At 48.5% G+C, this 141,696-nt stretch overlaps 2 protein-coding genes and 1 long non-coding RNA gene across 13 annotated transcripts in view; all 3 read left to right on the top strand.

The window, feature by feature from the left end:
* Window positions 1-9,981: 9,981 nt before the first annotated feature.
* Window positions 9,982-34,282, top strand: H6PD (hexose-6-phosphate dehydrogenase/glucose 1-dehydrogenase). Of its 6 annotated transcripts, XM_065575162.1 has the most exons (8): window positions 10,078-10,133; window positions 11,865-11,927; window positions 16,607-16,805; window positions 17,408-17,702; window positions 19,985-20,641; window positions 24,388-24,505; window positions 26,406-26,675; window positions 27,394-34,282. In XM_065575162.1, exons 5-8 carry the CDS (start codon window positions 20,015-20,017, stop codon window positions 28,749-28,751), a joined length of 2,373 nt encoding a protein of 790 aa, XP_065431234.1. In that variant the 5' UTR covers window positions 10,078-10,133; window positions 11,865-11,927; window positions 16,607-16,805; window positions 17,408-17,702; window positions 19,985-20,014; the 3' UTR covers window positions 28,752-34,282. The 6 variants fall into 6 exon arrangements, with proteins under 6 accessions (XP_023960100.2, XP_008165484.2, XP_065431234.1 ...); XM_065575161.1 differs by lacking the exon at window positions 17,408-17,702 and having other exon boundaries at window positions 10,079-10,133; XM_008167262.4 differs by lacking the exons at window positions 16,607-16,805; window positions 17,408-17,702 and having other exon boundaries at window positions 10,045-10,133.
* A 13,380-nt stretch (window positions 34,283-47,662) lies between these two features.
* On the top strand, window positions 47,663-119,537 carry SPSB1 (splA/ryanodine receptor domain and SOCS box containing 1). 6 transcript variants are annotated; one of them, XM_065575165.1, is made up of 5 exons: window positions 47,663-48,023; window positions 83,744-83,932; window positions 109,726-110,547; window positions 116,223-116,322; window positions 117,271-119,537. In XM_065575165.1, exons 3-5 carry the CDS (start codon window positions 109,854-109,856, stop codon window positions 117,341-117,343), a joined length of 867 nt encoding a protein of 288 aa, XP_065431237.1. In that variant the 5' UTR covers window positions 47,663-48,023; window positions 83,744-83,932; window positions 109,726-109,853; the 3' UTR covers window positions 117,344-119,537. The 6 variants fall into 6 exon arrangements, with proteins under 6 accessions (XP_065431237.1, XP_065431235.1, XP_042708834.1 ...); XM_065575163.1 differs by lacking the exon at window positions 83,744-83,932 and having other exon boundaries at window positions 47,664-48,023; XM_065575166.1 differs by lacking the exons at window positions 47,663-48,023; window positions 83,744-83,932 and adding an exon at window positions 61,961-62,532.
* Window positions 119,538-138,417: 18,880 nt separating this feature from the next.
* Window positions 138,418-141,696, top strand: part of LOC112059402 (uncharacterized) — an 11,760-nt gene continuing 8,481 nt past the window's right edge. The window contains exon 1 of the long non-coding RNA XR_002888697.3: window positions 138,418-138,664. This is a non-coding gene — a long non-coding RNA (uncharacterized LOC112059402). The remainder of the gene's footprint in view (window positions 138,665-141,696) is intronic.

Genomic DNA, 141,696 nt, shown 5'->3' on the forward strand with positions numbered 1-141,696 from the left:
TAATACTTACCTTGTCCACAGATCTGGGGTTTACTTGACTGGCATTTATAAATCATTGTGCAACCTTCAGATGAAAAACGGCAATACAATTGCCAGGTATTACTATTACAGATCAAAGACAAGTAAAGACACACCTCTGCTTTAGAAGAAGTTATGGACAAGAAAAGTGACTCAGCCCTCAGTGGAGACTCTTTGCAGAAATGTCCTCATTGGTGCTGAATGACATCACCAAAAATGCAGACAAAAATGTGGCCATGCCAGGCCCCACTAAATGTCACCAAGTGCTTTTTCCTACAGCAGCAAGGAACTAACTTGGTGTTTTCTAAAAACTGCTTTCAGAGCAACTTTCCCCCCCCTAGATAGATAGAGTATGTGAAATATTTATCTAGCGAGATTTCAACCCAGCTGACTTTGCCGTTATTACATTTCACTAGAATTAACAATTGCTCAGAGTTCAATTCCCCCCCCCCCCCCCGGCCCCCACCAGCCCTATCCATTCACATTCCTATCGATCCCACAGAACTGGCAATTGACAAAATCTGCACTAATTTTTAATTGAGTGTTTGTAGCTGTATTTTTGCACTGCGGGGAAGAAACCCCCATACTAGTTTAGAGAAAGAATCACGTCCCTAATGCCAGTTAGTGTGGTTTATTTTTTAAAATGGACAATAAATCATCATTCAAACCTCATTCCATTAGCAGATTTTGTCCAGAGCTCACATCCCCCCAGAAGACGATCCAGGTCTTGCACCCACTGTACGAGCACGTTCCCAAGGGAAATTCTACTTTTGCATCCAGTGGCAAGGCACTGATGCTCAGAGATCACGCGGCTCATCTCCTGATTTCATAAATCCAACACTAGACACTGGTTTTAAAAAAACAAAACCCAGTTAATTAAACAGAAACGAATGCACCAGGGCAGGATCTTGCTGAAGGCAGGAGCTGCCATCCAAACTTGAATATGTCACAGCAGGAACCTACATCCCCTCCCTTTATATTTTTAAAACAATTCAAAACAAAAGTCAGGAAACTTGAGGCTGATCGTGCAAAGGCCTGATTGCTGCACTTTGCTTTGCTGGCTGGTAGCCGTGGAGAGCGCAGAGCATCAAGGAAGGGGGAAATCCCCTGGTTGAAGCTGCTTCTCTGCAGATCACTTGAAGGAGAAAAGCTTTCGCATTACGGCACTCTTAAAGCTGCAGTGTCCAATTCCTCCTTCAATCTCCTGCATCTCAACCTGCAAGCGCCCGCACAGGTAGGGGTGACCTGGGGGGCGACTGGGGTAGAGAGGGACCCAGGAAGACCCCCCCACACACACGCTGCTGCCTGAGTGGGAAGGCAATGCATTTTGATGCACTCCTTCCTGCAGCCAAGGGTCTGTCTGCAGTTTGCCAGGGAGCTGGGACTGCAGCAGGGCTGCATGAGACTGGGGGCATCAAAATCAATCCATCCCCTCTAGCCAGAAAAATGAAACAGCAAAGATATTGCAAACTGGAAGCCCCAGACAAGCAGCCAAACGGCCTTTAGCAATGCTACAAAGCGGGTTTTAACATCCAAAATAATCCATTTCTGGACGACACTGACTGACCCGTCCCTGCATTGATCCCCGGCAAGAGCTGAACCGGGGACAGTTAATCAGCAAACGCCCCTAGAAAGTTTAAAGGGGGGGGAACCCCAAATCTTATGAATTTCTGCAAATTGCATGAATTACCCCGACCCTTGGGAAGGAAATACGAACACTCCTTTAACAAGGATCATTGCTAACGGGGGTGAAGGCAAGTTCTGAATCCCCCCCCCCTCCCGCCCAGAAAGTTACCTCTCTCCCCGCAGATCCGCTTTGCGCAGCTCCCGTCCTCGGAGCTGGGTCCTGGCTGAAGCTGCAAAAGTTGCTTGCAGACTGCAGCTGCCAGTGGAGAGGCAGGACCTCCAATAAGGAGTGTCAGATGGGTCCTTGCACTGAAATGAGGCCGGGGGTGGCCCGAGCTGCTGTTCTGACAAGCAAGCGGGGGGTGGGGGAGTACAAAAAGAAATTGAAATCCCTGACATTGCAAGAACGCTGATCCTATAGGAAGGCACCTAAGAAGCATCTCCCCTCTCCCCCTCCCCATTTTCTGTCCAGGTAAAGGCTCGATTTGATTGCCTGCTGGATGGGCTCACTTGGAGAGACACCTCTGGCAACACAAAAACACATCAGGCCTGTGCACAGACTCGGGGGCCCTTCCCCTCCCTCTTGGGTGCACCTTTTGGGGCAGGTTGGAACTTGTTCACAAGTTGCTAGTAGCGCTGGTGCTCAGGCCAGCCGGGGCTGGGGAGAAAATGGGCTTGACATGGATAATGGAACAAATAAAGAAGACAGGAGAGGAATAAGGGAGACTCTCACCCAAGTTAATCCCAGTCTTCTCCCAGCCAGTTTAGAACTCCACCGGGAATCCAGTGAGAGGTTCTATCTGAGAAAAAACAAAAAAAACTCCGCTCATGCGATTGCCCTATGTTTTATTCCTGACGTGCAGGACAATACCAAGCAAGGTTCCAGACCTTGAGCTGGTGTAAATCAACATCACTCCACTGACATCAGGGCTGATTTATAGCCTCTGAGAATCTGGCCCGAAGGCGATTTTTTACCCTTTGTGCATTTGATTCCGACTGGCCTTTTATTAGCTGGACAGAATATTCAGTTTCTGTCTCATTGAGTAGCCCGTTGATAAAGCCATTGGAATTGTACAGGAAAGGAAGCTATGCCACCATGCCACCCCCCACCCTCCTTTTTTTCTTCCTCCATGCTGGATTCAGCCCACCGCACCACTAGTCTAGAGTGTGATTTCTATAAGCCACAGAGCCATTTTGTGCAAAGCTCTTTTTCCTCTTTTGGGTCTCAGACGTGGACACGGAGACACTCATTTCCAAGGAAGAGAAGATCCACTTTGCCTCTTTGAATTGCAAAGATAATTTAGCTGCCCCCTTGCTGTCTGTGGGCCCAGGGTCCCTCCACAGCACCGGGAGATGGTGGGTTAGCTTTAGCTCAGGGCTACTCCAGGACATGGTGTGTATATATGTATTAAACGGGGTGGTGTAAAATTCATATCAGCTGGGTGAAAGCTCTACGCCAAGCTGTCCTTGATCAGACAAGCCCAAATCCTGTGCTCACTTCTAGTCAAAAGGCTTCTCTTGTTGATCGTTCCATTCCATCTTGGATTCATCCAGCTCCTCAAAGGTACGTAGGCTCCTTCCATTGAAGTTAGGAGGCTCCATACCTTTGAGGATCTGGGCTGGTGTCCGGGTCTCAGTCTGGTTCCCTGCGCATACAGATGCTGCCACGTGGCGCTGAGGCTATTGCAGAATGCACTGGGACCTTTTCGATTTAGCGTGAAGAGGACTTCACGTGACTACGTGACCTAGCTCTGTTGACGGGAGCTCTGACAGGAAGGACTCAGCACAGCACATTCTAAGACCCTCCAGCTCCGCCGCCCTCGTAACAGTAAATGCCTGTGTTAGAATGTCTGATTTGTGATGCAGCTGCCCAAAGACGCCCCAGTCAGATTGAGTCCCATTCTACGAAGTGCTGCACAAATGTATAGGGCCCAAATTCACTCCTGAGCGGCACCCTGTGGAGTCATTTACAGAAGGGCAAAACTGGGTGTGAAGTGCAACCCGCTCAGACGGATTCCATTTTACACCCGCTCTGCAATGGCGCAAAACAACTACCCAGGTGCAGGGCCCACAGTCAGAGACAGCCTCTACTCTGACGTGCTTCCAGGCCGAAAGCCTAGGCCTTCAGTGGAGCCCAACTTAACTTAATGCAGAGTGCTGTCCGTGCGGTGCCAGGTGCAGGAATGGGGTCTTAATTAAGGCAAGCTGCAATATGTTGGTGTAACGAAGAAGCAGAGAGAGTGGGGGAGGGCGGGCCAGGGGGATAGGTTTGAGGCAAGACATTAACAAATTACCGGTAAGTACTTTTCATCCATAGATACCAAAGCATTTTATGAAGGTGGATGTTATCTTGATCTACAGAAGATGCAGAGACACAGAGTGGGGGCGAGGCCAAGAAGACAGCCATCAGGAGTGCCTCCGGTTTTGGGTGCCCAACTTGAAATACTTGAGGCCAAGTTTTCGGAGCTGTTAAGCACCTGCAGCTCCCAAAGCAGAGACGACTTTTGAAAATCCCTCCCCTGTCTCTCATCATAATTGCACTCCCCTTTGGTAATTGGTTTTAGGTCTGAATGGTTTAATTTTTCCATCCTCCAATGCCATCTTGTAATTTTTTTTCTGCAAAGCTTGGGGGTGGGGTATAGTTTGTTGTGAAAAAGCCAATGCACCAAGCAGCTATAATGCTGGGTATTAAATAGCCAGTAACTGAAGATGCATGGGCCAGCGGTGTACCACACTGAACTACACCCCAAACAGGTCTCCAGAATCCTGGCTTCTGTGCAGTCCTGCTTTCCCGGAGGCTCAGTGGAAGTGACAACATACACGGTGCGTCTCCAAATCTCTGGGATCGTTTATAAGGTGGATGCAATGCACCAAAGTAGGGGGGTTGAGAAAGTTAATCAGTAAAGCCTCCAAGCTTGCCCAAGTATCTACTACTAAACTCAGCCTGGTGTAGCTGGGCCAGCATAAGGGAGTGTCCATGTGCCTTTATCTGATCCTTATTTAATCGGTAGCTCTGTCATTTTTTCCAGTGGAGCTGAGTGTTTGTGAACAGTGCTGGCTTGGCACCGTGGGAGTCTGAAGCTCTCCATGCACAGCAAGGGCATTAGCAGTGCAGGCTTCTCGCGGGCTGGGCCATCCATGTGCCTGAGTCCATGCCAGGGATTGTCCTCCAGGGGCCAGAGGGGATTTCATTCTCCATGGCTCACGCAGGTCCCAGTCCGGCAAGGTACTGCCTGCCCGCAACATCACTGGGAGTCTAGGGCACTCAGCACCTCCGAGAGGGTGCTCAGCACTTCGTAGGCTCACACTCTTGATCCTTGGCCTTCCTGCTGCACTTTCAAATGAAGGTGCCAACTAGTGGTAAATGTACTGGTGAGTTTGTGATGTGTGCTCCTGTCCATGGGGAACTAGGCTGACACCCAACAGCTCTCATGTTACATACTTAAGAGAAGAGACACACGCTGCTCCAGGAGCTAAGGCACTAGGCTGGGACTCAGGAGATCTAGGCTCTGCCGCTGACCAGGTATGTGACCTTGGGCAAGTCACTTCGCCTACTCCTCCCACCCTTTGTTTGTCTTGTCTATTTAGATGGTAAGTTCTTTGGAGTAAGGACTGTGTCTTATTGTGTGTGCATGTACAGCACCAAGCCCCATGGGGCTCTGATCTCAAGGTGGGTCCTCTAGATGCTATTGTAAGATAAACAATAACATAGTAATAGCAATATCACCTTCCTTGAGGAGCTCAAAGCACCCACAAACATGAAATGTGCGCCACTGCACCACCCTGTGAGGTAGGTAAGGGATATACATATCTGTTACTTCACCCACTACTGAATAACCAAACTCTTCTGGTTCACAAAATAAGATGGAGAATAATAAACCGTCACGCCAGTGTGCTATAGCTCAGCCACATTGCTTCTGTGCAGTACATTGAGGGGTGCATTTAACAGCATGGACTGTGATCCCAAATCCTGTACGAAGGCACTGCTGCAATCCAGCTCAGTGAAAATAACACAGCTGTGCAGTTCGGCTCCGTTAACGTGGGTGTGAGGACTGTAGCTTCATTATTTTCTGACCTTGGTGCATTTTTAGATTCTCCTCCTTAATGTTGCATTAACATAAGGTTTCTTTGCATTCAATTATCACATGTTCAGAAGAGGCCACTGAGTTTCCTTATCAGGATTCGTGCAGTTCAGTGCAGCACTCTGCATCAGCTCTGCATTGTGACATGCAGTGCAATGCAGCTCCCTGCAGCACCACGCCATCACAATGGGGACGCCACTGACCTGCTGGCTTTGCGCTTTGTTTTCAAGGTGCTTCCTAGATATAACGCCGTTGTCCGTAACAAAATAATTAGCAAAACTTCTCAGACAGTACAAATAAAGCCACTGTGATTGTTAAACCTGTATCAGTCAATCAGAAATCAAAACAAAAGTAGAAGCTGGTATTCAAAGATGCACTATGCACATGGATTCATAAAAATCTTGATTTAAATGGGCACCGAGGCCAAAATGTGATTCTCTTTATAGAATCTATGTAAATCCTTATTTGGGGTTTTCTCCCCATAATAAGTATGTCAATGCAGTTGTTTACAAGAAAGAAAGAAAGAAAGAAAGAAAGAAAGAAAGAAAGAAAGAAAGAAAGAAAGACCTCAATGCCAGCAAATTAGCCCTAAAGAAAAACTCTCCATCGACATTCTTCAGAAGAAAACATCCCAATCCTTCCCCCATTGATGTCAATGGCAAAACTCCCATTGACTTACATGGGAACAGGGTTGGGCCCAAAATTTCAAGACAGAAATATGTGCGTGTTCACACACACACACTCATGCATGTAGAGGTGTCCATTTCTAAAAGAAAGGGAGCATGAGGTTTCAACTGGCATCACTAGAATGACCTGAAGAGGGGAACTCACAATGTTCAGTGCTACCAGGGCTGCAATGGACTCAGATACAGGAATTATTGTCTAGTGTCCATTATTTTCAACAATCCTTCCCTTCCTGTGTATCATTACCTCCATTTCACACACAAAGAAATTAAGGCCCCAAAAGGTCAAGCGCCACTTTCTCACACCCTGACTCACATTGGAGAGTTCTGTTCCTCCTCAGCTCGTCCGAGAGAAGCCAATAGAGAAACTTATGGAGGGAGGGGCCAGCCCACAAAGTAAAGGTATCAGAATCTGGACCTACAGGACTTATCGGAGGTCACACAGCAAGTCAGTGGTAGAGTTGACACTAGATCCCAGGTTTTCTGATTCTGAGTCCCATGTTTCTCATCCAGGTGACACAACATCTGAGCTGCCAGCTGTTATTGAGGACTCATCTGGGAACAACTACTCAGCCACACTCAAAACAATTTAGATTGGGCTACTATAAGGAGGGTGCATAACTGGCTGGATAACCGTACTCAGAGAGTTGTTATTAATGGTTCCCAATCCTGCTGGAAAGGCATAACACGTGGGGTTCCGCAGGGGTCTGTTTTGGGACCGGCTCTGTTCAATATCTTCATTAACGACTTAGGTATTGGCATAGAAAGTACGCTTATTAAGTTTGCAGATGATACCAATCTGGGAGGGATTGCAACTGCTTTGGAGGACAGGGTCATAATTCAAAATGATCTGGACAAATTGGAGAAATGGTCTGAGGTAAACAGGGTGAAGTTTAACAAAGACAAATGCAAAGTGCTCCACTTAGGAAGGAAAAATCAGTTTCACACATACAGAATGGGAAGAGACTGTCTAGGAAGGAGTACGGCAGAAAGGGATCTAGGGGTTATAGTGGACCACAAGCTAAATATGAGTCAACAGTGTGATGCTGTTGCAAAAAAAGCAAACATGATTCTGGGATGTATTAACTAGTGTGTTGTGAGCAAGACACGAGAAGTCATTCTTCCGCTCTACTCTGCTCTGGTTAGGCCTCAGCTGGAGTATTGTGTCCAGTTCTGGGCACCGCATTTCAAGAAAGATGTGGAGAAATTGGAGAGGGTCCAGAGAAGAGCAACAAGAATGATTAAAGGTCTTGAGAACATGACCTATGAAGGAAGGCTGAAAGAATTGGGTTTGTTTAGTTTGGAAAAGAGAAGACTGAGAGGGGACATGATAGCAGTTTTCAGGTATCTAAAAGGGTGTCATAAGGAGGAGGGAGAAAACTTGTTCACCTTAGCCTCTAAAGAAGCAATGGGCTTAAACTGCAGCAAGGGAGGTCTAGGTTGGACATTAGGAAAAAGTTCCTAACTGTCAGGGTGGTTAAACACTGGAATAAATTGCCTAGGGAGGTTGTGGAATCTCCATCTCTGGAGATATTTAAGAGTAGGTTAGATAAATCTATCAGGGATGGTCTAGACAGTATTTGGTCCTGCCATGAGGGCAGGGGACTGGACTCGATGACCTCTCGAGGTCCCTTCCAGTACTAGAATCTATGAAACGAAGGAAGGGCTTTCCCCCCGATGCACAAATGGGTATTCTTGGGGGTGGGGAGGAGGTGAGCCCTTTCTCTGAAGCATCAAGGATGGCCACAGCTGGAGACAGGATGCTGGATGGGGAGGGCCAATGCTCTGCCAACACACAGTGCTGAATATCAAGATGGAGCATTTGCTCCTGGGTCCCCTGTGTTCTCTACGATTAAGAATTAGGGTGTCTTTGAGTGATGCTGAAAAGCCCAAGAGCCTGCATGTCATACTTTGGCTCACTCTATGTGGGAGAACCCAATAAAGTGAAGGTAAATTACAGGTATCAAGAAACTATACCACAAAATAAAGCATAAGGAACTGTGTAGTGTAGAGGTGAGAGCATAGGACTGGCCCTCAGGAGAGCTGAGTTCTGTTGTTGTGCCTCAAGTTCCTCATCTGTAAAATGGTTTCATAATATAGATCCACTTTTGTAAAGTAATTTGAGCTCCTTGGGTGGAACACACCATAGGTATGCTAAGTATTTATTCTTACTATGTAGCTCACTGCCCTTTTCTGGATAGAATTAGAACTCCTCAACTGTGCACTATTAGCTGTAATGTACTGGTGGTTTATGGAGGTTCATTGAAAGTTTTTTTCTTTAAAAGCAGAAAGATCAGAGTTCAATCCCTCCTAGTGCCATGTATTTCTGAGTGGTCATGGTATGCAACACAGTGACAACTAGGAAGTCTCAAGTGACCACAGATTTTTGTAACCCACACGTTAATTTCACACCCTGTTAGATGGGGAGGTGGTGCTGCAATGAGCTCTGGGTGAATGGAGTCCCTGCACGTGGATCTTCCAAGATCAGGGCCATGGGCTGTAAAGGTTGCCTCATTTTGGAGTTTGTCCAATGGTCTAAGCTATCATAGTGGCATATTGCAACAAAACAGGGTAAGGTGTGACATTATCATGTTGCATTGTGTCTGTTGTCATGCTGCAATGCAAATAATGCAAGGACACATGTCCTAGGCATCCTCAATCTGTGTACAAAGGTCATCCGGTTAAATTGCAATGTCATCATGTGACAGTGCCTCGCGGGACATGGGCGGTAGCTTTCAGACCTGAGAGCATCCTGCAACCAGTGAGTCCCCACTCCCCAACAAAACTAGATCTCTCCTGCAGCTATTGGGTAGCAGCCCTGCCCTGCCCAGCCACTCATAACATGTTTAGCATAATGGTAATGTAAACCACAGACAAATAGAGACAGAAGAAAATCCACTGTTTGGGGATGGTAAGTTACTGAACATCAGGACTGTGTATAGATCAGTGCATGCAAGGCCAGATTTCCCAAAGAGTTCATTATTAATAATTATTTATTATTTGTATTATCACAGAGCCTAGGAGCCCAAATCATGGTTCAGGACTTCACTGTGCTAGGTGCTGTACAAACCCAGAACAAAAAGATGGTCCCTGCCCCAAGGTGCTTACCCCCAAAGACAAGAGACAACAGCTAGATGGGGGACTACAAGGAAACCATGGGATATGGTCAGCCTGACAGGCAGTGATCTCAGCACACCAGCAATCTAACGGTTGTCAAGTTTTTTGTAGGCAACATGGCAAAGGAGAGTTTGGTGGAGGGATTTGACGGCGGCTAATGAGATAGCTTTGGGGATGCTAACTGGGAGCTTCTCCCAAGCCTGTGGGGCAGCGTGGGAGAAAGCACCCACAGCTTTGTTTCAAAACTTGACAAGTCCCATGGGCTCTACAGCTGCTGGGAACTTTTGGAAGTCTGACCAGCTTCATTTAAGTGCTCAGCTAGGAGCTAAAATCTTTTGTTGGTGGTGGTGGGGGGAAATCTGGCCCCTCTGAGACTGGAGCTGCCTAGTTTGGGGGCCAGACCCACCCTTGCAGCTGAATTCCCAAGAATCCACGTATACAGTCTTTCTGCCCCCTCCCGCCTCTCAATAGCGGGAGCCAGTGCAGAGTGAACCATAGACTTTACTAGCAGAGGCGGAGCGGAGCCCTGTGCGCCGGTGCGGGAGGCGGAGCCCGCAGCTGCAGCCGGCCCGGCCCAGGGAGGTTTTCCCGTGGCTTGGCCCTTCGGGTGAGTACGGGGGGAGGGGGCTCGCGTATATCCTGGGCGGCGGGGCGGGAGTCCCTGCTGGGGGGTCCTGCCCGGCTGCTGCGTGGGGCGAGCCGCTGCGAAACGCGTGGTGGGAGCAGAGCCAGCTGCAGCGCCGTGCACTCTGCCCAGCTTGCAAACTGCTGGGGACCCAGGGGGATGGACTGGTGTGCGGCCAAGCGTGGGCAGGCTGGGCTGTCCCTGCACAAGAGCCCGTGTCAGCTGATGGGCTGTGGGTTTGCAGAATTAGACTTGGATTTGGGGTGAGCCCCACTCCTAGGGGAGATGGGGGAGGGGTCAGCTAGCTCTTTTTGGGGAGGGAGGAATATGGGGAAGTTCTTCCCCTCCCCTGTCTTGGGCTGTGTGTGTAAGAAAGCACCATGGTCAGGGCTCTTTCTTCTTGCACAAGTCAGTTTGCAGAGTGCACTTGGTTTCTGTTCCGTGGAGGATTCTGGGACGGGAGGAGGTGAAGGGAGGAGCTCAGTCAGTCGTTTATGGGTAGGGAGATTGTGTGTGGTGTGTGTGTGTGAGGAGTGATTTATTTATGGGGTGTGGGTTTTGGTGATGCCTTGTCGAGGGAAGGGAACAAAGTTACGGTATTTATAAAAACGAGGAGTCCGGTGGTACCTTAAAGACTAACAGATTTATTTGGGCATGAGCTTTCATGGGTAAAAAACCCACTTCTTCAGATGCATGTAATTTTCACTCCATGTATCTGAAGAAGTGGGTTTTTTACCCACGAAAGCTTATGCCCAAATAAATCTGTTAGTCTTTAAGGTGCCACCGGACTCCTCGTTGTTTTTGTGGATACAGTCTCACATGGCTACGCCTCGGCTACTTGACAAAGTTATTTATGTGTAGGTTGTGCGTGTGGTGTACGTTACAAGAAATACCCCTCTTCTAAGGTAACTTTTCCTTAGGTCTCACCTAAGGAAATACACTTCCCCATCTCTGCCTTGGTAACTCTCTGGTTTGTTTTATTGTTTTTGGTAAATCATTTGCTAGTTATTGCCAATTATGACACTGGTTACCTCTGTGCATGGTTCCACAACCTTGATGAAATTCGTCTCCTGCCTCCTTGCTGCTTAGGGGTTTAACAAATAAATTACTGGGTTGGAATCAGCCTGAGGAAGGCAGATGAGGAGTATTTTAGATCTTCACTTAGACACACTGATCGGAGTAGCAAGAAACGCTAACCCTTGTATTGCCAACATTTTGCCTTCTGTGTCATTGAGGAATAGATGCTACATTGATTGGGGCTTTTATAAATGCGAGTCTGCCCCTCCTACTCGCCGGAAATTCTGTGATTCAGTTTTCTGGGGCTGGTGGCCTAAGCTCTGTCTCCTTTGTGTGAGGCTTGGAGGTCACGGCTTTGTCAGAACAGTTAATAGAAAGGATCAAGTGCTCATTTGAATCTCTCCTTCTGTACTTAATGGGATCTGGGGCATTAAACCTCTGACTTTTCCAGGAACTGATGGTGCCAATTCAACCCATCTCTAATACTCCCCCGTGCAGAAGGCTGACTTTTTTTTCCTGATTCTCACTCCCTCTTGACGCTTTCCTTCGTGTTTTATTGATGCCCAGCCTTACAGAAGGATTAAGCCATGCTGCGTTGTGCTGTGTATCTCTTCAATGTTTTGCGGAGCAGACTGAATGCTAATTCACTAGTGAAAACCTGCCACTCAGTGATCATTTTGTCATTTTTTCATACAGCGACGAGTTGGGTGATTGAGACTTCTATCCAGTCGTGACAGTAGCTGCTGTTTTCCCAAGGCTGTAAGTGCTTTTCTTTGGTCAGAAGACTGTGTGTGTGTGTGTGTGTGTGTAAAAGTGATTAACAGGTGATTTTTCTCTGCAGTGCTCTCCCAGACCAACCCAAATCAATCTTACTCCCTTAAAGAGCCCAGCACTAAAGACTTCGGTGTGATCTGTGTCGTACTGTGCGTGGCTTTTTGGTTAGCAGAGGCAGAGAGTTTGGGAGAACATATTTGGCCCTGATCCTGCAATCACCTGCACTAGTGGATCTGTAATGAAAAATTGGGGCCTAAGACAGTCTTTCAGCCTCCCTTGGGTACCCCATTGGACTGCTAACCTTGAAGACAACCCGTAGTTTGACAGATCATTGCAGGATGAGGGCCTGAATGCGTATGTCACAGTGGTTATGGCCAAGTGGAATGCTCTCAGTATGGGTCCTGAACTGCTGCGAGCAGTGACATCCAGGGTGAGAAAGCCCTTGGAATTGGTTTGCTGGGCAGTAGGGTCTAAGGCCTTCATCCTGCATCCATGCATGGCAGCGTTACCCTCAGTGGACTGCCTGAATGGAGTCACTGCAGGACAAGACTTTATGGCCATGTTGTAAAATCCATTCATTTTAATCGGGCTGTTTATTTTCAGGTTTGTGGTTGTCAGGGTGCTTCTTATAACGGGGGGGACACTTTTGCACCAGGGCTGCCTTATGCCCATTTGATAGCAATTATTTTGGTTTTTAAGTTTCGGGAATTTACCCAGATAAACCCAAACAAGCTATTCTTCAACCAGAATAAGAATGTCTGCACAGGGGCCTGCACCGGTTTAACTAACCCAGATTTAAAATGGATTTAAGTTAAAATGTTGCAACTTTCTCATATAGCTAAGCTGTAGGTCACATGGGAAAGGAATCCTTCTTGGGTAACATAATCCTGTCTGGTTTTATTTTTACATGGGTCCTTTTTGTTATATGATATTACAGCCAGGGCCGGTGCAAGGAAGTTTCGCGCCCTAGGCGAAACTTCCACCTTGCGCCCCCCCCCAGCCCTGCGGCAGCTCCCCGCCCCCCCTCCACCCTGAGGCGCCCCACCCCCGCGGCAGCTCCCCCCCCCCCGCGTCCCGGGGAGCCGTGCAGCAGCTCCCCCCCCGCCCTGAGGCACCCCCCTGCGGCAGCCCCCACCCTCTGGCCCGGGGATCCGTGCGGCAGCTCTGACCCAGGGGGACACCTGGGCTGCCGGCGGCGCGCTGACCCGGGGAACCCCTGGGCTGCCTGCCGGCGGCTCGGACTCCCTCTCCCTCCCAGTGCAGCGGCCGCTGTAAAAAAAAAAATAATAATTGGGGGCGCCGCTTTTTGGCACCCCCAAATCTTGGCGCCCTAGGCAATCGCCTAGTTGGCCTAAATGGTAGCACTGTCCCTGACTACAGCAGTAAACCAAGGGAACTGGGTTTATTCTGTTGGCTCTGGGCACAGCAGGGCGGTGTTTTGCAATTGGAAGTATTGAGTAACCAGTTTTTAGTTGGACTGGAAATGTGTGAGACTGTGTAATTGAATCCCCCAGGAGTCCACTTGGCTTAGGGCAAGTCTATGCTACCATGCTATATTGGCGCAGCTGCAGCGCAGCTGGTGGAGACGCGCGCCGCTGATGGGAGAGTGCGCTCCTGTCGGCATAATTACTCCACCTCCGCGAGAGGCGGAAGCTGTGTCCGCGGTAGAGTGTCTCCTGCCCACAAAGCGCTGTGCACACAGGCACTTCTGCAGGCAAAACTTATATCGCTCAGGAGGGTGGTTTTTTTTCCACATCCCTGAGCGACAAAAGTTTTTCCGACATAAATGCGAGTGTAGACGTGACCTAAATTAGCTTACTTACACTGGTGTAAGACCCTTCTGTAGACACACTTAAACTGGTTTAAAGTATGCTCACCCCAGTTTAATTCAGTTACCAAATTGAGCTAAATCAGAATGATGCACTTTAAACCAGTAAACGTGTCTACAGTAGGGGTTTGCACGGGTGTGACTAAACTGACTTTAAATTGGTTTTAATGACTTCAGTACAAATTGTCTAATGCAGTGGCTCTCAACCTTTCCAGAGTACTATGCCCCTTTCAGGAATCTGATTTGTCTTGCCTACCCCCAAGATTCACCTCACTTAAAAACCACTTGCTTACAAAATCAGACCTAAAAATACAGAAGTGTCACAGCACACTTACTGAAAAAATGCTGCCTTTCTAATTTTTACCATGTAATTATAAAATAAATCGATTGAAATATAAATATTGTACTTACCTTTCAGTGTATAGTATATAGAGCAGTATAAACAAGTCATTGTCTGTACGCAATCTTAGTTTGTACGGACTTTGCTAGTGCGTTTTATGCAGTCTGTTGTAAAACTAGGTAAATATCTAGATGAGTTGATGTACCCCCCGGAAGACCTCTGCATACCCGCAAGGTTACGTGTACCCCTGCTCGAGAACCACTGGTCTAATACAGAGAAAACTTCCGAAGGGTTATCTTAGCTTTGGGATGCCCAGGGTTTTGATGCCCAAACTGTAGCATCACAGATTCTAGTCCCTATGGGGGTGGTTTGTCTTTCCAGTGTTGGAGTTGATAAATGATGCCCTGTAGTTTATGTAGGGGTATTTCACACACAGCTGGAGGCACAGCGGGGGACGCAGCACCCCAGCCCCTAACTGGATGACGCAGGACTGCGTGGGTCAAATTTAAGCAAGTGGTGTTGTGACCTGGCACACGGTGTCGCAACACCACTCAGATTGGGGGCAGCCGGGCAGGTAACCTGGCCCCCCTCCTTATGCCCCTGTATGCAGCTGAGATCAGAGAAGATCTCATGGCTTTTTATTATAGGACTCGAAGACTGTGCCAGGGTCCTTAGCCGAAATCCTTCCTCATCCCGTCTCAGCTGTCATGCACTATATTGTGTTCTAGGGGGCTAGCCCCCTGCACCCCACAAGGTAGGAGCATTTCACTTATGCTCTATCTAAATACATTTGAAGCACTCTAGGGTTAAATAGAAGTTGCTGATCCAGATACAATAATATTATTCTATTATATTTCCATAGTGGAAAGAAAGACTATCATGTACACATGCAAAATAATCACTCTCTATAATACAGTGGACAAGGGGATTATGTCCCATGCTTTTGGCCCTGTGTGGTTGTCAGTGCACTTTGATGGCTGCATAGAGGTTAAGTAGCCAGTGGTGAAGAAGTAAGTAAGGAGGGAGGGGTAGGAGAGTTACAGTGGATGGCTGGGGAGAGATTGATGAGTGAAGATGTATTTTGTAGGAGCTCCCAGGAGAAAAAGAATTCATCCCAGACTGTCTCCTGAGAGAGCGTTCCACACTGTGGTAAACGCTGAGGCTATCTCCTGTTTCCCTTTGCTAAATGCCGACGACATAGGTCAGGTTAGACCTGCTCTACCTGTGTTCAGCTAATGTGTGACATTCTTCCTCTGCAGCCAGGGGGCGTTCTTTCCTGTGTGTGAAAAATGTCAAAGAAACGCCTTCTGTGCTGCTCTGTGTACCTGAAAACCCCACCGATCAGCCAGGGCTGGGGAAAAGGACATTAAGTAGTAGTACAGCGGCACTGAGAGGCTCCTGCGCGTATAGGCGCTCATCGCGCTAGGTGCTGTGCATTCCAGTAAGAGGAGACAGTCCCTGCCCCAAATTGCTGATGGGCTGAAATAGACAAGACAGACAAAAGGTGGGCGAAGGGGCGTGGTGGTGTTCCTGTTTATGGCTGGGGACCTGAGGCACAGAGAGATTAAGGCCTTGTTTACGAACGCAAGTTGTAGCGCTTTATCTTAACTGGGATAGAGAAAGCAGCACAACACCCAGTGTGGATGCAGTTACGCTGGTGGAAAGGTGCCTTCTACTGGTATAGCAATTCCTGTGGGGAAAAGCAATGAATGATTCCAGTATAAGACACCTTTATACCAATATAACTGGTAGGGGCGATACTGATTGAACTAGAAAAATGACATCTCTCACGAGGGTCACATTCTTATTGGCTTAACTGTGCATAGACAAGGCCTCAAAGTGACTTGCCCAAGGTCATGTAAGGAGGCTGTGGCGAAGCTGGGGCAAGAACTCCGGTCTGTCAAGACCTACACTAGTGCTTTTCCTCCATCTTTCCACACTGTCTTTCCTAATCTGCAAATTCAGCTCTGATCAAGGGCATTCAGAATTTCAACAGCATCAAACCCTTAATTTATTTTATTTGTGTGTGTGTATTAAAATGTACGCTTTTCTTCACTCCGTTTTTGTGACTTCGGGCAGGCTTTTCTTAAATCCCTCTCACTGAAGGCTCACTATAAGCCATTACCAGTGCTTCTCACTAGGAGGGGGAGGTTTGATTCTCAAGTGTCTTAACTAATCAGATGAATGTTTCAGAGAAAATTCTTGGGAAGTTGGACTTCCTGCATGGGCCAGCATTTCACACATCTGCCGCTAGCCTAGATGCAAATATTTAACTTTAACCTTGGTTTCCCTCCAACTCTTTTAAATAAAAGATCAAGAATCCATGATGGGGAAAAAAAAATCTCTCCCTCCCACCCCCATCCCTGGACGGTTATGTAAAAGGAACTTGGTTGGACCAATGAATTTGAAGCGCCGGGTGGGGACGGGTACGGGAGCATTTTTTTTTTCTCTGCTGGGAATGGGAGGTTCAGGTTTGCTGTTTCCTCCCCTTTACAGAAAGTGCTGAGCTGGCTTATCGTTAACGAGGTCTCTTGTTTGTCTACCTATCGATCAATTTGCTAGTCCTGAGTGCGCTGGCATAGCCTGTCTCTGGCTGCAGGAGAAGAAAGATCTGTGGTCAGGAGTTAACAGGCGGAAGTCAGTTTCCAGAGCACTTTCACCACTGCAGTCTTTGCAAAGTCCTTGTGTTACTGGGGTGAGTCTGCTGGGTGAGACCAGTGTGTGTTTTAATCACGTTTGTTCACGATGGAGCCGTGAAGATTTCCTGGGGCTCCCTGTGTTGATTTAGTGAAAACACTAGCGCTGAAGAGGAGACTTTTCCTTGGACCCCATTAGATGAACTGTGGTAGGAGGGTGGGACTCGCTCAGCCCGCTGCTGCGCAGGGGGTCAGAGTCCAGGTCCTTTGTTCCAGAACCAGGCCCTGAAGTGGGGCTTGGGGAGGAGGAAGGGAACGGATGTTGGTGCAAGGATCACTGTGTGTTGGGAGAGAGGGGAACTGGCTGCTGTAGCCAGGAATTCTGGGAGCCTGTGGAGAAGCCTTTGTTTCCCATTTCTGCCTACAAAGTGGTACTTGGGGGCTGCTACATCTCCACTTTCTATCCATTCCCAGCACTCTGTGCTGGCACTGCCAGAAACATTTCATTGAGCTGCCAAGCTCCAGGCAGAAGCTGGAGGAGAGGGGAGATCGCACAGGGATGGGGTGGGGGGGAGTTTGGGTTTTGTTTCTCTTCCTTTGTCTTTATCCTCCAAACCTACCAGCTCTCCCTCACTCCATTCCCCTTCTCTCCTCCCTTCAGACGCAGACCTGCCCACTCCGACTCTCCTTCTAGGTAGCCTTGTCTACACCGAAAGATACCCAAGGTTGACAACAAGGGCATCTGAGCCAGTGTTGAACGTGGTTTGAACAGCAAGTGTAACCAGGACAAGCTGGTTTGGAAACTGGGGTTCAAACCAGCTCGGAGCGCTCAGTCCAGTAATCAGAAGCCTTGCTCTGCCTGACACACGTGGCCAGAGCATGTTAAACAGAACATGGCACGCTCCCCTTACTGGCACCCAGCTCCCCACTCTGCTGATGTTTTGGGATGAGGAGAGGTAAACTAGCCCAGAATTGGCAGAGCAGGCAGTGGGGTCAGGGGAAACTGGCAGCAGATGATATGAGGCTGTTGGGGGAGCAGGAGAAAAATCCTAAATACCCAACACTCCCATTTCATGCAAGAATCTGAACAAGACCAGTCCTTACACGTGACCTATATGGCCTGAATGGGTACTGTTGGGGTCACTGACGCCAGAGGAAACAGGCTTAAAAAACCTGCATCCTTCATTATGGATCATTTACTGTATTGGTGGAGAACGGGTATTTCCTGTCTGAGGAAAATGAACCAAATACCCTGGAGTGACGCTCTCTGCATGGTAGAGCAGAGCCCTGGTGTAGTCTTGCTGTAAAAAGAAAACCGGGTTGTTTCAAACCCTAAATGTGAATGGAAATATTGTCACCTTTTTTTTTATTTCTGAAATGATATTTTGCCAGGCCCATGCACTGGAGAAATCCATCCTGACCAGCTGCTGCAGGAGAGCTAGAAAGTGAAACCGACTAGTTTCATTGCACCAAATGCAGAATGTGCAAAAAGCAAACGGGGTCTGTGGTGTCAAATACATTTCCTGTTTCACTGAGACACTTGAGAAACTCGCTCAGTAAGGCCTGGTCAAAACACCAGTTTTGTACTGGTGTAACTATGTCAGTGAGAGATATGATGTTTTTACCTAAGTAGTTAGGCTAGTACATAAACTACGGTGGGCACAGAGTACAGGAGTAACTATAGTGGTCTAAAGCATTGTTATACCAATATGACTGTGGTCGCACTTGGGGGTGTTCTCATGCTTTAATTAAACTGGTGTAGTTAAAGCGACACAACTTGCTGTTGTAGATAAGGCTTAGCTGTGTGCAATGCCATGAAAGCCCTGGATTATCTCAACTGTGCTATAATTGTGGCTGCTGTCCAGTAATGCACAACTCCAGGAAACTAGGTGAACAGCGCGAGATAACAACTGATGCAATAGATTATGAATCAACCGTTGTGCTGTCTTCATAACTTGTCCTTCTGGGTTCTCTCTCCTGGTTTCCCACATCACTGCCTTGCCCAAAGAACAAAACCTGTACTTTCGTCTAAAAAATTGCTTGTATTTTGGTCTAAAGAAAACAGAAGCAAGAAGGAACAAAAGCTAAGTTTATTTTGGAGAGTGGACTGTGTTCATCTCTTCTGTTATAGGCTGTAGCAACTCCGGGAACAGAATGGGGGATCTCTGCAGACAGGCAGAGTGCTTAGAGATATAAAGGTGCAAGTACACACAAAAAATGCATCACTGATTCATAGCTACATATACTAGACTTGTTTCATCAGACTGATTGGTCCATTTTGGCTTATTGGAGCCTTATTCAGTGTCAGTCATGGGGACATAGTTACGTGCAAGTCTTATGGCTGCATATTATCGAAGTGAACCGAAGAGCTAGAAAAGCAGGAATCCCAGTTGTGGCGCCTGTCTCTGAAGCGCTGTGACAATATTGATGCAAATCGGTGCCAAAATGGAAGAAAAGCCCCAAGCAGGAAGTAGCATCCTGCATGCATTGACGCACACGTTTGTTTGCAGCAGACACTGAAACTCGCGTAAGAATGGATTTCATTTCCACAGCTCAAAGCCAGCGACTCCCACTCAGAAACCTCACCATGTAGGGGTTAGTGCTGACGCAGCAGGAAGGTCTCCAAGGCAGGTGCTGTGTTCTTCTTTATGTTTGTCCAGAGCCCAGCCCTGATAGGGGCATGTGGACCCTGTAATGCAAATATTTGCTGGCAATAATCATAAACTCTGTCAAACGGGGGGGAAGTGACAAGGCTTCCTGCACTAATGCAGCCTTATTGTCCTGTGCAGCCAGCCACACACACGCACGCAGTGCTAGCCCATTGGGGGCCCTAAGCAGGGATATTTTGGGGGTCCCCCACATACAACACATTCTAAAAAAGTGAATAGAGGGCCCCCTTGAGCTGCTTGGGGCCCTAAGCAATTGCGTAGTGTACTTATGCCTAGTGCCGGGTCTGCCCACCCTATTGCTCAGTGTTGATGGCATTGATCCGCTCTACTCCAGGAGATCTGGTCTTCCTTGTTGACAGACGCCATCTGGTTTATGCAGCATCCGGGACCTCAGCTTTAATCACTCCCACCTGTGGCAAACCAGGAGAGAGACTTTTGGGGAGAGGAATCCAGGTGAAAATTCCTGGCTCGAGTGCTGTGGAAGAACCAGCACCCGGGGTTGTGGTTTGTGGCATTATATTTTGTGCTAATGTAGCTTGATGTTTCCCTTCTCTTCTCCCATCCCCTAGGTTCCCTGGGTCCTTGTCTCCTCCCACAGGATGCTGAGGGCAGCCCTGTGTGCCGTCTTTCTCTTAGGCGTCCTGCCATCATTGGCCAAGGAGTCCCGAGGGCATGTCTCAGTCGTCTTGCTGGGAGCCACGGGGGACCTGGCCAAGAAGTACTTGTGGGAGGGGCTGTTCCACCTCTACCTGGACCAGGTGAGCAGCGGCCACAGCTTCACTTTCCACGGGGCTGCGCTGACGGCGCACGAGCCAGGGCAGGGGCTGATGTTTGAGGTGCTGAAGAAGCTGGCCTGCCCGTCGGACGTGTCCCCCGACAGGTGCGCTGTGGTCAAAGACCAGTTCCTCAAGCTGAGCCGGTATCACCAGCTGAAGACGTCCGAGAACTACACTGCCCTGAATCGGGAGATTGAGACCCTGCTCCAGCAGGAGGGGCTGGAGGAAGCCGGCAGGATCTTCTACTTCTCGGTGCCGCCCTTCGCCTACGCGGAGATCGCCCGCCACATCAACGGCAGCTGCAGGCCGCGCCCCGGAGCCTGGCTGCGGGTGGTGCTGGAGAAGCCTTTTGGCCATGACCTCAAGTCAGCCCAGCAGCTGGCCATCGAGCTGAGGACTTTCTTCCGGGAAGAGGAGATGTACCGGGTGGATCACTACCTTGGCAAACAGGTGAGCAGATTTGGAATGACTCTGTTGCCATGCTGGATGGGGTCTCGGTGGGGTGGGAGCTTGGATGGTGGGAGGGCCCTAAATTTCAGGCGTTCATTTAATGTGGGCAGCAGGCTGCCAGGTGCACCAATCACAGCCCAACTAAGCTGCTCACCTAGGTTGCTGGAGCAGTGAAGTGACCTGGAGCCTATTAAGTCTTATTATCACTGTTCATTTGGCTGGTACCTTGTCCCCTTCACCACGATGCGCAGGGCTGGAGACTAATTTGCAGCTAGCTGGGACCCAGTGAGGCTGTCTTGGTTCCTGTTGATCTGACCGTCTTGTGAAACGAGGGCCACATTGGCTTCTCCTCACTTATTAATACTACTGGTCTTTGCCCAGCTGCAGAAAGGATCCATGACTTATATTCAGCATCAGCAAAATAAACCATGTGCGCCCAGCACATGGACGGTAAAGGGAAGGCAGGGAGGGGGTGGGGTGCAGGCCACAAGCTGGGTATTTCCACTCTCCCTTTGGGTCTGAGGGTGCGGCAGGATTTTAAACATGCTGGGCAGAACCTGGAGCCTCCCCCTCAAAATCTGGCTGGGTCCTCATGTGCAATTTGTATCTAACAAATGTAGGGTTGGTGCAATAATATTGTGAACTGTAGCTGTCGCTCGAGGGCCATGTCAGGTGTGTGTGACGTCACTCGCAGGCCATGATGTCCCATTCCCATCAGACCTATGGAGTTTGGAGACACTCGTGGGTGGCTTCATTGCTCCCACGTTTCCTCTTAGCGAATGCCAGCCTGTCTGCGCGCTGCATGTCCCTGGACTGTGTTACCCTGCAGCGCCATAGGCGTGCATGGTGCTTTGCAGATGCCGAAGAAGGCAAGGTGCCTGAGGAGTCGAGAGTCTGGTGTAGATCAGGGCAATACAAACAATTAAGGACTAGGCGCAAGAGTACCAGAAAGTGGGTTATCAAGGTCTATGTTTTCTCCCCTGCTCCCACCCCAGCCATTCCTGAAGGGCTTATAGCTACAGATCTCCTTAGGCAGCTTCTCTCTTCCCTTTCTGCCTCCAAGCAAGAGGGTTCAGCCCCATTGATGAGTTTTGTGCTCTTGGCTCTTAGTTTTTGTCTTGACTGGCCTGTCCTTTGCTTAATAACGGAAGCAGGTTGGCCTTGTGGCTACGGCACAGCCACTGTGAGTCCGGACTCCTAGATTCATTTCCAAGCTCTGCCTCCTAGAGGCGCAGTGACTTGTCCTCTCTGTGCCTCAGCTTCTCCATCTGCAAATGAGGATGGTCCCTGCCTGCGAGTGGATCCCTGTTTATGAAGCGCTTAGAGCTCTTTTACTGCTCTCACGGCATATCTGGATCCTGCCCCCTTCCCTGGTGTCTGAGGGGGTCCATCTCCCCTTGGGATCCCAGGCAGAGCAGTTCAGAGCATGTTTCAAACCCTGCCCTTGCCAAAGAGAATGTGTCCAGCCCACTATTCCGGGCTGCAGCCAAGTGACCTTGCAGTGACTGGCCATTACTCTTCCCCTGTACTGCCGGCCCATCTCTCACCGAGGAAAATGCAGAGGCCGGACCTTTTCATGCCCAAGTGATAAGGGTCAGGCTTTTTTGTTCTCCTCCTCCTAGCGAGGTGGCCACATATGGAGGTGGGTGAGATGCAGAATCCATCTGGTCTTCCAGTCAAGGTCAGGGCTTATATTTCGCTGAGTAAGCAAACCCTTCCCTTCCACGCAGGCCCAACCTCTGAGCACCAGCTTCTAGAGGAGGCTTTTAATTTGATATGATGTGCTGTCACTTTTTTTTTTTTTTTTTTTTAAATGATCAGCCAATTTTTCAGGGGCTGTGCATCTGTGCGAGTGACTGCAGCAGGGACAGAGTGGGGAGGGGGTGTAAAAGGCAGTGAACGTAGCCCTGCGACAGAGGAAGTCACACTTCTGCTCTGGGCTGGAAGAGGGTGTCGGGGCAGGAAAGGGGTTCATCACTTGATTCTCTTGAGAATCAGGACTGTTCCCTCATCCCCACCCCCATGAGATCCTAGCCCCCGATCTATGGCCTATATGCTCTCTGGTTTTGACTTTGTTTGTCCTTTCCCCTGCACCAGATATTGCCACATCCAGCAGGTAAATTGCTGGTACAGACCTGCTTGGGGTCAGGTCCCCTAATTGGAAGGCAGCTGACACACAATCCAGGTGATTGTATCTGCCACACTGGGAGACATCTTTCTCTCCCTGTCAATCCTGCGTACCCAGGGGCTCGGTAGCACTCCTCTAGCAGTAGATGGATAGAACAGGGTTCTCTCTTGGATCTGCTGGGATCTTTCTGATAAGGAACTAAGAGGGGATCGCCATTCTGGTGGCCCATTGTGCCGCTACCCCATCTTTTGAACTATAAACATGAAGTAGGGAGCGGTACCTGATCAGGATCTATCCTGAGCTGGGAGACCAGTGTTAACATCCTACTTGAGAACCAGTCCAAAGATGCAATGCTTTAATGTTTCCCACTTTGTCCTCAGTTTCTTCTGCCTTCTTCCAGGGGTTCCCAAGGAACTCCAAATTATCCACCACCCACCCACAGTCCCACTTCCCAGCACCTGTTATCCCTGTGAACCACTAGTTTGGGAACAGCTGGGTTGCGCCAGAGACGTGATGGTTAGCTTTATACGGGAGTTTTCCTGACTTTGTGCCTCTTGACCTCCATGGGTTTTCAGCACATCTAGCTCTGATAAGGCCGGTCAGCTAGAGATACTGGGGTCCTCTACATACAGAGGTAAGTGTCGCTATCCACATGTTACGGATGGGGAAGGGAAGATACTGGCCCAAGGTCCCCAGCAGGCCATTGTCAGAGCCAGGAACAGAACCCAGGTCTTCTGACTCCCAGCCCAGCCCCGCCCCAGATCCACTAGACCACAAGTGATTTGAGGGCCACAGTGCTGCGCCGTGGTGGATCAGGTTGTTGAAGACCTCAGGTGACCTTTCCCTTCCCTCCCCTTCCCACCCGGCCTTCCTCAGCCAGACGACAAGGTGTCACTTTCCGTAGCCGTGGAGTGGGCTGAGCTGAAGTTTCACTCTTGACCCCAGAACACAGGGCTCTGAGAACATGCCGCTGCCCTGTCCAGATGTGGCATCTGAGCAGCCGTAGGGCCCCTCGAGGGAACACGTGTGAGGTCAATGCACTGCGTTGGCCTCAGTGTGCTGGGACAGCTCCTTTTCGAAATAGCCTTATTCCATCCATGGCCCCATGGTCCGGTCACAAGGGTGCGTGTCTGACTTCAAGGAGAGCATCTCTACTGGAATTTTTTTTGCCCTAAGTGAGAACAGATGGCTCAGTGATGTACGCGTCCCTTTGATCCGCCTCAACTCCTTGGAACCCCGGCCTGCAATCTTAGCAGGGTCTGACTCGGCCATTTGCCCTTCCGAGGGAGAGAGGCTGAGTGTCTTGTGTTTTGTGTGGGAGTCTTTCCGATGAAACTGTAAAACGTTTGCCTTGTCCAGGGAGGTCTTTTGTGTCTGTCCCACGTGGACATTAGAGACCCCCCCCCCCCCCCGGTACTTTCTGCAAGAGTCGGGCTTTACCCTGCAGTTCTTGTGCCGATTTCCCCTCTTTCTCCCCGTGCCGTGTGCTCCCTAGACCTCAGACAGGGCTGCGTTTCAGGCTGGATGGAGCAGTGGGATGGGAGATGCTCTAGAAATGCTGCTGGCTTTGGATTTTTGTTTTTAATGCTGATCTTTCCCTCCCTCCCTCCCTTCGCAGGCTGTGGCCCACATCCTGCCTTTCCGAGACCAGAACCGACGGTTTCTGGACCCAATCTGGAACCGGCATCATGTGGAGAGAGTAGAGATTGTCCTGAAGGAGACTCTGGATGCTAAAGGTCAGGGAGCCTGGGCTGAGCTAGCCGGGGGGAATCTCTCAGGACCTGGGTGACTTTAGTGTATCTCTGTGAGAGCGACCCCTGTGGCTGAATGTTGCAAATGCATGAGAAGGAGGCCAGGTGGGTAGCTGAGCGCTGTCGCTCTGCATGGGCACTTGAGAGGCAGAAACTTGATTCCCAGTCACTGCTGTTACCTCCCTCTGCAGGAGGGGGAACCTGCCCCTTCCTCCTGCTGCAGAGTTCGGGAGCCTTTCACATCAATGCCCAGAGACCCTGAGTTCTGCTGCAGAGGGACTCGGAAAGGGCCTGGTCTGGGTTCAGGTCTCATTTGGTGCTGTGGTGTGAAAGTTTAAATCAGGGTTCGGCTGCTGCAGCTTTTGCCCGAGGGAGCGACTCGCACTCACCAGGCCGTGCTCATCCATCCCGGCACAGGGGCGTCTCTCAGCAGCCGTTCGGAGAGGGAGAGATGCTGGATGGACGCAGCTGCAATCCCGGCCTGCAGGGCTCCAGCCCCACGCCGCAGTGCTGAGCGGAAAGCACTCTGGGTTGGGCTGCCGGTGGCAGCAGTTGTGGGGACACCAGGCGCCCTTATTTCCGCAACATCAGGATTGTGTGTCTGCTCCCCTTTTTCTCCCTCCCCTGCTCCTAGCCACCATCCACGCGTGTTAAATAAGATAACTCTTAAAGCCTGGTCATTGATCATTTGACACTCCCCCTCCTCCCCCCCCACCCCCCACCCCCACACACACAGCCCCCCGGCTTCCAGAGAGGCTGCAGCATTGATTGCGTTAACAAATGCGCCTTTGGATTAAAGAGAGGAAGACAAACTATATCAAACCAAAGGGGAAGCCCAGGGCAGGGGCAAGGTCTGCAGCGCTTGGTCTGCAGCGCTTAGCCTGCCCCTGACCAGCTAACAGGAGGCTTTGGTTGGAATCACCTGCATTTAATAGGACATCGTCCTTCTCCCTCCCGGCCCCAGTAAGAAATCAGCCCAGGGCAAGGCACGTCCTGTATTGAAACAGGTAAAGCCCGACTCTTGCAGAAAGGGTAGGGCTTAAGTTGATGGTATGGGGGAGTATTCAGCGGCTCAGAGTGGGCTATGCATGGAGTGGTGGATGGAAGGGGTCCAGTGTAATGCAGACAGCTGCTGCTCTGTTGACCTGGTCCGTTGCTGCAGAATTGCGAGGGGTAACCAGGTTTGTTCTGATCCCTCTGTTAAGGCTTTGATGTGGATTCACACTCCGGCTAGAGACCCCGGGCTCTGCTGCCCTCCCCCCTGCCCCTTGAGATGTGCCCATCGTTGCTGGGGTGAAAGAGACGCCCGGCACTGCACGGTCTTGCGTTCCTTTCCCAGCACGTGGGCTGGACGCTGATCCCAGGCTCAGACTGAACACGGACTGTGCTGCCGGCCTGCTCAAGCAAAGCCCCCTCCCCATCCCCACTGAGCTCAGGAAGCCCCACGCAAGGCTGTAATTAGGGTTGGCCTAAGTCTACATTGGTGCCTGAGGACAGAGAGGATTTGGTGCCTCCTCTCAGCCCTTCCACTCACCCAGCTGGCCAACCCCGCCAGCCCCCACTCTCCTGTTCCTTCCTCCAGCGGAGGTCCCGCTTGCTGCTCCAGTGAGGGCAGCCGGTCCTCTGGGAATCCTTTATCAGCTGCGGCAGCTTCTCCTGGGAGGCCCCGCTGCAGTGTGCGGGGCTGAAGGGAGTTGCTGAGGTGCCCGCAGAGGCAGCTGGCGTCGTACCCAATCTGGGGCTAGAGACGGCTCCGACCCTGGGCCTGTCCCTTCATTCCCTCGAGCACCAATATTCAAGCTCCTTTCATGTGCTGGGGGCTGCAGGGGGGTTTCTTTTTTCTGCCGCTCTGACTGCTCGTCTCTCGCCTCCTCGTTGCACTCAGGCCGCACCAGCTTCTATGAGCAGTACGGGGTCATCCGCGACGTGCTCCAGAACCACCTCACCGAGGTCCTGATGTATCTCGCCATGGAGCTGCCGGCCAACATCAGCAGCACTGAAGACGTTCTCCGGCGCAAGCTGCAGACCTTCAAGGCATTGCAGGGCCCGGAGAGCACCAGCGCGGTGCTGGGTCAATACCAGGCCTACGCCAGCCAGGTGCGGGAGGAGCTGCAGAAGGCACAGGACTACGTCAGCACGACGCCGACCTTTGCAGGTGGGGGCAAGACCCAGGCTGATGACTTCATAGGGCATAAAGGCTGAGGCGGGTGGGGTGGGGTCAGCGCATGGGACTAGGCGACGGGGAGAGCGGCCAAATCCTAATCCCAGCTCCGTCACTTCCTCTGTGGCTGTGGGCCAATCACTTAACTTCTGTCTCTGCTTCCACGGCTGTAACAAGGGGACAGTAGCTGCCTTGTTTATTTCTAGGGCATCTGTCCCTGTGGGACCTAAAGAGCCCAAGGTCCAGCTGCCCAGGGCCCTATAAGGATCTGTTGGCCCATGAAGCCACATGTGGAATTATTACTATAAATGTCGGGGGGGGGTAGGAATTCATTCTATAGTGCCTCCCTTCACTGTATGGGGGCCGTTCCATGTCTCCAAAAGGTAAGAACCGGGGGGTTTCTCTGGGGCCGGTGGACCTCACTTCATCACAAGGCCATCTCTGGCCATGCTGCACGAGCTCAGTGTTTTGATTCTTGGCTAGGGAGTGACGTGACGGCTCATCCGTGCTGTCCTAAGGGGTAGCTAGGCAATCTGAGGAACGTGGTGGGCTAATCGGGAGGGAGCAAGGCAAATCTTTGGGGACCGGGAGAGCAGTGACTGGCAGGGTGATGGGGAGGACTGATTGTGGTGCCAGGGAGACTCCGGATGCCAGGACCCACGCAAGGAGAATGGTGCTTGGGCTCGGGCCTGAGGTTCCCCTGTCATTTCAGGTGTGTTGATTCAGCTAGACAGCCTGCGGTGGGAGGGAGTCCCCTTCCTCCTCACCTCTGGCAAAGCCCTGGACGAGCGGGTAGGCTACGTCCGCGTCCTCTTCAAGAACCGGGCCTACTGCACCCAGCGCGAGAGCCTGAGGGAGGCAGGGCAGAGCCAGTGTGGAGCCAAGCAGATTATCTTCTACATCGGGCACGGGGAGCTGAGCTGTCCTGCCGTGCTGATCAGCAGGAACCTCTTCAAGCCCATCATGCCAGAAGGCAGCTGGAAGGAGGTGGTGGATCGCCCGCAGCTGCGCCTCTTCGGGCTCCCGCTGTCTGATTACTACGTGTACAGCCCCGTGAAGGAGAGAGAGGCTTATTCTGTCCTCATCTCCAGCATCTTCCATGGCAGGAAGGACTCCTTCATCACCACTGAGAACCTGCTGGCTTCTTGGGAGTTCTGGACCCCACTGCTGGACAGCTTAACCCAGCAGGTCCCACGCTTGTACCCGGGGGGCCTGGAGAACCAGCACCTCCTGGACTTTGAAATGGTGGGCAGGGAGCTGTCCTTCACGCTGGAGGAGCCGGTGGAACTGCTGCACATCGACGGTCAAAAGCCGGGCGACTACAGAACCATCCAGGCCAAGTTTCGGCAAAGCCCCTTGGTCTCGGCTTGGCCGGAGGAGCTGATCGCCCGGTTGGCATCAGACATTGAGACGGCAGCAGCCGAGGCTGTGGCACGCTGCGGCGAGTTCCACCTGGCCCTGTCGGGCGGCTCGAGCCCCATTGTCATGTTCCGGCGGCTGGCGACCCACCACTACGGCTTCCCATGGAGACACACCCACTTGTGGCTGGTGGACGAGCGCTGCGTGCCGCTCGCCGACCCGGAGTCCAACTTCCGCAGCTTGCATGACCACCTCCTCCAGCACGTCCGGGTGCCCTACCTCAACATCCACCCCATGCCGGTGCACCTGAACCGGCGGCTGTGCGTGGAGGAGGATCGGGGGCCAGAGCTGTACGCCAAGGAGATCGCAGCGCTAGTGAACAACGCCAGCTTGGACTTCGTGCTGCTGGGGCTGGGCTCGGACGGGCACACGGCCTCGCTCTTCCCGCGTTCATCCAGCGGCCTCGAAGGGGCCCAGACGGTGGTGCTCACGGAGAGCCCCGTCAAACCCCACCAGAGGATGAGCCTCAGCCTGCCTCTCATCAACAAAGCCAGGCAGGTGGCCGTGCTGGTGATGGGGAAGGGGAAGCATGAAATCACAACCCAGATGAGTAGAGTGGGGCAGGAGCCCAAAAAGTGGCCTATTTCAGGGGTCAACCCCAGCTCTGGCCAGCTGGTGTGGTACATGGATTATGATGCTTTGCTTGGATGATCTCTTGGTTTATCCTCCCCTCACCGCCTGTCCCATTGCCCCCTGGAGCCTTGATTTTCCAACACTGCACACAGGCTCCTGTGTTTACAATAACAGCTCCTGCTCTGAACAGTCCCTCTAACTTTTGTGAAGATCCATTGGCTGTAACGGCTCTGTCATCTGAGCCTAGAAAGGGGGGCGGCTCAGCGCTCAGAGATCAGCGTTGTATTCCTGACTTTACCCCTGACTGTTTCTGGGACCTTGGGCAAGCCACGTCGCTGCTCTGTGCCTCAGTTTCCCCCACACCCTATGGGGTTAATAATACCTACCTACCTCGCAGGAGCCATCCAAGACCACTCTGATTAATTGCCTGCAGAGCTCTTCAGGATTCTCAGAGGAGAGGAGCAGAGAGAAGCGCAGTGTTACTGACTGCTAATGTTCACCTCTGATCAGACAGGCTGACAGAAGCATTTTCACGGTGGCCAGAGGCCCAGTCACAGTCCCATTCAGATTGTGCTCTAGTCCCGTATGTGCCAACCCTTTACTTCAGCAAAATACTGACCATTTTCCCACTCTCTTCCTCTATGGAGTCTCCTAGGGCTGGTCTACACTGGGGGGGGGGAGGGGGCGGGAATCGATCTAAGATACGCAACTTCAGCTACGAGAATAGCGTAGCTGAAGTCGACGTATCTTAGATCGACTTACCTCGCGTCCTCACGGCGCGGGATTGATGGCCGCGGCTCCCCCCGTCGACTCCACTTCTGCCTCTCGCCCTGGTGGAGTTCCGGAGTCGATGGGGAGCACGTTCGGGGATCGATTTATCGTGTAGACGAGACGTGATAAATTGATCCCCGATAGAGGTTAGTACCCCTAGTCTAATGTCTTCTGATGCAGTTCCTGTTTTAGAGCTCTCCTGTATTGGCATGTGTGGGGCCTTGCTTCATTGTAAGGGCATGATTGGGTACAGTCATTGGGCACTGGAGTTTTCCAGACCCTGCCTGCTTGCCTTATGCCATCCACAGGGATTTGTCTCATATTAACCTTTGTCAATTGCATTGGCCCTGTTATTGATTCCACCTCCTCCCCCTGCCCTCCCCTCCCCCCAAACAAAGAGAAACAACCAGTCCCCTTCCCTACATGGCTGTGTTTATGCAGCCCTGGAAGCTGCAGACACCCCGGGACCATCCCTTGTGTGACCAACACCGCCACCTCCCTGGCACTGAGCTGTGTGCCGAGTGCCGGTCTGAGGCTTTAGAAATTGTCCTGGTGCACAGGCGTAGCTGTCAGTAGCAATTGCTGCTCTTCCTAAATGGGAAGCCAGCACCCCAGGGGGATGGAAAAGGCAAGGGAGTTTTAGGTTTTCAGGATTATGGGGATTGGGCTGAGAGCATCGTGGCTCAGCTCCCGTTATTCTGGAGATGGCATTTGTCTGCGGCGTGACGTTACTGCTGCACGAAGCTCCCCTTGTCAGAGGATCAGGGGTGGAGGGCAGAGTTAGCTGCAGATGGAATTGGGTCTCCTTAAATATCCTGAGGTGCCTTTGTGTTGTACTCCCCGGGAAGAGCCCTCCTCCGCCCTCAGGGGCAAGCTGTGGCATTGTTCATCTCCCCGCGAGGCAGCTGTATACAGTACTACGGTCTTCAGCAGTAATGATCCCGACACCCCAGCGCTTACGACAAGGATACTGCCGTGACCAGGCTGTTACTCCAGGGCACTGGGGTGCTGTTGGATAAGGGGAGGGAGTTTTCTGTCTCCTGGGTGTTTTCTAGCCAATCCACACATTGCTGTCACCGCGTAGGGAGGACACGTCCTTTGAAAACATCTGAGGGAGGACAGAAGAGCATAGACCAACTGCACAAAAGCGGGGGGGTGCAGTCCTGTTTAGTAAAAGGGGGAAGAATCTTTAGAACCCTCTTTCCCCCACTGCCTAAATTCCGCCTTGCCCATATGCTGCTCGTCCTTTATATAATCCTTAGCCCCATATACTCTTGTGATGCTATGGCCTGCTTTAGTGGGCTATTTACTATGGAGTGCAGGAGGAACGTTCTTTTTTTAGATAAGGAAACCCGGATTCTGCCGACTGCACTGGGAGATGTTGAGCTGCTCTATGATCTGTTTAGGGGGTGGAGGTAAATCCCCCCCCAAGCATTGCAGGGCCAGGAGTACAAGACAGAGCTGTAGGAACCCAGAATAGGGACTTTCTACCAGTTCCTGGCAAATCCAGATCCTCTGGTGTCTGATCCGCACCCAGCAATGCCACATCCTTGGCTGGCAGAACTGGAGAAGGGAAGAAAGTGGCGGTTTTCAGAAGGATTTTTAGCAGCCCCTTTTTGGGGAGGGTGAGTTGCTGGCTGTTGACTCTCTGATGTTTGCAGCTAGTGAAAGAATTAGTTGTCCGGCACTCCAGTCTTGTCGGAGTCCAGATGGACGTCGTCAGTCAGTGACGGGCGCGACTGGAGTTCAGTGGAAAAGCTGGAGTCTGACACAAGATGGCGCCCTGACCAAACAAACCAAGTGGTGATAAATTGTGTGTATTTTCCAAGTTTGAGCCTGAAACCAGGGGAGGCTGCGCCTGTCCTGCTTGCGAGATTCTCAGGAGCCAGCCCTCGTGACCGACTCGGATGTGAAATGCTGATGGAGTGGGGAGGGAGGAAAAGTCTATCCAGGGGTCTGGGAGGTGGATACTGGGGCCAAATTCTGTCTGACTTGCACCCCACTGAACTCTATGGACATTGGTGGAAGAGGCAGTCAGGGCACAGGCAGACCGCTAGCCGTGTTGATGCTGCATAAGCTGGGAAGGAGTTGGGATTCGGAGTATAACAAGGGCTGCAGGACATTTCTTCCTGTTTTTCAGAGTAGGACTTCACTGTAAGCTGGTTTGGAGTTCTGAGAATATATAGATTTGTTGCGGGGGTGGGGTGCGTTGTCAAGGTGCTTCAAAGAGGGAAGGCATATGGCTAACGAGAAATATCCAGCGTTAACAGAGTTAATACCAAAAAAACCGTGGAAGGGATGTAAAACCCCTCCTCTGCTGAGTCAAGCCAGCCTCTGACTACTAGAGATCAGGAGGAGATGTAATGTGGGGGGTCAGATTATCCCACATCTGCGGGGGGGCGTCTCCTGCACCTTCCTCCAAAGTATCGGATGCTGGCCGTTGTCCGAGACGCGGGGGACATGGGTCACCTTCAGTCTGGCTGTTCCTGTGCACCTGTGTTCCCACTCCTGCTCATTCCAAATGGCTTTTATTGTAACACGCAATCCTCTTTTAATGCTGTGGATAAAAATAAAATGGGGAAGTTCTTGAGAACCAATCCCTTGTTTTCAGACCCGGGGCAAACTAAGGTAGTGAGAGCAGTAAGCTGGGGTGGGAGACGTGTTCTGATCGCAGTGAAATTCAGAGCTGAGGCTGCTTTGACGTCTGCCACTGAGGTCGTTGCACCAGTGCAAGCATCTAGTGCGGAAAGACCAAGCTGCAGTTTGCACTGGTGCCTCTGATCAATCTGGGATAAATGGCTCTGCTGCAAGTAGCTTGGCTTGTCTACATTAGGGAGGTTGCACTGGTGTAGCTACATCATCGGCTCAGATCCCGAGGAGACAAAGGCTGTCTAATCAGATATGAGCGTGGATTGGAGCTACCTCCTCCATGGATTATAATGGCAGGCGGGCCTACCTATCAGCCTCAGAGCAAAGGGTAAGCGTAAAGCATTGTGTAGTGGGGAAACCCTGGTGGTTGCTTTTAGAAGGGACGATGCTGTGGCTTACTGGCATTAGAAAAGGTTTTTGGTCTTCCTCTTCTCCATCGTGTCTCATACCATCCGCTACATTGTTTTCTCCAGACAGAAAATCCTCCCACCTCTGAAAGCATTAACATAGAGTGCCACCGCCATCACAACCCCCTACGATAGGACCTTGTCACGGGGTGCTCCCTTAGCTATCCGCTGTGCCTCACTTCCTGGCCTGCTTCCATGGTCCCTCAGTCCCAAACCAAAGAGAGGATACAGGTATGCTGCAGGCAGGGCTTTCCATACAGCTTCTGAGCTCCCCCCTTCCTGATCCTCCCAATTACTGCCAGTTATTCCAGTTGTGTAGTAATTACCCCCCAGGTGCTCATAATCTCCTAATAGAAAAGTGGTTAACTGCTTCCCGCTGAGCCCGTAGCCTTTCCTTGTCTGCAACAACGTCAGTGCTTAGGGTGGTGCTGCTCGCCCTCTGTCACAGATCTAGACGAACACAATTCCCCCTGCTCTGCTGGCTTGAAGTGCCAGGTTGCTAACAAACACTGCTAATTCCAAAATGTGCCCCCGGGGCTGAAGCAGCCATGTAGAGGAGGAGGTTTTAGGCCTGGGATGGCTGAAAATTCAAAGCTTCATTTTTCTTTGTTAAACAAAATGAGCTGTTTTACCTTCAGCTTCATTCAAATGGCGTGTGTGGTGCAACAGGTTTAATGTAATTAAAAAAAAAAAAAAAGGGGCGCGGGGGAGGAGATTCCAGGAAAATAAATGTAATGGCTATCAGCAGAATTTCTCTCGAGATCGGAAGGGATTGTGACATTGGAGGAGTGGCTTAGGGGGTGGAGTGTTTCCTTGATTCTTTTTTTAATAATTTGGCTGAAATTTTTTTAAATGACTAATGGTTTTGAGGTGCCCCACTTGACACCTCAAAGAGGCCTGATTTCTCAGAAGTTGAGTGCTCAGCTCTTTCTGAAAATCAGGACCTCTTAAGATATATTAGGTTGGGCACCCCAAAATTGTGACTAAAACCTCAGGTTTCCCTTTATAAAATTCCAATAGAAACTTTGTACGTCAGTGTATCCTTCGTTAGTAATTGTGCTCTGGAATATATCTGTGTTGTATTCTTCACTGTATTTCTCAGGGCGATGTCTTTTTCAGAAGCATCTGTTTTAAACTCTTTAATCCTTTGTTTGTATTTGCCAAATGGAAAATAACAGAGTGGGGATAAATATTTTTAAACCTCCGAAGTTTACCAGCAAGAGATTTGGGGAGCAGGATGTGGGGGAGGGAACGTGAAACTCTAAAATAAGTCTGACACTGAAAAAGACAGTGTGGTAAAGATCTACTTCATTCTAGGCCATGGAATCAGAGTGCTAGTTACATTTTGGGAAAGCTATTAATAGAAACGGTTGATAGATTTTTATTTTCAGTGAATAGTGAGCTAGGAATGCTGTGTGCAGTTGCGTTGCTGAGTGAATGTGTGTTAAACATCCTTGCAAAGAGGAGCCCATTGAGTGACTTTTTGCAGTCATTTTATCACACCACCAATTATTTGTATTGTCACCGCGCTTTTTTTAAAAGGAAGAACTATTTCTTAACAGTGTTCATACAAAGCAATGATGTGACTGTTTATATACGTTTTTACAAAAATCTAACACTGGAAACGGGCCATTTTTCACATGGTTTAATGTTTATAAATCAAGCTGTAAACAGTTCTTTTCCTGTTAATAATGAACCATAAAATGTTTGGGAATTGATGGAAATTTATTTTTAAAAAACAAATATATATTTTTGAATAATAAAATCGTTTTTTGGCCTAAAGCTGCCTTTCCTTCTTCTTTTGTTTATCCTCTGTTTGGTGATTGCATTTAAATTGTACTGGTTCTTACAAAGACAGTAGGCCTAAATTTACAAGAGTTTGAAGAGAGTAGGTCTGCATTTTTGGCATGAGTGTTCATTTCAACTCTCTCAATTTTTGCCTGCCTAACCTGAGCCATTTTAAAAGGGCCAGGGTTTCAGAAAGTGCTGAACCATCCTCCTTCTAAAAATCAAGTCCTTTTTAAGGTGTCAGGTTGGGTTCCCAAAATCACTAGTCTTTGAAAACATAGGTTCTAATGTCCTGGAATCAGCCCTATGCTGCTTGGGGAAAATCTCCAGTGCTCTATTGATTTATTCTATGCATTTCTGTAGAAGCCATCACCATAGTATCTGGTTGCTTAGTAACTTAGGTTCCAGTGAGTCAAGATTGTGTAGTTGAATTTTAAAATTAAATCTGTAGACTGTCTTCTACAGAATATGCTGTCTGCTGAATAAGAGAATTCCAGTGCTGGGGCCGAAACCAGCTCAGTGTTCTCTGTTCCCCTGTATTCCTAACAGCCACTGCCTAGAACCAACCCCCTCCTTAGTTAGTGCCATCACTTGAAAAATTAAATACATTTTAATATGTTAGATTTTTCTCTCCAGTAAACAAAACAAAAAGGTGTAGAACCTAGTCGGGGGAAGGGTGGCGGAGGGAGGAGAGAAGGGAGGAGCAGAAAAAGAAACTGCATCATTTGGGGATGAGGAGGCAAAACGTAGAAGTTTATGCTGTTGCCCCTTTGGGGCCTAGCAGTTTGTCAGTGTTTGGGGGTAAGTTGTTTTAATTAGGAGGAGAAACTGATTATACAAGTCAGGTATTTCTTTAGTGCAATCCTGCTTATTTAAAAAGAGTGTACATAAAAGTCCTGTTTCCCTGAACACAGTAGAAACAAAAAGCGGCAAGCTGTTTCCTTGATCATAAATCCAAGTCTGCTTTTTCATCAAGTACTGTGCCCAAAAGCATCTCTGTCTCTCACTTCCCTTTGAAGGCCACACTCACCACTGCTTTGCTGGTTTTCTGCCTCTGTTACATACAGATACTTACCTGAGCCAACCAATCCCCTAGTGCCTGCATTTTACAGTCAGCCCCAGGAAAACTCCTCAGTCAACATGGCTTAACTTCTTATTGGACTTATCCTGAGGCCCATTGTTTTGGGTGGTGGCTTCCTCTTGTTTGCAGCTATCATTACATAAAGAGGCATTTCATTGCTCCTTCCATTTAGCCTGAAAGAATGGTGCACAGCACATGCATCAGCTTTAACCAGGCCTATGATTGTCTACAGATCAAAGACCTGCTTGATGGCAGCCAATGACCTCTTCCAGAAGAACACTATACCATCAGAAACACATATTCTATTAGACTGTGGAACAGTCGCCGAATGGAAGCAGGTGAAACTTTCTAACTTGACAAAGGGCTAGCTTCTGTGCTGTATCACCCAGGAGGATGGGTGACAAGTATGACTTCATGCTGCCTGGATTCTGGGTTGTTGCAGGGGCCAAAATGACCCTGGGTAAAATTAGAGTATTACAACAGCCACCCCAGAGCTGCCCCTGGGCTGTATTGCAGGCGGGGTTCTCTGTAGCACCAAGTGGTAGGGGTACTTCCCCTTCTGCCCCCAGGACTCCCTCTAGCATGCCTCTACGCCAAGGCTTGCGTGGGAGGCAGCGTAGGGCCCTTACAGCTGCCTTATGCTGCTTCTGTACTTGGGGAATTCTCCCCTGGTCCTTTGTGGCTCAGTTTCTGACTCCAGATGTTGATGGGGCAGTAGGCATGGGTCAGAATAGGGTCCAGAATTGGCCTTATAGTATGAGAAAATGTGGAGTAAAGGAACACTGCTGCACTGGCCAAGGTGGGGGGGAATGATAGCCACATCCTAATAGCCCTTTGATGTCCCCTGGACTGATGTCCGTATAACTAGGGCCACACATGAGCATCTCATGCACATGCTGAATGGAGATGGCAGCCTATTACATTAGGATTCAACAAAACACGTGTCAGTTAATAAATCCAAATCGATGATTGAAAACATATGTAACAGCTCGGCCACATGGGAGAGATGTTGCTTCCCCGTTCAGTCACAAACTGTTTGGAAAGGCAATTCTTGTTCAGCGCATATCCCTAAAGGTGGATGCTTAAAAATACTGGCAGGTTTTTACCAAAGCCAGGTCTCCCCTCCCCCACCATGCGCAGAGGCAGGACTGATGGAAAGGATTGACCATAGTAGCACCTGAATCATTTCAGAAATAAATGTCTCTTTTAATGGTTGCCTTGGCTTCTCCGCAGTCGACCGCTAAGCTTGCCCTGTGCAGATCTGGAATTCCAGGCTCCTCTCCTTTGTAATGGTTTGATTTAATTTTCCCCCCAAAACAGTACGATTGAAAATGGATGTTTCATAAAAAGGGAAGGAGAAAATGCAGAACAAAGGAGGAAAAAAGTGTCACATCTCAGGAATCCCTTTGATTCCTAAACAAACGAGTGGATGAATTGTCTGTGTGTGTTTTAAATGGCTACAGTTCAGCCCAGGTCCTACCTCTGCAGAGCTGGCATGTTATCCTGTAGCAATGCAGCACCAGGCTTTCCGGCGGACAGGCCTGTGCCCTTACAATGCTCCTTCCCTCGGGACGCACTGGCTCCCCCTTGACGAACTGCTCTTGGGAAAATTTCCTTGGAAAAGCTGTCCCTATAATGCGCAGAGCAGACATCACTTCATTTTTTCCTTCATTCGGGCTCCCTTTTGTAGGCATCCACTCGTACACAAAACAAGCTGTGTCATGTGAATGACACTGCGTCAGAGGGTCATTCACCATTGCTGCCCCTGGTGCAGAGACCAAGGTGAATAAGCACCTTGGGGACGTGCGTTTTGGGGCACACACTGTAGCAAAGTAGTGGAACAGGGAGTGCCATATGTTTGAGAGGGGCTGGAACAAAGCTGTGTGCTGAAGGGAGGGTCACAGGGTGAGCTGGCTCGTTGAGAGATTTGGGGGTTCAGCTGCTTCACTTTGCCAGGCTCAGCTCACCTCCCCTGGGAAGGGAGTAAGTCCTGGGGTCACAGGATAGAAGCTGAGTGGCTCTAGGGTGACCAGACAGCAAGTGTGAAAAATCGGGATGGGGGTGGGAGGTAATAGGAGCCTATATAAGAAAAAGACCCAAAAATCGGGACTGTCCCTATAAAATCGGGACATCTGGTCAGCCTAAGCGGCTCAGAACTAGGACAGCTGGGATAAAGGACAGCCTGAGGGCAGGGAGATAAGGAGGTAAAGAGGCTCTCCTTTGTGGTCAGGTAGCTGGGCTGTGAGATCGGAGCCTGCAGGAGACCCTGGGTCAGAGGAAAGGGCGTGGTTGAGACGTGGAAACGTTTAGGTTAAACTTTTATTTGGAAGAAATAAAACTCCAGCCCTGAAGTAAAGGGACTAAAATTGTGTGGCTATTGAGTGGGCTTGATGCACTGGCTGGTGAGCTGGCCCGCTGGCTAGCCAAGGGGGAGAGGTGAAATGGAACCAGGCCCCCTTACTGATCTCCTTGACATGACGAGTTGTCGGGGGGGCTAGAGCAGAGAAATAGGAAGTCAGGACTCCTTGGTTCTGTTCCCAGCTCCGAAGAGGGAATATTGTCTCATGGTTAGAGCAAGGGAAGGCAGCCAGGATGGCAGGGCTCTGCCACTGATTCAGGGAGGGCAAGTCACCTAACTTATCTGTGCCTTGGTTTCCCATTCTGTAAAAGGGCTGTCATCATCCCATAAGGTAGGCGATTTTTTAAAGGATTAGTGAAGGTTTGTAAAGTGCTGGATCAAGGGTGATGAAGGGAGAGCATTATAGAGTCCTTGGGCAGTGTCTCTCTCTGTGTGTAAAGACACATTCACCATAAAATACCAACCCAAGTACTAGAAGTAGAACAGCAGCAAGCAAGATCTTTTTCTGTGTCTTGGCTGTGTATTTCCCGGCTGCTGAGAGCAGATGCAGCTTCTTCCCCAGCCGCAGTATTCTGACATGATGGTCAGACCGTCTATTAAACAAACCGCCCACACGCTGCAGTGTTATGACTTGCAGAGGGACTTTTTTTACAGATGCTTTTCAAAGCCTGACGAAGCCGCAGCCTTTCTCGAGGCACTCTAGCGTCTGGAGCCAAATGTGCTTTTGAGTCAGGCACCTCACCAGCAGGGGGTGCTCTTTCCTAACGCAGAGTGAGCAGGACACTGAACCAGTTATTTTCTCCGCCCAGTGCTGCAGTGCATTGTTCACAGGCGATGCAGAGCCCAGCTGTCTGCGCATCACTGAGAGCACGATTACTAGAAATAAACTCCTCTGGGTTAAGCTGGGACACAATGTTTGTTTTAGTGGCTGCTCTTCTGGGGCAGGGCCCATGCAGCCTGTAAGGGAACCATAGACTTTCTGTGGCTCCCTGTGTTTCCTCCATCATTTTGGGTCAGTAAGACCAGAAAATATTTTCTCTATTTCACATTCATGCAGACTCTTTGTGCACAAAGAAGACGACTCTGTGTGCAGGCTGTGACAGTGGGATCCGCCTCCTGTGCACAGACTGGTGATTGTGCTATATAATAGTAATGGCTGGGACAGCACTATATGCCCAGAGGATAAAGGAGGGACGGTTGTCTTAGCTGTTAAGGTTACTGCAGTTGCAGCGGTGATGATTAAAACCATGGGCTTGTGAAGGGGCCCTTCTCTGGAGCAGCGAATGCATCTAGACCAGTGCTCCAGGAATGCACACCCATTGAGGGGTCAGGAAGGGGTGTTATGACTGCTGCCCACGCATCCCAAGTTTAACTGGACTCTCGGTGGCTGGATACCTCTATAAAATATTATTTGAATCATCTTTGATGAGCATCTTTTGTGCAAAGAGCTTTAGGGCTCTAGACGGCCAATACCAGTGCAAAGCAGCCAGTGGCCATTTGGCGCCCCTGTGCAACCGGGGTGGGCCAGAGGAAACGGTGGTCCAGAACGTCAGTGCAAATCCCAACTCTTCTGAGTAGTGCCATAAGTGCTTTAGTGTCTGTGCAGAGTAGACAGGCTTCATTTAAAGTCTCGCTTGAAAAGAGCTTGTGTGGAGCTTCGTTTATTTGCTTGGCAAAGGCTGAAGTTCTGGGGTTGACCCTGTTGGGATCTGAACCTGGGACGCGCAGGAGGTTGGCTGACTTAAAAGAGCAGAGATTATGTTTGGCCTGCAGGAGTTCCCCTGGGATTCGCCATCCCCACGCCCTCATTTTTACTTCCTTCTCTATCACAATGACCCATCCTCTAGCTGAGGAGGTCGTGCTGATTGCATTATGAGCGAGCTTGGCAGGAATTCTACCTCTGGGGATGCTGCTGTTTTAAAAACGTCTCTTTCCCTCTGTTCAACAGAGTACTAGGTTACTCTGGCTCCAGAGCGGTACGATACAGACCCTCATTGTTCCGCCTGTCACATTGTCTCCCTAGATTCCCACATGCAGAGCCTGCATGCAGCACGTAGATGCTTCCGGGCGCTGCTCAGCCTCGCCGCCCCTGGGAACACCACAACTGTCCCCAGGCAAAAGGGGGTGGTAGGCTAGGCGAGATCTGGCTCCCTTCAAAAACGCTACATGGCTACAGACTCTTTACACCAAAACAGCAAGGAGTCCGGTGGCACCTTAAAGACTAACAGATCTGTTGTTTTTGTGGCTACAGACTAACACGGCTCCCCCCCGATACTCTTTACGCCTGCAGCCAAAAGGCAAAGTGCTGGGATTTATTTTAGATACAGTCTCCCAGCCTTCTGCTGATGGAGTAACTCCTGCAGGGCAAAAGGACCCCTATAAATCATGTAGCAGCTTTTGGGCCACTTTCAAAAGTGAGGAGTAATAGGGTTGGCCACTGGGCAGGGTTTTGACTCGCTTGTCCAGGGACAGAAGATGTCATTTGCCAGGTTTTTTGCTCCATACACATGCAATATCTTAACTGCTGGCTGGGCGCTTGGCAGCTGGGAGTGCACCGCAGCTATCTGGCTGGCCCCTGGGTACTGCTCTGCATGCATGTAGTGTGCAAAGGGCGGACATCAGCTCATACGGAAGTGGTGACCAATCCCAGTTCCAGATCTCTCCAAATTTCTGAGAACTGAGCCTCTTCCCTGCAGCCCTGGGACCTAGTCCCTCCCACAGGCCAGCCCCCCAAGTTGGGACCTGACCTCACAGACAGTTTTGCTGTGCCTCAGAGATGGAAACCCTATAAGTGATTTTGGGAGCCCAACATGAGACACCTTATAGAGGCCTGATTCTCAGAAGGCAGGTGCTTAGCACTTTCTAAAAAACAGGCCCTTTTAAGGTGCCTAAAGTCAAACACCATGGCACCCGAAAGAACTAATATTTTTTTTAAATCTTGGTTTAGGCTGTGGGTAGAGCTGGAGAAGGCCTGTTCAATCAACTGGGTCCACTCCCCAGCCAAGGCAGAATCTAGCTCTTCAAGCAGATTCAGTTTTAGTCACTGGGCAATGGCATTTGTCAATTATCCCCTTCCTCCATTTATTTCAGTCAAAATTGAAATGTAGAGGGATTTAAAAACAAAAACCCACCCCTCTCTTAGGAAGCTGGTTGGATGTGATTGTTAGTGAGTCTAGCAAATAACTCATATCTTTATGATCCTTGAAGATGCAGGAGAGTTAAATGTGACAAAATTAAACTGTTCTGTAGAAGCTGGAATCTCATCTGGCAAGAGGTTCCAATGCCCCATCTGCTCCCAGAGAAGGCGTCCACCTTCAGAATGGACTGGCCAGAAGTTCCAGAACCATGTTTTGACTGTTTGCAATCTGGTGTTTCCTCCAATCTGTCTGCTCTTCTTACAGATACAAGAAGGGTAAAACTGCAGGGTAACAAAAAGCTAGAGCTGAACGTTTTGTATCACCACCCGATGCGTAACAATTCTCCAGCAATCTGCAAATCACAGCCAAGTGAACGCAAAAAGAGCAGGTCAGATCGAGGGTGCTTAGCTTGCATGTGCATTAATATCTGTCTGGCTGAGACCCCCTGGAACAGAACACCCTGGGCATTCCCAGCCGTTAATCCAGAGATAAGAGTATCTTTTGGTTAGACACAGCAGGAGACCTTCACATGCCTTGAACTGCATCAAAAGGACGTCCAAGGTTGTGAGACAATCCCTCGGAACAAGGAAACTTGCATAACAGGTCACAAGGGGATAGTGATAAAGCCCTCTATAAGGTTGTCTTTGATTTAAGAGCTGAAGACACAGGACCTGGTTTTCTTCTCAGTAGCAGAACATGGCTTGCTGAAGATAAAGCCTATACATGACATGTAACTCAACCCCCTTGTGGGGCCTGACTCTGCTCAGGACTCAAAGAGCAAGTATCCTAGGAGACCTTGTTTCTGTCTCTAAACCCACCCATGACAAGAGGGCTGCCCCCATACTTTCTTATCTCACTGAAGTTAACAAGCTGCACCTGCCATTGTGAGTCAGCAGAATTTATCCCTCAGCTTTGGGCAGGCTTCTGAGTCCTGGTTACAGGGTGAGTCAATGAAGGAGCCCCACATCGCTATGGGAGTGGGTGAGAGAGCCTGCTAATCACATCGGCGAAGCCCTCTTGAGCTCAGTGTGGTTGCACCACTGTAAATCAGAGGAAAATTTAGCCCATATTGTCTACAGAATAAGAGGCCTCATCTGGCTGTTGTGTTCTCTTGCAGTCTATCCATGCTCAGAGGCCAGATACTAAGAATAGAGTGTCTTAAAAGAAGATGATAATTAATCAAGTGGCATTTACAAGGGCCAGCGTGGAGACAGCATGGTGCATTATCATGGGAAAGAAACCTAAGTTCTCACACGGAGTAGGTACTTATTTTCTGCATGCTGGTTCAGACAATCCTGATGGAAAAGTGTCCTATTTCGCACATGAATTGGTGCAGCATTCCCTCTTTCAGGCTGGTGCCAACTGCTTTACCTTTGGTCTTTTTGGGCAGTACCCTTTCAGACTGAGAGGGGGAGATTTTTGTGGTTATTAAGGAGCCAGACCGGGCCTCAAGACCTGTGCTCAATTTCCAGTCTGGTGCAGACTGTATGTGACCTTGGACGTGTCATTTACTCGCTCACTTTGAAAAGAATACTTCTTTACTTGCCAGGGATATAATGTGCTCTCCACAAGGTAAGTGAGGGGGTGCATATTGCACCAGTTTAAGTTTTGGAATGGATGTAAGGGTTAGCCCCATGTAGAATGCATTGCAACAGCCTCATCTCAGTGGCCCCGATCATCAAAGGTATATAGCTGCCTAACTCCCATTGGTAGAGCCCTGCATGGATACAAAATTTGAATCCGCATCTGAGCCGCGAGCTGCAAACATGGTCCATGGATATAAAGCGGATATTGGTGGATATAAAGCAGATATCTACCCATTGAGGGTTTGGCACCTAAAGAGCCACCTTTGAGGATCTGGACCAAGTGACAAAGGCATGAATTGTCCAAGATCCCACAGAAAACCAGTGGACAAGCCTGGCCTGCTGACTCCCTGTCCTGCTCTAAGCATGACAGTGCCTTCTACAGATAAGGTCCTACATTTCAAAAAGTGACTAGTGATTTTGGCTGTCCAACTTTCGACATCTTAAAGGGGCCTCATATGCACACAATGCTGAGTGCCCACCCTCTGAAAACCAGGCCCTTTTAAGGTGTTTCCAGTTGAGCACCCAAAATTCCTAGTCACTTTTTAAACTTTCAGCCAAGAAGCAGTGTCTGTTAGGAAGAGGTGGGGTGAAATAATTTCCTTAGCTGTCTCTATTTTGTCACTCGTGCATCCTAAAATCCACCTCTGCACACTCTGCAGGCCAGATGCATCCCCACTGTAACACTCTTGAAGTTATCCAAGGTACGCACCAGGGATGGATTTGGCCCAGTACATCAAGAAAGTTTTTTTTCCTTGTAGCTTGTACTAGGTTAGCCTCTCTAGTGGGTCTGCCATGACCTCATCCTGCAAGAGATGAACTAACATATCCTTGCCATTTTGATACGTTTTGTGCTGCACACCCCGGCAGGTGGGTTAATTTTCCCCCTCCTTCTCTCCAGCAGGCAAAAGGACTAGTAGTGTCCATCATACAGATTAAGAGAATCTTCTAACAAATGCCTAGTGCCTTTTCTCTCTGCTCTCTTGGTGAGTGTCTAACCTTTTTTTTCCTCTTCCAGTTAAAGCCTTATTACTTCCCTTTCACTGTCCAGTCTTCCATGGAGCTGGTATCCCCTGGGCGTACATTGGGAGACCTGCCTATTCCACTGCAGAGCAGCTAACTGAGCCGTGGAGTTCACAGGCAGACGGGTGGTGTCTTCCCTGTAGAATTCTTATTTTTGGGAGTCACCAATGACTTGGCCTCCTTCTCTGCAGGAGGTGCAAACCTCACACTGGTTCCCAAAGCGGCATGGGAGCAGTAGCTAAAGGCTCCTTCGGAATCTCCAGGCAAGAGCTTTTAAGTTCCCACAGGGGTATGGTTCCCCCTATGGTGCTGCAGCAAAGCGTTGCCACAGACGGACTTCCCCTGGAGCACTGCGCAAATGCAGTGAAAGAGGGACTTTCCCAACCCCTACGGTTAAGCATCAGTAAATCCAACTGGCTCTTTGTAAGCTCTGTGAGTGATAGGAACTTGACACCTCAAGCAATGGGTAGGGGGTCTTTGGAGATTTACTCTCTAGGTCCCCAGTGTGATCCTGGATCAGGTCAGTAGTAGGTTTTAACCTCTTGATGGCTGTTTGGTGGCTTATGTGAAATGAGGTGGTAGGCTCGTAGCGGACACTGTCAGTGGAACCCTCGTTGGCAGCATCAGGAGAGTCCACTAGAAACCTGCTCGGTGCCACCTGCAGGTTTGCAGGGAAACGTGCACTGCTGCTGCCCCTGCTGTACCTATTCTGTGGGCCAACCAAAGACCTCAGTCCTGATCCAACATCTTTCACAAGCGCGACATTCCAGTAACAAATGAATCAGTGCCCCACGGGTGACACAACTACAGCTTTCTGGGTTCCAAGGTCATTTCGGCCTATGTTAACCTCCATGGGTCAGATACTCATTACATTAAGACCCCATTGACATTTCTCTGATAGTATAAAAGAGCCTTAAAGTAGGTGTAACATGTACTTCAGTGACATCTACCCTGTCAGAATGATGTAGAGAAGCCTCAGTGTAAATGAGAATGATTTAGAGTGGTTTTGGTGTTTTTAAATACCCAAATAAAGATAGCCACAATCCTGAGTGTTAGTATCCATGCCACGATTTTCTGAGCAGAAATTTCTGCATAGAGATGTGTTATGCCCGTGCGGGAGGACAAGAGACACAAGAGACTTTAACAGCTGCAAAGAATCGATGCCCAGACAAAGAAGGAGTTACCCAGCGGGCTGTCACTGCAGTCCTGGCTGAACTTGGAGCTATTACACAGCGCAAAACCCTGCACTCCCTACTCACTCCTTCTTCAGGCAAAACTCCCACTGACTTCAGCTGAGTGTGGACCTGCAGGGCTTGGCCCACCACCTGTTCAAATAAAAAGTACACGGGGGAAAAGTATGCATGTGGGATTTTAAAACCGGCTCAGTGCTGCCATGGAAATGAATGGAAAACTTCCACTGACTTAAATGGGGGAAGAGTCAGGTCAATACAAAGTGGTTTTGAAAATGCCACCTACCTATATATTTTTCACATTTGTTTCTCCCTTTTCTCTCCTGCAATGTAGTGTGTTAAAGGATTTTGTGCTTTATCTTTAAATTCCCAGCTACTAGGCAGCTAGAATAACGACCTTAATGTCATGTTATGCATCCGAAGAAGTGGGCTGTAGCCCACAAAAGCTTATGCTCTAATAAATTTGTTAGTCTCTAAGGTGCCACAAGTACTCCTGTTCTTTTTGCGGATACAAACTAACACGGCTGCTACTCTGAAAAATGTCATGTAAATGTACTATGCTTCTAAACTCACCTAGTTACCTTGCAGTAAAAGCTATAGTGATTTCTCTCCACCAGGATTTAATAGTGGGATAGCTAATGTTAGTTCTCCCACTGTGAAACCCCACTCCTTTTCTGCAGCAAAGACAAGCCTATGATGTGCATAGAAAGGAATCCCCTCACTCGCTTTTGAACTTCAGTCATCACTAAAAAGAGCACAGCAACACTAACAGGAGAGAAAGTTTTCTAACTTTAACTGCATTTAGGTAGGCAGAAAGCAGTTACACAACTTGAGTATGATTCTTAGTTAAACAAAGGCTCTGCAGTGTAAAAGTGCCTGAGCATAGATGAGAATCAGGCCCTTTCCATTTAGCCAAGACTTTTCTTGGGAAAAGTGTCATGGGATCTGTAATGACCACAGGCAGTCAGGACCGGATTTGAATGTCTCAACTCAAAGTCCACCACCTTCTGCACCAGGATGGGGCACTGGTTCAATACTGACTTGTCTGGCAGAGTGCCACCTACTGAATCATTCATACCACTTCCTGCACCACCTAGGTGGCCGTTGGAGTGCTCCATTCAATACTGATCAAGTTCAAGCTTGCTTAATTTATGAGAACTTATAAGTTCACAGCCTTAAGTGGTATAGTTACAAACAGACCTTTTGCTTGGAAATACTGAAAATGCACCTCTTAAAAGGAGACCGTCAAATCAAATTTGTCCCACAATTTCCTTTTTGGAGAACCTAAAACCAATAGAATTGTTTTCATGATTTATTTGTAATGAAATTGGTTTTTTTTTTTTAAATACACCTTCCACTAAAGGGTTTGCCACTACTAGACAGTTCACAAACAAAAGTGGAACTGGGTTTATTTGTCCACAAATAAATAAAAATAAACAGTGTATAAATAGTAAAAAAACAAATGCTTTGTGCATTAATAACCTAAGGTGTTATTTGTAACATAGGTAAGGAATTAGACAAGTAGAATTTTGACCCTGCAGTATTGCCAACTCTCATCCTATTTGGTATTTTTCTCAAAATCCCAACTCCTGCAATCATGTGAGTAGGTGTGAATCTCTGCCTTTTTTGTTTTGTTTTTTGTTAAGTAAGCTTCTAGCTTTCATGGCTAGAGTGAAAAGCTTGAAAATGTGTCCTGAGTGTAATCTAAAAGGTCAAATACGAGAAAGCCAATAAAAAGAACCGATAATTATTTGTTAAATTTCATGATTTTTAAGCCATTTTCATGATTTTAAGGGGCCTGACTTGTGGCCTGTGAATGCTTGGGGCCGTCAGTATGCACTGCAGCCCCCATCCTGCAAACACTTATGCATGTGCTCAACTTTTGCTACCAGAGGTGTCCTAACAAGAAATCGGTGGAACTAGCCAGGGTAGTGTAGTTAAGCACCGTGCATAAGTATTTACAGGATCTAGCGCTTTGGGTTGCAAACTCATCGTATCTGTTTGTAGGGTGCCTGGCACAGTGACCTTTTAGACACCACCACAATCCAGTAATAATCTGGATATATTTCACACAAATCTGACATCAGGAATCAAAATACTCAAAAACCAGTGGGAGAACACTTTAATCTGTCTGGTCATTCAGTGACAGACCTGCGGGTGGCTATATTACAACAGAAAAACTTCAAAAACAGACTCCAACGAGAGACTGCTGAGCTGGAATTGATATGCAAACTAGACACAATCAACTCCGGTTTGAATAAGGACTGGGAATGGCTGAGCCATTACAAACATTGAATCTATCTCCCCTTGTAAGTATGCTCACACTTCTTATCAAACTGTCTGTACTGGGCTATCTTGATTATCACTTCAAAAGTTTTTTTTCTCTTAATTAATTGGCCTCTCAGAGTTGGTAAGACAACTCCCACCTGTTTATGCTCTCTGTATGTGTGTGTATATATATCTCCTCAATATATGTTCCATTCTATATGCATCCAAAGAAGTGGGCTGTAGTCCACGAAAGCTTATGCTCTAATAAATTTGTTAGTCTCTAAGGTGCCACAAGTACTCCTGTTCTTTTTAATCTGGATATACATCACTTCCTAGCCCCTGATCCTACCCCCAGTTCACAGAAGCATAGAAACGTAGGGCTGGAGGAAGGGACCTTGAGAAAACCATCCAGCCGCCTCCATTGAGGCAGGACCAAGTAAACCTAGCCCCCTAGACCATCCCTGACAGCTGTTGGTCCAACCTGTTCTTAAACCTCCCCAAGGAAGGGGATGCCACAGCCCCTTGGAGGCCTGTTCCAGAGCCTTCGAGTGAGAAAGTTTTCCCTGATCGCTCTAGCTGGGGGCTTTTCTCACCTCTGGACACCCAGCTCTGCCGCAAAGGGCAGAAGCAGCAAAGCCGGCCTGGGCAGAGGGCTTTTCCTGCTCCCAAGCTCGGCCGCGGGTCCCCCCTCCCCGCCGAGAGGAGGGGCTGGGAGCGGGGAGGTGCCAAGCGGCAGCTGGGAGCTATTTGGCCCATGTGATCCGGCCGGCCGGAGCTCTTCGCGTCTGGCGCCCAGGAGGAGCCCGGCGAGTGCGGCTCCAGCCCTGAACTTGTCCGGGGGGGAGTCACGCGCTGCCGGGGCTTGCAGGGGGGCGGCAGCTGCCTGGAGGAGCCGGGCTTGCGTGCAAGGGGTGGGGCTGGGTTTCCCCTCGCCCCCCCGCAGTCGCCTGGCATCCCAGCGGCCCTGCCTGGGGAGGACGCGGACGAGGAGCAGCCCGGGAGCGGGGAGAGCCTGGCCTCGGCCGCTGCCATGCTCCGGTGCCGAGTCCTGGAGCGATAGGAAGCAGCGCTGCTCGGGGAGGCGGGCTTGCATGGTAAGAAGCGGGGCTTCCCGGGGCCCGAGCGGGGCTGGGGCTTGGGGGGTGGCGGGTGCGCCCGCTCCCCCTTCCCCGAGAGCCGGCGGGGGGCTCCGGGCGGGCAGTAGGGCAGGGAGTAGGGGGGCTAGTGGGTGCTTGGTCGCCCCGGAGCCAGCCAGGCGGGTGCTGGGGAAGGGGCCTCCCCTGAAGCTGCGGGGGGATGGGCTGGAGAGTCCCGGGGGAGTAACGTGGGCGTCCCTTGCCCATCCCAGGAAACCCTCAGCAGCCCGGGAAAGGCGGGGTAGGAGCCGGTCGGCTGCGAAGGGGTTAATGGAAACTTGGCTAGGGACCGGTCCTCACTTCCCACCTTCTGTGGCTTCAGTTTCCTATGTAGCGGCCCACGCTAGGGGCAGAGACAAGTACCGCGCTTGTGCGCCGGCCTCGCTCCCTCCTCCCCCAAAACATCCCGCTTGGAGGGAGCTCTCACCTGCTGGCGCTTCTGCTGAGAGGGTAAATTCACTTTCCTGTTCAGTCTCCTCGCCTGGCCAACAGTCACTATTTCCCTCCCCCCCCCCTCCTTAAGATGCAGCTGTTGTGCAAACACTGGATGTTGAAAACTTAGTTGGGATAAGGATTTCCTCACCCCCCCCCCCAAGTTCACGGCGAAGAACTTGTTTCTTCTAGTAACCGACCTAGCTCAATGCAAATCTTACCAATAAAATAAAATAAAAAAACCACCCCAAAACCAAACAATACCCAACTCTGATTCCTCTACACTTTATGCCCTTGTTTGCGCAGCTTAAAGGTGCTGTTGTATCTGAACTGCTCTGTTATAGTATCTTCACCTTAGGGCAAAAGTGAATGGCGGTGTCCTTTTCATATGAAAATTAGTTAAGATTAGCTGGGCCAATCGCAAGTGCCAGTTGTCTCAGAGCTGTCAGCTGGGGACCTGGGCAAATGCTTTATTTCCTTTATCAGAAAACCCAAGTGATTGGGATGCAAGGAAATATTTAACGGCCAGAGGTCATCTGCTATAGCCCTGTGTGAATTTGAAAGGCAAACACCAATAATGTTGATTCAGAGATTTAAACTAACTAAGGAAATAGGTTTGTTTATTAAGTGTATGCCTTACAGTGCCGCTCTGAATGGTCTCGGGAGCACACCCTGCAAGTCTAACGAACATGGTTATTTTTACAACATGGTCATCTTGGTAGTATAGGAAGACTTCTGCCTGGTTCTAAATAGCTGGTGTCTGTCATTTCCATGACAAAATACTCTTGACAAGTAAAGATGAAATGCAGTTAATTTGAGACACCAGGTGGGTGAGGTAATATTGGACCAACTTCTGTTGGTGAAAGAGACGCGCGTTTGAGCTTTCGCAGAGCTCTTCATCAGGGGGTTTCCTAGTTCATTTGGCATTTGCGGCTTCCTGATTGAGTCAATGGCTAATGAACAACCTGACATGTCATGAACTGCACCTAAGCCTGGTGTTCATTGTAAATGGGCTATCTTCTGTCCTGCTTAAAGCATCCTTTTGGGTAAGACTTAAGGGTGGTCTACACTGGGAACTAGCATTGGCATAGCTTGTGTCTCAGGGATGTGAAAAATCCACGCTCCTGAGAGACATAATTATACCGACCTAAGCCCCTCTGTAGAAAAGGCTGGATCCATGGGAGAACTGTGGGAGAGGTTTCCCACTACTGTTTCTAGTGTAGTTGTCTACACTTGAAACGCTACTTACAAGTACAGACAAGCCCTAAGTGATTGTAAAAATGGCAACAATCAACTTTCCTGAGAGGGGATTGAACTTTTTACTCCTGTCGGCAATGCAGGACAGAGGGGAGGGCAAGGGTTGATTTAAAAAAATAAATACATTTTTTCTTTTGCCTCATCCATATTCATATCCTGCAAGGTGAAGGCCTGATCTTCTGAGCAGTCCATGTGCAGAATTCCCATTCACTACAACGGGGGATCTGGGTACATGGGACTGTAGAATGAGACCGCGGATGACAATTGTAGGGGTGGGGGATGGACAGCCCTGTGAGCAGAGCTAGTTGATATGAAATGCATTGAGAATAAGATGGAGCCATTCCACTTCTTATAAAGTAATCTAAAAGTAAATGGCACCTTCAAGAGGGACTTAAACTTTGATACATGGAAGACTCTTTTCCCTTTGATGGGATGATATTTAAATAAATGCTAAATACATGGAACTGCTCTGTCAATCTGCCTAGCCGTGTCTTGGCTTTTCTGGCTTTATCAAGAACGAACATGATTGACATATTAAGGTGTAATTTATTCCTTCCTCCTTCTGTCCATTCATCTTTTTTTGTATTGCAGAGGCAATAGGAATGATAACTGTTTCACAGCAGAGTATTCCCCTGGAGGGGGATTGTGCTGGTGTAGCTTAGTATGTTGTCTCTGTTTCTTCAGAGATCACTGAAGTGCATTATAATGTGATTGGGAGTTTTTGTTTTTTTGGATCCCATATGTTGGATGTGTCTAAGCTGTGGTCTGGTTTTCCAGGAACTAATTTGCTGTAATGGTGTATTATCCTCCTGTGGAGTCAGGTGGCTTCACATGGATCCTGGACACAAAAGGAGTTAGTTTAATATTCAGTCCCTCCCCCCAATAAGCTATAAATGATGTACTTTAAAATGGGCTGGTTACGAATTGATGAAGGCATTTGATTTGTAGTTGAGCCAGTTAGTACACTGGAATTCTTAGCCCTATGGATTTGTACATAAGCTGCTGCATGCTGTGAAGCTAACACTGCATAAACTGATTAATTTTCAAGTTCAAGGAGTCTTGCATTTAACCCAGTAAGTTTTTATTTATTTTATGTTCATAGTTCAGTGGTATTTATAGGGGACCCTGAGGGTACTTTGATTTGTATTAGAGTGTTTGATTCATAGTTCATGAAGGGGGAAGGAGGGGAGTAGAATTGTTCAACATTTCCCCCAGAACTGTTCAGAAGAAAATCCCATAAGCCATGCATTCAACTTGATGTAATTATGACTGACAGTCTTTTTAACTTTCAAGACTCAGTTTTGTCTCCATTTCTTTTATCTGGGCTCTGGTCTAGCACTGCACGGTATTGTACTTCTTGTCACACTTTTCCATGGGTTTTTAAAAGTGAAATGAAGCATGGCTGCTGAGGACAGTGTCCCCATTGTCTCCTGCCCGGTGCAAAGATGTGGGCTGCTTGCCCTGGAGGTCTTGCTTATCTTGTAAATGTAGCTGAAGATGCAGCTGATTCTTCAGCTGATGTGATGCTGTTCATTCACTGTGGCTGCATTTGCAACAAAGAGGGTAGCAACAGCTTCTTCCTCTGTGTGTGGTGGCAGGGAGGGGAAAGTATTACATGCCTGTCGGTTCATGTGGTAGGCTGATACGGTGAGCGGTTGGCGTACTCAGTGCTTACCTACGCTATTCCTGCACCAGCAGCACTTACTTCAAGAGCAGCTGGAAGTTAATAAGGATGGAAGCAGGTTCTGACTTGGAACTCTAAACCAGCCTTACGTCTCTCCCTTTGAAGCAGGGCTCAACTACTCACACGTATGAGAATGGGACAGGGGTGGGGATGAGATGAGCAAGTTGCTCCCAGTCCTCGAGGGCTTGGTTAGATGAGGGAAATCGGTGCCAATGTGCGTGCATAAGTGAGGCTCTTTTAGTACAGCTACGCCAGTGCAAAGCCCTAATGTAGATGCTGCACCTGTGCAATTTACACCTGGTGTTCAATGGGGTAAGTCACAACAGTGTAATAACTACAGGGGAAGTTTGCAATGATTGATTTGGTGCAAATTTCCTTGACATAGACATCACCTAAGATGGAGACCGGTCCAGTGGGCAGCCCTGCTCTTCACGTGAGCAGACTAATAATGGGAGAGTTATTTAATCTCTCCCACGAATGGCTCCTGTAGAGTGCTGGGTTAGGGCACTAATTAGACACCAGTTGTATGATGAGCTCCTGAAAAGATTGTGCAATCGAGGGTAATGCTCATGGGATATAAAAAGTGAATAAGTGTCTGAGAACGGAGGCTTCCAAACGTCGTCTGTGGAGTTCTTGCTGCTGGTCTTCAGAGTTGGCTCGTGTCAACGTGCTGCTGACTCACTTCCAGCTACTACATTGTATTCGACAGCAAACTACTTCCCTAAGGTTGCTCTTCCATCTAAGCAATTGCTGGAGTTACCACAAGGATGTTATGCCGTTGCACATGGGCAAATGGGGGAGTGACGCATGCTATTGCTTAGGTCTGTCCAAGAGACTATATTTTTATTGAGATGCAGTCCGAAGTCTGGAGAAAGTTTGAGAGCCTTAGAACAGGAATGGAAACCAACCCAGGGCAAGCTCTTGCCCAATGATTGTAGTTATCTTAAAGCCTACTGGCCCGTTCCACTAATGCCACAGGAAGCATTGCTCTATCAAACCATGTCTTTCACTGGGGGGGGGAGAATATAGGAATAGTCTTCCAAAGTAAGTAGCTAATAAGTTTTGTACTGGTGAGACCCACCTATCTGAACTGAGTGGCTTGCTGGAGATCTTGGCAGCTGTGTGATTGAAGCAGAATTTTGTGTGTAAAAGGATGTCTCTAGGGTCAAATTATGGTGGGTCATTGAATTAAATGTAATAGAAAACTGTTAAAAACAGAATAGGAAGTCTTGAAACTTGGGGTTAAAAAACAAACCCACTGCTGAGGCTGGATGAGAACTTCAGTAATGGGATATTTAAGACCACAAACTTCTTCTTTCTTTTTATTTTTTTATTTTTTTTTTAGTGTGCAGTTGTGTCAAAACAGCAGAACACCTAGTTCCAGTGTGCAATTATGGGATGGATTCTAGTAGCCAGGATCCCTGGGCTCACTTTGAAATGTGCAAGTTTGGCATTATTGACTTTCTTAGTTTACAATAATTGTACAAACCACACCAATATGGGCACTAAATACCATTGCTAAAAGCAAAAACCCTTCGTAACAATTCAGGGTGGGCACGCGGCCAGACTCGGTACAGATGTTCCGGGCTCAGAATACTGAACAGTCTGCTGCACTGGCTTCCGGCCCCTTACCACATCAGATTTGAGCTCCTGTCCTTCACTTTCAGGGCCCTGCACAATCTCTGCTCTAACTTCCTCCTGCTGATACCTTCCTCCTAGGCTATGCTTTCACTGCAGAAAGGGTGAGTGTGGCTTTTTTATTTTGCATCAAGGGTAGCAAACAATGTAAAATCCCAAATGGAGACAAGGCACAAGTAGTTACCTCGATTATGGCAAGTTGAGGTCAACCCTACTTAATCTCCCTCCCCCTGCCTTCCATCAAGCTACCTTGATGTGAAAACTCTCTCTTGCTTTTTTTGCAGTGAAGACAACCTCAGGTTTTGTGGCTTGTTTTCAGCTTAGTCTCTTCATGCTGCCCCTCTGTTTGGAACTTACTCTCTATTTTTGTAGGGACTAACTCACTTTGCCCTCTAAAGTACATCTTACGCTAGTGTAAATGAATGGCCATTTTAATATCTTCCCCCTTCACCTCATAAGTTAACCAACACATTTCAGTGACTGGGGAGTAGGGTGACCGGACAGCAAGCATGAAAAATTGGGACGGGGGTGGGGGTAATAGGTGCCTATATAAGACAAAGCCCCAAATATCGGGACTATCCCTATAAAATCGGGACGTCTGGTCACCCTACCGGGGAGAGATGCATAAATGTAGCCTGGCACATTTCTTTTCTATGCTCAAGCAAATCTATACTTGTAAGGCCAAAAGCGAAACTTGAGTCACTGTTAGAACTTGCTCCAATGCCTTCCTCCCTTTTTTCAGAGTCCGATCTTAGGCCTTGGCTACACTCGCGGATTCACAGCGCTGCCGCGGCAGCGCTATGAAGCGTGAGTGTAGTCGCGGCACCAGCGCTGCGAGAGCTCTCTCGCAGCACTGCAAGTACTCCACCTCTCCGAGGGGAATAGCTTGCAGCGCTGCGAGCGAGCGTGCAGCGCTGCAGGCGCTGATTACACTGGCGCTTTACAGCGCTGCACTCGCTGCGCTCAGGGGGTGTTTTTTCACACCCCTGAGCGCAGCAAGTGCAGCGCTGTGAATTGCCAGTGTAGCCAAGGCCTCAGTGGCTTTTAAAGCCAAGGTAGGGTAAAGCAGCAGGTCCTGCATATCCACGTGGTATCATATAAGACGACTATCCAGCAGATAGCATGTGCAGTAAGGCAAGTTTAGGAGAATTAAACACTGGGAAGCTTCCACATTGTATGAGCTACAAGGAAGGAAACTGGAACATCTGGATTTGGCTATTATATGCCTAATCTAGGTTTTGGGTCACATTCCTCTGACATGGCCTTATCTGTTACTGTGCTATATACTTGGTTGCCATTCTTCAAATCCAAATGAAGAGGGGGAAGAGCTCAGAGCTAATTATAACGCTGTAGTGAGCTTTGCATCTCACTACTGGGTTGATTAAGTGCTCATTAGTATGCTTGGCCATAGGCCTGTGAGGATCTCCCTCTCCTCCCCCTGCCAAATTGGTGTGTCTTGCTTTGTCCCTATATAACCACATTGTGAACTCTCATTTCTTGGCCGGAAGGAGGCTGCTTTGTGCCATGTGGTCACAGTACAAATAATTTTCTCAGTTGAATGAGGATCAGATAGGCTTCCAGGTTCTTTGTCCATGTGAAAGAGGCACTGGAGCCTCAAGACAATAGGTGCTGTCCTTGGTACATCTTCTTAAATAGCCGTAGCGGTATAGCTGTAAGTGGGGGTTGGGAGATGTGTTATACAGTTGTCCCGTGTGTGTGCATGATGGTAATAAAAACAGGAATTTCAATAACTGCCTCCCAAAAGATCTGGATGCAGAGCTGGGATTATATTAACTTGGGGAGGATTTGTGGTCTCGTTGATGCGTGGGTTCTGAAGTACTGAATCTGCCCAGGGGGTTTTCCCAGATGGGAGGGGCATGATGGGAAGGAAAGAAGGTTCTCCTATGTTTAAAGCATCCTTTAGGACAGAGGGCTTTTCTTCTACTGGGAGGGGATGGGCAGAAGTGAAGATCTGGTCTAAACTCAGTTTTTGCAGCATAACTATTTTGGTTAGTGGTGTGACTTTCATTTGACCAAAATAGTTGTACCTGTACAACCCCTAGTATGGGCACAGCTATATTGGTATAAAACTGCCTTATATTGGTATAACTTATTCTAGCAGAAGAAGGGGGAGTAAACTTAACTGGAATAAATCATCTTTATGTTACTGCAACGGTGCCCACACTGGGCTACTGCTTTAACTGTACTGATATAGTACTTTAACAGTACTGATATGTACTGATATAGTTAAAGCAGTCCAAGAGTAGACAACGCCATGGAGAATTCTGATTGACACAGGTTTCCTGGAACCCACTTCCTTACTTCATTTTGATGAACAGTCCTCGTGTTCTCTGGATACTATGATAAAAACTGACCACCAGGGAACAAAGTAGTGAGAATAAGTCTATTCTCCTTCTACCAAGATCTTAAAGATTTAGGAAGTTATTTTCAGCAGAGCTGGTCACGTGTGACTTTCAGACAAGGTTACAGCTGCTTGATTACTTAGCAATCATTTATTTATAGGCTAATGGAAAGAGCCATACTCATTTACCAGTTTCAAGTTATCCTGATGGATCGATTATTCCCACTTTCCCCCCACAAAGAGCTTCCTCAGCCAGGGCCTCTTGCATCCTTTTGGTTTTTGTTTTGCCTAGATCTTCATTTGAAATACTAGTCGGTGGGGGGGCACAGGGCTAGAGCCACTGAAAAATTTATAGCTTGATGTCTTTGTTAGAAGCAAAGCCCCAGCAAACTGCTGGAGAAGGAATGTCCTTGTGGGTGCAGGCTGATAACTGAATAGGGATAATAGCATTTTGCAACAATAGCTCTCTGGAATCTGAAACTGAATGGAGAGAGATGGTTGAATTTCATGTGTCTTTGTTGGTCTGATTTTGCGTGTGTGTGTAAGCGAGGGCCTGAGTGGTGCTTGTGTTTCTGTGATTCTCTGACAGTTCTCTATTCCTCTGGGTTTTTGTTAACCTTATCGGGTTCAGCAGCAACAGTATGGATGTCCTCTCTCCTTAATGGATACTGCTGCCTTCAGCAGCTCACTTAGCACTCATCAGCTATAAATAGCCTGGTTGGTGGGAGGCTGCCAGGGTCAGGGAGCCATTTACCACTGCTACGTGTGATCCCCTCTCTCTCTCTCTCTCTCTCTATTGCTCAATCTTATCACTGAGACTTTGTTTTAACAAGAATGCTCCTCTGGTTTCACTTAAATCTTTTGGAAATCCTTGTGTGGCCACACTTAGTTTGGCTTAGGTTAAGTCAGTTAGGTATCTATTTAAGCTGAAATAAGCCACCCCTAAACTGAAGTGCGTGTACACACAGGGACTTGCCCCCTTAAACCGAGGACAAGGCCTGCAGTTTCAGTGGGAGGTTCTGCTGGCAGCAAGCTTGCTCCTGCTGAATGAAGAAACTCCACCAAAATGCAGCGGGTCTTTCTATTATCCAGTTCGTGAGGACTCTGGCGCATGTTGGGCAAGCAGTTGTTTGCTCTCTGCTGAACCTTGGACATGGTTGTGAGGGGGCGAAGAGCGCTAAAATGGGCTGCAAGCCAGCTCTGTCCTGTTTAGAGCAAGTTTTAAAAACAAGCTGTTGTTGATAATAGGTAGAAATGCTCTGTAGCCCTTCTATGGGAAGGGAAAGAGTACCATGGTCAGGGGGTTATCTCCATGGCCCCTCCTTGCCTCAGAAATATGAGTGGTTGGGAAGTTGTTTTAGAGATGGGAAACAAAGTCTTATTAAGTGACTTGCCTGACTTCACACAGGAAGTTTGTGGCAGAGCTGGGAATTCAACCCAGATCTCTCCAGTCCCCGTCCCCTGCCTCAACTGCAAGGCCATTCTTCCTGTCTCGGACACCCCCACTCCCGCAAAAGGGTGGGATGCTATTCACAGTACTCTACTGACTCATGACAAGCACATTCTTTCCCAGTGTCCAGCTCCTGCTTAGTCACAGTAATGCTGCTTGACTCCTCAGCTTCAAGCATATGGCAGCAATTTGCTCTTCCAAACACTTCATCATTTTGCTTGAGTCCAGTTAGCTTTAAACCTACGTCCCTGAGTTCTGGCTTGTCCAACAATCTCAAATAGATGGCGGTTAAGTGTATAGCCATATAGTCAGCTCGAACAGTTCATCAGGTCAGCCTTACAACCAAGCAAATTTCAGCCTGTTCTGACCAACCTTCCGCCTGTGAGACACGCCTTGCAATAGTGTGGACAAACCTTATTGAATTAAGTTTAAGTGTTTTAGGAACTCATTGTATTGAAAATGCAAATGTTTGTATTGTTGTAGGATTGTGTGTAACTTCTCTAGGAGACGTGACCAGTGTAAACCCTTGGGAAGTGTTAGGAGCTTCAAAGGACTCTGGGAAACAATGGGCTAGACAGACCAAGCAAAGTGGGATACCTAGGAAGTACTTGGGAGTCAGGGAAGGTAACTTCTTATCTCTGGAACCTGCTTCCTGAGGAGAAACCCATTGTCTGCTGATCACCTGTTAAGTGCGGACAAGATCAGAGGCTCAAACTGGATAAGAGTGACTCTCGGTCCCTGCTTGTTCTGAGCCAAGGCGGTTCTGTACTTATGACCTCAGAAGGGCTTAGTGTTTGAAGGACCATTCACCTCCCAGAGCCCCTGCTGGAGTCAAAGGTGATCTCTGGTAAGCGATTAGCTTGCAGGTATGTCTTGTCTAATGCTGGTACATGAAGAATGACGCTTAGAAAGGGCTGTGTGGTAACTGTGGATAATTACGCTGTTTATAGCCTCCGAGGGATGAAGGCCAGGCAGGCTTGCTGCACAGTCAGAACTGCTGGGGATTCACAATGTAGGCAGGGAACTGTGCAGTCTGGAAATAGGCCAGTCGGGAGCGGGGGAGGAGACAAGAGAGGTGACGGCTGGGGAGCCAGGCACCTAGAGCAGGTTCCTTTGCTGGGCCATAGAGAGGGAAATTCGGGTGCAGTTGCCCTGAACTGTGACAGCGCATGTTTGGCTGAACTCTCCCCTTGCCTGCAGGCCTCTTGCTGGTCTGACCAGGGATTATGGAGGTGGTGCCTTCCCTCAGTAGCTGAGGCGGCTCTGTTCTTTCACAGCCTAACTGCAGGGGCAGGAGAGGAGAGCTCTAGGGTGTCTGAAATGATGACTAGGCTCCAAAGAATGCAGCTTTGCACTACACGTGGCTTTGCATCTGGTATGTAAAGGAGGAAACATGCCCACGGAATTACTTAATTTTTTCAGTGTTATGCGCGTGTGACTGGGAACCAGGATGTCTGATTCCTTTTCCTGGGAATGTCTCTGCCGTGGTGTGTGACCGTGGGAATGTCTCTGCCGTGGTGTGTGACCGTGGGAATGTCCCTTCATCCCTGTGCCTCTGTTTCCCTGTTTGTAAAAAGGGGTTGATGCATCTGCTTCACAGGATGGGTTGTGACAAAGTGTTTGTAAATGACTTTGATCCTTGACTGAAAGGTGTAGCAGTAGCGTTTAATAGTTAGCTTGCGTGTGCGTGCATTCTGTATGGGGTGGAACTGATTTAAATCACTAGTCAGGAAGATTCGATTTAATCATGGATTTCTACATAAAAGTGCATTCTTGGTGGTGGTTATAACCTTCATACATATTCTTCACAGGTAGAGGAACTTCATTAAAATATTCCCCACCTGGGTCTCTTTTATGGCCTGCTGCCTTTATAGGTTTTCCCTTCTAGTGAGAGAATGGTATGGTAGATCTCAAATCCAGGAAGGCTACACTCAGAAAGACCTCAAGACTTCTGGAATATGTTGCTCAAACAGTTTCACTTTTGTTTCTACTGCCTGTCCCCCCTTCTCACATTTGTCTCCAGACTTCTTCTCCTTGTCCAGAACTATTCCGCTCCCAACCATCTTCTATTAATTGAACTTTTTGAAACTTTGCACTATTAGAGAGAGGTAAGGGGTTGACTCTGTGTACCCAAATTTGCGGAGGGACAATAGGGTTGAGGTCTGTTATTTCTCACCTCTCTATTTATTTATTTATTTAAAAACATTTTTGCTGTTAACAAGCATGTTATCTCTGGAGACACAAATTCACAGTTTAAGAACTGCAAAACTAAGCATCTCTGATGGTATCTTCTAGACTGAGCACTGAGTCCCATTGGGTAGATAGAAAGATTAACCTAAATAATCTATACAGAAGCCTCTGGAACCCCATAAAATTGGGTCCCTAATCCATTAACTATTGGAACTCATTTACCAAACTTTTCTTAAACATTACATGAATATATTGTCTCATGCTATAGAATTAGAATTTATAATCCCTATTCCATGATCTTTGAGCTATAATGTATCTTAATTAAAACTATCTTTAGATAAGTTTCTCCTCAAAAAACATTTTATCCAAAAAATCTGATTTAAATAAAAAAAATCTGTTGTTTTTTTTAAAGTAATTGATTTTTATCCACCCTGATTCTGTATAAACCACTTCCAACAATCCTGTGAGGTAGGCAAATATCTATCAGATGTTAAACTTGTGTGTTTCCAGACTTAACTGGTATGCCTGGAGCATTGGCGGGGCTGTTGGCACAGCCAGGATTAGAATGCCAGGAGGTCCTGGCTTCCATTTCTGTGTTTAGAAGAAGCATGGTCCAGTAGACTAATTATCCATGCTGAGTAGGATGGAAGTTTTCCCACGGTCTTATCTAGTATGTTTACACTGCACAGTACACGTGTGCTGAAATCGTTTATAATTTTGCTTTGCTAACATGCAGTTATGCACTTATATAATTTTACTGGCAGAGGTGATGCAAGGTAATTCCGGGTATGTCTACACTGCCGAGATCCAGTAATGAAGACACAGCCTGCGCCAATGGAAGGGGTTTTCCAGGCTGTGTGGGAACACCCCCTCCCCGAGTGATGGTAGCTAAGCTGACAGAAGCATTCTGGGCCCTGGGGTTTAGATCTGGATAGCTATGACACTTGGAGGGGAAGGGGTGTGTGTTTTACCCCTGGACTGACATAGCTATGTCCACTTAACTTCAGTGTAGACCAGGTCGAAGAGTGAATTCCTCCTGCCAACTACACTCCAGCGGATGACTGACGGCTCCAATGTTGTGAGTTCCAGATACACTAGAGGGGTATCATTCTTGGCCAGTGTAGGGCTGTGCAGAGGAAAGACTTTGTCTGTCTAGCATACAAAGGAGTTTAGAAGTTCACTATCAAGATGAACTTGCACCTAGTTGTCCAGCTTGGTTGACTGGAATAGAGGGAAACGGAGACTTGCTTGGAGAGAGATACAAGGGAGTTGGTGGCACTTCTAGATGTGGTCGTTTTTGGTCTGACCAGTGGACAGGCTTAACCTCCCTTTAAACTTAAGGCTTTCCTGGCTCTGATGAAATGTCTGTTGCAGTTATTCTGTATTGTGACAGGTTTACATGGTGGCAGTCTCCCCAGTAGTGACACTCTAATTAGCTTCTCCCACTCTAGTCATAGCAATTCTGCAGTCTTGGAAACTAAAATTTTAATGCAGCTCTGGTACAATCTCAAGGAAAACCCTACTGCAGTTAACAAACGAGTGTTGTTGAGGCTGGCGCCAGCCTGAACTCTCTAGGAGTGCTCTAGTAGTGAAGAGACGTGCGTTCCGCTTACAGTGCTGTTTCTTAGATGTATGATCAGGGCTAGCAGTGGTTCTAGTAAGTGGAAAATTGGAGGGGTTAAATCTGTGATTTTAATGCTGCTGAAAGGATCGATCACGCCATTTTCTGCACGATTCAGTCTGCAGCAACATGCGCTTCCTCAGCCCTGACCTGGAAGGATCATTTCTAGGGGTCAAAGGCTACTTTGATGTCCTTGACCTCTCCCGAACAAGGCTCACTGGTGTTAGGGGTGTATGCTGGGCTGAGCCTCCCTGGCCCCCCCCCCCCACTCACTGAATAGCTACAGTACAGTAACAACTCTGTTCCTAACAATCTGTGTATAAAGCAATGACTTAAAGGTGAAATGCTGAATAACTCCTCATCCGTCCTCTGCGCCATCAGGTGGCCTGCAGACTGGCTCCTCGTGTGCTGTTGATTTGGAGGGGGAGCATGTGCGCATAAGAGGGGTTTCCTTGGTGGGAGAACGACTGTATGTGGAGTGAGGCCAGGGGTGTTGCTAAAGTGACAGACGGATGCACGAGAAAGAGGCTCACTCAATCTCCAGTGACCATCACATTCGCAGGATGTTGCTGTACCTGAGATCGGGCTTTAGGTCTAGGGTTCTCTGGGCCACCTGGTGCTTGTAGCATTCTGGCAGCAGTAGCCTGCCCCAAGGAGTGTGGTTTAGTGGATTGAGGACAGGGCTGGGAGCCAGGAGGAATAGTAGGCTAATCTCAGCTGTACCATTGACTTGCTGTGTGGCCTTGAGCAGGTCCCTTAATGAGTCAGCCCTGTCTTTACAGAAGGAGAAATCTGCTGAGCCGGGCTGTTGAGCGGACTGACGTTCATATGGTGCTGATTTCCATGGCGCTGGCTAATGCAGGAAGCAGCATTGCTTGGTTTTGGTGGGAGATTTCTCATGAGGTGGGGACTCATTTTGACTGGGGGCGGAGGGAATGAATCAATCCTGTCGACACCCTGAAAATGCAGCAGCGGGGCCCTGTGGCTACAGCATGTTGCCTGGAACTGCTGGTGCGTGCCGGAAGCCTTTCCACCCTCATTTCTGGACGCTGGCTCATTGCAAGTCAGAAGTGGGAAGGAATTTTTTTTTTGGATGCGTTCCTAACATTGTTCAGAGGAGATAAGCAAGGACACTTGAGGTAGAGGCTTTCTTGGATGTCACCTGCCTTCTAGCCCTCCCCTTCCCTATGGATCATGAGTCATTAGCATGGCTTGGTGAGTTTCTGCAGCAGCCTCATTATTAAGCTGCAAAATAGCCGTCTTGAAGACTGAAACATGTGTTTCTTTTAATACTTGAAACCTTCTGACTCAGTGCAAGCCTTTAACAATAAACTTCCTTTGAAAGGAAACCGGGATTGATGCCTCAAGCAAACACACGGATAAACAGAACGTATAAATCCTGGCGTAGTTTTTCATTCCTGGCATCCTGGCTCGTATGTTGCTTGGGTCACAAGTGCACTGAGTTTGAGCCTCTGTTGAAGAACCACTGCACCGTCAGCCCTTGGTAGCTTGTTCTAGAAAGGGAGATGGGAGAAGAATGACAGCTGGTGAGAGTCTGGCTTCAGGTGTCGGCAAACTTGCTCAGTGTCTGCATGGATCTAACCAGCTCTGTTGGACTTGCACTTCCTGGTGTTCAACACTCCTCTTAAGGGAGGAAAGCGGAACTTAAATCCCCAGCCATTAGCCAGTGGAAGAAAAATCGGAAGTCCTAAACCGGACTGCAAAACTCAACATCTGAGTTACTGTTACTCCTCTAACCAGAAAGCTTGGACCACTCTGCATTTCCTTTCGGCCCTGACGTCAGAGGATGGTTGAGCTGTCGTTATCCTTAAGGTTTGTTCTTCCTCCTCTTCCCCATTCAGTCATTGTGATTCTGATAGATCAGTAGCAGGGCCTTCAGGCTGGGCACTCCTGGCTGACACCCCTTGCTTCTTACAAGCACATTATTCCCAGAAGAATAGCATCTAATGCAACCTCGTGTGTATGATCTGTCTTCTTAAAACTCGGGATCCCTCCAGAGCTTAGAAGTGACTCTGATCCCCCCAAACCAATGGGTTTTCTTCCTGTGTTAGGCTCATAAAGTCTAGTGGCATCAAATGCTTGTTGTGTAACATGAGGAAGCTTTAAGTATGTTGGCTGGAACAGTTCTGCCATTGTCCGATATCTGGAGAGTGGGCTGCTTGTAACTTTCACACCAATAATAATGACAACTACCTTGTTCGTGGAGGTGTATGTGAAAATGCCAGGGTGTGAGACAAACATTTTAGGAATTAGAACTGTACTATTTCTAATAGGAAATTGTGTGGAAGGGACATTGAAGTCCATGCAGGTTATTTTAAAAACAACTGGGTGAAGAAGATATGAAAGTGGGTTATGGGCACACAAGTTCAGTTTCTCAGTGTTTTAATTAGAGAATGGTATCCTAAACTTACAAGGAAAAGCTCTTGTTGGTTTATTTCTGAATGAATAATTTCATTATTCTTGCGTCTGATGAAGTGGGCATTCACCCACGAAAGCTTATGCTCCAATACTTTTGTTAGTCTTAAAGGTGCCACAGGACCCTCTGTTGCTTTTTACAGAGTCAGACTAACACAGCTACCCCTCTGATACTTCATTATTCTTGTTTGTTTGTTGCACATGCCTCTCTGGCTTATTGTAAACATCCAGGCATTGTACTGACTGTCCACCCAAGCACACATCTCATGCATAAGCCCAATATACAGATGTAGAGAAGCCATTTTTCATTTGCTCTGTCTATTCCTGATTGTTTTATGTGCATGGCTGTCTGGTTGAAAAAACAAATTTTCATGTATAGAGAAAATCATGCTTGAAACGAACTCTCCCCCAAGCAAGAGAAAGTTGATGCGATTATAAATAATCAGTAAACTGGCTACAGGTTCTGTGTGAACCTGCCTGTGTCTGTAGAAGGCTGTGAATATTTTCTTGTAAAGTAACAACTATTTTACTTGCTGGATGTTAGGTTTTTAAAGAGGCCTCTGATCTTCCTTAATACCTTTTGGGCATGATTTGGATGCTGGCGTCTGTTCAAACTTGTGTAGTGGCAATAGTTCAAAATGCTTTTCTCCCACCCTTACCATAGGCAGCTGCGGTAGGCTACTGTAGTACGACAATCTTATTACCAATACCTATCACATTAGAATAAACTAGCCCCTACGGTCCGTTTGGGGTAGAGTTTTTAAACTATGTCCTTTACTATAAAAAATTGAATTTTAAATAGCATTGAATCAAGGGCCTTAATTACACTAGAAAGCTTTGCTATGGTTGAGGGTGGATGGGGGCAACAAAACTACTAGTGTAGATGAAGTCATTAGAGCAGGGTAACGCTTTTTGACAAACCTTTTTTGGAGAAAAATGCAGATTTGGTAACACCAAAACATTTCACAAACTTTCATTTCTGTTGAATTGTTTTGATCGGAAAATATAAAATAGAAACATTTCATTTAAAAAACGTCAGTGATTCAAAATTAACTTCAACTTAAAGGAAACGTCTAAACACTTACACATAAAGCTCTGTCAAAACAACAATTTGTTTTGGGTTAAAAAAAAGTTTAGTTTTGACACACCACAATCTCCCCCTCCTGTTTTTTGGAATTGCCTGCAAACTGAAAAATCTGCTATTCTGACCGCTCTCGCAGTTACACCAGTGTAAGTGCTTGTACTGGTATAACTCATTCTGGTTCAGGAGGTGGAAGAAGCTATACTATATGAGTTATCTTTATACTGTTATAATTGCAGCCATCCTAGGGCTTTTAGCAGGATAAATATTTGCTTTAAAACAAACTCCCCATAACCAAAATAGTTATACCAGTAAAACTTGTAAGTGTAGACCAGGCCGGCGTGTCCAGTGCCTGTGCTGAAATGTTTGCAGTCTGGCTCAGACAAATACAATATGACAAGGCTTGGCAGGATTAGATTCCTATCAGTAAATGTTGGTGAACATCAGTTCCACTGTGTACACGCAAACCAATGAAAAAAGTCCATAGATAATTAAAACACTCAAGTGGGCAAAGTAAGCAAAATGCTTCTTGAGAAGCATGACCCCATAACTTCCTGCAACTGTGAAAACACCTCGATAAAAATAGAACTTAAAAATAAATATCGTTATCCATCAAAATTTAAAACAAACAAACAAACAAAAAAAACCCAACAAATTCTGCCAAGCCCTAATATTAGTTGAATTACAAAGATGGCGCTCAAGGAGTGGGCTAGAAAGACATCGAGAGCACTGACCAAAGTGGGAGACTGGGTATTAGGTTTGCTAGCCTTTATTGTGCAATGCCTTGCACATCTCGGGGCTGAACTATTAGAATATAAGAACATAAGAGTGGCCATACTGGGTCAGACCAAAGGTCCATCTAACCCAGTATCCTGTCTTCCGACAGTGACCAATGCCAGATACCCCAGAGAGAATGAACAGATAATCATCAAGTGATCCATCCCCTGTGGCCCATTCACCTCTAACTACATAATGATTTAACAATTGACTCCCCTTGATTTGGACTCCTTTGCCACCTTAGGCTGAGGTTTTGTATCGCTTCACACGCAACCCTGCCTAGATTATTAGGGCCTCTAGATTTCTGTTCGGTTTACTTCATGAAGTTAGCCTTGGTTGCAAGGGGACTGATTGACTGCAAAGGACACAACCAAGGAAACCAGCTCTGCCACAGCTCTATTCCCTGCCTTTTGGGCCGTACTACAGAAGGGCCCATGTTAGGCAGGTGAAGCCCAAAATTAAGGTACTTTTGCTCTGTAAAAGTGGATTCTACTAGAAATATTAACTTTTAAAATAAGCGAAAATGAGGCTTTGTTTCTGGACTTCAACGTGCATTCCCCTACAGGGCTAGCACTGCGAACCCTGGGCTATTGGTGCTGGTGCATGATAACCTGAAAGTGAAACTGGTTTAGAAGCTTCTTCATCATCTAAGCAGAGTGAGATGCAAAAAGTAAGCAGCATATGTAAAAACAGATGAATTCTTATTGGAAGATATCAGTAGCAACTGGGAAAAGTCTTCTCACCCTCTCTCGGAGCTCCGTGCATACTAAAGGAAGATAATTTGGCTTTTAAAATGTATCCTGTGTACAGTTTCTGCCATTCTAACCTGGGCTTCCTTAAAAGCTGATGAACAGCTGCCATGTGTGCAGGACCTTGGCATCAGTGATGGGGTTACCGTCAAATGAAACGTTTGATAAAGGAAATGCAGCTTCTCTCCACTGAGGGTTGGACAGTCTGGATTGATGTGGTGCTGCACTATGTTTTGCTGTGCCGTCTCTTCCCTGGGACACACCAACATAGCTTTGAATGGGAGGGGAAAGCATCCCTTTACACTCCAGCTGCTTCTTTCCTGGGCGTAGAAGGAATCTTTGCTGTATGTTCTCTCTGGAAATAATCTGAGGACCACTGTCAGCTGCAGACCCTACCAGGGCCAGGCTGTTTTCTTTCCTGACTCGTGCTGGAACAGTATAACCCATCCTTAGTATATTGGTGCATTTTGGCTATTCTGATCTGGTGCATCGCTACTTGCTCTCAATTGTAGGCTCTCTGGGGCAGGGACAGCCCTCTTGCTTATGAGCTTAATGCAGTGAGAGGCCCAGTTGGTTTGGGGGGTTTGTGGATGTTACTGTAATATAAACAAGCTTCAGAAATGGGATCTCTTCCCCTTCACAGATGTAGGAAAAACAGTGTGCTACTGGCTCTAATTCTTTCCCAACTCGCATCCAAAAAATTCTTCCCACTATTTTCTCACAACTTCAGTGTCGTTCAGAAACCTTTCACATGTGAAGCTTACTTAGTCTTGGGACTAATTAAATTGAGCACCAAAGAAACTCTTCAGATGAGATGCTTTTCCCAGTCTTCATGCAGAAATTGCCATCTGCGCGCACATTGTTAGAAGTCAACAGGGCTCTCTGCAACCTTCTTAATGGCAATAAAACAAACTCCTTTTTAAAATTCTCTGAGGTTTAGGTGGTTGCTCTGTTCTCAGACTCCAGAAGCAGGCAGCTCACTATGGTAGCACTGCTAGTATATTAAATTGCCTTAGGACTTTTATAACCTTGGGATGGAGATAGGATTTTACTCTTTTCTTTTTTCTAAATGTACAAACATGCCTGCTTCTTATCTGAGGGCACTGGGGCAGAAGGTGGCGGGGTGCTAGAATATGGAGTTACCAAACAAGGGCTTTCTCTCCCGGGCTGGGAAGGGAATTTGATGAGAAGTCTTCAGTTTTGCAGCAGCTGCATAGATGCCAGAGCTGCTTTCTTTGGATCTGTGGCATGTTGCCATGTCAAGAATCTATATCGTGAGGCGATCCCAAATGGGGCCTCGACACCATAAATGTACAAAGCCAGTCAGTGACTAAACAATTGTCCTTCTAGGAATGACTGCGTTTTAAAGAGAACTCAAGCCACAAACTGTCAACAGCCAACATAAGCCAGGGATGGAGGAGACCAAGCCCTTTTCTGCACAAGAAAGCAGCACTGGTTTAAAATCGGTCTTTAAAAAGACTTACTCATTTAAATGGCTGCAAACCCTTGTGTGGACTCTTCTCTGACTTGAGTGGCATTGTTGGGTTAGTTGAAAGAGATTCCTAATAAGCTGAGCCAAGCTAAAATAAGCTCTGTTTCAACAGAAATCAGGGTGTCTTTTAATTATAACAATGCAACTTGGTTGACATGCCTCAACTTTCTAACTCATGGATTCCAGGGCCTACCAGGACCTCCTGGTTGTGAGGCTTCAGCTCAGGTTGTACAACTTGTGCACAATTCAGTTGGTTAAATCTGCAGGGGCACAGAGCAGTCAGGCCCCAGGACTGTATCTACAGTCCCTACCAAAAGAAGGATGAATTGGTGAGTTGGGCCAGGCAGAATTTAAATGTTCTTTCCAAGCTGATGATTAAACTCCAAGACCAAGGATGCTGGAATGATTTTGGTAGCAGGGGTGTTGAAAGCCATTGAGCAACACTGCAAACGCTGCATATTATGGAAGCCATGCTATTATTACTTTAAGCCGGGGTGCTGCTACACCACTCGTTCCAGTGCCCCTGACCCTGACCTTGTCCAATCCAGGTGGAGCACATGCCTTCGGACTGTTGAACCGGTGGTGGAAGCAGCCTGATGCAGTTGAACAGTGTCCCATTAAAGAGGCTAGGGTTCTAGTTTTTGTGGGGGTGGGCTCAATAGTGTGACCTGGTTTAACTTCCTTAGCATTTTCATAAGTGCCCAGGCACCCAAAGCCACGGACTCGCCTCCTTCTACCAGCGATAAAAATGAATGTCGGTAAAAGTAATTGCAGAGACTGACACTCAGGGCTTGTCTATGCCGACGCTGACGGGAGAGCTTCTTCTGTTGGCGTAGGAACTCCACTCCCGTCGACATAGCTACCGTCTCTTGGGGAAGAAGACCTTTCATTGACATAGTGCTGTCTACACCAGGGGTTAGATCAGTATAACTGTCGCTCAGGGGAAAATCCAGACCCCGGAGCAACATAGTTCTACCAACAGAAGAAGTGAAGACCAAGCCTCAAACTGGCACTCTTCTTCCTCCTGTTAGAGCTGCCTCTGTATGTGTTGTGTCTATGTAGCTCTCCGATGCGCTAGGGGCTTAGACACCAAGTAATGCAGGTCCCTGGTCAGAAGAACTTGGTTTAAGTGGACTACGTTCAAGGAAGCTAATGGATAAAATGGGGGCAGAAAGGAATACACAGGGTATGCTAAGGGTAGAATTTGATTGGGGAAGAAGGGGTGTGTGTGTGTCTGCATTCCAGCTGGCTCCTTGGTGAATGACAGTAAATTACCACTTGTTGGAAGAAGAGATTTCTACATGCCTGTAATTCAAAAGGCAAATCTTAAATGTGACCAGCTTTAAGTCCCTGTGATCTGCTCCAATTGTGAATACTATACTTATGGACAGCTGTGAAATCTTTTGGTTTTGTTTGGTTTCAGCAAGCTTGTTGAAACCATGTCCCAGAAGAGTAACCAATCAGAACAGCCTTTCACTGATGTGCATAGGCACATCACAGGAGCATTAGCTGCCCGTCTGCGTGACTGTCTCCGTGTACAGGAATTGTGATCTCTGAAGTGCTTCCGAGTGAGGCAGTTGTAAACCTCAGTCTATTTTGCCTCTGCAGGAATGGAGGTGATGGGTGTGTCTGGGGGGGGGCGGGGGGTGTTCTACATGCCAGTGGTTCAAAACAAAGCTGCTAGATCAATCACCTCTGGCCTTCCTGTAAGAGAACGCATTAGAAAGCGTTTTTCCCTAGCTAGTCGGGATCAAACCAATCACAACCTGAGTTGATTGGGGGGGGGATTGCTCTGATGTTTTGGACTAGTCTAATCCCCGAATCAAAGTTCACCCAAAGTAGATGTGCGAGATTCCAGGCTGCATCCCGGCCAAGAAATAAAAAACCTGGCCAAGCAGCCAAGGAATAAGCTGAACTGGGAGACTGGGCAAGCACTGTCTGGTTTCTAGGAACCTCTGGACAGCTGCAGGACAAGCCTGCTCACATTGCTGTGAGTAAAAGCATCAGTGGTACAAGGGATGCGTAAGGCTAGTCAGAGCAGGGCTGATGACTGCAGACTAAGTGAGCTGTGAAGTTCCATTAGCAGCCAGGTAATTCCAGGAGGAACTCTTCAGCTCACTGCTGATAGTGCTGGGGAACGTGGTCAAATGATTGCCCTTGCTGGGAGGGTGAGGGGGAATTTCCAGTTACGGAAGCTCCCTCAAAGTGGCGGTGACCACCGGCTCCCGAACCATGGCCCTGCCCCCGCGCTGCCTCTTCCCCTGAAACCCTTCCAACCCATTGCTTGCCCTTATGGCTGGTAAAAAGTGATGGGGCCATGTCCCCCTGGTCCCTCTGTTCTGCTGCCCCTGGGTGGGGTAGGGAATGGACTGGCCCTAGATAGTTACTAAGGGTGAGTGCAAGCTTGGGACTCGCCTAGAGGACTGGCTGAGATAATTGCTGCCATCAGGGAAGGACTCCTTCGTTGGATGCCAGGGAGGGAGAGTGGCCAGCCATAGCGAGAGCCCCTGCTGGAAGGGGAGGAGTGAAGGTGAGCTTGATGGGATATATAAATATAGATGCTCTAATAAATTTGTTAGTCTCTAAGGTGCCACAAGTACTCCTGTTCTTTTTGCGGATACAGACTAACACGGCTGCTACTCTGAAACCTATATAAATATAGACATTGTGTTCCAAGGTCGTGATGTTGTAGACTCCAAGTCATGTTGGGCCTTCTGAACACCAAATGTCTGGTGTAGAGACTTCTTCCTTGACAATAAACAACATCCTTCTGACTTTTTTTTTTTGTGTGTGTGTCCATGATCAGGAAATACAGAAGAGCCAAACACAGAACTCAAGATTCCACTCTGCTCTCAAACAGCTTAAAGCAGAAGTGGTTTCCCAGACGGACCACTCAAAAGGGTCATGATTTTTGAGGGAACGTCCTGTTCCAGATAGGAAAGAGCGCTACATTCCAGTTCAGTCCTATCAATATTCATTGTGCGGGGGGAGGGGAAGACAAATGCGACTAAGCCGTAGCAGATGCAGTTGAAGACTTGCCTAGACTAGGATTTGTGGTGTGACATTGGCACATGCTAGTGTGTTTCAGGAACCTAGGATAGGTAGAACAAGGCAACGTATGCTTGTGAAGCTGGTCACGTTGGATCTTAAGCTATCCATTAGGCTTTACTTGACCAGTTTAGCATGTGTAAAAGCAGTGTCCCATGTCTATACTGATTTCTTAAACATGTTGGTGCACGTTGGCTAACATGCTAATATCATGCCTTGAATCCTAGTCTAGACAAGACCCTAGTCATCTGGTTAGTTGGCTGCCTGGGGTCCTCCCAAGCATCTAGAATCAAACAGCAAAAGGCCCCACCAGCTCTGCAGTAGCATTTTTTTCTATGTCCTATTCTGTGTGTCATGGAATCTTGTTGTCTTGGCGCGGTTGGGCCACCCATAAAAGAATCGGGTGAAATCTTGTATGTGCCAATATTGAGCCATTTGCTAACAAAGGTTTTCTGGTGAGCCCTGAGCAGACAAGGCAAATGGCCCAGCAGGTGGCAGGCAGTCAACAGTGAAAGGGATGGCTTTGCAGACGGCTGAAATTAACCATTTTGGCTGTAAGGCTAATCTAAAAGTTGGCCAATCTACCTCATGTGCATCTATACAGAATTATCTGGGGTGAAGAACTTCTTAGCCAGCCTTTGGATCTGTGTGTGGCATGATCAAACCTATGGGGGGATGGGGTTTCAGGGTGTTTTGTGTGAGAGCTGTATTCCTGTGGTGGAGGGTTTGATGCTGGGATGAACTGACAGCAGCTCATCTTTGCAGACTGAAAGCAGTTTGGCAGTCTCCTGAAAAGCCACTGTGCAATAGGCCGATTTGGGTAGCGCTTAAAAGTGGCTGCCCAAATTAGACGGGTGTCCCAGCTGTGGCACGGAAAAGACATTGCAAAGGTTACTCCTCTGTTGCTGTTAGCAGCAAACTTCCTGAATGATGCTGCCACTGACCTTCTAAAGCGGTCAGCCAGGAGTATGTCCTGCTCTGCTTTGGCACAGATGCTCTGTGCTTGGGCGGCAGACGCTACGGTGCATCTGGTTTGCACCTGTTACCCTGCCTTCTATAATGAGTCACCCCCCCCCCTTTTTTTTTTTTTTTGCCAATCTCTAAATACTTGCATTAGTGGAGAGCTCTTCGCTTGTCTCAGAGCAGGGTATTTTAATCCTGACTTGGGTTCAGGCAACTGGGAAAGATTCTTCTTTGAGGAGGAGGCTGGGATGTGAGTTCTCTACTACCCCGAGCTTCTGTTCTTCTAGCCCGGCTCCCCTCTTGCAAAGAGGTCTGAGCCAAGCTCTGGCTTCCCTTGAAGCCAATCATCTAAACAAGGGGGTGCTCGTCTAAAAAGGCCCCAAGTCACAACCTTGAGACTTACTAGACAACTGTCAATTTGCTATTCTCCAGAAATCCTCTAGTGAATCCATCCTGAACTAAAAGCTTCCGTTCAAGATCCTCTTGCTGTAGATTACTGTGCTGTTGGCATACAATCCGTCTCAGGTGGTTAAAAGGCCCTTGGTAATTTTTCAGGCTACCACTTTAGATGAACCTTTTTCATATACCCCCCTTCTTGGAAGCACCTTTCAAGCAGTACTTAATCACTCACCCCTGCTCTAAGTTGATACAGTGTTGCTTTGGAAACGTAGCTCCTGGAGTAGTAATGACAGTGAGTCTTAAAGTGCTTTTCATCAGTAGATCTCTAAGCAGCTTACGTGGTCAGGAGCCTTATTTTTTTTATCTTACAGATGGGGGAAACTGAGGCACAGGGTGCAAAGTGACTTGCCCAAGGTCACCCAGCAGGCCAGTGACAAAACTGGGAATAGAATCCAGGTCTCCTGAGTCCCAGTCTGGTGCTCCTATCTACTAGACCACACTGCCACCCCTTCCTTTCATGTTAAAGTCTAATGAGTGAAGCCAAACTTTATTCCAGGTCCCGAGGATCTGGCCACTATTTCCCTGCCTGTTAAAATATGTGCTCTGTACTACATCAGGGCAATAAGGCTAATCCAGGACTCCTCCTGCACTGGAGGAAAGAGGTCTAATATTGTAGTACACTTCAGTACATGAAATAGGGTGACCAGATGTTCCAATTTTATAGGGACAGTCCCGATATTTGGAGCCTTTTCTTATATAGGCACCTATTACACTCCCCCCCCCCCCCCCGCACACACACACACACACACACACCCCTGTCCCGATTTTTCACACTTGCTATCTGGTCACCCTAACATGAAACCACTCTTTTCTTAAGGACTCCCTAAATCTGCAGTGACTTGATTGCCAAAAATGACCATGATTCCAAGCTTGTCTGCTGTGAATTCCCTTAAGGGCAAGAAAGGCCATACTGAGTCAGGCCAATGGTCCAGCTTGCCCACTATCCTGTCTTCTGACAGTGTCCAATGCCAGATGCCTTAACAGGAGAGAGAGTGCGCCTGTCTGATGTAATGATTGTTCAAGACCCGTCCTAGGCGATAGCCCCTTGGTCACATTCGAAAAGCAAAGGTGATCATTCTGCACTAAAAAAACAACTGTTCCTTCTCTGTAATGGTGACAGCTGGGAATCGGGATGTGGGGGAGGTGTCCCATTCTGTGCGTGGTGTTAGTAGCAAAAAACGTTTTAGCACCGTAAGTGCGGCTGTTGTAGAGCGCGTGACTTGGAGACAGCTGGTTGTGTGAAGTCTGTAATTATCCCTCATAGGGCTCTTTTTTCCAAGTCTCTCTTGTACGTTTTGGTTCGGAAACTGAAGTGCCTACAAGCGTCCCTCTGGCAAAGGGTGTGCTGCATTGACACCGCTCCAGGCCAGCACTGCTCTTGCTTAGAAAGCAGTGTGTGTGGAGGCTGGCCGGGATGTCCCTTTCACTCAACAGCTAGCAGAGCGGATACTTACTGAGGCTGTCTCCTCCCACCCCCGTAGGATTGCTCACTCTGCAGCTGTGGTCCTGAGTCTGGCTCTTCACACATGGGTGTCTTAAAGAAGCAATCCTGCGGCGCCTCTTACTAGCATCTACCTCTGGGCTCTTAATTGTGAGAGAGACCACTAGAAATGAAGAGCTGGCAGGCAATAACCTCAGTCCAGTGAGACCACATCGGAATGACGGCTGTTGGACAAATGTCTTGAAAGTGCGCTGGTTCCTTGCAGGAATCTGGCTGGAAAGAGGCATGTTGATGGAAACCTATCAAGTCCTGTCCTAAGTAGTTTGTAAGCAAATGCGAAAGTCCTCCCCACAACCTCAAACACCAGACTGTCACACTTAGCTTGGTGTAACTTCAGTTTTTAGAAAGACTATAAATAATACTGTGTCGTCCGTCTACCCCCCCTCCACACACACACACACACACACACACACACACACACACACTTAAGAGGTAAACTAGAGTCTCTGCTTGGACTAGAGCCCCTTAGAGCTCAGCAGTCTGCCCCTTCTCTGTCCAGTAGCCCCTATTTTAATGGTGGCTTCTTGAGGATTGCTGAACTCTACTGCAACTTGTCTGAGTTGGTCTGGCAAGTGTTAATTCCTTTGAGGGTGGAGGGGAACCACTCCCCTGTGCTCAAGCCCATGATCTGGCTGGGACCAGATACCAGACTCCTAAAACTGGGAAAAATCGTCTAGTCCAACTATTGTACTGCAGAGCTGATGTAGCCTAGTAAGAAGTCCTGATGGAGAATGCTCCTGAAATGTGTGTGTGATTGGCAAGAGACTTGTAATGACTGACTCTACCCTTTTGATCTAGAGTGGATGCTTCTAACTCAATGGTAACTTGAAAAGAGGTAAAGGTTCAGTGAGCTTTAGATGGATGAAACAGCTTGGCTTGTTGAGTCCCTCAACCAGTCTTAATAAAGACAGAAGCCTGAACCTAATGACCTAGCATGTCCATCGGGTCATGTGCTGTTTGCATTCAGTCAGCTCGCATAAGCACCGACTAAGAACACAAGACCTGATCTAAATTCTTCATTTGGTCCTAGAAGTCTGTTTTAAAAACGAGGAGTCCTTGTGGCACCTTAGAGACTAACAAATTTATTTGGGCAGTAGGTGCCACAGGAACTCCTCATATTTTTTTTTTTTCTTTTCTTTTTTGCTGATACAGACTAACACGGCTACCACTGAAACCTGTTTTTAAAATGACTCTTTGCTTAACAGCAGGTTTCTTTTTGGCTGTTTCCATGTCCGCAGCTTTATTTAAAGAGCCCGAAATGCCCTTAATATGCTTTAAACTTGGTCTCCTAATTGGAAACTTTCCACTGATGTCATCAACTTTCCATGGCCCACTTCAAATGATTTGGTTCACCAGGAAGTAAGTGACTATATAAACATTTGTATTAAATGTTTGTTTAGTGGGTATGTTGATTTATGAGGACTTAAGATGGCTATGAGAGGACAGGTTGACTATGGATATTTTTTGCCTTGCCTTTGAACTGTAAAAAATACTAGCAGCCGTGAAATGCCAGATAAGAGAATTTGGGGTTGGTTCGTGGTACTTGCCCTCTCTTTGACTCTCTTGTGTTTCTTTCTCACTTTGTCTAGCTTGCTTTTTTTTTTTTTTTTTTTTTTTTTTTTTTTTTTTTTGCATTGGTAATGATGGAAAGGATTCAGACATCCACGTTGGAACAGTTGTGGCATAAAGCAGCTAGCTTAATTACAGGTATTGTACTGGAATTCTGTCCTTTCTAAGAGGAAGCCCACAGTTTAGTCTGCACGGGAGTCCCAGGGAGGGCGTGGTGTGTGGGTGGGTGTGTGTGTGCTCATTTCTGAGGCTTCTTCCAAACACCACTTAACACAGGACCCTGCGGTATTGTTGGTGCACTTGGAATGTGAAAATGTAAGGGGCAGGCTAGTTCTTAAAGTTCTACAATGCAGCATGAACAAGATCTGACCATGTGTTTTTGGAAAACTCTTCTCTTATTTTTATTCTAGAGGGTTGAAGTAAAATTCCCTTTCAACGAAGGAGGGAGGTCTATGTGAAGTTATGTAGGCAAAGATTGTTTTTTGTTTTGTTTTTGTTTTTGTTTTTTGCTAATTGCCCTGTGGACAGTGTGTACTAGCAGCCTTTCTTCATTGCTGGAGACTATCTTGGCAGATAGCTAAACAAAATCTATACCATCAGTCAATGCATTACAAGGCTAATTAAACTCTGGTCTTAATTTCCCAACCAAGCATGCATACATTCTAGTACAGGAAATCAGCAAGTAAGCCTCATCTGTACTTCAGATTTACAGGGGAAAAGCAAGCTCAAACATCCAGTGTGAGCTAACTCCAGTTCCTACAATCTTTTGCTTTTCCTAACAGCTTCACTAGACCTCACTTCTGACTACTCTAGACTGGCTGGAACAACTTTCCTTTAACTCTAGGCAAGTGTCAAAAATATGGCTGTTTTTAGGTCTTTAATCTTACTGCCAGGTATTCTTTCCACTGTGACCCCCCCCCCCCCCAAGCCTGTAAGGAAAAGAAGGCTATAAGAATTTGCTTATGTGCTTACCATGCAATTTGTCTTCTAACCAGCCGATGTAAGACTGTGCATGAGGTTATGCAAAGGAGTGTGTACAATAAGTTGTCGTCTGTGGTCGTATAGTCACGTTAGTCTGAGGAAGTTAGAGACGCATGGGGGTGAGGTGATATCTTTTCTATGTCCACATTCTGTTCGTGTAAGACAAGCTTACACAGAGCTCTTCAGGCGTGTCTCTCATGCCAACAGAAGTTGGTGGGTGAGAGAGGCTTTTATTGGACCATATTGTCACACTAATATCCTCGCACTGACATGGCGGCAAGTAATGTAGTCAAGTTACGCAGCTCACGTTTGCTGCCCTAGGGTTGTGCTCCTGTTATGTAAACTGGTATAGGGAATGCACCACGTGGGGAAGCCTAAGTTGTTAGAACTCCCTTAAGTAACTTAATGAGCTGGGCACAGCTTCACGCTGACTGGAAGAGGTTGGAGAGGCAAGTACTTGTTATGATGTCTTGCAATCTATGTCTCGAGCTTGAACCGTTCAACTCTATGGGCCTCACGCAGCTCCCACTGTCTTTCTCCTCTTCAGGTATCCCTATGCTACAAGTGCTACAAGCACGGTGCTGCCGTAGCGTAGACTCAACAGCAACAGGAGGGGGTTGTCTGTTGCTGTAGTAAATCCACCCCCCTTGAGAGCCAGTAGGTGGGTCAATAGAAGAATTCTTCCATTGAGCTAGCAGAGTCTGTACAGCTGGGCTGAGGTTGGCTTAGGCCTTGTCTACACTACAGGGGACATTTGATCTAAGTTGCACAATTTGAGTTATGTGAATAGCATAACATAAATCGATGTAGCTTAGACCCACTTACCATGGGGTCCACACTACGTGACGTTGATGGGAGAGGATTGGCAGTTGATTTAGCCGGGTCTTCACTAGACCCGCTAAATCGACCGCCGATGCGTCGATCCCCGATAAGTGTATACAGGCCCTGAGTGACATGCCTCTGGGGGGAGGAAGGGGGAGGGAATAAACTTTTTCATGCCCCTAAGTGACATAACTAGGTACCCTGTTTCCCCGAAAATAAGACATCCTCCGAAAATAAGGCCTACTTACAGTTTTGCCTCTCGTTGTAATATAAGGCATCCCCCCGATAATAAGACCTCCCCGATAATAAGGCATCCACCGATAATAAGGCATTTTTCATTTCTGAAAAATAAGACATCCCCTGAAAATAAGACCTAGCGCATCTTTGGGAGCAAAAATTAATATAAGACACTGTCTTATTTTCGGGGAAACAGGGTAGGTGTAGTCCAGGCCTCAGTCTTAAGAGGCTCTCTCTCAATGAGGGAGGGCTGTCTGAAGAGCAGATCCCTCCGGGCTATGTTGAAGGAGTAAAGACTCGGGGCCGCTCTACATTAGAAAATTAGATGGACGCAGCTACATCACTCAGTATGAAAAATCTGACTCTGCGCTATGTAGTTAAGCTGACTTAACCTAGCACTGTCTACATGGGGACTTGACAGAATAATTCTTCCGTCAACCTAGCTACCGCCTCCCTGGGGGACTGGATTTACTACAGAGGCGGAAGACCCCCTCCCATTGCTGTAGTGACTGTCTATGTTGAAGCGCTACACCGGCGCAGTTGCCGCACTAGCTGTGTGGCTGTAGTGTTTCCAGTGTAGACCTCCCCAAAGGGAAGCACAGCTGAACCAGTAGCTTCAGTTTTTTTGTACATGCAAATCTGAGCTCTGCTTGTGTCCTCTGATGCAAGCTGCTTTGCATAAAACTTCAACTGGCAAAGCTGAAAAAACACCTAAACAAATGGACAAATCTAGCTGTCTTGTCGCTGACCCATGTGGTATCTTAAGCCCTTTGCAATGCTAGGTGATGTAAGAATCCAAATTAATCACTCCTGTAGCCCCACCCTACTAAAAGCACTTGACAAACATGATTCTGTTCTCATAAGCCTCTCTGGGTAGGGTGAAAGGAGTCATGTATTATCTAATGAGCCTGGATGGCAGTGCAGAGCTGTAATCTTCACTGAGGGGTGTGTACCGCCTGCCATATTCCCATTTAAAAATAATTGGACTGAAGCATTCTGGTAAACACAAGGTTCAACCACCTCTTTGACTAATGAAGGATCAATGAGCTCTAGAGAGGTACCGGCCCAGCATGTTTAGCTGAGGGAGTTTCTGTGTATGTTCCAGTACACGGGTAATCTGAGCTGCCTTTTGAGTAGTCTTGAGTTCTCTCAGGAATGTCCTCTTACTCAATAGTTACTGGGCAGCCCATGAGATGCTGTGGAGTAACTTGTCACTTCTGTGTGTTCTGGCAGTGGTATTTGCGCTGGTGTACTATGAGATGACAGAGATAGTCATCTCAACATTGACAGAGTTGCTTAGCACTTGTCCGTGCCACATCTGGATGAATCCTGTTTGGTTCCCACGTATGTAATTTTTCAAATGCTTTGTAGACTTTGACAGATACTCTGGTAATGGGAGGGGCACGTATGTACCTTTTTAATAGATGCTGCAGGTGGATTGAGAGGAGGCTGGGCACGTAGTGTTGAACATAAGAACAATCATACTGGGTCAGACCAATGGTCCAGCTAGCCCAGTATCCTGTTTTCTGACAGTGGCCGGTGCTGGATGCTTCAGAGGGAATGAACAGAACAGGGCGACTGAGTGATCCATCCCGTTATCTGGCAGTCAGAGGCTTACGGACACCCAGAGCATGCAGTTGCATCCCTGATCATCTTGGCTAACAGCTGTCCTTGGCTATCCTCCATGAACTTGCCATTTTTTAATTGGTTTTTATATTTATTTATTTATTTGAATCCTGTTATGCTTTCGGCCTTCAGCATTCCCTGGCAACGAGTTCCACAGGTTGACGGTGTGTTTGTTTTAAACCTGCTGCCTATTAGCTTAATTGAGTGACCCCCTGGTTCTTGTGTTGTTTACTCCTTCACATAACACTCACTTTCTCCACACCAGTCATGATTTTATAGACCTCTATCACATCCCTCCCTCCCCTTCGTCGTCTTATAACTTCTTCTCCTTGTTTCCGACTGCCGGATACTGTGAAGATGAGAAATGAGTGTACTCCAAATGCAACTGCTGGAGCTTCTTCGGGGATAAGAAGCAACGGAAGCTGGAGGGGGAGGTCCGTATGACAATTTCTACCAAAATGTAGTTCATGCCATGAAAGGCGAGGGAACCCCTGTACCTAGTCCTTCAGCTATAGAAACTTTTGAGGGAAACAGCCTGGCCTGATCTCTCAGGTGGCCAGGATGCCTCATGGATAACACCCCCATTAACACTTACCGTTGTGGTACAAGCAAGACTGACCTACTTACCCCAGAAGCATTAGAATGGCTTTTGAATCTCAAGATTCAATTCTAATCCCACCCCATTGCTTGGCAAATGCCATACAAAAATAGTAGTAGTGCAGGCAAAATCAGCAAGCAAGAGTGTTGGTGTGATTATTGTGCTCACGAAGAGGGAATACTTGACTTTGGAGACCAATAAATCCTCACATGGCAAGCTTGCCCTGCCCTGCCCTGCCCAGGCTGTTTCAGTTCTGCAGCAACCGCCTCTAGGGGTGAGCGTTGGGTCTCGCTAGCCCATTCAGTCCTGGGAACCTCTGCTGAGACTTGACAACAAGGGGGACCAGTGTAGTGGTGGAGGCTTGTCCATTAGAGGCTGGACTGAGACCACAAGAGCCTGAAGTGTGTAAAATCCTGGATCCTTAAGGCACCTTGGCTTTTTCAGTCGGCCCCTAGCAGAAACCCACATTTCATAAGCTCTGTTGTGCTGGATGAACTTGTATACTAGGGGCACTGTGTGTCCAAGGGGGTACTGGCAGCTGGGATGCTGCCAGGTAAGGGATGGTGGCGCCTCCCTGGAGTGGGGGCAGAACTGCTATGTTACTGTGCATCTGCCGCCGGGCAATCCTTGTCTATTCATACTGCAGTGTTGGGCTTAACCATGATGAGACCTCAGCAGTGTCTAAATACTGTATTATATAACGTCCCAGCAAACCCATGATGATCCTAACTTCACTCTCCTCTAAGAACAGTCCGTTCTAGGCAGAGGAAAGATGCCAGTGCTTTTCCTTCCCTTACTGGCGGGGTTGCAAACCTTCCATGCCAGAAAAATTCTGGAGGCGCCCTGCCATCATATGAAACTCAACTTCCTTTTTGCTGAGGGAGATCCCTAGGAAACTGCTCTTTCTTTGGGGGGCCGGGAAAATCCCTCCAGATTCCAGCAAGCAGAGGAGCTTTAGGCACCAGAGGGGACAGCAAGTTTGGATCGGTCTCAACTTCTTACCTTGCCTGGCTATTGATGCCGTTGGGGAAGAATAATTGCCTCTTCCGGCTGCGTTGCTGGATTTGGAAAGGGTTTTTCCACAGCTCTTGTTATGTTTCTTTCCCAGCTCAAACTTGAAAAGAAAACAGGAGGCTGCAGCCAGCTTTCTGTCATGGACACCTTTTATCTTGTGTTCATCTCTTCCAAGCAGATGCTGCTTGTGTTTTGTTTTGGTTGCAAAACTAAATTTAACTGGACTTTCATGTGGGGGGAGAAGGGAGTTTTTCAAAGCTCCCCATCCAGACCACTTTGGTAATAAAATGCCTTTTTTACAGCAAGGTGAGCCCTGTGTCCTTCAGCCCCCTCCCTACAAAGCAACTGGGGACCACACTTGGGCTAACATTTCGACTCTCGTAGTCTGTTCCACTTGGCTGTTTCACTGACTGCTCTGCAGCGTGTGGCCTCTTTGAGGGGCAGGTAGAGCTTGAGCCAGGAGGCTGGAAAATGAGGGATTGAAGGGAAAGAGTTGGTTTGAGGGACATCACATGTTGTACCGACCGTTCCTGCAACTTGTTCACCTCCCAGTTGATTATAGGCTGTTGTGTGAAAATGATGCTACCGGTATTGTGCCATTGGTGTGGTTCAGCGTGAAGCTCTTCCCTAGCACAACTGTGGTAGGAAGCCGGGCAGATGAACCTCAATCTTGAGAAGACCTTTAACTGTGGCAGTGAGAACAGGAGTACTTGTGGCAGTGAAGTGATCTGTAGCTGCAAGCCAGGTAGGAGTATATCTTATCTGGTGGACCTGTTGAGTTTCCCTGCTTGGGCTGAACGTGGGGCTAGGCGTAAGGTAACACCCCGCGTCTAGTCCTGGCTCTGTTGCTTGCTCCCTCTGCAGCTGTGGGCAAGTCACTTGTCTAACTTGTCCCTGCTTACATAATAGGGCTGGCGCTGTCTATATAGGGTGGATATTTATGAAGCTGAAGTGCCATGTGCATGGGTAGGCTCGTTGTTACCATGAGGCACTCTAACGCTTGAACACGTTTTTCCTTTTATTGGTGAGATAACGCTCTGACTCACAGGGCAGAGCTGGGGATGCTGTCCAGCATGCTTACTACTGGGAAACTGCTGGGTTCCTTCCTCTGCTTCCATGACCCCATGCCATGGCTCGCTAGTGGATCAAAAGCTAGTGTTTAATGTGCCACCGAGTGGCTCTTCTCTCTTTCCCTACCCAACCTTGCTGATCACTGAGCCTTATCAAAGTACCAGTATTGGTTCTGAGTTAAGGACACAGACCAGAAGTGAGGACTGTTCTCCTTCAGCTTGGGGTCCTGGCTCACAAACAGAAACCGGTATCATACTTTTTAAAGGTGACGTGTAAAAGGCTTTTGCTTTTAAAATGGAGTTTGTGCCTTTTCCCCCCTTCCCCCCCCCCCCCAAAGCTGCCTAAGGGTTGATCTTCCAGTTCCTACCAATGGGTCTCTAAATCTCCTAGCTGGTCTAGAAAATTTCACTGTTTTGCATGAAGGTCTTTAGCGTTCTTTAAAAACAACCCCCCCCCATACCCACGTTTTTGTAAGATTAGTAACATCAGGAATATCGAGTATGGTCTCCCCAGGCTCTGAAAGATCTCCTGGGGGTGGGGGTGTGAGCTCTCACACTTTAATTGCATGTGCAAGGATGTTGACTCCTTAATAAGCACTTGGCAAAAGGGGGGTTGTGTTAAGTATTGGCGTTAACAGAAGCTGTTGTAAAAATCACTCCCTTGGTTACTCAACTCTGTTCTGTCTTGGGTTTGTTGTAACTGCACGTTCTTCGGTGTCCGTCTTCAGGGCAGGAAGGGGCTGAATGTTTAGTGTAAGCAAACATCTAACATCCTTTTGGGCCCTTGTGAATCAGAGAAGGAAGACACAAGGCTAATTCCTCTTTCCTCCCGTCGCCACTTTTTGTCAATAACTTCTTACAGAGGGATAAATGATCCTGACAAACACCCTGGAGGAGATTCTTAAAAACTAGGAGGCGTTGTGTCTGACTTTGGCATATGGTGAAACTGCACTCGGGAATACCCGTATACGTACCCTTCTCCTTAGACCTCTGCTCTCAGCACTTTGTACCTGGTCTATTAGTGCAATTTTGCCCAGGCAATCTAAGTAGCTCATGTATCTGGTACAAGTGAGATTGACTGGTTTGTTGTGATTCAGTGGACTGTAAGGGTTGTCTACATTGCAATTAACCCACTGCTGGCCCATGCCAGCAGGCTTGGGCTTGGGCTATAGGGCTGTTTAATGGCAGTGAAGGTGTTTGAACTCAGGGATTCTGTGAGGTGGAGCGTGGCAACCTATATTTTTAAGGGGAAGCTGCTGTGTTTAGCTTGTGGAGCAGTTGATCGTTGTCCTGTGATTTATTTGTTGGAGGTTTGCTTTGACCACACAACGGGCAGGTCTTCACTGTTGTCCTCTTCCTTCCCCTCTTCCCCCCCCCCCCTCAAAAAAAAGGGGTTCGCCAACCCAAGTAAAGAACATTCAGGTTAAAATAGTGAAGATGAGGCTGCTTGAGTTCAACACCAGACTCCCTGTAGACTTTTTAACTCTAGCCGCTAACAAGTGAAAAGCGAATGTCCCTTGTCTTCGGTGCTGCCTGCCCTGGGGTACAGAACCTCTCTTTTATGCAGTGGAGACATACCCTCTCTGCAGGATAGCTAAAAGCTTTGGAAGCAGGAGATTTGTGGGTTTGGAGGGAGGAGTGGCAGCTATACAGTGTATCAGCAGTATGCCAACAGATGTTGACCTCTTGCATGCCTGGGCTGTGTTCTGGGATATTGGCTGCTTGTTTCCCAGAAGGAAACAGCTGAAAAGACCTTTCCTGGGTTCCCCCTCCCACATACCCAAAAACAACGGGCAGACAACTTGTTTGGGGGTGGTGATGTTGAAACTTGAAATTTCAACTATATCCAGACCATTTGTCCGAGGGACTTTCCTCGGTTTTTGTCTGGCTTTGGGGTACTTCAGACATTTGGCTGCAAATAAATAAAACTCCTTGTTGATTCATAATGATTGCCTCCAGTACTAGTCTTGCTAATTCCTGTTGGTAGTGCTGATTGCCTTACTGTCAGACAGTAGGGTCCTTTCTCTTCTCTCCTTCCAGGACTAGCCTGTTGTGAGATTCTGAGTCTCCTAGACATTTGCACAATGCCTCCCTTCATCTCTTTCCCACACCTGAGTCCCCATGTCCTGGAATCAGGAGGTTGTTTCTGCCTGGCTGAATGCTGGGGGCTTTAACTGATCGCTGCTAAAGACGATCTCATTGCATGCAGCACTGTGTGGCTTGGGGCAGGGCGTGGGGGAGAGAACAGTACAGAGCCTTTTACTGACCTTTGCTAACAAAGATTTTTCTCCACTTCGGGGAAGACTCCGGCAGAGAGAATAAGCAAAGATGTAGAAGCATCTTTTTGTGTGGAAGTGGCTTTAGAACTTAATGATGCAGGGATGTTAGTGGACTAGCCGGTCTCCAAGCAAAATGGGGTTCCAGTGTTTATTGGGTCACAGTTAGATGAGAGCAAAGTCTAATTTCACTCCTCCAAGGACACTTGGCCCTATTACAAAACCCCAGTACAGCTTGGCATCTCTTCCTGTCTAGGACTGTAGTGACAGCTGCATTGGTTGTGAGAAGCTTAGCTATTAAGTTCTTGATGTGGTCCTTTTTTATTTTATTTTTTTTTAACTCAGTGCGGCTTCATTGACATGTGGTATAAAAGAAGGAGCTGGGAATCAGAGATGGACAACAGACTAATATGATTGGACAGAAGGTTCTTCTGACTCTTCCAGTAACCTTGTCCCCGGAGCTGAATAGCCTTATTCCTCCAGAGACGCACTCTGCAGGCTTGTGTATCACGTGACTCGGTCTTGTCTTACTCAGTAAGTCAGTATTGCTAATAAGTGAGAAGCATTTCTTTGTCATGAGAGGAAGCAGTTCTAGGCTTGATACTCATGCTGTTACATTATGTCACTGGGGACTGAAATTAGCCTCGGGCTCCCAGTCTAGCTGTCTCTTTTAGAATCTATCCAAATAAAGATCTTTAACCAGGCCCATCCTGGAGATCTCAGAGGATACATCTGTACAGCAGTTAAATGCCTGCGACTGGCCTGGGTCGATTGGTTCTAGATCCCATAAGGTGTCAGCAGGTATTCCCTGCCTCATTTGGGGGGGGAGGGAGAGAAGAAGAGATATAGGAACTTGGGTACCGCACTACATAAATTAGATCCTAGCTCTCCTGTTTGGATTCGCTATTAGTAGACTCCAGAAAAGGGTTAGGCTCTCAATCTCTGTGACCTGTGCTGGCACACGGAGAAAGAAACCCAGTATGGAAGGGCTATCCCATTGCTGCAGGGAGGGGATTTTGGCCGTACTTGGAATGGAATTGCTGCCTACCCCCCCACGTAGTCTCACTGGCATGCGCTGGCAGAGTTGGCGGCTTGCCACTGGAAGGCTACCAGCTATCCCCAACAGAGGGGAGAGACTAGCATGTTAAGTCAGATGCACAGGGAAAGAGCAGAGCACAAGTAACCTCGATCTTTTAAACTGCTGGTGGAGTAGCTTGGAGAAACCTTCAGTGCATGCTGATGACATGGGATGCTGTTATGTATGGGGGTCAGGTGCTGCCTGTCTGGTGGGCTGGGTGGACTGCAAGTTGAATTTAAGAAGGGGATTGTATTGTGCATCACTTTATCCCCTTCCTGTCAAACACGCTCTCAATCTTGTGCTGTGTCATGTCTCAATCTCCTTTAGAAGGCCATGCAGAAGTATCCGCTAGGCAGAGCTCCCGAAAGGTGTTCAATGTATCCTAGCGATGCTCCATCCTAAAATGACATCCTTGGTGTCTGACTTCACAGCTTGTTTTCTCAATTCATGCGGCTGCTCGTCACAGAGCTAATAAAGCATTCTACTTTTTGAAATTCCATGGGTAACTGGGCAATCATTAACTGTTCATTTGGAGTGGTTCTCTTCTAGTTCCTCAAACCTGATGCTATTTGTGTGTACAGGAACGTTTTTATTTCAGTCTATAACCCCCTCTCCTGACTATTTAATAAATGCATGGGCTTGCCGTGGCTGGGTTCGGCCAAGTGATTGTTCTACCTTCAGACTTGCACTTGAATACCAAACGGTGTAGATTAAAACAGATTTGATTATTCAGCTGCAAATCTGCATGAGCACTTATTTACAATATATGTAGCTCAACTGACTTCGCCTAAGGCTTGCAACAAGCTAATTTTAGCTATATCCTTTTTAGCCAGTTTTCAGAACTAGAGTGTAGAACCACCTATGAACACTGGTTTAACCAAAGGTGTTTTTAAACCAGTGCACCTTTTGTGTTCACACCTGATCAGATCCAGAGCAGCCCCTGTAATGAGTGTAAACCTACAGCGGCAGTTGGCCGGCAAGGCTGGAGAGGCTTGGCACAGATCTCACTCCACAAAGCTGAGTGTCTATTTACTGAATACAAGTAGTAAGGTGTAAACACCAGAGACTGGTGAAGCCAGAAAAGCTCAGTGTTGGCCTCTTAAAGGAATTTAAGGTTGGAAAGGAGGGAAAAGAGAAACTGTAACTCACATCTGAAGTGTGGCTTTTGGGAGTGCGGGATAGGAAGTAGAAAACAAATCCACTGTAGCACATGTGCTGTGTTGCCTGCCTCAATAGGCTAGCGGAAGGGAGTTGATTAGTCTTCCAACCACAGGCACTTCTGTATCTATCTAGAGATGCCTCTTGCTCTTGTGAGGAGGGATCTAATCCCTCCTAGGAAGAGATGCTGCTCAGGGTTAGGGTGGGAGGACCTTTGATCCAGGTTCTTCCTCTCATTTAATAATACCTAGCTCTTATCCAATGCTTTGATCCATAGATCACAAAGGAGGTCACATCACTATACCCATTTTGTAGACATGGGGGTGGGGGGGAATACAGGGAGGAAATTGCCCCCCTCACCCCCAGCAATGCAGCAGCAGAGCTGGGACTCGCACCCAGTCTCCTGATCCCACTCCAGCGCCTTACTGACTAGGCAACACTGCATCTCAACACCGCTAGCTGACGGTGCTGCTTCTGCCTTCCAGTCCTGCAGAGTAATGTCCTCTATTCAGCCTCAGAAAATGTACCATTGATGCAAGATTGCACAAACATGTACAGACCCAGTCTGCCTCTCTTCTGACCTGGAGAGACCCCCGGTAGAGGGATGGGTAGGAATTCAGTCTTTGTGGCCCAGTGGCTCTTTGGGCCTGTTGGCATAGAATGCCAATAAATGGAAGCGCGGCCCCTTTATGCTCCCCAAAACTTCCCTTGAGCTCCTCTCTGCAGGAGAGGTGGTGAGAATGTTTGGGTGTGGGTGGGGTGTGGAGGGGCACCTGCTGTAGATCAAGCGGAATTAGTTGGCAAATGTTTTCAGACAGTGCTGCCTTCCTAAACAACTGAGCGGCATTGCCAATGCTATGTCTACGCTTAAGCATTGCAGCTGTGCTGCTGTAGCACGTCCGCGTAGACACTCACTAGAGCCATGGGAGGGGAATTCTCCCATCAGCAAAGGGAATCCACCTGCCCGAGAGGCAGCAGCTAGGTTGATGGAAGAAGTCTTTCAGGAATAAGGTTGGCTTAACTACATTGCTCAGGGGTGTGGATTTTTCACACACTGAGGGACACAGGTGGGCTGACCTTACTTTAGTGTAGACCTGGCCCAAGCATACTTGCCATAACTTCCCCTTGGGCAGAGACTTTACTGATGAAGAAGCATTTACTGAAGCTGTGTATCAGACTCAACAAAGCCTTAGAAGGGAACAGGCTGAGTAATCTAGTGCTTCATTGTGGGGGATTTCTGCTCTTTGGTTAATAGTGCTTGTGACCTGGCTAACACAGCTTAAATGAAAAGAGGAAGGAGGAGGGTGCAGTTTGGCAGCCTTAGTATTGATAAAACAACTTGAAAATTGTAAGGGATTTTCCATCTAGAGGAGACGGTCTGCCTGTGCGTGTGGAGCTGCTGTTGGAACAGACTTACTGCTCATCTAACTTGAATCCTGCTCCCAGCACCAAACCATTTCTCAGCCAACTCAAGAAGAGACAAAGGGCTGTAATGGTGACACCGCCAGCTGTGCACTAGCAAGCAGAGGTGCACGTTCCCTGCGCCAGTCATGCTACTGCTTGCAGAAGCCAGTGGAAGGCTCCTGGGTCTGTAGCCAAAGCAGAGCACCCAAGGAGGTGGAGAATGGGAACGCTCTGTCGGGAATGTTAGTTGAGTGCTAAAGATGTGGTTTCCCTGAATGCAAGCCTAGCTGGGGTGGGAGGATGAAGCAGCCTAATGGAGAGTAAGGTGGGATTGTCTCGAGTGCCTGGGAGGAAAGCAAGGTGATGGAGAATGTGAGACTCTCTTTTTTTCAGCATTTATAGGAGGACACTGCACCAGCTAAAATACAAAATTGAAGGTAAAACGTGTAGGCTGAGCAAACTGCCTCTACCCATCTGTTTTCAAAGATTGAACTTGGATCCATCTGTCACCCCAAAAATTTTGAAGGGCTTGTTGCCTTTGCCTGGTCACAAAAATATTCCGCCGTCTATCCAGTCACTTCATTCTTCTGCAGGTCCCCGCCCTGGAGGCAGAGGTTTAGATTTGCATGCAGCCCCATAGTCCTGTCTCTGACATCCCTTAGAGGTCAGACTGAGGGCATGTCTACACTACAAACTTTTGCCGATGGAAGTCACATCAGCATAAAGCTGTCAGTTTAGTATACTGCTTGTGCATGCTTGCAGCCTTGCATTGGGGTGCACTTGCTCATCGGGGTGCTAGTTTTGATGCACAGTGCAGTGCGCCATAGGTAGGTATCCCAGTATGCACCTTACCATCATCCAGCCCATTGACTTGGGAAGTTTTGGCAAAGCCTGGTGGGTCAGAAATGTGTCATGAAGGGATGATTGAGACTGAGGGAGTCAAGTTCCCATGATGCAGCTTTCTCCACCCATGATTTTTCATGCCTATTTTGACAAACCCATGAACCTTATATGGGACTGATTCGCTACCTCTGAGAGAAGCATGGAGCCTGAACAGCTCTGCCCTATTGTCTAGAGCATTACAAACACAGGACACGCAATCCTCTGGTATTCACAGAGATGCAAGAAGAGCTGCGTGGCAAATGACCATTTCCCGGAGGTCAGATTGCTGTGGGCCAGAACAAGAATCCGTTCAAGATGGTCAGTGGCATTCACTGCGTGCTGTTTCTGGGCCCAAGAAATGAGCACTGCTTGGTGGGATCGCATCATAATGCGGGTTTGGGATGCCGAGCAGTGGCTACAGGACTTTCAGATGCGCAATGCCCTGTTCCTGGATCTGTGTGCTGAGCTCGCCCCAGCCCTCCAGCAGTTCCCAAACTGCTGTGGAGCGATAGATTGCAAGCACATCCCTATTTTGGCATCAGAACACCTTGCCATAGAGTACATGAACAGGGAGGGTTCTTTTTTTTTTTTTTTTTTTTTTTTTTTTTTTTTTAATGGTTATGCAAGTACTGGTGGATCACTGGGGATGCATTATTGACATTAACGCTAGCTGCTGAGGGAAAGTGCATGACGCTCGCATTTTTAAGAGCACAGGACTGCTCAAAAGCTACAAGCAGGGACTTCCTTTCCCAACCAGTAGATGATCATATAGGATCCTGGGGGACCCAGCCTACCCTTTACTCCTTGGCTCATGAAAGCAGACCCTGGCCACCTCAACAGCACCGAGGAAAGAGTCAACTACTGGCTCATTAGGTGCAGAACGACTGAATGCCCTTTTAGGAGATTGAAGGGGCACAAGGTTGGATCTCAATGAGACAAATACCCCAGTGGTTCTAGCTGCCTGCTGTGTCCTGCATAACAGCTGTGAACCAAAGGGGGGGAAATTTGCTGCCGGGGTGGAGGGCAAAGGTGGAGCGGCTGTCAGCTGAGTTTGAACAGCCAGGTACAAGGGCTGGCACGAGCTCAGCATGGACCTATACAGTTCAGGGAGGCTTTGGAAGAGCACTAGATCAGCGAGCCATAGTAATACGTTGTCGTGGCGCTGCTGTACCTGGCCTTCTGTTTGGGGGCCTTTTAAGAATTTTGTGGTGATTTGGTGCACATGTATGATTACACTGTCACTGATCCTATGAGTGGAAATCCATCAACCTCCTCAAAAAACTCTCACAGGTACAGACAGACATCTTCCTCTCCAAACAGATGGACTTCAAAAACAGACTTCAAAGAGAAACTGCAGAGCTACAATTCATTTGCAAATTTAACATCATTCATTTGGGCTTGAATAGGCACTGGGAGTGGCTGGCTCATTACAAAAGCAATTTTCCCTCTCTTGGAATTGACACCTCCGCATCAATTATTGGGAGTGCACCACATCCACCCTGATTGAACTGGCCCTGTCAACACTGGTTCTCCACTTCTAAGGTAACGCCCTTCTCTTCATGTATAATAATGCCTGCCATACATCTAAAGAAGTTGGGTTTTTTACCCACAGAAGCTTATGGCCAAATAAATCTGTTAGTCTTTAAGGTGCCACCGGACTCCTCATTCTTTTGTGGATACAGACTAACACGGATACCCCTCTGATACTTGATCCTATTAGTTGTGTCTGGGTACAATCACAAGTCCCTCCAGCTGTTCTGCAGCATATGTTGGGAACTAATAAAGATAAACTATTTTCCAAATAATAGTTTTACTGAGTAACAAAACCACTTAAATTCTGTGCAAGTTAAAAGCAAATGCATTAAAATCTTAACAAATTCATGGAACAGGCTTAAAGAAAGGGAAGGAACATTCACTTCTGTTTTAGCGACACATACATCTACTGTGGCTCTCATAGGCAGAGGTGAAAGTAAGCTGGTCCGGTACGGCGTACCAGCAAGAGCCAGTACACAGCCGACTGTACCGGCAGGGGGCAGCTTCCTTAGGCCAGCGATTTAAAGGGCCTGGAGCTCCCGGTAGCACCCCCGGCCCTTTAAATTGCCGCCAGAGCCCTGCTGCCAGAGCCCCGGGGTAGCGGTGGGGGCCGGGAGCCCCGTGGCTCCGGCGGTGATTTAAAGGGTCTGGGGCTTCCGACCGCCTCTACTGCAGCGGAGCCCCGGGCCCTTTAAATTGCCACCAGAGCCCTGCTGCTGGAGCCCCGGGGTAGCAGCAGCAGCTGGGAGCCCCAGGGCTCGGCTGGCAATTTAAAGGGCCTGGGGCTCCAGAGCCCCGGGCCCTTTAAATCGCTGCCAGAGCCCCAGGGTAGCGGTGGCGGCCAGAGCCTGGGGTCCTTTAAATTGCAGCCTGAGCCCCGGGGCTCCTGGCCACCACCGGAGCTACCATGGGGCTCCGGCAGTGATTTAAAGGGCCCGGGGCTCCCAGCTGCGGCTATCGTAGCCGGAGCCCCGAGCCCTTTAAATCGAGATTTAAAGGGCCTGGGGATTTTAAAGGGGCCGACTCTTCTGCTTGAGGTCCCGCCCCCTTCCAGTTGAGGCCCCGCCCCCCAGCTCAAGACTCTGGCCCTGCATACCGGTAAGTCCTTTAAGTTACTTTCACCCCTGCTCACAGGTGAGGGTATGTGAAGCTGTGGTTGTCCTTAATGTCCCCCGATGTACAGTGATCGGGGCAAGGGAGGAGTAGGAAGGTGCTGTACTGGAGTTCTCTATCGACTGCAAAGGGGAGGTGAGCCTGGGACTGAACCTGTAGCTCCCTAAGAGTTTGCAGCATCTGTTTGCTGCCAAATAAGCCCTGTTTATGTCCTGGTGCCTCTCCCTCTCCAACTGCTGGGCCTTTCTCCTGTCCACTCTTTCCTTCTCCATACAGTCTGCAATATTCATCCTCCAGGCTCTCTGTTCCTGGTCTGATGCAGCACTGGCTTGCAGGACCTCGCTAAACATATTGTCCTCTTCCTCCTCCTTATCTGGCTCAGGCATTCTGCAGATGTGGAGGAAAAAACCCTCAAGGCCACCACAGCAGCAGCTACAGATAAAACACACACAGGCACTATTGTCTGTATAGGCACAACAGAAAGTGAAAGTGAAGATTCAGAGCTCTCTTCCCTCGTTCCCCTACAGTTTTAAACGAGGCGTGTTTATGGACACGTCTGCTTCAGAGTGCTTGTGCATGGTCAGCTCTCACAGCTCTTGGCTCCAGCCATGGTGAGTGTGGCTAGTCGGGGGAGGGACATTGGGAGGGAATTGCTCAGTTGCATGAAACTATAATTATAGGGCAATGGCACATAATACTGGCATCATTCCCCACCTTCGGTGGTGTTTTTAGTTGATCTCTCACTCCTGAGGGTAACACGAGCACAGCTGCAGCTGGCATCCCGAAGTTGGCCGTGCCCGTATGCTGCTAACCCATTAACTTCGGCAGGCACCGTTGCAGTAATCCCCATCTGGCGTGGGAAAGTGTCCTACTGCAAAGGAAGAAATAAAGCTGCCAGCCCTAGAAACCTTTTGGAAAGGAATGCAGAGTATCTCCGTGGAAGTTTCACTGAGCGATCTCAAGGATTCCACGGACATCCCTGTGTACGTGAACTGCTCCGCAACCCCCCGCCCCAGCGGCCTGCATCCAAAGTAGATAACTCTACTTCTGTTGTACCAAGACCTCTTCTAGCATGAGGATATTAATGAGAAGTAGATAGTTGTGTCCTGCTAACATGGAGGCGCTATCACTGTAATGGGAAATAAATTGACACACATTTACCCCAAGTTCCTTCCACTGTATTCGTCTCACCCGTGCTCAACTGACTGGGCTGTGGTGGAGTGTCAAATAGGTCCTGGCCTGCAGCATAATTGGACCCTCCGGTCGCATGTCCCTTATCCTCGGCCTCTTCGTCATCCTAGCTATTCACACCAGGGGCCTGGGACTCTGGCTTCCCAGAGGTGTCCAGTGTGGGGTGATTGGTGGGGTCTCTGCCAAGTATGGCATGCTGCTTTTTGTAAAAGCGGCAGGCCTGCAGCTTGGCAGTGGATCAACGGTAGGTCTCCCTGGCCTTTTGGTAGGCCTACCGCAGTTCCTTTGCTTTCTTAAGACACTGCTGCTGTTCCCTTCGCCTGCATCCCCTGTGCAACCTGCTCCTAGATCTCCACAGCACTGCTTGCACAGCCTCTTCTCCACACAGGCCCAGGGGATCCAATATCTCCTGTCTTTTCCAAGCCAGAGCACGTCTGGAGCTTGTAGCCGTCAGGGTCAGCTGAGCAGTTGCACACAACAAAGGAGAGCGATTAGGTGAGCTCACCAAACTGGACAATCAGGAAAAGGCATTTCAAAAATTTGGGGGGCCGGAAAGGGGATGGGGGGCTTCCGATTTCAGTGACACCTGGGCAATGGGGTTTACAATTGTGAGCAGAGTGGGTAGTGTCTGGCATCATTCAACAGCTGCTGCAGGACTGTTAGCATTGACATAGGTAATGCAGTGTCTACGCTTGTATTACATTGACCATGGCTCAGAGTTGCTGGGGTGGAAGGGTGGGGGGGGGTGTTACTATGCATTTGCCCTTCTCCAGATCCTAGCTAGTGGTAGCTTCTCTGCCATGCTGGATGGAGCCTCCAGGTTAGCAGTTTAGGATGACCTGGTATTCTAGATGTATTCAGTTGCACTTCTGTGGCTAGGGAGTCATGGCTTTTCTAGGATCCTCTGCAAGACCCACACATCTTGGTATCGTCAGCTGTGTGAAACATTTTAACCTGGAAACTAAATTTTGTCCCGTTGCTTTGGGTGCGAAGGACTTCTGCCAAATGCAACCGGAATCTTAAAGGGGACAGATGATCCCCAGCTAACTGGATGCTCCCAAAGAATGTAAAGGCGGTTGGGTCATAGGGAATTGCTCTCCGCTCCCCAAGCCTCGCCCATACACACAGGAGGCTTGGCAACTTCTGGCTCAGCACAAAAACATTCTTTTCCGAATATCTCTCTGGCCCTGTCGGCTCAGTATATATGAGCAAACTCGCTCCTTTCTAGCCTTTGATTCTCCCTCTCAGCCTTCCAGTGGCTGACTAGTTCAGATAGGCCTCCGATCCCCGTGACAGTCCTGTACTAGGCTGCCTTGTTCAATCCCTGACAAGCTTGCTGTGTTCTCGAAACAAATGGTAAAACAAAGGCAAAACAAGGCATTAACAGCGGAAGGACTCTTGGCTTTGTTCTGCAGGCCTGTCTTTCAGATCTGCGCTGACTCCTGGAACTGCTTATTAGGAGAGTGTCACCTAGTGGCTACAGCAAGCAATAGAGGAGAGACCTGGGTTCTAGTCTGGGGTCATGCTAACAACTCCCCAGAACTGTGTCACTGCGCTGTTTGGGCATGATAGTCGCTGGGGTGCTAGTGTGGAATGCACCTTTGCTTGGCCGTTCGTAAGGGAAGGAGGAAATTAATTTCCTAGAATGCTGAGGCACAAGGGGAGACCCGCCTGTCCTCTCTAGTTGTCCAGTCGTCATACAGGATCCTGGTAACTGGAAAAGTCTTGTGTATCTTGGTTACTAGTTCAGATCCGGCCGGGGTTTGTAGTGTCTAGGAGTAGCCGCCCAGTTGCTGTTCAGAAGTCTGTATGAAAATGAGCGACTTCTGCCTGGTTCTAGTCACGAAGGGTACATCCACACTGCAATAAGACCCGCAGGACGGCCGTGGCTGGCTAGAGTCAGTAGACATGGCTTGCACAGCTAAAAATATTGGTGTCGCTGTTCAGGCTCCAGCTGGAACCCAGGCTCTGAAACTCTGCTGGGGAGGTGGGTCTCAGAGCTCAAACTCCAGCCCAAGCCTGAACATCTACACTGCAAATTTTAGTCTGGCGAGCCTGGGTCAGTGGAGCTGGGCTCTGAGGCTCGGTGTCGTGGGTTTTTGTTATTGCAGTGTAGACGTACCCTAGGCGTCCACACTGGTTGGCAGGCCAAGGGCTGAACAAAATGAAAACTAAACTCCTCTGGTATTACTGGCTAGCCCTGCCATGGCAGGGTAAGCTTGCCCACTGGGGTGTGGGAGCCTTAAGTTTCACCACTGCCTGTGCTGTAATTGTCCCTGCTATCAACCCAGCCCCTTCCTTCTACCCAAGAACAATCTACCCCCCAGTGAAACGGTTGCTCCTGTCCCAATCTCCTGGGCTTTCAAGCAGTCATCCGTCTGCCCCACTGTCCCTTGGAGAAGGATGGGGTAGATGATGTTGTTCAACTTTAATGTGGATTCCTTCCATCAGTGCAGCTGCCGCTAGCATTAAACCACAGTGACTCAGTGCTAACGGGCTTCACGAGGGAAGGAGAGTGCTGTTACGAAAACCTGGGTCCTGATGGGTTGTTTTGTTGGCCCATAGTACTGTCTCAGCAGAAAAGAGCTTCTGATATGGGAACAGAAACTCTGGATAGTGATAGAAACTAGTTTCTTTCCTTCTCTTCCCCACTGTCTCAAACTGGTGTGATTGTCCAACGAATGACACAGAACTAAAGAAGGTCGTTTAGGCAGATAAACACACAGGCTGACTGCTGCATGGGCGATGAATAAGTAAAGAGGGAATAAATTAGACTCTGGAGCCCTGGCTGTGCAAGAGGAGCTTGGTTTGGCTAAGGATTAGGTGTGTTTCTTTAATGCAAATAGCTCCAAAGGTAAACATCTTCTATTTTAAATTTATGGTGGCTTACTAGCAGAGGAAATATCTTTTTAAAATGCTGCTTATCCCGATGATATAGCTCCTGGGTTCAGAGAAACCTGATGTGGGGAGTGGTTAATCAGCTAGACACTTCTTACTGAGGGGAGAATCTGTGTTGAAGGGGGTGTAGAAGGCACCAGCTGTTTGGAAGCTCCCAAGCCGGGCACAGAACAGTTAAACACATTGGAACTGGGGCTAATCTGAGAGCCTCTGTCAGTTTGCTGCCCAGTAACTATGGCAAAAGGTTACTGGTGTTAATTTTAGGGGGACCATCCCTGCCCTCCTTATCTGGTTCTTTATTCCACCCACACTTTCCTGCTGTTTTGTCTCCTGCCCATTTAACCTATGGGTCTTGCAAAAGAGCAGCCCCGAGAGCTGTCTCAGATGCTGTACTTTCCAGCTGGCTGTGTTCCTGGAAGGGGAGTGACAAGATAACAGTGACAAACTGTCCGGAGGTGAGGGTCAGTGGTAGGGAACCTACCCACCTGCTGCTAAGTGCTCCTTTATTCACAGGCACATGACGCTTTCCAAGTCAGAACAGCTGCTCTGAGCTAGACTAGCAATTTCAGTAAATCCAGTAATGTGTCAACTCTTCCTTGATGGCTTGAGTGCACCACCCCAGAAGTGGAAACTTGGCGTGGCCACGAAGGATCAGTCTTTCACCCACTTAGCTCACCAGCTGGGTGTGTCTCAGACCTGTCAGCTGTAGTCAAAAAACATGATGCAATTGGTATCACCCTAGTGGTCTCTGTGAGTTCTTAGTTTGGCCAGGCCTAGACTATGACTGTCTGCTGTGAGGTGGGGCAGCTGTGCACAGGATATTATTATTGGGGGGGTTGTAGGAGCACCTTGGAGCTCCAGGCATGGATCAGGATCCTATCAGGCAAGGTGCAGTGCAAATACAAAATAGCCAACCCCTGCCTCAAAGAGCTTCTAGTCTAAGGACACAGGAACCATGATGCAGCATCCATAGAGACAGAAGCCTGCCTGAGCACCTGGCTTTTAAAAAAGCCTCTTTAAAGCCAGGCTTGTCCTGCCTGCTGAGCATGTGTCGGAACGGGGAAGTGTGGAGATTAGCTTGTGAAAGCAGGGAGAGGCTCCCAAGACAAGCTCTGTTAATAACCTGGATGACAGCATGGCTGGTGCCTCTCAGTACAGTCTCCCAACTGCCCAAACCAGTCTTTCCAGCGCTGCTAAGCTGTGGCTTTGGGATCTTTGCTAGCTGTGACGCAAGCCAAGCCTGGCACAACCCTTACTGGGGAGGTAACGTCTTCGTGGGGGAGGCGTGTGCGAGCTTTTCAAGTCCTGGCAGTGCTAGAAAAGTTAACTTCGGAATAGGGCAGGTATGTGGGGATGGGAGGCGAGATTTCCTAAGGAGAGATGAAGTCCTCCCCTCCCCCACTGGCTCTGCGCCCACACCATCCTGACTGGCAAGTGGTTCTTGAATCCTGACCCAGTATGGGCACTGGAAATATTGTCTGGGTATAAGGAACCATCACCGTGAGATTCTGAAACGCCTGGGCCCTTCCGAAGAAAGTACTGCGCTCTGGGCCCCTAGTTTTACTCCATCGACTTCCGTCCCCCTGGGTTGTTGACTTTGGCATGAGGGGGCTGCTGATCCAACCTGTGAGTCCCTCTCCACGTGGCTCTGCCAATGAACCTCAGTCCTAGTGGACGCTGCACCCTCGGTGCTCCGACTGAGGGGACGAGCAGCTGCATCGGCTCTGTGGTGTTATAAATGTCCACAAAGAGCTTGGCTTAGAAAACCACCCGTCTACGAGGCGCAGAACCAGGAGCTCCTGACCCCTTGTCCTGCCTTTTGACAAACTATGGCAAATGACGCCAGCTCAGGCGCTCTGAAGGCTTGTTCTCCTGTCTGGGGCAGACGCTTGATCTAGCCAATCTACTTTCTGCAACAGTCAGTTGTGTCCCCTTTACACCTAAGAACGTGGATCGGTTGCCATGGCACCAAATGTTGCAATTGATGCTGTGGCCCTGGCCAAGTCATTTAAATCTGTGACTGGTTCCTCGTTGCTGAAATGCTTGCACTGCAGCATGGGAGGGCTGATGGCTAATATTTGCAAAGCGCTTTGGAGAGGAATAGCTCTGTGTAATTGCCTAATTACTGCGAGGACACGTTGTTCTCTCTTTCTGTCTCCTCACTTCCCTCTCTGATATGTAACTTCTGGGATGCTCCAGACACGTGTCTTTTTGCCGCCTCAGACTTGCCTTGGAGCAAGGGGAAAAATACTGGGCAGGAAAATCCAGGCGTAACGCAATGTACAGGTGCCGTCTCAATGCTGCCGTATCTGCCAGACCACAACTTCGTGCTATTTCCTCCAAAAGAGTCTATCTGGAGTTCAGAGTTATGGCTCTTATTCTAACTCACCACATATGATCATCATCATCAGTGATGTTCCTGATATAGCCTGTCTGCAACCCTTGCATAAAAACAAGGTATGTCTGCAACCCATCCGTACACACTGCTAGCTTCAGAAAGAGCTGCGGACAGATGGCTGGATTAACTCTCGCTGGCAGTTGGCGTCCAGACATGTGACAGTCTGGCTTGTGGCACCGAAGGTGGTTTAGACACCACGAAGTATACCTGGAAACACAGCTCATTAGACCAGATCTCTGAATTGTAAGAGTGCCTGGCAGTTCTTGTGACACACACACACAGCTGATCAAAACAGCATTTCGCCAGTGGGCTGCAGCCAAATGCTTTGCATCCACAGGATGTTGGAGAGGAGCAGAGGGGAAGAGTTGTGGGGAAGGTCAGGGCTGCAGCTGCAAATTAGGGACATGGGAAGGGGCTTTTGCTAAATTTCTCAGCAATCTGGCAGAGATGCAGTGCAGTACTAGTTTAATGTGATCTTAAACTGCCAGGGCTGTATCCTGGGGAGATGGTCTCTAATAGTTCACGTCCCTGCTGCTATTTAAAGTGACCTAGCTCTGGCGAACTCGCTGAAATATCCCCATGTCCTTATTTCCCCTCTTATCGCTATTAAAGGTGCCTTCTAGAATATAAAGCTGCTAAACTTGCTCGCCAGAAGTCATTCTGCAGAGGTGCTTATCCCTGGGCCTTGGAGTTTGAGGGGAATGGTCTGGGAGTTCTGTTGGGGTTTCTATTCCTGGCTGTGCAAATGACACTGCTGGGAGACACTTGGCCAAGTCACTTAACCTTTGCGCCTGGTTCTCCCTCTCCTCCAATCTACCAAAGGGTTATCATGGTGTCACCTGGAGACACCCCCAGCCTACCGTAGTGGGATCCTTCTTGTGCTTTGCATTGGACACAGTGAGATGGTCTTTGCCCCAAAGAGCTCACAGACTAAATAGACAAGACAGATGATAGGAGGAGAAACAGACACACAGAGGAGAAGTGACTTGGCCAAGGTCTCGCGGCAGATCGGAGCCCAGGATAGAAAACCCACCTCTTTCTATCCATTAAGCCACGCTGCCTCTGGTGGTCTCTGGAGTGGTGGAGGCATGTGTCTTTACAGCACTTTGAGCAAAGCTTGCTGCACCCTGAAATATATCCTCGGGTGTGATCACTTTATTTAAAACAAAAAAACTTCTTTGATTGGGGCGGGAGGAGAGGGGGAACAGTGGTTTGGCTCAGCACCGGAGACAATGGAGTACGGGGCAGGGGTGTGTGAACCATCCTTATTTAAAGAGAGAAAATCTAGTTACAGGTGGCGCTACAGTTTGTGGCGACCCGTGTGTATTGTTTCTGATCTGGCTGCAGGTAGCCAGTGCTGGTTTGCCTGAGAACCATTAACATGGAATCCTGTCTTCCGGCACTGCGCCGTTTCATGCCGGTGCTGTTCCATCAAAGGAGGAAAGAAAACGAACGTGCTCCCAATCAGCACCCTGTCTGAGAAGCAACTGCCGTAAAGGTGCTGTGAAACGTACATACTCGCTTAGAAAGAAGCCGGATCCCATGTCATTGCCAAGAGGACTCTGGCAGCATTTGACAGGATACAAACCCATCCACGTGTGTCAGTGGTATCTATAGCACTAACCTGGATGCTTAAGCGCCAAGCGGATATTGTCCTAAATGGGACAGAGTGAGGGGGAAAAACGATCCCTTGTGATCTTGAAAGCCGTGAAAATACATCAGCTGCCTGTAGCTGAACTTCAGGGCTTGAACAAGGTGGTTTTTATAAATGCAAGTTTTTTTTATAATCTCCTACACTCGGGGGCAAAAGCCACCCACTGACTGATGCAGATGGGGGATAGTTAAGAAAAATCTTCCTCATAAGTAGGGCATTGCGAGGATTAGAGCATCTTCCTCTGAAAAGCCTGATCTTGACCAGCATTGGAGATGGAGAGCTGGTCTGGCAATGCCACTGTAAAAAAAAATTGTACAGTTTGAAACTTTTCTGTCCCTCTAGTGTAGATTTTGTTGCTATGGGGAGGGAATGGCTGGAATCTGCCTTCACTTAAGCAGGCTATTTTTAAGAGCCTTGAGGAAATGCTGTGTCTGTGCATGTGGTTTGATTTGCAGCTGGCACTGGCAAGGAATATGAGTTTTCTTGAGAGCTGCAGATAATCTAGTGACCTTCTTGGCACATCCGCTAAACTTTGTGATGCAGGATTCCCCTTAAATCTTTTAAGATATGACCAGGCCTTTCTGAGACCACTAGCAAATGCCGATATGCACATTGCATCCAGGAGTTTGACTTTAACTGCCACTTGCAGCTGGCCTGTATAATCCAGGGGAGCATCTCTTGCAGTAGCAGGAAACCACCTTCTTCCAGACATGTCTTCCTGAGTACAAACCTTCAACAAAGCAAATGTTTTTGTGTCTCAGCTATTGGAACTGAGTTGTGCAGAACTCCCCTGATGACCACAATGCTTCAGAATCTCTTGACTGGAGGTTTAAGATTAGATTTTTCTTTTTTCCCCTAGAAGCCATTCCCTAGGAATTATTTTGGGGAAGTTCTCTGGCTTGTGTTGTACAGGAGGTTAGACTAGATCACAGTGGTCTCTTCTGGCCTTGGAATCTATGAATTATTCATCCTCTCCCTGGTTGTAGAGGTGCTTCAAGACTTTCTTGTTGCTAGCTGCAGAGCTTCATGGCTGTGTTGGGTCGGAGGAGAGTGGAAACTTAACCAGGAGATTGGATTCCTGTAGGTGGCTCCTCCGTTATGTGGTTTTATGCAGATATTGATGGGAGCGAGGGTGGGCCTAGCTAATTCCGGGCGCTGGCTCATTTGAGTTCACAGCCCTGCTATGGTTGTGTTTGAAAATTGAACAGTTTGAGGATGAACCACAGCGCATGAGATGTCCACAGTGCATTTCACATGCTACCCAAAATGCACCGCTTTTGCAAAGCTTCTGCTTGGAGGACCCTTCTTAGACACATTTTATGGCACTGCTAGGACCTGGAGCAGTTTAAAAGCCAGCTGTTTTACAAGGTCGAATTTTCTGAAAGCCCCTGCCCAGGAGATGGCCTTTCTCCTCTTTCTGAAAAGATACCCCTCCTTGTACCTGTAGTGGAGACCTCTCTCTTAGAGGATTGAGGGTAGGTACATCTCTCATTCAGCATCTAGAAGAATTGGAATCTAACTGCAGAAGTCTGTAGGCATAGGGCCCACAACTTTGCAGAAAAATCTGGTGCTTGGCTTAGGAACGTGGGTTGCCAGCATTGCTTTTGGCAGAGTACTGCTCAGTTAGGCTGTAAAGAGGCTTGTTCTCCTCCATCCCCTGCAGATCTGTAGAATACAGCTGCTTGTCGTGGCCTCTGTTTTGGAAGAGGATTTTCTTGCTCTGTCTGTCTGCCAGAACGTGTGCCATCCCTCTTTATTGCTTTCCTCCTGCTCTCACATGCTAAGGCAGTTTCACTTTCTGCAGAGGGACCGTAACAGCCCTTCCAGCAATTGAACCTTCTTAGTCAAGCTGCTTCTGCCGGTGGTGGGGTTGGGGGAAGTTGCCCCCTTGGGCGACTTCTTTTTGTGGTCTGTGAAGCAAGACTGAAGAGGGGCGGCAACCAGTGCCAAAAACTGGTGCCGGGCAGTGATGATTGTGCCTCCCCGTCTCTGCTGGGACTGACTTGCAACACTTCAAAACTAGCGTAAACCGTGTTACTAATGCAGTGGTCTCTGCGTGCTACTTAGCAGCTGCCGAGGCAGCCTGTTCTGGGGCTGGCTAGCGTTTGCCGCACACCGACTAGCTTCCAGGGCAGCCGGCAAAGGCTCCTTCTGGCAGGTAGGTGTTTCAAAAGCGTTGATTAATTGTTAGCGGCAGGAGCTGGGACTTCGGAGATGTTCTGAGTGCAGGGGGTGTCCGTGCGGTGGGGGAGTAGCAGGACTGGGTCTCCTGACGTCGCCCTCTGATCTCCTTTGTGAGAGTGGACTGAGAATAAAAACACAGCGCTGGTAACTTTCTGCTGAGATCAAAGCTTAACTGTTGTGCAGATTTCAGTTGCACTAGTTTCACAGGGGAACTTGAGCGGTGTGCTTTCCCTTCTGGTTAAAATGTTGCTACAGTCGGCTGTGCTCTCAGTCCAATGCAAGAGGGTTTGTGCTCCTGGACGGTGCTGACTGCTGAGAGAAGGAAGGATTATTGTTGCTTTGGATTGAAGTCGCACTTTGGCATGTCTACATGGCAATCAAACACACGCCGCTGGCCCGTGTCAGCAGGTGTGTGTTTGCAATGTAGATCCACCTCTAGAGGCCCTAGTTGAGATCAGGGTTCCATTGCACCTATTGGGTTCCGGGAAGGATCTCTTCTCTCTTCTCTCCCCTCCGCCCCCCAGCCTAAGGGGAGGATCCACAGGACCCGAAACCCAACTGATTTCGGGGGACAACTAACGAAATAAGAGGGACAGGAGTGCGGTCAGAGGGTCAAAAGAAGGGTTCCATTGTGCTAGGCGCTGTACAGACACAGTGAGGCCTTGGCCAAAACAAAGGAGTGATGGGGGAATTGTGGGTGTGGGGGAGTCAATTGCCCAAGGAACAGATTGGGGGCAGAGCTGGGGCTAGAACCAGGACTCCACACGCCAGTCCAGTGCCCTGCCCACTGGCCGTGATGAGTTCTTGGTCTCTAACGAGTAGGAAGAGGGACAGTGTTGACTTAGTCCCTAAAACAAACCAAAAGGACTTGGAAAATCCGATTCCTTTTTTTAAAAGACATAAGCCAGGGTTAAAGAATGGTAGAATGATGACAAGGCTCATACCAGGCAGTTAAATCATTCTCCTTTTAAAAGCTTGGTTAAGTGGCTGTACACAGCATTTCCTCTCCCCCTGCCCCTCTGTATGGTGTCTCCAGATCTTAAGCTCTTTGGGGTGGGGCCAGGAGTTTCTCCTCACGCTCTGGGTGCTTTATAGATGCCTGACCTCTCCCCCGTAGAAACTCTGTGTAAATACTGTGGGAAGAGAGCGAGCCAGAGTAAACTCTCCCTCAAACCAACAGCCATAGAGCAAAACTTACACGGGAAGCCAGGGGATGGAGAAAAGCATGTTGGGGCCTCCGTGCCTGGTGACCTGGGAGGTGTCATCCGTTGCTTTGCAGCTCACCTTGGCCAGAGCAGCTGTGCGTGGCTTTGAACTTCAGTTGTCCAAAACCTTTCGTAGCTGGCTAGAGTTGCCTTCGGCTTTTCCCTTTCTGCAGTGTTTGGTTCGTTTTCAGTTCCAATCTCCTTTGTCTGAGCTGGCACCAGTATGGCTCTGCTCCATGCAATGAGTGCATCGTAGGGGTCCACACTGGAGGTGCTTTCCTGTCCTAACATCCCCTCCTGCTGCTTCCATGTTTGGCAACATTGCTTGTCCCAGAGCAAATGGAGAGGTTCTGCTTTTTTTCCTTAATGCAGCTTTTAATATTTGCTTTAACCCTCTCAAGCATAGAGAGCTCTGGGCAGGACTTACTACAAACTTGATAACCACAGTTCAGGGTGGGGTTGGGGTAATGGCACCAGCAATGTCTCTGTACTCCTTTGTAAAGCTCCCAGCACCAAGTCCCTGCTTTGTGCAGAGCCCACCTGTGCTGATGTTCTGCAGACTTGCACTGCTTCCCACTTAGCTCCTGGATGGAGTTTGTCGTAGGATTTGACCTTTTAAAGCCCCATGTGGTTTGGAATGGGACTATCTGAAACGACCTGTCTGTGTGACAGCAATGCAGTTTGAGCAGTCATCTGGCTTTAGATAGAGCAGGGAGAGCTGGTGGGAGGACTTCTTGGGTGAGAGCCCCTCTTCCTGAGAACTTCTCCTCCTGGTTGTTCAGACGGCCCAGATTTAACTTTTATGGCACATGGCAAAGCTCAAGAAAGTAGAGCACAGTGGGTTGAAGGATGGAGTGGGTAGGGCATGTCTATGAATCTGTGGGGTTCCTCATAGCCTGTCTGGAGTTTAGTAGTTAGACTTTTTTTTTCTCAGACCTTGGATAAATTGTTGTGAAACTTCCGGACCCACTGTGGGAGTGTTTTAAACAAATCAAAAGAAACTAAAAGCAATGGAGCGGAGTCTTGGGTCTTGCCTACACTACAGAACGTTGCCATGTTGGGACAAGATTATGAACAGTCGAGTTTGCTGACGCAGGGCTGACCGCTAGCGAAGCGTCGGGGTTAGATTGTGGTGAGCATTGTCAGCTAACTCAGTTGGTCAGTTGCTTTCAAACTTGAACGCTCTGTAGCGTGGATGGGTCTAGATGGCCAAAGCAGGGCTGGGGTTTGGATGTGATGTTGGGGTGGAGGGGAGTGTATGAACAGAGAGGCAAAGCGTGGCTTCTCAATATCTTGCATGCAGTATTTTGGTGATGAATCGTTGCATTAGCTAATGATTCAATGGGAAGGGCGAGGCTTACAAGTCCTTTGCAAGAAGTGCAGTTTAAGTTAGGGCCTTAGAGGGTGGTTGCATAATGGGGCTGGGTTAGGGGAGGTGTTCCAGCCCTAGGAAGTGGAGATGGTGCAGGACAACATGCAAATGGAAGGCTGCATGCATCCCTTGGGAGAAGGCAAAGGAGGTTGTCAGGGAAGCAACGTTTGCATGACCTTGACTCTTAGTACAACACAAGTTATTTGGGTGGAGAGGTGAGAAGATGGTCTGGATGTGCTCAGTGGTTGAGCCTGGCTGTTGGGGCAGCCTTTCTGCCTAGGGGAGACAAGGTGCCAGGAAGACAGAGAAGGCTTTCTAGGTGGGATACCCTGTTCTCTATCTCCGCTTCCATTTGCACCTTTGCTGCAATCGTTCTTGAGCAGCCCCAAAACAATGTCCCTGCTCCTCTCTTGTGGTGTGAAAGCCCTTGATGGAGAAACGTCTCATGATCACCTTCGTGCCCACTCGCCAACATCATTTGTTTTGTAGCCTGACGCGTGTGTGTACCATGGGACGTTGCCAGTTGGTTCCTAACAGCTAAACTAAAGAAAGAGCTAATGCTCTGAAAATAGCAGTGGATGTCGTTGCTGTGAGACTCCAAAGTTCTTAAATCTGTCAGGTTCCGAATAAAACCAGAATAGCACAGGAGCAAAATGGGGCTTTAAAACTGTGGGGCCAAACGGGGCTGGTGGTAGTAGAGCAATGCAGAAATCCAGCAAGCACAGGCTGCATGAGCAATGGAGATCTTCCAGTGTGTAGATTCCACGGTGGTAGGCACCTTTATAGACCCCTGAAAATCTTTGTGGTGAAAGGTTTGTAGCTTTAAGTGCTTGGTGTCTTCTGACCCTTTTTCTCTAGGGCTGCCTGCGTCTCATGCTGAGCTGTCTGTAGGGAGGTGTAATGCATAGCTCTGCACTCCCAGATCGGTAAGCCGCCACTCTAACAGTACAGGAGTCCGGTCCTTGGGACACAAAGCCGTTTGCACAGCAGAACTGTATTCTGGTCTGCTTTGTGCTTGCTGAGCACCACGGTGGCTGCTATACTTTAGTTTGAAAAGGCAGGCGCTTTTCTTTTAAAATCCTGTTGGGGTGTAAGGAATAAACCCTGCCTTTGGGTAATCTGATTCCCTGCCAAAGCTGGCTCTCCTCAACTAGTGTTACTGCTGATAACTAGATGTCAGCTTGCACGGTGTTCGTCAATCCCTCTAACAGAGCTGATGGATTCTGCCTTAGCCTGTCAGATTGTAAAGGGGCCACATTCTACATGCATCTTGGAGCCATAAGTTAAGTAGCATCTCCTTGTGTTACTTGGACACTATCCAGTCTGACCTTCTAGAAGCCCCTTACTTGTGTTCAGTTCTCGCTGCTCCTTTCTGTTCCTTCCCAACCCAACCTTTTTCTCTCTCTCGTGTCCTGGCTGTAATGTCGAATCTAGTTCTTTGCTGCTTGGACCTGGCTAGCTCCCTAGTTCTTTGCCTCAGGAAAGAAAGGTAATGAAGCATGCAGTGACTAGTGCTCATCCAAAGGTGGGTGAGGTTCTTTCAAGTTTCCAAGGGCATCAGCTTTCATTCCCAGCTGAAAGCTCCTTTCTCTCTTGCGACACCCCTACCCCATTTCTGGGGCAGCGGCTCTGTTGGGCACATGGTGCACAATGGAGTGTTGCAGTAGGTATATATTGTGATGCATTACAATAATTGCTAAACGCACAAGCCACGGTGTTCCGATTTGGCCCTCTCATTCTGTCCTTGGAATCCTTGGCTCAATTCAGTGTTACAGGTATGTAAAGCCCACCCTTTCTCTGAGCTCCACTCGGCTTCAAGCAGAAGCAAACCCTATCTACTCTTACGGATGAGCATGGGTGCAGTAACAGAGATTGCTGAAGGGAAGCTATTCCCAAGTGCAAGTTAAGTCAAAGACAAGGAGTGTATGAAAGGCTGCTGTAGAGAACACGTACTGGAATTTAGTCTTGCTGGCACTTCCGCAGATGGAGCAGGGAAATGGGGGATTGTTTGCTCATTAGCAGAGTACAGAAGTACCCTCTACTCTACTCTCAAGTATGTCTTGCTTCAAAATGGTGTCTGCACCAGATACTCACTCAGTTTGGCAGGCTGGATTGTAGCTTCTTGTCTGTTGCTGTCACGTGGACTATTGCATTCAGGAAAATCTCTGCATCTCCTTTTCTGCCAGTGTTTTGATCCTTCATCATAGAGTTTAAGGCCCCAAAGGATCACCAGATCATCTCGTCTGACATCCTATATATCACAGGCCTCCAACACCACCCAGCAGATGCACACCGAACCGAAACCAGACTCTAGCATTCAGCCCATGTGAAACTAGATTACTATATGCCTCAGGGAGAGAATAGGAGTGACCCAGGTGCACCAGTGCCAGAGGCACCTGCATTGGCAGAGAAGTGCTAGGAAGGGAGATTAGAGACCTAAATATCTGCAGATTTAATCAAGACTTAGTGTTGCCACCTATTGGAGTGAAGTGGAATGAGATTCCCGGGGAGAATGAGGCGCACATTTTAAAGAGAAGCATTGAGCCAAAGAAAGGGGAACATCACTAAAATTGTTCTGCAATTGGTTAATGACTTAGCTGCTTAGCCAGTCGGCAAATGCTGGAGTGTGATTTAAGCAGTCCTTGCAAGTTCCCTAGCTCGTCTTCGGGTGCCCCCGTGGATAATACTGGATGATGTCTGACTTATAGTAGTTAGCCTCCATTTCAAGTTGTTCATTACCAATGTTATCAGCCCTGTTCTACAGGACTGGAGTTTGTTAAAGCACTTCTGTCTCGTAGGGCAGAGGTCCCTGAAGAGAGCCCAATATAGTACTTGAGATGTAGGATAGGTCTTGTTGTTTCATTGACACTGTCTCTTAAATGGTGAAACATACGGCCTGTGCAACACCGTAGCAGAAAATGGGTGGGCATCTAAAGGTGGGAAACAAACTGTTCTAAGAGGCAGCTGCTTTTTCTTCCATAGTTGCCTAACAAACTAGGGCAGGCTTGACTGGGAGGTTGGGAGTGGTTTGTTCCCTAAGAGCACACCTCCAAGAATCTGACGTTCAGCTCACCGGGCAAAGGTAGAAGAGAATGTGGAAGATCTTCAGGGCCAATGTACTCTGCCAGCTGTGGAGCTGGCTTCTCAGAGATGGAACTTTGGGGGTTAGTCTCAGAAAGCTTGACAAACTCTGTGTGTGTGTGTGTGTGTGTGTGTGTGTGTGTGTGTGTGTGTGTGTGTGTGCATAGTTTAGCAAACTATGCAAATAGCCACAGAACTGCAGCAACCCCTGGACCGCAGGCACCTAAAATAGCAGAGTAGTCTCAGCAACTTCGTTAGCATAAAGCTTAGGCGAAGCTGATCAGTCTGTCCATGGTAATGCCGACGCACGTTACAGCCCTTCCTTCCCCCCATTGCCTCTAACTGAAGTGCTGCCGCTTATGTCCGGTAACCTTTTTTTTTATACAAGATCTGATTCATGCACTGTGATTTTTTTTCCATGCCAGACGAGGTCCTGGTCATGAGTAACTGTTGTGACTGTTAGCTGGCAGGAATTCTGGGTGATTGCCTCACTCCAGGAAATGTTAAAATAACACTTTTTTCTTAGAAAGCTGGTTCCCTCCCCTCCCATATTTTTATTTTCCTAATAGCCGCCCCTACTCTGGCGGCTCATAAACAGAGGGTTGCTTGTGTAGCCGAGTGAGAGCAGATTTGCTTGGGTGGACACAATGCCACAGAGCGGGGCACGAAGGTAGCTGGTCTCTAAGCAGATAGGCTCCTCTCAAAATGAGTCTGTCTGAAGCTTGGAAGGAAACTGTTAAGCTGTGCAAAGAATCCTGCTTCTCTCTCCGGACTCGGAGTCTGCTTCTGTCTCCCTGGGAAGAGCAGCTGCCCCAGTGATGCAGAGAATTGGAGACGAAACGTACAAGGAGGGTTTTTGTAACTGCTGTCTGGATTCCAGTAACTCAATGGGAGCTCTGCTGCCAAGCGTTGCTGGAATGTGGGCCTCCTGAGGCTGGGCTGAGCCTGTTTGCCTGCTCCTTCAGCTCTGCAAAGTTGGACGCTTCCAAGGTACTTCACAGTATTGAGGGGTCGGACTAGGGAAGTGCTGGGGGTTTGGGGGACAGATTCCTCTCCAGACCTGTCCCAGCGGAGGGTGCGCTCTCTAACTCTGCCCACTGATCAGAAAATGGTTTGTAGCCATTGGGGGCTTTCCCTTACTGCCTGGCCTCTCCCTTTTTTGATCACTGAAATAGCTTTATTGCTGTTGGGAAGTAGCCATGTTTAAAGCTTTTTCAGGAGCTGCGTTTCAGTGCTGAGCTGAGGAAGGAAAAGCTATCAAGGAGCCAACCTCGCCTGTGCGTTTGCCTTGTGTAATCTTTTCTCCAGAGGGTGCTTAGAGCCCAGAGGATTCCCTCCCACCCCGAGAGCCTTGTCACCTACGGCAGGCAGCCAAGGAAGGCTGGATCTCCCGCGCCCTTGGCCAGCTATAGCTACTCCAGGGAAATCCATGCAAGTCACTTCCCCACTTCACATGAGCGAGTGCTTCCTCTGCTGTGCTCTCAGCCCTTGCTGAACCAGCGAGTGGGACCCATGGTAGCATAGACCTCAGGCTCTGCCAGCCAGCCCTGTAATATCCCAGCAAGCACTAGACATCTTCGCAGATTGGGATCAGGTCTTCAGGTTCCCCCTGAGAGCACGGTGGTTAGGAAATAAAACCCTGAAGGGAGACCCACTGAAACCCAGCCTGCTCCTTTACTACTCCTATAGTCCTATTTCAGCCACCTTTATTATTTAGTGGCAACTGCCTCTGTCTGGAGGTTGGTTCTGTCTTATCTATTGCAAAATAAGACCAGGGGATCAGGATGGGGAGGCTTGTGCTGCTAAGAACTAGCTAAATACCGAACATGCCGTAATCCCTGGACCTTGCCTTAAGCTTCAGTAACCAAGTCCAAATAAGCAAGCTCAGTTCTCCTGCCAGAGCAGTCTCCCCTGCAAGATGAAAGCAAGCTCCTTCTAGGCTCTAAATGCGACTTCAATCCCTCTGAACTTGGACATACCTCTGGGAATCGCTTTGCTACAAGGGCTCAAATAGGCGCAGTAGTTGCCTGGGGCTGTTGAGGGATTTTTCTTTGCAGAATGTTAAATGCTTTGTGTGTTTTGGCTCCTTTCTGGGCAACTGTAGAGATTGCTTTGACTGTTGTCCAGTTGGAATGTAATTCCAGGGCCTTTCTAAGTGTCTGGAAAGATGCACACAGGTGGATGGTCCTGGCAGTGGCTGGGGTGTCTCGTGCCGCTTGCATCCATGAGCGTATAGGTTGGGGCTGAGATGAAGCAAGGCTATGCTCGCTAAAAGCCGGATCTACTACAACTCCATTGCGGATTCAGGACCATCAAGGAATTTCTTAATCTCTGCCACTACCTTGTATCAACGCTTGTGCCCATGTATGTGGCATATAATAGAGTATTTAGCAGGAGTGATTGGGGATTAAATGCAGGGGATACCTATGGGAAGGCAGCATATTCGAGAAGCCCTGTGTCTAAAAGCTTTAGCATGGCCCAGTGACAACAGGGTGGTCCAGTCTGTGTAACCCAAGGAAAAACCACAGCTGCAGTGTTTTCAATGACGCCCACAAAGGGCCAAAGTCTGGGTTTCTCTATGCATCGTATATCACAGTACGTAGACTTGTGTCCTCCTTGCAGCTCGTGAGAGGCTGGGCGTGCTTACATTTTTCCAGCTTCCTTATTAAACTTCGCCTACATGAGTTGCCTGGCAAACTCCCAGTCCTTACAGTATGTCCACCCTGCAGTTAGAGGTGAAATTGCATCGTGTGGAGACCGACCTGAGAGAGCTTTAATCCAGCTATTGCAAGTCCCAGTAGTGGTGAGGCTGCAGCAGCAAGGACTTCAGCATCGGCTAACTGCCTGGGTACCCCGCGGGGGTCCCAGACGGGTTTAAGCCTCTGTGCTGCGGTGGCTTCGCTGCTGTTGGTGCTCTCACTTGCTAGATTAAAGCTGGCTCAGGTAGGTCAGTATATGCTACAGTCACACCTGGTCCTGCAGTGTAGACAGAACTTTTAAAGGTTCCCTCTAGAACACACTGCAAGTTCCAGTGAGTGGTGGTCCGGTCTCTGTCTGTGCAGGGCACGTGAGCCCTCCTAGGTGTGACCTTTGGTCTGACAAGGAGGCGCTGGAAATCTTGTTTCTGGGTGATGTGCTAATGTTTAACTCTCCTTGTTTTTCTTTCCCTCCATTAGGCAATACTGACCAGTGCACATCTTGATAAGGTCTCCTAGCAACCTCTTCTGCAGGGCTGAATGACAGCGGGAGGGTAATTGATGAGCTTGCCCTGGGAGTCTCTAAATACCTGAAATCAAAACACAAGATGGGTCAGAAGGTCACTGGCGGGATAAAGACTGTGGATATGAGAGACCCTGCATACAGGCCACTCAAGCAGGAGCTCCAGGGGTTGGATTACTGCAAGCCCACGCGCCTGGACTTGCTATTGGACATGCCTCCGGTCTCGTACGAGGTCCAGCTGCTGCACTCATGGAACAACGATGACCGCTCGCTGAATGTCTTTGTGAAAGAGGACGACAAACTAATATTTCACCGGCATCCGGTGGCTCAGAGCACAGATGCCATCCGAGGCAAAGTTGGATATACGAGGGGACTGCATGTGTGGCAGATCACGTGGGCCATGAGGCAGCGGGGCACGCATGCCGTGGTAGGGGTGGCTACGGCGGACGCGCCCTTGCATTCTGTAGGGTACACGACCCTGATAGGAAATAACCATGAATCCTGGGGCTGGGACCTTGGGCGGAACAGACTGTACCACGATGGCAAGAACCAGCCGAGTAAAACCTACCCTGCCTTCTTAGAACCGGATGAGACTTTCATTGTGCCGGACTCTTTCCTGGTGGTCCTGGACATGGATGACGGGACCCTGAGCTTCATCGTAGATGGGCAGTACATGGGTGTTGCTTTTCGAGGACTTAAAGGGAAAAAACTGTATCCAGTTGTAAGCGCGGTGTGGGGGCACTGCGAAATACGGATGCGCTACTTGAACGGGCTTGATCGTGAGTATAACCCTGTGCAGATCTCTGCATGCCTTCCTAGCCCCGCTAAAGAGATTGAACCACATAGCCGCACTCTCTTCCCAATAGCTAGTGAGCTATGTACCTGAAAACTGACTCGTGCAAACCGAAATTAAGCCGGTTAGGACAGCAGGGTCTGTTCGGGCAGCAAAGGGCTAGGGGGAGAGGATGGGGTTTCTACTCCAGATTAGTCTCTGCTGATGGGCTGTGTTTGGAAAGAGCAGTATTGTTTCTAGCTGGATCTGGTGCAGCTACCAGTCAGCCAGATTATGTCCCTATAGCAGGGTAACCCCCACTGGTCTGGGTACACATCAGCATACGGAGCCTCAAATTAGGAAAGCAGTTTGATAGTAACTAGGTGACTGTATAGGACGGAAAGTGTGGATTTTGGGCAGCCATGCGGAGAGGAAACCTACAGCTGGGACTCCAGCCATCTGCATGAAGTCTATCTGGAAAGCTGATGTTCTCTTCCTCCTCCTCCTCCTCTTTACTGCTAGAGTCTCCAGAGCCTTACTATGGATTTAGGCCAATGGACAAGGCAGAATCCTGTAGCTTCTCTGAGGCACGCTTTACCTGAAAGGTGACCTTTCCTCCACGTACTCTTTATACAGGAGAACAAGTTTTAAACTTGCTCTGCAGGCAGGTGTGTAGGGAGCTGTGCAGTCATTAGCCTGGAACCCCACCTTTCAGCAACTAGCTTTCTGTCCTTTTCCCTTCCAGGCTAAGGAACGCTGTTGAACAGAGTGGGGTTGGGTATTCTGGCCAGGAAAACCGTCGTAGTTCTGACGGCTCAGTGTAAACTCAGGATGGCAGTTGGTCACCAAGCTTAGTACAAGCTTCCCAAGTTCAAATTGGTCCTGAAAAAAAGCCTGTCTGTCTCTTTGGGACAGAGGTTCCCAATTGCACCAGAATGGGACTTAGTCCATTCGGAGGAATGGCTTAACCTGGATTCACTGCTACAGAAATTTGTCAGGTTTAATATGGGAAGGATTAGCATGTTCACCCCAAGCCCCAGAGTAGCATCTGTCTTGTATTGTTGCAAGGGATTATAGAATACTTTCTTCCTGTATTTGGGGGTAAATATACTTCCTCTTCATCAAAGCCATGCAAAGGTCACCCAGGGCAATGATGGAGCCCTTTCAGAATCAAGTGTAGTATTAATTACAATTAATGAATTATGAATTATTTAAGCAGGATAGTTCACTTCTGTAGAACGAAGTGCAAGTGCCTAATACTGCAGACTTGACTCTCCTTGCTACTGTAGCTATTAAATTAAGGCAATGGGTGGTGTTTGTATTGTAGTCCCCCGGGAGCCCCAGTCATGGAGCAGGATTCTGTTGTGCTAGGGGCTGTGCAAACCGACCAAAAGGGACAATGTTTTTGAACAGTGAGATTTTTTTTTTTCCCTTCCACTCTGCATTAAAACTCCTAGGTTTTGCTACCCAGGTTGGCCTGCAGAGACTGAATCTTCAAGCTTTGGTGTTTCTGCTGCTCTATTATCTAGCCAAACCTGGCAACCAATCGACATGCAGTAGGGTATTCCTGGCCTGAGACAGAGCCAGTGCTGAGTCACAGGCATTGGAGTGAAACATTTGGGGTGTGTGTGTGTGTGTGTGAGAGCTAATTCTCACTTCTCCTAATTTGCCCTGCTGTAAACACCTACCGTTCAGTCTCTTGATTTTCAAATTTAGTGGCCCTAAGCAAACCTGGCCAATGGTGCAGCTGGGTATTTAGCAAGCTCTGAGCTTTTACATGACTACAGGGACAGCTGCTGATTAAACATATCCAAACTCGTGTATTTTTACTCTACACTTTCAGTGCACTGTAACTGAGATCTCCCTAATGACAGCCCCCCAACCCTCCCCCCCCGGTACCTCTCACAGCAAAACATTGTCTTAGCTGTGACCCATGTCGAGCAAATGCTTGGCTCAAAGGAAGAGCTTTGCCCTGCACATCAGAGAGGAGAATTCCACAGCCCAGGACCCTTCCTCAAAAACTCTGCTGTTACTCCTCACTTCCAGGTGCCGTTGGTTGGAGAGAGCTTTCCAGCTAAGCCTGATAGCTGTAGCAGTCCACGAAAGCTTATGCTCTAATAAATTTGTTAGTCTCTAAGGTGCCACAAGTACTCCTGTTTCACTTTGGGGATGGTTAGTCTCATAGGTACCTAGGTCCCAAACCGTGTGGACGTAGGTAAAGCAAAACAGGCATTTCAAATTACATCCAGGAGCAGACTGGTAGGGATTGGAGCACTGATATTGTGTATTCCTCTCCTTCTAAACAGTGATGGGACTAGACTGGTCTAATTTTGAGGTGGCCTAAATTGAGCTTTGTGACACAGGAACACAGATTCTTGTCTGAACGGTGGTCTTGGCCAATCACCCTATCAAGTCTTCTGTATCTGAAAGGAGCCAATGGCAGGGCAGAGGCAATGGCTGGGAATGCTTTGTATTTACTTTACAGGCTAATAAATGAGCAAGAGCCCTTCACTTGCACTGGTTTCAAGGGTCCAGGCACAGGGCAAGTGCGTGTGTGAAGTAGGGAAAGGCACTGGATAAAGGTCGGATGTCTCATCTCCATGTATGAGAGGTGCCCCTTCAGGATGCTGGTGCTGAAACTTGAAAATGCACACTGTCAATGCTTTCCGTATAGACTGCCTTCCACAAGTAAACACTACCATCTAAAAACCAGATGGTCCCTCAGCAGCCACTTCCTCCAGCCTCCTTGTCTCTAATCAGGCTAGCTGAGAGCATGTCCAGACGGGTGCCCAACCCTGGAGGCCATGGGATCAAGCATTTGAATAGAGAGCTCTTGGCAGTGGTGCCCTACCACTCAGAAGGGATTCCAGCTCTAACACTGCTGCTATCCAGTATGGCCTAGGGGAGGCAGTCGTTCAGGTAGCTGGGTCCCAAACCATTCAGCACCATAGGGGTGAAGCCAGTAGGTGGCCAATATAGATTGGAGTTCTCAGCACAGAACTCCACATAGCAAGCAAACAGTCACGTTCTGTGTCTGCTTCAGTTGGAGTGGGTTCCAAGATGTAACATACCCAATATGGGGCTACTGGAACCCAGCCTTGACCGTGGGTAACGGTAACAGAGTCAGAAATGGTCAGACACCAGCTACCAGGCACAGATAGAACAGCTCCTGAGTGTAGTTGTACTGGAGTACTTAGTAATGATCCTGGGTCTAATGACACCATGCTCATGAACCTGCTCCACGAACAGTGGCTGCGTTCTCTGGGTCAGCGGTTCAGATACAAGCATGGTTTGTTCTTCTGGGTGTTTAACCCACCAACAGAAGTTCATTCCTGGCTCCTGTGGAGCGGGGTGGTCTTTACAAGACTGTTTTGGGGTTATCCGCACAAATAACTAACGTAGTTAGTGTGATTTAGCTGGATTAGTTTGCATCCAAAGCGTCTTTGAAGGCCACGGCATTGGCATGTTTCTATTGCAGTGATGCCACGGGACCCAAGGAGGAGGGTCAGGGCCCTATTGTGCTAAATGCTGTATAAACAAAGACGCAGTCCTTGCCCTGAAGAGCTTACAGGTGAAAGGACAAATGAAGTTCATTGGGATGGAGCCTGGAGCGGGAAGTAGAGAATCAAATGCACAGTATGCACCCTGGCCTTTTAAAATGACTTATAAAGAGTCATGTCCCCATATGCCTCACCACGTAGCCATTAATTAGCTGATTTACCAGCACTGCAGCTGAGCTGCATCTCGAGAGAAGGATTGGGACCTTCAGGGTTGGTGCAGGGAAGCCCTAGTATGGACAGAGGGGTAGATCCTAGTGGAAAGCGCAGAGACCAATCGGTGGACAAGGCTGGCATCGCTGGCTAGGTGGAGAGGCTGCGCGATGGGCAGAAGGGCGTGGTGTGTGGGGGGGAGGGGAGCAGAGATGTTTAGAACCTTGAAAGAAAGGGTTGGAATCTTGAACTTGATCTGACATGCAGGGCACTGAATTTTTAAATCAAGACTGGATGTCTTTCTAAAAACTACACCCTAGGAATTATTTCGTGAAAGTTCTCTGGCCTGTGTTACACATGAGGTCAGATTAGAGGTTCCCAGTGGTCCCATCTGGCCTTGCAATCTATGAAGGGATTCTGTCCGAGCTGCTAGGCAAACTCTGTCACAGTTTTGTCAATGAGTATTGGGAGGCTAAAAGGTGGAAGCAATGGCTACAATAATCTGAAAATGGGGTGGGGGGGGTAGAGCTGAATGAGAGTGTCGTTGCTCTGGACAGAAAGGGAAAGATGGATCTTAAAACGCCTATGGAGTGGGAAGCGTTAGAGGAGAGATGCAAGAGGGATTTTTTTTTATTTTATTTTTTTGTGGAATGATCCTGGAAGGGAGCACAAATGCAGTGACACTTATGGTCAGAAAATGGACTAAAAACTTTGCCTCCCATCTGTTGGCAGTGGCAGCAGGATGAACAGGGTCGATAGCTTAATTTGGCTTGTTCCAGAGGAAGCGAGCGCTGTTGGCATTAATCTGTAGTCAGCTCCTGAAAAACTGACACTGGTTGACCAAGATTTTCCAAGTCTCCATTTTGGGGTTCCCAGCTGGAGCCTGGATTTTTAGATGCTGTTGAGCTTTTTTTTTAATTTTTTTTAAATCAGACCCTCTTAAAGTGTCTAGTGAGACCGCCCAAAGCAGAGGCATGCCTAGTCACTTTTGCAAAACCTTGACCCTTATTTAGTGCTGTCCAGATGAGCTTGGAAAACTTCATCAAGAAAAACTCCTGAAAGTTCAGATTCTTTTCCTTATGTGCAGCTGTAACTTTGGTTTCTGCTGTCTGCCCCATCAGAGCACAAGGAACCAGTCTTTCCTGTGGAGAACAGTGAAATATTCCTAGTAAATATTCATTTGTATTTTAATCTGTTGTGGCAGCTCGCTCAAGTTAAATTTTATCTCCTACTTGCTGTTCATGCATCTGAATGCAGAGCGTTCGTGAGTTTGGCCTACAGAATCCCAAACTTTTTCAGGGCTATGAAATTGCTTAGATAGCAGAATTGTAACCTGGGAGGTAGGGAGATGGCAGTTTGGATCTTCTGTCTCTAAAATATCAAATCTGAATCTCGACCTCCTCGATTTCCTGGGCTCACTGTGCTGGAAACTTGGCCTTCGTAGAGTCTCCTCTTCCTGAGAACTAGAGATAGCAGCTCCCTGCTGCATTGACGTGTATGGAGCCATAGGTGCATATGCAATCGTTTGATATGAAAAACATTTCCCCAACTCCTCATTGCTGGGGTACTGCCGTAGTCGGTCAAACCTAACCTGAAAATGTAACCGTGGAGCTAAAATGAAGCTGGGCTTTTGACTAGCTTTTCCACATTGGGTGGGTCTTAATCCTGGTTAGTGAAGCCAGCCACTCTTGGGCTTTCTCCTTTTCTGTATTATTAAAGACATTTTGCAAGAATCGTAGTTGCAGATCTTCCAGTAGAGTTTGGTGTGTCCCCAGTCCTGGGAGCACTCTCTGGGGTCTATGACGTGGGCTTGCCCCCTTTAATAGAGGTGTTGAAACCTGGTTTGCTGGGGACATTATGTAGGTGGCTTGGTTCTCATCTGCCCACCAGACACTGAAGTCCTGACCTAGGCAAGTGAGCTCCACTCGCTCTTTGGGGGTGACTTCATGTTAGGCTTTGGATTTTTCTCAAGGTGGCTACCCTCATCCTCTGATGGAAACTGCGGTCTTGAGCTACGTCATTGGAAAATCTCCTTGGAGAGGAAACGGGCTAGAGATCTGCTGCAGTGACGGGTTTTGGGGTGGGCAGGGTTGCCTGCAGAAGAGAAATTATTACTCACATCAGTGATGCCTGTTCAGTGCAAACACTGGCTTTAGCAGCCAGAACACCTGCACCCTTAATCGCGTGGCGCTTGCATTTCAGGAGGTGTTAACAGAATAGGAACACTTGAGCTCCACCATGAGGGATGCTGTGCTGGCACAAGGAACGTGCCCAATCCACCAAGGATGCATAGAAAGACATCCCAGTAGAACTGGCGGTGTGAGCTCTAAATAAAGCTGGCTCGCTGTTGAGGGCTATGAAACCTGCTGCATGGATACTGAACTAATGGGTGCGGGTGTATAGTCCCATGTGGTGCTGCTGGATCAGCATTCAGGTTGAAGGTGAAATCTCTGCTGAGGTGAGCAAATCTAGTGACTTGTGAACCTTGATGGAGCTGGCCTGTCCGTATTTTGGGAGGTCAGAAGTAAGCATGTGAAGGCTTCTGGGGTGCCTAGAAATGTGAAGAACAGTACAGTGCTTTGGGGTACCTAGAAATGGTAAAATCATACTGCAACATGCAGTCCTGTGTTTAAACAGCTTTTACAAAGGTTCCCACATTGTGGCGTCTAAAAACGGGGGATCTTCCCCCCCCTTAACTGAATACACCTCCTTAATTACTTATAGGGGGATTCCAGGATCTCCTTTCCTGCTCTACCGTTGGTATTTCTAGGGCATGTATTACCTTCAGTGCTTGCTGCAGATAGTTCACAGCTTTCGTGGCCTACTGGGACCCCCTGCATAGTAACCTAGAACTGCTGCCTCGCTTGCTGAGGGTGCTGGGTAGTCAAGGGCTCCTGAACAGACCAGGGCCTCAGTTTCTCTCACGCTCCTCTTGAGTGTGTCGGCTACCGTAACTAACAACGCAGCCACCGGGCTCTAACTCGTGTTCCGAGTTAACGTGTGGCTTTTTTGTCTTGCAGCCGAACCACTGCCTCTGATGGACCTGTGCCGGCGTTCTGTGCGGCTGGCTCTGGGCAAGGATCGACTGAGTGAGATCCAAGCACTGCCACTGCCGGCATCCCTCAAGAGCTACCTTCTCTACCAATGACCTACAGGTTGAAGGATGCTGTGAGAACTGAAACAGAGGCAAATGATTTGGCGCTGACCCATTGGACGGTGGTCCTGCCAGCCTCCCCCCATCATCACTAGTGTTGGACATCCTCAGCCCAAGTACCTTCCTCCAGTGCCCAAACCAAATATGACCTTAAAATGGCCGTTTTCAAGTATCCTTGTTTCAACGACTAAGATGACCTTTGCTGATGAAGGTCACATCCCATCCCTGCATGCTTCCAAAAAAAAAACACCCCCAAAAACACAACCTTCCAGAATCTCTCTGCACATCCCTTGCTGCTTTCCTCACAGCTCCTGACAAACAGCTGTAGCGCATCCTTTGAATGCCTGAAGTCTAGGAGCAAATTCTGCCTCTTACTCTGGCTGAAGGAGAGTACATGAAGCTTGGACGGGGAAGCATTGAGAATGGCAACACGTCAAATGCCAGGTGCTAGAAGTGGAATGGCACGAGATGGGGGGCCTTCTGACAAGCAAGGACGTAAATCACTTCAATGGGAAGTGAAAACACCAAAAAAACTCCACATGGACACTTTTTTTTTTTTTTAACTTGGATAAGGTGGTTATGTAGCTGATGTCAATGTCATGATACTGTCTCACCCTGTCTTAACTGTTACTTTATGTAGATTGAATCTTGTTTCTTTCACCATCACTTTCCATCCCTCACTCCATTTTTCCTGCATCTTGTCTATCTTCCTTTTCACTGGCTGTGACGCTAGGGGCAAATAAGGCCTGAAGTGGATGGGGAAACCAATCTATTGAGCAGCCCCTCTGATGTCTGCATCTTTCCCCCCCTCTTTCCTTGTGTTCACTTTAACCTGCAGCTTTTAGATCAGATGCCCGCCCCTCTCCATTGGCGGTCAGTTTCCCCCGCTACAACTCGTTGGCATGCAATATCATCCCTGGAGAGTCAGCCACTCCAGACTGATTTGTTGATGGCAGATCCTTTACAACCACAGACCTCTCCTTTCCCATGTCTGCGTCATGCATATTCTAGTCCATGTTAGCGCCCCTGAAATGGATCTGCCAGGGAATCTTCTGCTTTGATAAGCTGCTTAGAGTATTTCAAATCGGAGCTTTTCAGTCTGCCATTGTCCATCAAGGTAATCTCCTCCTTGCTCTCTGGCAGGAACGACCCTCTCTCTCATCCCTGCTAGTGGACAGAGGGACGACCCAGGAGGAAGGGTGTGAACAGTGTGTTCTGCCTTACAGTATGTCAGCAGGCCAGACGTCTAGAGGGTGATGTGATGGAAAGTAGTTTGATGGGAGGCTTAAGAGTGCTCGTTTGATGCTTTGCATGCACAGCAAAGGGAACTAGCCTGAATTACAGTCAAGAAAAGAGGGGGAGAAGAACCATTGTGAGACTTTATTATTATTATTATTATTATTTTTTAAAAAGGAGAAATCCTTGCACATCCCAAATAAAGATTCTCACCTCAGTAGCCAAAAAGAGAGAACCCAGTTCCCCACCGTCAACAGGAGCTGCTCTCTCCTGGCCTCTCCAAATAGCAGGCGATTAAGCTGCCTTCTCTGGGGTTATTTTGCACATTTCTTTTTTGTCTTGAAAAACAATGTTTGTGTGGTTTTTTTTTTTTTTTGCTTCTGTTCCGTACAGGTACAAATGAGTTTATTTGTTGAAAATGTTTAATATATATTTGTGGTGTTTGTATAATCCTGTTTTAAACAGCTGCTGTAGGGTACCTTTTAAAAAAAAAAAAAATCTACTGGCATAGTATATTTTTTAAAGCACAGAATTGGTGCCAAGACTGGGTGGGGGTGCAGAGTGCCCCTTTCTTTCTTTTTTTTTAATGTAACCTGGATTATTATTTTTATGTAGGGATTTGTACAAGCTTCTGTTACAGGGTGGGACACGTACAAAGTTGCACAAGAGAATTCAGCATGTACAGAGCCTAACTTGATTGCCTTCAACTCTACCAGCGTCTTCCACCACTCCTTCTGCCCTGTTGTTTTTGTGCTTTTAGCCCCTCCTTTGTCTCCACTGTCTCTCTGCTGTCCCCAGTGCATTGCTTTGTACAGTTTTAAACTCTTTGCTTTCTCTTTTACAGCTGTAAATAATACTCAGTAACCCAATACAGAAATAAAGTTTATTAAATATTGAGCAGGAGTCCTGTTTTATTTGTGCCTAAAGGGGCCCTGCCAAAATCAGAGGCCAATTGTGCTCGGGTCTGTGTACAGACCAAGAGACCTGCCCCAAAGAGTCTAGTCTGAATAGAACAAACAAAGATGAGAGCATGGGTTATGCCCATTTTACAGATCCTATTCTGAGGCTACCCAAAAAGTCTGTGGCAGAGCTGGGAATTAAACCCAGATCTCTAATGCTATAACCCCCGGACCATCCTTGCTCTTCAGACTGAAACGCTTCTTCCCTACTCTTCCCCCCCCCCCCCCCCCACACACACACACACACCCTCCTTACATGCAGAGCTGTCATTACTAGTTGCACTTGTGCTTTTATGCAAGCTCATCTGATATGGGCTTGTGGTGGTGCTCCCCTGCTGAAAGCAAGGTGCCTGCCCGTGTTGGAGGAGACGTAGAGGTGACTGGGGAACAGGGTTGTGTGGATAGGAAGCTGAAGTGGTATCGGTGAAAGGCCGGAGTATCCTATTGTAGCTAGTGGGGGGGCCAGCCCCTATGCCCCCAGTGCCACACTTTTCTTCCATCTGACCATTGGAACCCCTCACTCTGTTCTCCAGATGCTGGGCTCCTTGCAATCCATTGCATGCTTCCTAGCAGAGGCACATAATGGACAACTATAGCCTCAGACGGCTCAGCTTTTTTTAATAGATTGTAAGGCCAGAAGGGACCATTAAATCGCCTAGTCTGACTTCCTGCGTATCATGAGGCAGGGAAGTTTTACCCCGTTACCCCTGCATTGAAACCAACAACATGTTGGGCTAGAGCAGATCTTCCAGAAAGGCATCCGGTCTTTGAAGTGAAGACTCCCAAGAGTCTGAGACTCTACCATTTCCTTTGGTAGCTTGTGGTTATCATGGTACTGTTGCACTGTTTCCACCTGTAACAGCAGGTACCATTTGAGTTCAGGTCTCCACCATTGTTTGTCACTTGGGTTTAAGCCTGCAGCCCTTTCGTTGCATGTAACTTCCTTCTGAATACGGCTTGTGAGGAGGGCTGCAGGAGGCAGGCCAAGAGAGTGGGGATGTGATGTATGAGAATTGCAGCACTTTTGTTTCCTTGAAGCATTGGGGATCTTCCGCGAACCAGTGTGTTTAGACCACCTCATTAACTTCTAAAGGCTTATGGGACCCACATCTGCCAGTCATGCCTGGAAATCTCTACTGCACATGTGGCTGGAATGAATATCTCTGAGATGAGATGGCAGTTTTGGCAGGGAAGATTTGTTACTGGCCCTGTACTCAGTTCCTTAAAATGAACCAGGTTCACTCATAGATGCTTTTTTTTAAGGCCTTAAGGGGACTGTTATCTAGGTTGACTTCCTGCATAGCACATGCCAGAGAGTTTTACCCAGTGATTCCTGTATCAACCCCATAACTTCTGGGTGAGGAAAGATGATCTTTTAGACACCTGCAGTCTTGACTTGGACTTTAAGTGACGGAGAATCCACCACATTCCTTAAGTTCCAATGGCTAGCTAGCCTCTCTGTTTAAAATGTGTGCCTTATTCACACTGTAGTGTAAGGGTAAAGAATCACGGTGTATATGAGCAAAATTTAATGGGCAATACCCCCCTCTTGGGTTATTTGAGTGGGTTCCTGAAAGTTGCGAAGAAAAAGTGGAGGGGATCGGGAGAGGCAGAGAGGAAGAAATGGAACGAGAGAAGGGAACTGGATAAATAAAGGAGATCATGACCTATTCCAGCCGGGCTCTTCTGAGGTTACATGGAAGTAGTGCGATTCCTGTTTCTCCTCATTCACTTAAATGAGGGTCTTTTGGATGGGGTGGGAAAGCTGAAGAGCAGTGCCCTGCCCCGGCAGGTTAATGTAGCACATGCCCTTGATGCAGGGGACTGATGGCTCTGGAATCTGTAGTGGGATGCACAGAGCCTCTTTCCTGTAGGCTGTTGACTCCTACCTAGGTCAGACCTGGTGGCGATGAACTGAGACCATTTGCCATTAGATCTGTCTGGTATAGATGTCATTGCAGTTGGCTGTTGGAGGCCAAAAATTTAATTTGGTGGTAGAATCTGAATAACCCTCTTAGGCCTGGTGGGCCTCCAGGTCAAGGCTGAAGCATTTGCAAGGGGCAGTGGGTGGAAGTTTACATTGCCGCTGCCCACCCAATACACTGAGGCCTTTCAGCTACAGGGCTCTTAACCTAGCACCTTTCACCAGTCTGAGCCGTTCCACTGTGATTTTTGACTCGAAGCACCAATGGGGATGCAGTTGGTATGATCAGTGCCCACCCCTCCCTGTGACTGCTTGAAATGACACTACATAGGCTTTGGGGAGAGGTTTCACTCCTTGGAAAGAAGGCCCTGTCTAAAGAAGGTAGTTCCATGGTCCTGGAAGTGGCATCGTGCAATGCCAATGCCGTGGTGTTCGGGGTGGTTGCTCTGTCTAGTCCTTTCTAGAATTCTATAATGGCTACAGGGTGACCTTAGCTAATGTTGCAGTTTTTCCCTAGTAGACTAGTGTGTATGCGACTTACTGGGCTGGGGTTGAGAGCACCTGTACTAATCTGGGGCAAGCCTTGCACCCTCTTGTGAGAGGGAGCACACCAGTGCTGTAGCTACCAAACTGGGCGGGGTGGGTGCGAGAGGAAAACGACCTCTTACAACTCCAGTCTGGGGAAGGGGGTCTGTAAAACAGCTCCAATGAAGGTTGCAATACACCAGAAACCGCTTCTGCCCTGGGCAGGGGGCAAATGCAAGATAAATGAGGGGGGTGAGGGGAGGGGGCGGGAGGAAAGCGCTAGTGAAATGATGCTAAGCAAAGGCAGCCTGCAAACATGGTAGCAATTAATCTCTGCATCTTTCTCATGCTGCAGGTAGCGGGGATTCGAAAAGAAATATTAATTTCTGACCATATGTGGGCAAAGCTTGCCTCCCTTGCAGCCTGTCCCATCACTGTTCGATGGAATGTGAGCTCTAGTGAGCCATAAACGATACGGGGAGTGGCACAGCAGTGGGCTGGGGTTGTGGGGACAGAAGGTGGGGCGGGTGCCAAAGACTGAGAAATTTGTTCATGCTCCGCTCCAGACACCCAAACAGGCTCGTGTTCCAGCTGCTGGGAATATTTGAAATAAATGACCTGCTCCGAGCCTGGAGTTTGCAGTGTTTATGTACATCGCCTTAGCAACCATGCAGGAAGTCATGAGATGTGGACTGGACCTGGTGGAATCAACAAATGATGTCACGGATTAGCAAATCCTAATGAATCCGTGGAGCCCTGTTTCCCCTGCTGTCGCATATGCTTGGGTCCTGGCCTGCAGCAGCCAAGGCTGCTCCCACCTCTGAAGAGCATGAAAATTACAAGTCCCACTTGCATCAGGGCTTCCTTTAAAGCCAATCCTGGCTTGCTGGCCAATATCGTTTGTCTCCCTTCTATTGCTGACTAATCACGTTCATCTGCACGGAATTTTGCCTTCCCATTTTATTGCAGTCTATCCTGCTTTGCTCTCTGTGATGCAGTCCAAGGTATCTGACGCTCCTCTCCCCAGAGATGTCCCGTGGTGATCTCTGAAAGAATCCGAGATATCCTGATGATAACCTTTTCTCCTTCCCCCCCAAAAAAAACCCATTCCCAGAAGTAACTTACAAGTTAAGGGGAGTGTTTTGCCATGATGGTAAAATAGCTATCGGCACAGATGCAGGGCTTTACCTGTCAAGGTCCAAGCTACTTAGGAAAGGAAGCTCAAGTCTCATCCATAAGGAGGGGGCAGAGGGGTTGTGGTTTGCCTGAGGTCATAGTGATTCAGCGTGGAGTTGAGAATACAGCCCAGGCCTGGGTACCCATCAGTGTCCTTTCCGCTCTGCCATGCAGCCTCCCTGCAGTGCAGAAAGCTCCCAGCATATCCAGCTGGTAGGCGCAGGGGTGGCCACAGGGGCTCCATGCGCTGCCCCCACCCTGAGCGCTAGCTCTGCAGCTCCCATTGGCTATGAGCCACGGCCAGTGGGAGCTGTGGGAGTGGTGCCTGCGGGCAGCACACACAGCCCCCTGGCCCCTCCACCTAGGAGCTGCAAGAATATGCTAGCTGCTTCCAGGAGCTGCACGGAGCTAGGGCAGGTAGGGAGCCTCCCTTAGCCCTGCTGCGCCACCAACTGGGAGCCACCTGTGGTAAGCGCCGCCCGGCCGGAGCCTGCACCCCAACCCTTTGCCCCAGGTCGGAACCCCCTCCCACACCCCAGTGCCCTGCCTCAGCACTGAGTCCTTTCTAACACACCCAAACTCCCACCCAGAGCCTGCACCCCTGCCCCAGCCTTGAGCCCTCTCCTGCATCCCAAACCCCTCATCCCCAGACTCACCCCAGAGCCCACAGCCCCTCCTGCACCCCAACCCTGTGCCCCAGCTCTGAGCCCCCTCCTACACTCTGAACCCCTTGGCTGCAGCCCGGAGCCCCCTTCTGCACCCCAAACCCCTCATTCCTGGCCCCACCCCAGAGCCTGCACCCCCAGCCAGAGTCCTCACCTCCTCCTGCACCCCAGTCCCTTGCCCCAGCTCGGTGAAAGTAAGTGAGGATGGGGAGAGTGAGTGACAGAGGGAGGGGGTATGGGAGTGAGCGGGGATGGGGTCTTGGGGAAAGGGGGCAGGGCAAGAGTGTTCGGTTTTGTGCGATTCGAAAGTTGGCAGCCCTAACTAGGGTCTTAGCCCAAAGGGAGTAACCCTAATTCCTTGTTGTAGATGGGGAACTGAGGCAGAGATTCGGTGACTTGCCCAAGGTCACAGAGGACATCCAGTGACAGAGCTGAGAACTGACTGCAAATCTTCTGAGTCCCAGCCCCATGCCTTAACCACAGCCAGCCTTCCTCTGCTGACTGCTGCAGTGAATGTTCCAATTTGGGTGCAAACAAGTTGTCTCTATGGAGTGAGTGAAGCTGTTCTGAAGCTAGGAGTGAAAAGGATCCCCTAGTGTGCTCCCCCATCCTATACCGCACTGATAATCTTCATCTTGTGCCCAAGGCTGGCTTGAATTTGATTGGAGAGGGAAATATTTGGAGATTGATGTACTTCTTTTATTTTTAAAACTTCCTTGGCCCAGAAAGTGGTGCCAAAGAGAGACAGGCTCGTCCTAGGGCAGCACAAGGCTCCCCCCCCCCCCCCCGGGCTCTGGCCCTGTCCTCACAAATGTTTTGATTTATGAGTCTGTTGCAGGCTTGTCCGCCCTTCAGACAGAGAAATATTTGAAGCAGCTGCCAGATGTTTTGTCTGACTGGTGGTTTACAACTTGCTTACTGTTTAGCAATGCTCTTCCCGCCGGAGTTCAAGCTGCCCTGGTGCATTCTGTTCTGCTGCCTCGAAATGCTTGTTTCCCACCCAAACCACAGACGCACATAGCATCGAAGAGATACCAGCTAGAGCTCATCACGCAAGCCTACAGTAATGCACGTTTACTGCCTAACTTGCTGTTCTGATTTCCAAGGGTACTGGGACTCACCCAATTCAGACACGTTCCTCCATTCACGCATTACAGTGTCACATAGATCAGGGGTCGGCAACCTTTCAGAAGTGGTGTGCCGAGTCTTCATTTAGTCACTCTAATTTAAGGTTTCACGTGCCAGTAATACATTTTAACATTTTTAGAAGGGCTCTTTCTATAAGTCTATAATCTATCACTAAACTATTGTTGTATGTAAAGTAAATGAGGTTTTTAAGATGTTAAGAAGCTTCATTTAAAATTACATTAAAATGCAGAGCCCCCCCAGACCAGTGGCCAGGACCCGGGCAATGAGAGTGCCACTGAAAATCAGCTCGCCTGCCGCCTTCGGCACGCGTGCCATAGGTTGCCTACCCCTGCATAGATGTTAAGGTGGCTTACAGCCATTTGTAAAGGCAACTGGGTCATGGGAACAGCCTGGCCTGGGCCTACGCTTCCTTAAATAGACTAGCACTTAATATTGGGGTTGGTCGGAACCTGGAATCCCCAGTGGGCAGGAAATTCTGATAATTGAAAAAATAATAATTCTGCATTGGAACAAAACGGTGGTTTCAGAATTTCCTGCGGAACAGACAGCCTGAAATTTCCAGTTTGAAAAATCAAAATGTTTCATTTTGACTCTTTTTCTAAACAAAATTGATGCAGCTCCTTGAGCTGCCTGGTGGCCTGCCTGGAGGGGTGGCCAAGAAGCTGGGAGCTTGAAAGTCCTGATAGCCCCATCTTGAGCAGGGGGCTTCCAGGGTCCCAGCTCTGCAGCAGCCTGCCAGGTGGGCAACGCAGCAGAAATGCTGCCTGGTTTCCGTTGGAAGATTTGCTGACATCAGCATACTCCAGCCGAGCATTTTGATTGTGAAGAAATTGGCCGTAAGCAGCTGCTCTGCTTGACTAGCTGTGATCTTGGCCTGAGGTCTAGAACTTCTTCCGTCCTCCGGGAACCCATTTGTAAAATGGGGATAATATTACAGGATGGGGGGGGGGAACAGTGCAAGTGCCTTAGCATAATTCTGTTAGTTTGGTTTTCTTTCTAAGTGAAAGTCCATTTGTGTAAGTGTAGAGGGATAACTGGCCAGCAGGCCTTGACTCTGAGCGTCCATTGATGCTTGCCTAGTGGGACTTTAATCTGTACCTCTAAAAAGTATGTAGAATCAGTACTTCTCCCCACTCACCCACCACTGTTTTCCCCCGAGTACATGTGGGTTGAGTTTTTAAGGCATCCTCTTGGTCAAGCTGTTCAGGCAACGGATGGTGATAGCTCCGGAAGGAGCTGGCTGGGGTATCTAATCGCAGGGGAATATAGGCTTGAGTGGAGGTGGTGTTGCTTTATAAATTTATAGAAAATGTTTTGTTTGTCCTGAAGGGTTGCAAAGTGCTTCGTTATTGTGCCTGTTCATACAGGAATCCCATCTGCCCCTGAACTGTAATCATCTCTTCCCTGGGCAGGAACTACTATTCAGCGGGGTCTAGCAGGACTTCACCCCAGTTCGGGACCCACACAAGCAAATATTCTATCCAGTTCAGAGTACAGGCTGGCAAAATATGCTGGCCTAAACTGGCCTTTGACCAGGACATGGGTTACTTTTTCTGCCCCCTACAAAAAGAAAGAGGTTTCTAATGATTATGAGGCACCAGAGTCCTGCTGTATTTCTTCTTCCAAAGCAAGCACCTCTGGCAATAGGATTCTCTAGCAGCATGCTGGGCAGTGGTTCGCTGTTCATTGGAGGGTGAGTGCTGCCTATGGAATCAATAACCTGGGGTGTTTCCTTTGGATGTAGGGTGACCAGACAGCAAATGTGAAAAATTGGGACAGGGGGTGGGGGTAATAGGAGCCTATATAAGAAAAAGACCCAAAAATCGGGACTGTCCCTATAAAATCGGGACATCTGGTCACCCTATTTGAATGTCTCCTCCCAAGTGCTGAAAGGGTCTGTTCCTCCTTATTCTGTGAGGCCTGCCAGACCAGGTTGAGGAGTAATGGCTGTTACTCCAAACATAATCTGTATATTTCAGATGACCTGGCCCTGGACCCACGGTGAGTTGAATACACATAAGAGCTAGTCAATTGTGTTCTCATTGTGTGGGGCCTTTTCCTGTGCAACGAGCAGAAGGCTGTGTATGAGCCCAAGAGAAGGTGGGGGGACAAGCTAGCAAGCCAGGAAACCCCAACACGAAGACCAAGGTTTTCCAGGTTCTTCACTGGTGCTGTCTGGAGTAGATAGTTCATGACCCTTGGATTTTTAGTATGTAGCTTTATTGGATGTAACGAGAGGGAGAAACTGGGCTTTGATGATTGAACCTCTTACAATCTGGGTGCAGCAAAGCTACAGACTATGCAGTGTTGAAGGTGGCTTGGTTTCTTTGTGTGATGCTTGCTCTGCAGCCGCACCGAGGAGCACTAGGAATGGAGTGAGATGCAACGTGCTCCAGGCTACTCTTAATTTCCAAAGCCTTGTGGATGCTTTTTTGCCAAGTTCCTTCAGAGGGAGTGGAGGGAGATGGATTACACAATTGTGTTGCATGTAAAAACACACTTGTGTCCGTCCAGGAATTCGGGATATTGCCAAAGTGGACACAGTGTTCAGTCCCTGCTCGCGCCTGCCAGAAATGTTATGTTTTGTCCAGCAGAAAAGAAAACATCCTTTCCTCTCTCCGTGCTTCAGAATTTGGCTCTTCAGACTCTGAACTCACCAGGGTTTCCACAGTAAGATAGGTTTGGCCATACTGGATCAGAACCCTCGGTCCAGCAAATCTGGTCTTCTGGCAATAGCCAGGATCCAATCACCCTTTGCAGAAAATGCCTGAACTCTACACAGTTGGCCGCTGCTTTGGCCATGTGGCCGTAGCCAGAAGACTGTAAGGAGCATATTTATTATATAGAATTGTAGTTAACACCGAGGGACTCCAAAGAGACCAGGACCCTGGTGTGCTAGGTGCTGTCCGTATGTGTTGTAAGAGAGAGAGTCTGAGCAGCGATTCTCAAACTGTGAGTCCGGACCCCAAAGTGGGTTGTGACCCTCATTTTAATGGGGTCGCCAGGGCTGACTTAGGCTTGCTGGGGCCGGGGCCAAAACCCAAGCCCCACTGCCCAGGGGCCAAAGCCTGAGAGTTTCATCCCTGGGCAGCGGGGCTCAGGTTACAGGCTCCCCGCCTGCGGCAGAAGCCCTTGGGATTCGGCTTTGGCCCTCCCACATGGGACGGTGCAGCTCAGGTTTTGTCTTTGCCCCCTCCCCAGGGCTCGGGCTTCAGTCCCCTTCCCTCCTGGGGTTGTGCAGTAATTTTTGTTGTCAGAAGGGGGTCAAAGTGCAATGAGAAGCCCTGGTCTAGATTTTACATTCTAAGTAGACAATGGGAGAGAGACAAGGTGGGTGAAGTAAATGATTTGATTGGACCCACTTTTGTTGGTGAGAGAGACAAACTTTCTAGTCACACAAAGCTCTCCTTCAGGTCTGGGAAAGTGACCTCACCTGTAATTCACAGCAGGGAGGGTGGAGGTGGGAACTGAGGCCCAGGAAATAAGTGGCTTGGCCAGGGCCAGTCACGGAGTCTATAGCAGAGTTGGGAATTAAACTCAGATTGCCCAAGTCCCAGTACACCGCAAGGCCATCCTTCCTCTCAAGCTCTGAACTATGGCTGGAGTGGTTGGCTTTATAAAGCTCATTTTGAGTCACTTTGCTGAATAAAACTGAAATGTATTGAAACTATTTACTGTGCCCTGGTGCATGCTGCCTCCCTGCCTGTATTGGCCTTAAATGGCAAATTTCCTTTGAGATTAGAACCATCAATGAGTACTTTGAAACAGTAGGCTGCAGATTTCACTTGCAGGGTGTCATTCATCACCCAGCATTCAGGTACTGTGCACTGCATTTGGAAGCAGTGTGTTCAGTTACCACAGGGATAGATGCATTAAGAATATCCACATTACATTCCAAACCTATATATTATCACGGCTTAAAAAAAACAACACCTACAGGCTATTACTGCTCTCGCTGTCCTTGGATACCACTAACACGGCTTGCAGCAGGCATGTGGTTTGATCCATTACAGATTGTTGTTTCTCCTTTCTTTCCAGACCTTCAAGGCTTTGGTACTTATTAATTACACAAAATTCCCCTCCCTTATCTTCTACCCAATCCGTTTTTTCTGATTTTTTTTTTACTCCCCTCTTCAATTTTGGAACACTAACTTTTGCCTCTGTCTGACCCACACAAAGCCCTGCTAGTTCCAGCCCTGGCGCTGTGATTCTGTCCTGTGGCCTCTCCTTTACTTATTAAAATCTTCCTGTCTTTGGAGAACTGGAGTAATTCTCCAGCCAAGCTGCTGTGTGTTTGGCCTAATGAGTCGTTTATATTAATATGAGCTTTCAGCTTCAACACAGAGCCCGTAGCTCTTTGTAAGAGGGGAGGTTTCATGCCTTCATGTGGTTCCTCTTTAAAGTTCTGCAGCTGTTGTTAAAGTTATGGGGTGGCTCCATCAAACTCTCTTTATATGTTCCCCTGGGAGACTGTGTGCTGCTCATTCAAGGAGAAGGAGAGGGTGGGATCCAGAGATTTATTTTGCTCTGTCCATGCTGAATTTTAAAAGCTATGTGACTGGAAACCTCCTGGAATCTGTGGACTGGAGTGGAAACGGGGTGCTATCTGAAGGCAGGCAGGTGCAGTGTCCTGCAAAAGTGCCACTCCAGAATGGGGCAGGCATGGATTGCCCTGTAACCTCCAGAACAGAGAAGGAAGGTTGAGGATTCCTGCTTCCAGCTCTCCCCTCTTCTTGCAAGTAACTCATTAGCTAGCCATCCCTAGTCCCTTTCTTCACATGAACACAGTCCTCAGGCTTCTTGTAGAAGGGTCACACCTATTTCTGTTCGTCCGTCCTTTTCAACTGAGTGAACTGAGGCTTTCTTGTGGGGACGTGTTGAGAGCAGCTGAGTGAACGTGGGGAGGGGAGAGAGAGAGGACATTTTGCTGAAGACAAGCTGACTTGTTTTTTTCTGTAAAAACATCTCTGTGGCCAAGACAAACGAAGACGCCTGCCCTAGACATTGTTACCTTTTGTCTCCTCCGGCCCGGTGTCAGTTCCCAATTTATTTTGATGAACTGTTTAATCACAGGGTTTTTATTTCTCCTGGTAAATAAATGGTATTTCAAATTCCAGGACGGCTTGAGATGCTAATACCAGCTGTCTAGACAGTGCAGCCCACTGACACAACCATAAATAAAAAGTCTTGGGTTTTTCGGGGTTTTTTTTTCATTCTTTTGCCAGAGACAGCCAGATACAAAAGGATACAGGAGGGACTGATTGTATGAAGACAAAGGGTGCGTTGGTCCTACCTCCTTTGCCATCTCTCGACCAGGATGGGAGATGGTTGGGTGATTGGTTTCACAAGTATACTCTGTATCTGTGGATAGACAAAGAACTAACAGATAAGGAGCCAATAGATAGCACTCAAGGCTACGCCGTACCCTTGGGTTTTGTGTGGGACCAGTGAAACTTCTTCTGTGCTGCAAACGGCTTCCTCTGTGCAGTTCCTCCTGTCAGCTCTTAACATGGTTTCAGAAGTACAATGGTTCTAGCCACTTTGGTTCTGAGCGGAGGCATTGAGTCGTTCTGTGCAGATCTTCACAGCTGGAACTCCAGTATGTTCTGCAGACGAGTGAGAGCTGGAGCCATTTTTCCCTGAGCTTACAATGGAGTGAGGGAGTTCAGGCATCCCAGTCCTTCAGTCGTGGTGGAAGGACCTGCTCTGGAACAGGGCCCTACATGCAAATGGTAACTTCTTTGGCGCATTGAAGGAGGTGCAGGGGCCTTCTCCACCCAGTGTTCTCTTCCCTATACAATTCCTTATGTGTGGACCTGTTTTTCCACTTGCTATGATTGTCGCTAAAGTCCCTGTGGCCCGGCTGTCTGTTCCAGCAAAAGCGCAAGGATCATGCATGGATGATGCAAGGACCAACTCAAGATTTAATGCAAGAATAAATCTGGTCATGCCCCGCTGAGGCTACTCTTGTATATTCCATGCATCTTGTAGGTCCCTGGGACCCTGCTTCCATGATCTTCCACATTTGTTATGCATAAAGGTTTACAGCCTTCTCTTGACAATACCACTGTGCTCGTTGATCATTAGCCAAAGGGAAGCTACTTGAGCAAGAAAGAGGTGACATGAATTGAATGGTCTTCTACCTGCCCACACAAATGAGAGATGAACGGGCGGTGCTGCCTCCAAAGCAGCTGGTCCCATTGCAGCCATGTTTGGAGGCTGTGGGGCTGGATAGTTTCAGCCACACCTCTTCTGTTCTGCCGGTTGAAGAGTAGAAGCCACTGGCTGCCGTTGAGTTAAAGGGGAGTACAGAATTGCACAAGGGGTCGGTAATCATCCTTGTAAGGCATGCAGATTCTGGCTCCCAACTCGGTTATAAGAAAGCAGGGCAGCTAACACACGCCTCACTGGAGCTGAAATCTCCTGGTACCAAAAACAACTTCCCAGGCAGAGGGTGTGTAGGGGTGTGGTTTGGACCCTTTCCAGCAGTGGCCGCCTCTTTTTCTGACTAAAGGGGCTTAGTTATTCACTCCTCTGCTCTCCCCTTCCCAGGAGTGCAGGAGCCATGAGGGAGTTGCAGAATTCCTGGGAACTTGTTTGCTTAGTAAATGGGGATAAATGGGCCCCATTATCCCTGGTGTAGCCCCTGTAACCTTAATTGTAATCACGGTAGGAATGAAGGGGACTCGTTTGCTATAGGGAATTGCCTAGAGAAAGGCAGCTAAATCCGGGTCAGGGAAACTCACAGTCAGATTGTGAACCTCTACGAGCTTGGTGAGCGGTTGTCTCACAAATAATCCTGCCGTCTTCAGGGGGACTGTCTGCGTGTGCAACTGCTCATCAGTGGGGGCAAGGGAGTCCCAGTCTGTCTCTCACTGTGAGTGCACATGATGGCCAACAGTCCAGTACAAACATTGGCTACGTCGGGGTGAGTGAACTAATTTGCCCCAAGTTGGCTGATGGAAATCTTAAGCAGCCAAAGCTTATTAATCAATAAGAGATGGCTATTCCTTTGGCTTGGACGTCGCCTGGCCTTGTGCTAATTACATAGCTGGGCCTTGCCAGCGGGTTATCTTTCTTTTCTGGGAACGTCTGCCTGTCTGGGATATGGACAATAATGGATTGTCTTTGTCAGTGCTGCATCTTCCCTTTCCAGTCTTTAATGAAGGCTGACGCTCGCTTGCCTTACTGTGGGATCGAACCAGCAGATTCGGGAAGGTACCTGCTGTTTGTGGGGAATGACAGCCTGTGTACAATATACACAAGTAAATCCAATCAGCTAGGAGGGATGCTGTATTTCTACCCTTTTAACAGCCTTTCCTCTCCAGTCCCTTTAGCCCTCTTAAACCGTATCCCTTTTATTCATGCTGATAACTAGTAATAAGCATGTTAACAGCTCCTTTCAGTGGAGGATCTGAAAACACTTTGCACACACATTAAAGATAATACCTCGGCTTGCAAACCTGACACCCTGTGAGACATGTATTAGAATTCTGGGGAAACCAAGGATCATAGACACGTTAAGTGACTCGTCTATGCTCAAAAAGCGAGTCAGTACTAGAAGGAAGAATAAAACCTGGGAGTCCTGACTTTCTCCTCCCCTAGGCTAGGCTTCCTCTACATGGGCAGAGATCATCTCTCATATGTCTAGGGTCCTCCTGCTAATTTTCCTTTTTCTATGCCATTTAAAATGGGAATTGCGCCTGGCTACTTGGACATCTGTACAGCTGAGAGATCCACCTCTTTCTCTGATTGTGTTGCAAATGCCCAAGTGCACTGTGGGCTGAAGGAATGGATTACAGATCCAGTCAGACATGCATTGCCCCTGTCAATCACATTCTTTCCATGTGTACACCTATGGGCTGTTGGCAATTTATGCATTAAGTCTATGATGTACCAGGGGAGACACTTGTATGTAATCAACTGGCTTTGGGACACTTGTTCAGCCTCTCCGCGGTTGAAATGCAGCAGCAAAGAATGCAGGACTGCTATATGGGGGGATGCTATATGGGAAGGTTGAGGTGCTTTTGGCAGGGCTATGAGATGGAAGCTTGTACAGCAGATACTGCCACCAATCCCTGTTAGACTATTATACAGGAGCAAATTCCGCTGCTTTTTAAACACATTGCACTACGTATTTTTAAGGATAGACAGTCCTTGGAGCGATCCCCAATGGTGCCTGAAATTCCATTTGTGTTCCAAGCTTTGGTCAGTGTTTCCCAGAGGGATCGGGCAGGGCTTTGGTGCAGCAAGGCAGTCGTGCTGCTAAGAAAGGATCACAGCCAACTTCCTAAAACCCATGTTCTCAGGACTCCAGATCAGAGAGTGCAGTGCTGACAGTCCACAGGAGGGCTGCTTGGAACAAAGACCTGGAGCTGGCGAGAGCTGCACCCGCAGAAGAACACGGTATGTAAATATTATCACAGAGCCATCCTCTCCAGTAACGGCTCCCACTCAAATGCTGCCTGCATGTTAACAAACTACAACACTCCAAAAAAATCAGGGACTGCATGTGTTTTCACTGTGCTAAATTCAATGTGCAGTTCCTTACGTTTCCTCTAGCATCCCAGAAGAATTTGCAGGGTTGTCTGCTGAGACGTATGCTGCTTTTCTCTCTTTCTCACACACGCCCACCTCAGCTGTTCAGTATATTTTTTAATTACTCTCCAGCTACTTCACAGTGGGGCTGATTTATGGTCTGTTAGAATCTCTGCAGAGAAGTCTGCGGGTGAGAGGATGTGTCCCTGTGAGTCTCTGTGCTGAAGTGGTGGTTGCAGGAGGAGAGGAGGGGAGTTGCATGTACCTTTCACTTCTTGGCTCCCCTTCCCTGTTTCTGAACAGGAAACCATCCCTTCTATTTGCAGAAATAAGGGAATGATAAATCAAATTAAAGTACTATAATTGTACATATTACAATAGCACCTAGACCCCCCCAGGCAGGGAGCAGGGACATAGTGTGCTAGGAACTGTACAAGCATGTCGTAAGAGATTGTTCCTGCCCTAATGACAGGTGGTAATAGGTGCATGAAACAAATGGGTAGAGGGCGGACGTGGTAACCATAACACGAGGATATTTTAAGTAGATTAGCTATACATACAATGCATTTCCCCACGCGCCTACTCATTATCAACTGGCCTTCAGAATTCTTATGGGTCCTGGGTGTCTTCAAAAATGAAACCTCACTTTCCAAAAAAGATGGGAGTGCGTGTGTAGATATTCAGAATCCAGTCTATTTCTTGCTAGACAGAGCTCCCCTAAAGCATCTGAACTCCTCTTTATGTGAACAAAGCAGTCGGTTTGTGCTGATCAGTGACCTCTCACGTTGTCCAAATGGCTTTCATAGAAACTTCCTACTTTCATTGAAAAGGTCATCCCAGGTGGAGGCAGTGACAGTTGTGCCTCCGGGAGTGGACTGGTGGCTTTCATCCATGGTGGTTTCCAAATGGGAAGATGAGCGGAGAATGTCAAAGGGAACTCAAAGCAAGATAATGAAAAGGAGTCCTTAGAATCTTGTCAGAACATTAGCGGGAACCCCAAAGAACCAATGGAGGATCAGCAGACTCCCTCCCTGTCATCACAAAACCCAACCCGAATATGAGGAGTGCCCCCAATACTCCATGGGGAATATCAAAGGATGCATTCCTAGAGGAACCCTTCCCTCCCCATACACACACAAGTGCCCAGTATAAGGTGGAGAACGCGGCATAGTGACTTTAAATGCAATGGAAACATTAGAGGGGAGTCCGGGCACCTAGATATGACCTTATGTGACAACCCAAGCATTGACAGGGAATATTCAATGCATACTCCTACAATTCAACTGCAAACATTAGATGTGGGGTTCTCGGACTTTCTCATGCTGTCGACCGTGTCATCTTAGCGAGGTTGTCTTGTGAGTGCCTCCTCTCCCATTCATGATTAGGTGGATTGCTCATGGCCTGCCTCCCTGTGTCACATACAGCAACTGTTTACATGGAAAGTATCTAATGTATTCTTGGTGGCCTCTAAAGTGACTTAGCTGCTGGAAACAAAAAGGAGAAACCACCACCATGTGACCAGCCAGCTCTTCAAGCCATCAATGGTCTACTGTGATTGAATCACTGGGCAAGAGCTCATTCCTTCCATGGGTGTTAGATACTAGGGTGATGGTCACTTAGAAATACCTTAATTAGACTACAGGGTCTGACTTCCAGAGGTGGTGAGCAGCTGAAGCTCCAGTTGACTTAGTCTGGAGTCATAAGGTCAGAAAACAAGGCTGTAGATGGCTAATGATGTAATGGTCTGAGTTTTGTGCCAAAGTCTTTGCCATGTAGAAGGCAGGTGTGGTGGAGCAGATGTCTCTTGAGTTGTTATAGACTGCAGCAGAACAGGGTACAGTCTGTGATCTCCTTCATGCGGAAACACTGGGAGTTCACTTAGAGCTAAAACTTGAGTCATGATTGTAATGACTCAAGTAAAATTTCATAGCCAGTGTTCCCGTCCAAGAACCCTAAGCTTTATAATATCCCATCCATCTTTTATTGGTCTCTTCTAGCCCTGCGCACAAAGGCTGTGTCCAACCTTATTTATTTTGCTTATGTGTTTTGGTTCTTCGTATTCCTCACTCTTACAGTCTCCTAACCATTTCTTCCCTGGAGCACCAATTTCTTCCAGAGAGCGCAAGGCCCTCAAACCCAGGAGGTTCTTTAAAGAGAAAATGCAGCATCCAGGTGATTGTTCTGAGGGAACATCTCCTTCACCTTTGTTAATTTGCATTGAAATAATGGAATTTGTTGCTTACTCCAGTGGATGGAGTTTGCTGAAAGACCAGGCTTGGAGCCAGAATGGCGTCCTCTTGAAAATGCTGTGCTCTCAATAAGGGTGCTCTCTCTCTTCATCAGCTCTCAGCCTGCGGGCAGAACACGTTTGCTTCCAATCTGAAATTGGATTTGTCCTTTATAAAAACCAGATAGACAAACCTACCCTTAAGGGGCAGAACGCTCAGACACAAAGGATGTGATACAGTGAGAGTCTGCCACAGTGCATGGGGGACAAGAATGAGGGATCTCTCCCTCTCCTTTTCTGCCGTTCTCTCTCCCTGTTTTTCCCTCTATTTCCTCTCCTTTCATTCCCCTACCTCTTTCTTTCCCTTCTCCTCTTTCAGTATCATTATTTCAAAGAGAAAAAGTGTGGTCCGGTGGACTGAGCTCTGGATCAAATAGCAGGAGATCTGGGGTACCTTCTTGTTTCTGCCGCTGACCTACCATATGACCTTGGGCAAGTCACTTGCTGCTCTAGGTATGTCTTCACTGCACAGTTAGCCCGGGTCTGGGCAGCCAGGTTAGCCAAGCCCAGGCATGAGCATCTCCACTGCAAAGCCCGACCTGAGTTATTGTGCCCTCACTGTTTCTTAGCTTGCCCATGTGTGTGGGGGGACATATGCCATGGTGCTCTGTGATTTTTCTGCTCTTCAGGGCAGGGATTACTATCTAAGTAGACAAGAACTGAGGGTGGGCAAATAGAACTGGTCAGGAAATGGTTCTCCTTCCCCTCAGCCCCTGCAGAAAAAATTGATTTTTTTTTTATTGAAAACTTTAAAAAAAATGATTTTGGGTTACATTTTGGCAAAATATCAACAAATTTCAAAAAAGCCAGGCACTTTCCCTGAAATGTTTTAGTCAAAAACTCAATTTTCCATTTAAAAAAAAACAAACAAAAAGTTTCAATGGAAAAATGCCCCCTTCCCATTGTTGACCAGTGTCCCTGAATGCCAGTGTGACGCACAGGCAGACAGCAACAAGGAGCCAGAACCAGACTGCTGTGACCGCCCAGCACTGTGCATGTGCCATGTTGAGAGAATTGGTAATGTATTTAAAACTGTCTGCTTGAGAGGATCAAGACTGTCGTAATAGTTTAATTATCCTGCAGTTGTCTGCTTCTCCCTTCAGAATTCTCTGTAGGTTCAGGGGGTTCTAAGGCAAATGAGAGCCAAAAAGGTTTCTTGAATCAACCGGGGGGAGGGAGGTTTCCTGATGTTGCTCCCCTGAGTGAGAGCATTTTAAGCCATAGGACAACACTTGCATATTAAGCCATTTAATATGATCCCCCATTGGGCCCCTTCCATGAGTCTCAAGGATTTGGAATTATGCATTCTATGGAAAAGGCTGGTAAATTCCATCAGCACTCAACGGAGCCTATTCAGCATAAATGTCCCCCTTCAAGGACTGCTGTACCAGTAGGGCAGTAACGGATGTGATAATCCCCCATCAGTCTCTCAGGTACTTATACAGCCCACAGCATCTGAGCACTTCACAATCTGTAATGCATTTATCCTCGCAGCATCCCTGTGAGGGAGGGAAATGCTATTAACCCCATTGTACAGATGGGGAACTGAGGCATAAAGAGACCCAGGCTCCAAGTTTCCATTGAAATCAAGTCTGTGGCTGTGAACCCAGGTCTGGCAAGTCTTAGGCTAGCACTGTAACCTCTGAGTCATCCTCCTCCTCCTTCAGCAGCTTCTCTATCTCTCGCCTTCCTTCTCCCTGGGTTATAGTCCAGGTGGGAATGTAGAAGTCCTGAACTAGAGCTCTGGGCGGGGCGGGGCTGGAATGGATTCTGGGTATAGCCCCTGGCATCAGTAAGACCTTGAAGGGTATTTTATTGTTGCAGTCAGTTAGGGGGGACCTATGGAGGCTCCTAGTTTCTTAAGAGAAGCTTTGGACTCTGTCCTGCCTTCCTTAGCAATGCACAGGGGGCTGGCCCAGAAGCCAGGGGAGAAGGTCTGCGTTCCACAGTGTTTTCTCACTTGAGATTAGGAAGTTGTCTGTCCCCTCTCCAGGAGGTGCCATGGCAGGCGGTGGTAGGGAGGAATGGAGGAGAGGAAGAGAGCTGTGTTTCTAATGGGTGATATTTGTTACTGTGTGGGTCATGGTGGCTGCCCGGATCTGCTGATGGCCCAACACCCAGCAGCTTTCTGCGGGCCAAGACCGCGTCCATCAATGCAGTAGGTGGGTTCCACAGCAGGCATGGAGCGTCCAGAAAAATCCGAGACAGTTCTGAATTCCCCCCGGCTGGCTTTTGCATGAACTCCCGCGTCAGCGCCGTGCAGTCCTAGGCATGGTCTTTCTCCTGGTAATGGGTAGGCTTGGCTGATTTTCCTCTACGAAGGTGAGGCAAAACTAGCCAGGAAGCTGGCGCTGTTACAGCTGTCTCAGGAATGTCTCCACTCCTACTAGCAGCCAGAGCTGAGGAATGGGAGAGGTGAGGGACTTTCTGGGTAGCACCTGCTGAAAGCCCAGCGACTGAGTCTCCCTCAGAACAATGGGTTGGAGCAGAGCCACAGCTTCAGTGATTGACTTTCCTCCCCTCTCATCCTCTGAGCGCATGGCAGGGAAAGTCCTTTTTTTTTTTTTTCCTTTCTCCCTCCCTGAGATTATTATTCTTTCCTCTCACTCTGCTCAGTGATGCACTTGGTATCCGCGGGACCCCCCTGACAGTGGCGCCTTACTGGGATCTTTTCATCATGCTAAAAGACTGGATGGGTGGAATCTACCTGGGTCTGATGGCAGAGGCAAGGCTGTGACAACTCTCCCTTTAAACCTGACGGCCCCAGCATCCCAGTGGAGGTGACAGAAGGATCTTGGCAGGTAAGGCTGCTGCATGAATCTGGACAGGTCTAATTCCCTTTCCTGCCCCCTCTCGATGCCTTCTAGAGGGCAGGCACAGGGGCAGCTAGCAGAGGTCAGTCTTGAGCTTGCACGGGGAGGGGAGGGGAGTGTGGGGCTCACTCTAGCAGTGACGAAGGAAAATGCAGGCACAGGTCTGGCGTGGAGGATACAGCTGCATCCTCTCGAGTGTACAGACTGTAGCGGATATGGACCTGTCTCTGTGTTCCACTGGCTGCTTTCTCCGGAAGCCTTGGCTGTGATACACCCACTAGGAATGAACATTCGTCACAGGCAGCCTACTTAGCCAAACTATAACCCCAAACCACACTTCCAGCATATGCCCCTGACTAAGATCCCCTCTCCAGCCCTTGGATTTGACTCCGGCTCCAGTCCACTGCCCATGCGGAGCAAGGGGCATGTTACGAGGGCACAGTACTACGCTGGCCTCCTGCCCTCTAGGTATTTCTCCTGTGTGTCTGCATTGTATCAGCCTGTACTGCAGCAGTGCTATACTGATGTGACAGCCTGAGGCCGAGGCAGGGCACCATGCCAGCATGCCATCTTGGAGCTGTAGTGGTGTTATCCTGGGGTCATAAGAGCCCTACACTGATGCACTTTATTGGTGCCGTAGCAGTTCATGGGTGATGTACTGTATTGGCCTTACCCTGACATACATACTGCCAAAGCACCCCGCTGGTATATTGTACCTGTAGGGTAGCCACTGCACCATCAGCATCATATACTGTGTTAGACATGCCACAGGGGGATGTAACCAGCATCGTACCACTGTAATACAGCCTGGTACCAATGGCTTTGAATATCGGCCTGGGTTGTGGGCGGGGAGGCATGTCACCCAGCTGGCCATCCCTGGCGCCGCGGGCAGGGAGTTGGGTCACCATTTCAGAGGGCTGGCACTGACTGTTCTTGGGGCAGGACACCAGTGCCAGGGGTCACAGCAGCTTCACCCCGGCTATGCTGTACCAATCCAAGAGTAGCTCTGCAGCTGCTAATGCAGCACCCACCCCCTCACATCTTCCAGGACCTGAAGTGGACAAGTAGGTTGGCAGCTCCTCCTGGAAACCCAGCCACGGCTCTGCTCGCTTCTGCCCGGCTGCTTGAGGTAGAGGGACACTTTCCTTTCTCTCCCCCCGGGTGTGTGCGAGGGGCAAAAAGGGGAGGGAAGGGCGAGTTATTTTGCCAGCTGCCTGTCCTGGCAGCACACTCCCCTCCTGCAGCTGCTTTCCACTGCATCAGCCCTTCAGCACAGGGCAAGGCGAGGACTCTAACCGCTCTGGAATGGCTGCCATCTCCATGTGTTGGAAGGCAAGCCAGGCGGCTCGCGAGGGGAGCCTGGACCGCAATTACAGCCGGCTGCATCCATCTGACGGCTCAAACAACAAAGCCGCTCAGAACGGGTGAGTAATCCTTGCACTGCCCCCTCCCCCTCCAATAAAAATAGGCCTGGCTCAAGGAAATGTACTGGGCCAGTTCATATTTTTCTACTCTGACTGGCACATCAAACAGAGGTGGGACCAGGGCCAGGAGAAATCACAGGGTGTGAGCTACCAAAATTGTGTCCAAACCTCACAAGAGCGCTGCCCCCCGGCCCACACACTGCCACCCCCACACAGGCTTCCAGCGGCCAGAAACCTGAAGCCAGGAGGTGTCAGGCAGTTGAAGAAAGGCGCCTCTAATGCTTCCCCTGGTACTTACCCGCCCTCAAGGCGGGCCGGGCCGGACCAGCCCCATGCTACCTAGCGACAGGCCTCCCCCGTTCTGTTCTTCAGCACCAGATGGGGAGGTCCTGCTGTGTGATGGATGGAGGAGGCCTGGCAAGGTGAGGAACTCCCACCAGGAAGCTGGGTCACTGACTAACGTGATAGATGGGAACCGTCCAGTGACGCACTTTGCAAAACCAGATGGCTAGACACTGATCTCAGATAGGTGGTTTGGCGGGCAGCATTGCCTGGTGATTCGGACGGGGCAGGGGGTGGGGAGAACACGAGGATGCAGGATTCTTGCCTTCTGTTCCCAGCTCTGCCACTGACTCGCTTTGGGGGCTTGGGAGAAGCTCTCTGCCTCAGTTTACCCCTCTATAAAATGGGAAGGAGGATGCTCAGTTACCTGAGGATGGCCTTGAAGCTTAATGAACGTTTGCAGCGTGCTTTGAGATCAGCTCCTGAGACGAAGGGCAGCCCCGCTGAGCTGAGTCACCGACAGTTTGCTTTTGTGCCGGTCCCTGCCTTAGCCAGCTGCTGGGAAAGGAGCGAATGGGCAGGTTCTGGATTTGCTGAAACGGAGACACAAGCTGCACGAATCATCCTCACCTCCTCGCACCCCCTCACTCTCACCCTGCAGCAGAGTGGGTGTGGGAGACAGAGCAGCAGGCAGGTTTGCTTGGCGGTGACCTCCCAGCCCAACAGTCTGATTGGCTGCTGCAAAGGGGAAAAAATGAACAGATGAGAGCCTAATACACTGAACTTCCCAAGACACACCGAATCCTAGGAAGCCGGAAAATGGAGAAGTTGCTGCTGGACACAGGGACTCTGAAGTGAACTGTGGCTGGGGTTGTTCTGCTTTCATTTGGCCTCGGTTTTCTCCAGCTGCCATAAAACTAGCATGACACTTGACACGTCTTGTGGTCTGGCTCATGAGAGGCCCATGCCTGGGTTAGTAGGGGGCCATTCCAAGGGAGGTGGGGGGGAGTCGGCCGAGCGATGTAGCATGCCTGGGAGAGGAAGGGCTGCTGCAGGTGACAAGTTCGCAAGTTGTGGCCAAGCAACGTGGGGTGCTGCTAGGGAGGAGTGAGGTGCATCAGCAGAGCTGTGGGGGGATCCAGGACTGGGATAGCAGGGGGCTGCCGGCTGGGAGTGAGCCAAGGTGGGGGTTGTTTTACAGAGGTGATGGGGAGGAGGAGCTGGCATAGTACCTGGCCACAGTGCCCCTTATTCTAGCTGCTTAAAAAAACAAACCAAAAAAAAAAAAGGGTGAACCAAAATAAAATGAACAAC

This window comes from Chrysemys picta, chromosome 21 (genome assembly GCF_011386835.1).
Source record: "Chrysemys picta bellii isolate R12L10 chromosome 21, ASM1138683v2, whole genome shotgun sequence".
Taxonomy (NCBI): domain Eukaryota; kingdom Metazoa; phylum Chordata; order Testudines; family Emydidae; genus Chrysemys; species Chrysemys picta.

Excerpts from the sequence above, each read along its gene's own strand:
- H6PD (XM_065575160.1), top strand. The coding sequence starts at position 19,725 with ATGGCATTGATCCGCTCTACTCCAGGAGATCTGGTCTTCCTTGTTGAC. Across the intron at positions 24,506-26,405 it reads GGAGACTCTGGATGCTAAAG|GCCGCACCAGCTTCTATGAG; the intron begins GTCAGGGAGCCT and ends CGTTGCACTCAG. Across the intron at positions 26,676-27,393 it reads CACGACGCCGACCTTTGCAG|GTGTGTTGATTCAGCTAGAC; the intron begins GTGGGGGCAAGA and ends CTGTCATTTCAG.
- SPSB1 (XM_065575165.1), top strand. The coding sequence starts at position 109,854 with ATGGGTCAGAAGGTCACTGGCGGGATAAAGACTGTGGATATGAGAGAC. Across the intron at positions 110,548-116,222 it reads CTACTTGAACGGGCTTGATC|GTGGCTACCCTCATCCTCTG; the intron begins GTGAGTATAACC and ends ATTTTTCTCAAG. Across the intron at positions 116,323-117,270 it reads GAGATCTGCTGCAGTGACGG|CCGAACCACTGCCTCTGATG; the intron begins GTTTTGGGGTGG and ends TTTGTCTTGCAG.